Source organism: Hyposmocoma kahamanoa, unplaced genomic scaffold (genome assembly GCF_003589595.1).
Source record: "Hyposmocoma kahamanoa isolate Upper Pololo Valley unplaced genomic scaffold, ASM358959v1 87, whole genome shotgun sequence".
NCBI classification, from domain to species: domain Eukaryota; kingdom Metazoa; phylum Arthropoda; class Insecta; order Lepidoptera; family Cosmopterigidae; genus Hyposmocoma; species Hyposmocoma kahamanoa.
This window is the reverse complement of record NW_020654422.1, coordinates 8,933,786-9,077,964: the sequence shown is the minus strand read 5'-3', so window position 1 is coordinate 9,077,964 and position 144,179 is coordinate 8,933,786. Positions and strand designations below refer to the sequence as shown.

Sequence of the window (144,179 nt, the reverse complement as noted above, 5' to 3'; positions counted from 1 at the left end):
ATTAACCCAATCAATTTCTTCTTGTTCAATTTGCTGTTTTCTCTTATTACATCTTTGAATTAATGCAACATTTTCTCGAATGGGAGGTAAATTTGTTTTTGATATAATTTTCTTTGACCTTGGCAAAGAATCTATTCGATCTATTTCATATTTATTTTTTTGATAAATATCGTCCGATTTTGGTTGGGCATAGTGAAAATCTGATTTTTTAACAGTATTCAACAAATTTGTAGCTTTTTGTTTGTTATTATTTTTTAAAGTTTGCAATCGTCTATCAATTACGCTTTTAGTAAGCATTATTTTGTTTTTGATACGAATTCTAGAGTTTGGTGGAACATTTGGAAGTATTTCTGGTAAGGAAGTTGTTTCTTTCTTACTTTTCCTGTTCAAGACAGTAGGTTGTACTGGTATGGTAGGTGGTTTCATTCTACGCCTTTCAACTTTTTTAAGATATTTGGCATAACTGTGAGCCATTTCACTTATGTAGGGTTGCCAAGTAAACAATGGGTTGATAATTTTCTCGGTTACATATTTGGTATCATAGTTATCTTGAGCAACATCAGATATATAAGTAAGTATTTCGTTGTTACTTAAAAATTTGGTGAACGTAGCCAACAATGATTTACTTACATTAAACAAAGTTTTGAATAAAAGGTCCATATCCTTTGGACCAACTTGAAAAATTACAGCGTGAAAGATAATCATGAAGTAGTCTCGCTCTTCTTCGGTGAGCTTTTCAGAGAATCGGCCAGAAATTGCTTTTAAAAATGATTTGTGTTTCTGTATACCCAAGAATGTTTCAGCAATCCAAGTAAGTTTTATGTTGCCTGTTTGACGAGAACATTTTTCAATATAGGTCTGCATGTATTCATATGGAGAGATTTCGTGAGCAGCATCATAATCAAGCAAGATATTTCTTATTAGTTTGATATTCAGTGATGTGTGATAAAAATTCATATTTGAAATGACATAAAAAATTCCCTAATAACTTTAACGTGCATTACGGAATGACATTAACTTGGACAATTTAGTGACAGTGATGACATTTTTTATTATCATGTTCAATGCAACCAGATTGACGCTAATATGAATTAAAGTATAAAAAGATGTTATTACGAAACAATTTAAAAAATCAATGAAGGTGTGCGTTATTGTATTGTGGAGTGGTAGAGCTGGGGCGTTAGGTCAGGAGTATTCAATTAGGTAGTCAGTCTGTTTTTGCCGGGTGTGTCATTAATCAATCATTTTGACGAGAAGCTTTTATTCGACAGTTCGACACCTCAGGCGGGATGCAATCGCTGCGGTTGAGAAGTGCACAAAGTGCAAGTCACAGCACACTTCTGAAATAATGAATTGTTCAACATAAAAACCATAAATAACTACGAGAAATTTAAATAGGCAGGCCCATTATGGTGATTATTGTAAAACTAGAGTAATTTTGATTACCTTTATTATGTTAGAGGTGTAGATTTAATAAATTTTATGAAACAGTGTCGTAACAGGTTATGTAATTTAATGCAGTTTATATCGCCGTAAAGTTGCCTGCTTATCGGTATTCTACAGAATATATCAAGGAGAGTGTGCGATGGAATTGCACGATTTAATTCCGCCTTCACCTTTCCATCATCTGGGGACTAGACATAGGCTAGTGTTCTACCCACAGGCATTTATATATATCTAGATAGACGCCGCAAGTACAGCAATTTGTATGAAAACCAAGCGTGCAACATTTGTTGTACCCACTATGACTTCACAAGTACTATTTAATGATGGAAATCTCCTTCCGCTCGCTCTAAATCGATTGATTGAACGGAATACACTACACATACAAAACAATCCATTCGATTAATCGATTCTAAATATAATAATTTTTGTTCAAGTATTTGTTGATTACAAGTAGTCGCAATATTAATATAGTAGAAAAATACTAGAATAAGATAGCTAAGTCCTTTATTTTAATTGTTTTAAAAAAATGTTGATTACCTAAAAAAAAAATTAAGATTTTAATTTTTAATCGATTTAAAACATTAAAATTTATTGTACTTCCAACAAAATGAGCGTAATAAATAATATCATTTTGTAATAGAAGATCTCATCGATTAACCTAAATAAAAAAAACGCACGTCAATATATGAACTTGGAACTACCTTAATTAATTAATAAGAAAACCATCCAGTAAAATTTTACTGGATGGTTTTCTGTTGGTAATTGATGAATGGTAAGACAAATGAAAATGTAACTGCTGATAAAATATGGTAAAATCTTATTAATCAGAAGAAGTTTACTTAAACTTAGGCACAATTCTGCATTTTTCGCGTTTTCGACTGGTGTGCACAATAACGGTCGAGCGCGTTCTGAATTGTAGCAGCGGCATCTAAATGAATTTCACTTACTTTGGGCACGCGAAGTACGTTTTACTTGCGGTGTCTATCTAGATGTATGTCTGTGGTTCTACCCCTATGTTGTGGATATATCAAAGATTCGCACGAATCGTTACGTTTCCACATTTATATGGCAAACGGCTCGGAGTGTCATACCTTGCATGCAGACATATCTCTGAACGCTAAAACTTGGGTCTTTTCAAGGCGATAGTGAATAGGCATTATTTAAGTGTGCACGCACCATCGTCGACCTCTTCGTCACTTTTCATCATGTAAGTTGGAGGTCAAATACGTACTAATAACATAAAAGATGCAATGGTCATATTAAAATTATAATTGAAAGAACGAGAAAAATTTGTTTTTCCCACCAATTAGTCGATCTTCAAGCCTTTCTTGTTTATTTTGCGTAATAATAAACATGTGTTTATTTATTAAATTTGTAGTAGTAACCATTATCAGTGCTTACCCTACATTGAGACTCTGAGATCACTAAACACGTAACCGTTTTTTCTGTATCTCTAAAATAACTAACGGTGATGATACATTTTCTATTATAAGTCAAACTCATAATTACGGTTCATGAGCTAAGTGTATTCTCTGCTATGAGAAAGTGGTCGGTGGCTTATTGACTCTGTCAAAATTAATTCAACTTTGAACACAAATCAATTTCAACACAATATTAGCTGTCAAGACACGTCAAATTATCGTCCCTAATTAACGATCGCATCTTCGGTTCTTCATTCTCACGTCTATTGCTTTCTGAGGAATTCATTGTTATTGCTACCATTGTACTTTATTTCCCTTTTATACTTCTGAAATTAACTAAGTATTATTTGTGAATAATTGTAGGAATAATAATAATAGTTATTACTTTTATCGGTATTCTTACGTATAATTAACTACTTCTTTCATATAAAGAGTAAAATATCCGTTCCACTTTCATGCAACGATAATAAGATATTGACTTCCTTTTGCATATCATCAACACTAAGTATATACCTCACTAGTATCTACACAATTACGTTCCACAACTATGCATGGGACTCTAAGGAAATTGTTTTACGTAATAGTCTGCCCGGTTGGGGATTAGATCTTCTTAAAGTAAATGTTTTCTCAACTTTCCCCAACATGTCGGTAATATATTATTTTGTCCTCACTAGGAGTCAAACGCACCTAGGGCCTCCTACTCTGACAACCAAGCTATAATTTTTAATACAAAGATTGAACACTTAGAAAAAATTCCTTCGATCCGGCCGGATTCGAACCGACGTCTTCTAGCAAACCGTGCCAGACGCTATACTATTTCTGTATATATATATATATATATATATATATATATATATAATATTTCTGTCTTTGTTGTCATATCTTTGTATTTGGTTTGCAACGACTTTTTTTAGCTTTAATTATAACAAACTAGTGGAGTAATTTCACATAAAAAATAATTGAATATCAATTCAATAGAAATTTAAACCATGCTATTAGCTACGTCTATGTACAGAACAATTTTAGAAGCAGTTGATCACCTTGTGAAAGAATTCGTTCAGGATGTACTGCCACCTTACTTATTTTTACCGCTAGGCAGTAATGAAACATTACTGCTGCGTGTTGGTTGTGAAGGGTTAGAGCAGTGGTGAATTCACAGGCACATGGGACTTATCAACTTATGTCTCAGGTTGCCGGCCGCAGTGGCAGTCCCTTCAGATCTTTAAATCGATTTAAAGCTCTGAGCGGCACTGTAACTGTTATGGACAGGCGATTCGCTTACCACCAAGCGCAGGACTTGTTCATCCTGTCACTTACAAAATAATTAAAATAAATGTGAATTTTAAACTAAACATACGCTAAGAATTTAGTTATTAACGTTATATTTTCCACACTCGTCTGTTTTGGCATATTATGTTTGAGATACAATTTGGGTGTATATTTCACGCCCAACTATTTGTTTCGGTCGGAAACAATTAGCAAGCTGAGATGTAAATACTGGCGATATCAGTAACGATGATGGAACACCTTGTTTTTACAGGTGTTTCACTGCAAAGCAGACCACGATTCGTACCTTAACTTCAATTCTACTCCTTGCAGTAAATAACCTAGTGAACTCATTCGTGGTGTTCGATCTAACCGAAAACAATATATTTTAAGTATACGACAAACATTGTGACCAAGAGACGAACGATAAGTTTGAATTACTTAATACAGCAATAATTTGTAGGTATACCTAAACAACTCTTATATTTTATATAATAAACGTATGTGTACGTAAATGTGTGTGGCTGATAATGTATATGTAACGTACATATTATTATGCAACTGTAAATATCTATGATAATTATATTTATGATAGATTTTAATTATTTTAACTATTTCTATTTCTATTATCACTAGGCGCACGACTTGTTCGGCCCGTCCACAGAAATTTAAACAAATAGGCCATTTATTTAGATTTCTGGGGTCCCGTCACTTGGTATTATATATATAGCTGTAAACCTTTCTAAAATAAATAAAAGTTCTTTCTCTCTGTCTATAGGCAACGTTACTTAGATACGTACATTTTCTACACTTCGGTGTATGTGGTGGTGTGGTTCAATGCAATAAGTGGAAGGTATGAATTTATTACACATGTTTGGTGTGGTACTATCACCAGTAAATGGCGTTGCTTATATTCTGCCTCGCGTTTTAAATGGGTATAAAAGTAATAATTGAATTATTTTTTTATACAAGTTTTTTTAACGTACCAAATGACGTGAAAAACAAGTCGTGTGCCTGATAGTAATCGACACGCCTGTCCATAACAGTTGCAGTGCCACTCATAGCTTTAAGTCGCAAAGATCTGAGGCCCATTGTCACTGCACCCGTCACTCTGAGACATAAGTTGACAAGTCTCATGTACCTGTAATTTCACCAGCACCATTACCCTTCAAAGTTGGAACACAGTAATGCTTACAATACTGCTTGGTGCCAAAAATAAGTAAGATGGTAGTACTACCTTGGACGAGCTCTTTCACAAGAAGCTCTACAGCTAGAAGTGTTGCTGTTAAGTGTTGTTTAAAAAAACGTTTAAAGAAAGAAGTGAAGTACACGGGTAACTCACTTTATAATATATATGAACCTGGAGTCTTATTTCCTGCCTACAATCCTCAAAGTTCTTCTAGTACTAAAGTATACAATATGTATGCAATAGTAGAAGCCTTAGTAGAAACCATATTCAACGAATCAATGACAATACCAGTACCTACTCATTCTGAGTTGAACAAAAGTAACTGATTATTTTCCAGAGCGAAAATCGAAAGCCCACCTAAGGAGAGGCTCCATCAATCTCTTTGACCAGTTACAAAGGACCTTAACAAAGAATTATGAGTCTTTATACATGATCGCTACTATGTAGAGAGTTATTACTTCCATTTAATGACCACGATGTGATTAGACATTACCTCTCTATAGCTTTATTACATAAATCTTCAGAGAATATGACCGAGGCAATAACGACGAAATCTTGATGGCTTTATGGTCTTCATTAAAATGGGTTTATATATAAAATTCAAAAGAAAAACCTTAGAAATCCCATACGTGTGCTGTAAAGAAGCTGCAATGAAATTGTTAACGTCAAGGAGAAAAAATAAAAGATGTAAATAGTAGGTAAGTAGTCGTTTTGATGTCGCTACTACAAAATGTACTTGTGTGACTTGCAAAGGTCATGAAGGACGGCTATAGGATACAAACATGTTAAGTTAAACAACTGTTGACTCCTGGTAAAGAAGATGTGTATTCGTATTTTCTTTGCTACTTCAAATGGGTTTGTAATAAGAAAAGCACACATGGAACAATTGTCCTATAATATTAGACCAATTATACCGTTGAAAATTAAACATAAAACAATTTTTCAGTATTATATCAAGTTATAAAGGTTACCTATCACAAGCTAGACATATAATTTACAGAATTTTGTTTCTCCGAAAACCTTTAAATTTTTATGGAATAGATTTTGTTTCATTTGTCCGAAAACACATTACGGTTTTTTTCATTACACCATTTAATGTTTCACTATTTTGACATATTGACAAGTTATTCTTTTCCCAATTTTTATTTCTCCAACAAACCGTTTGACCAATGTATCTAATTGAATATTTTTATTTTGTAAAAACACGATATCCATGATTAATTTTTGTTACATTATTTCTTATTACAGACATTAAAAGTATTACAAGGTGTCGCACAAAACAACTCGTCAAATTAAAGCACCTCGCATCTGTACAAAATATGGTAAACGAGATGCAAGTTAATTTGATCGAGTTGTAGTCGCTCGCTTCACTCGTTCGGATCGTGCTGCCTTTTCATATACTAACCTAACCGAAACCTACAGGAGGGGGTCATACCGGTTAGGTAAAGCAAACAAATACGGCTCTGGCACTCGCCGGCCGCTGCCGAGACACGCTCGCTTCGCTCGCTCGGCTCGCGCGGATTTTTCATACACTAACCTAACCTAAACCTGCAGGAGGGACTCGTACCGTCTAGGTAATGCAAACTAATTCAGCTCTGGCACTCGACGGCCCTCCCGCGACACACTCGCTACGCTCGTTCCGCTCGTGCGGCCTTTTCATATACTAACCTAACCTAAACCCACACCATTGTTTTTAAATTACATTTCAGATGACAGCAAAAACATAGCACAATTGTATGTCGAAAATTAAGTAAGTGGACTTGCTGTGCACCAGCAAAGTACAGTCCAGAATTTTGGATCGGTAAAATTGTATGGCGGTACAATTTTATCTAAGAATAATAATTTTGTCGAAATGAATTTTCAGCAATCTAAATTATATGGAAAACAGACAATATAACAAACATGATTCAAAAAATGATCCAAACAAACTTCTGCTCAAAGAATACGTATGTATAATAGTTATTCTAATAATAGGTTTTCGGACAAACGATACTTCTGCTGTAAGACATTTCTGTGTTGCAAATTTATATCAAAACTGTCATCGTACTAATGAAAAAAAATCGAACAGTTTTCGGAGTAATGAAATTCGGGTTTTGTGATATATATATATATTTATCACCATGGTGGCCTGATGGTTTGACTGCGTCTCTATCAGAGGTCATGTGTTTAAATCCGAGCTCGCACCTCTGAGATTTTCGGAATTTATGTGCGAACTGAACATGAGCTTTACGGTGAAGGAAAATATCGTGGTGAAACCGACTCGTCGAAGAAGGCCCACATCTTTTAGAAAACGTGTGATGTCCCCAACCCGCATTGGGCCTGGGTGGCGGACCATGGCCTAAACCCTCTGCTGAGAGGAGACTCGTGACCAGCAATGGGACGAATAAATGGGTTGATGATAATGATATACCGGGTATGTATTCATTTCTACAGTCATGTGTATGCAAATAATCATTGTATTTTTTTTAAGTAAACCGCTGTCGTTACACGGTCTAATTTTTTTTATTTTGTTTTATAAAGTTTTTCTAGTTTGTTTTTTAATTATGTCACGTATCATGACAAACATGAGTATTAAACTAAGGTATTAAATAAATATGGTGCTATTTGACCATAGTGTCATTATAGAGGAATTGATATATTACTGCAATAACCGAGATAAATTTATTGCCAGCGCGCTAAGTGCCTTTAATGCGCAATTATTAAGGCACATGTAATTATCTTACTTTTTAAGACATCATGCGTTGTTTATCACTTCGCAGTATTCTCTAACGAATTAACTTGACATATCTTTTGATGGTAACCTATCACAAAGTCGAATTTTTTGTCCAAAATAATGTTTGTTGGAATTTTCATTACACTGAAAACCGAATTATAACGGAACCGTTGTTCTTTCAGGATATATTGGATGTTTATCGCAAAGACACGATTAGGTTAGGTTCGGTTATGTTAGGTTAAGTTAGGTTTAAAAAAACATTTTCCTCTCAAAATTACTTTCGAGGTTATGAAAATACGAGAAAACGTTATTTCGGGAAATGTCTTACAGGACTACTGATAGGTAACCCTTTAGATATATGTATGCCCAAAAATCGTGATATCGACACGATGTCTTCTAGGTAAACGGTGGACATAGTTTTGCGTAGCGTATTTGACCTGTTAAAAAAGTGAATTGTACACGTAATTGGGAACATAAACCAAGAAAATATACGCCAATATAATCGCACAAACCAAAATGAAGTACTACTAAGAAGTACACCACTAATGAAAATTGACGTGCTTACAAATAGGGCCCAAAACAAACTCTTGCTTTCTTTCTTACTTACAAAAGACGTAAACAATGTAAAAGTGTTGATGCAACTCGCGATCGAGATACTAAAGTTTGATGTCCATGACATTATTTATTTGTTTAGTAATTTATATAAGGTTAGTTACTGTTTTATTGGCCGTATTAAATCAAGCCCCAATAAGGCAGCCATTCATGTTTATTTTTACGAAGTTTCTGCTTGGTATGACCAATAAATTATTAACTTGGTCACTTTTATCACAGGCCCACGGCAACATTTACACAACGTTAATAGACGTATGGATTAACCTGTTGGCGTAGCAAGGATTAAGTTTAGAATTTCTATATAATATTTAACCAGAATTGTGTAAATTAACGAAATGTATATAAATGTAGGGTTATTTTCTGTGTTTTAACCACACAGTACATAGACGTAACTAGTTTTTCATCCTAACACTCCATTAAAGAGCAAGTATAACCGACGCTATCCCAGGCACAGAAGGCTCTCGTCTCATTAGCATCGCAAATGTTAAAATCGAGAATTATCCCTTTCCGTCAGGTGGACCGCTTGACTGTTCGGCGGTTTGAATACCGCACAAAAAGCCGCCAAAACGTAGCTAAACGTGTTACCTATTAAAAGTCTACTTTACCATTGAATGAATTGATTTGCACGATTTGGTAATTCATGACATTTTGTTTCTTAATTAATAATAATATTAATTGATCACGTATTTAGGCGAAAAGATATTTCAGAAATAACGGCAATATTTTACTTACACTATCTACTTAACCCACATTGATGGAGCGGAAATGGATATTTAATGTGCAACATAGTGTAACATTTTTTACCTGTAATTACAATACGTCAGATAGATTGAAAAGCTACAATCTTTGCACGAAAGTTCAGTGAGTGATCATTCGCGGCGTTCTTTTATGTTAAACGTCGGCGATACAACCTTTAGTGGCAAAAATTATAATGTTTGATGTTTGACAAATGAGCACGATTAAGCACATGGCGTATCCACATTAACCTCGCCGCGGCCACAAAGTGGTCCAACTCGCTTGGGGTTTATTGATTGACAAGCGCAGACTTCGATTAAATTCTCGCGGCATCGGCACAGGCATTAGCTTTACACGAACTCTACTAAAATAATATCTCCTTCAAATTGTACGTCTTTATCTCGAATTTATTAATGATGCAAATAAATTACAAATACAAACATTTAATGGCAGTAGTCACGAAAGCTGAACTTAGAGGTGATTTTGATTATGCATATATATTTCTGTTATTGATAATTGGAAAGAATATTTTAACTACTTATACAATTACTACAATACAATGACGGAAACAATCCCAGTGTACATTTTGGTTTCCCAATTGTTTAGTAATTTATAAACGAACCGTAACACTAATAAGATAAATTAAAATACTGACGATAGCCTCCCAACCCGGGTATAAATCTCGTCCTAAGTTTTTATTGCCCCCAAAAAATCTCTTGATCATGACGAACCACTCATGTGTAATTGGGTTCACCGGCTTCACATAAAATATGAGTTCTTGCCATGAGAAGGCTTTTATAGACAACATAAACACTTTATTGAGTTTTTGTATACACTTTTCATACACTGTTTGTATGCCGTTTGTGATCTTTGATGCGTATGGTAAATATACAGAAGTTTCAGTTTAAAAATTGTATAAAATTACTTCTTTGCTTCAATTTAAAGTTCATTAGCCTTGATCACTTAACTCATGATTTTTCTTTACCGAAAAGAATTTTTTACTCCACGTTTTGTTATTGGATATCAAAATACTTACGTGCAAAAATAAAATTCACATTTTTGGGACCAATTTAACGGTGACGCTTCGAGTCGAGTTGGTCGGTTAATCAGGCGGACCTTTTATCGTGTGCTAATGAATCGATACCAGTTAATTTCCACGCGCAATAATTAGCGGAGGCGTGAATGTGTCTCGACAAACTTGCAAATCGGACAGCTTCTCCATATAATTTAACTTCTAATTGGTTATGGCTACACTTTTGCACGTTAAGTGCTGTTCTGTAGTTTTTGAAAACAACCTTACCTTTTGGTAACAGTAGAATTCCTTGTGAAAGATTTCGTCCAGGGAAGTACCACCTTACCTATTTCTAAAGCCAAGCAGTAATGTCAGCATTTCTGTGTTCCGTTTTTGAAGGGTAAGGATGCTGGTAAAATTACAGGCACATGGGACTTCTCAACCTATATCTCAGGGTGACGGGCGCAGTGGCAGTACCTCTCAGATCTTTGCGATTTAAAGCTCTGAGTGGCACTGCAACTGTTATGTGCAGGCGTGTAGCTTACCATCAGGTGCATGACTTGTTCGTCAGTTACTTGACATTATAAAAAAAAACAAAACCTACGTTGTTTAGAACATGATGTTGGTGGAAAGTTGTTACGGCCCTGTTGTTATATAAACCTTAACTATCATTCAAAATTAAAACAAAGGGGCGAGACAGAGGGCTACATCAGTTTGGCATTCAAAATTTTCCGAACGAGTTCCACTTCAGGTGAGGCTCATTTGAGCATAAAATTACATTGTCTATCAGACATTGTTTGGTGGCAATGAACTGCACTTTGACATAAAATCGCTTTAGATGTTATAAATCCTTTTCATTACCTTAATAAAGAATGACTAAGGAATTCGATAGGAGAGCCATCATTTACCTCGCCTATCTTCCATTGGCTATAGTCGTTAATTACTTTCTGCTTTCTTTAAGGGAACGCACTGACAGGTATCCATCCAAACGGGTCATAATTCAACTAAAAGATGCTCTGTTCTGATCGAGCAATGTATAATGAGTATAATGCACCTCTTTCAAAGTAAAGTAGCTAATAATAACGCCGAGGTTAACTTTTTGAATTTAAAAAAGGATTGAAAACATTAGGTAATTGCGAATAAATTAGATGCTAAAAATACAAACGAGGTGAAAATAATTGCATAAACATCTTGCTCCTCAAAAAATATTCCTTATTATACCGCTGGGTACGTTTGTCAATCAAAACCACTTACATTGATATTTTGTGGTTGAAATAATAACCCTCGTTAGGCTTAACAAAGAGTTGGGATGTATGTAAATTCGTGAAAAAGAGCAACCACAAAAAGTCAGGCTCATCGCGTGTAACAGGTGTGCTTCTGATTTCTAATGTGGTTACTTGTACTGTAATTATTGAGAAGGATACGGTATTAATCATTAGGTTTGTCGAACTTTTACTTTTCGTTTGCAGGCTTTCGGTTTTAAGATAAAAACTTATTTAACATTAATTATAACCCCGTATCTATCAACAAAGCAGATGTTTTCCTGTGTTAGTTAGTTTTCTTTTATATTAGAAATGCTTAGATATTAATCTTAGGTATATCTTAGTATATTAAAAATACTTTTCCTGCATTTTAGCGAGAGTTACGGATCACCGGGACACGGTACATACGGGACAGGCAATTTGTAGAGAAATCGCTTTAATCTTATATCGTTTTATTAATTAAGACTTACGTATAGAATTTTATTTATTAAACTGTCTCTCACGCTAATACAATAAATGCTAATTTATTACTACTACCAAAAGCATTATTGTTATCATTTCAAAAGTGATTCCACGGTTTGATAAAATTTGCATCTTAATGTTATGTACTGCAATTTGTTTAGTAAAACCCACGTAATAGATTGGATTCACGTTCCTTGATTGTGCACATTGTAATGCGTAGTGCAGTAGCAACTGCCAAGACGATTTCAATGCGCTTCCATTCGATCCGTGTAATAGAACTAAGCGGATTGCAAGATTATCCGCCGCACTGTGGTATGGCTTGCAAATATCTAGGACAAGAGAGTATGGAGTATACTTACTAATATTCATAAGCAGCACCTTAATTCTTTATCGTTTATATTATCGATAATTTAATACTACCGTCGGTACATAGGACACTAAAACACAAATCGGGTTAATTGTTGAATAGATCATAAAAAAAAATTACAATATATTGTTTAAATCCTTATACACAGGAGGACTAATTGAGCTTACGAAAAGATTTTATAATTACGATATTTTATTGAGACTGAGATTCAAACTTCAATGGCAAATTGTATAGAATATTTAATAAAAAGAATTATTTGTAATTGTCTTTTTTAAATAAAATATTTTGAAACACAACGTGTCAATATTCACCACAGTGCGGACGGTCGTATTTTATATCTCCGGAACACTGATTTATTTGCGCCAGCGCAATTACACCATTTGTGAGCCGGTAGCTCCATCTACCGTGTAATTTTATTAGAGCTCTATAAACTAGAAATTTTCATTATTTAATATTACGTATAGTTGAATATAGGAATAAGTTTCGTGGGTGATATTTTACAACCCATATATTAATCAAAACAGGCGAAGAGTCTAGAGGAATGCTATTCGACAGTTTTATAATGTCATAAATGTTGCTTGTTAAATTGTTATTATTAATTTAAATACATGTAGTGTTTATTTAAGAACGAAATTTCTATACATGACAATTCCTACTTAATGTACTGTCTTTTTCTACTCTTTTTAATTAAGTGTTTTTCTATTACTGCTGCTAGAATAAAAATAAAGTATTAGAATGTCATTTATCAGTAAATAAACTGAAATTGGTTATGTCAATTAATTTTAACAAAGATTTATAAACTGCTCTATATACGGCAGGAAACATTTGTATTTGATCAAAAGTCTCACGGATAACAATCGAAGATGAACTTAACAATACAAGGACTGCACCAAAAAAATCAATAAAAAAAAGTTTATCTTAGATTGATTGGCTCGGCCTGACCCTTTACCGGTGCGACCAAGTTTTTATGCGCTTTCACAAAAAACGAAATGTATCAGTGTTTATTTGTGACAATTTGCTTTGTCGGTTTGTGCTGATTTACATTTGAAAGGATGTTTTTTGTGCAACCTGCTACGACACGGTGAATGACACAGGTAGAGCTAAAACGCGTGTTTTCGATGAACGGGACATTTTGATACTTGTGATAGGTAGTTTGAGCATGTACCTACTGTTGTAAACTTTGTTTCATGTTGAAATTTTTGGTACTTTATATTTCATTAATATCACAATATATAACAATATAATATATTCCAGAACACCCTAACATGGTTACGTAAATAATAAATTTTTTACTTCACTAAAACGTGATAAACAATTTATAATGTGCCAGACGACCGCCTGGTCTTAAACCAGGGACCCTTTGCTATAAGTACCAAAACAACGGAATTCACTCTGGGGCACTTCCCAGAACATCTAGACCAGGCAATTTAGAAAGTTCATTTCTCAATACGGTGCTGCCGGGAATCGAACACGGGATCTCCTCATCCAGCGCCCACAATATAAGCCATTGGGCCACCGAGTTCGTCAAATTTATTTATTAACTATGTCTGTAATATTACTTTTTGTTTAATGTGACACGTTCAAGTACCGAAATAGAACGTATAGAGTAACGAAATACTGAATCATACTTACGTACGTGACATGTTATAATATACAATTTCTTACATTGAGTGGTTTTTTATGATACGGGACAAACAAGTCGTGGGCCTGGTTCTATGCGTCATGCCTGTCCATAACAGTTGCAGTGACACTCAGAGTTTTAAAGACTTGAGGGCCACCGTCTCTGCGCCCGTCACACTGAGATATAAGTTGACAAGTCCCATGTGCCTGTAATTTCACCTGCGCCTTTACCCTTCAAAACCGGTAAGCAGTAATTCTCACATTACTGCTTGGTGGCAGACATAGATAAGATGGCAGAACTTCCTTGGATGAACTGTTGGTTCTCATACGGTAAGGCCGCGGAGTCACGCATTCATCCGAAAAGCGTGTGACAAGAGACGTGTACAAAACAAAGTAGTCGTAGTGTCGCCTGTCGTCACGATAGGCGTCGCAGCCTGAGAACCCTTTTAGCAATTTCAAGTATCAATACGTTAGGCGTTACGTTCCCTGTCAACCGTATGTGAAGTTACCCGGGAGGCCGTAGGTTCGGATGAAGCCATCATCCATCAATCTCGTCACTGGCCGCACATGGCTCTGTGCCCGCACTAAGGTCACGTCGCTGTCAATTTAAGGTCTTAATTCGGAACATCACAATGTACGACAGTTTAAAGTGAATAGTCAACGTTTACTGGGGCTTTTAATGGAATTTTTTTAGGCGGAGGCTGCACTTTGGTTTAGTAATAAAAATGAAAGCCAGTACTGAAAGCAACCGTGATAGCCTAAGAGTTTGACTTACCGCCTCTCAAGCAAAGGGTTGTGAAAACATGTGACCAAACCGGCACACATCTGCAAAGCATTTTGTGCCGGCTTGTGTGAAGTTTCCAAACCCAAGTCCTCTCTTTCTGTGTAAGACCTGTGCCCAGCAATGGGACTATATAGAAGCTATATAGTATTTTTTTTGGAATGAAAGATTTTGTGGAATGAAAATATATGTATTTAACGCATATGTGTATTATTTTGTTTATTTACACAGTTACATATAACGTGTAACTTCCTAACCAAAACAGGGCGTAGTAAATTAAATTGAGCAGACTGCCATACGTATAATACAATATAAATTAACAACAGTGTCCGAATTCGCGATAGTCAGACTAGTGGGATACTGTAGATTTACACAATGTCACTACTAATAAAAGGGACATAAATTAATTTGCTACTCCGCGAACCCAATGTAAGTTATCTAAAAAAGTGTTACTTGTGTTAAATATTTCACCCGCCCTCCGCATACAATTTGTTGATAATTTATTTCCATTTTTATTAACATGCATTCCTGCAAAGTAACGCCTGAATCTATTAGGTAATTATTTAATTTCTTTCTTAAGATACCAAATGACGGAAAGAACAAGTCGTGGGCCTGGTAGTAAGCGACTCGGCTGTTCATAACAGTTGCGGTGCCACTTAGAGCTTTAAATTACAAAGATCTGAAGGGCACTGTCACTGCGCCCGCCACCCTGAAACATAAATTGACAAGTCCCATGTGCCTATAATTTTACCAGCACCCTTCTCCTTGAAAACTCGAACGCAGTAATGCTGATATTACGGCCTGGCGGGAGAAATAGGTAAGGAAGCAGTACTTTGCTATTAAAATGCTGCTACTAAAATAATAAAAGTAATTAATGTCATTATTGTTATTTCTGTAAGAACTTTGAAATTGGTAACTCATTGGCTATTGAACCTGAATTATGAGGATATTGAGAATCTTCTAGTTACAATTACTTAGTTTGCGTAATATAATAGGTTGCAGAATAGTGGGTGACAGTTTTTACGAATCCGATTCCAGTAGTCATCTTAAACTGATAGCTGACTCTGGTGCCAAATTGTATTCGGTGTGTTTTGTCATTTTCTTTTCCTCCTATGATTTAATCTATCAATAACATGTTTTATAGTCTCTTAAATATTTAATTCGCAGTTTAATACGCATTAATTTAGCAATCAAAGTTCGAGCACTCATACATTTTTCAAGCCATCCACTCCCACACACGCTCACTTGCAAGTCCAAACTTACGCAGGTCGCACACTCACACACGTACACACTTTTCTACATATCACACACACAAACACGTTAGCACATATATTTTTTCTTTCTTTTCCACAGACTTATAAATTATTGATCAGGTCTTCTGAACGTGGTGCCCTGGTGCCCTAAAATACAGGGTATCCTAGTTTAGGCTCCAGCCTCTACAATTTTTCCTATGTAAATTACTAAGAAGTCACTTATAATTATTGCAAATTTGTGGAGGAAATAAAGGATTTATTTATTTACTTACTTACCTTAATATAGTTGACTATATTTAAATCTATTAAAACCACCACATAAAATGAAACTTATTTTGATAAACTACATTGAAACCATGACGAATTAACTCAGTTTGTGATAGTAAATAATTAAATCAAATTTGTACCTATACACAGTGTAACTAAAAGGTCCAACCACGTGTCATTTGATGATTTCCCTTATGAAATAATAACAGGAACACACACGAAAATAAACTAATTTTGAAAAATTGTTACCGTGATAAATGTCAGAATCAATGCGAATCAAATTCTTAAAATCAATCATCAGTGGAAATATTTTTCGATCTGTTTTTTGTACCTTGTATATTCCAAAAGTGATGGACGCTTCCGATCGACTATATAATAAAAAGACAAAAGATTTGAATGCGTTAGTCCAAATATTGATTTAACCCTATCAGAGCGGCGGAAGCAGGTGCCTTGTGCACGCGTCTTCCACTCCGAATCAATAAGCGTTTCCCAACTATGAAATTAAATGATAATCACGACTTTTTTCAAATTGTATTTAAAGAGGTTAATAAGTCCAGTTTGAGTGGGTTGTACAGGTATCATCAACATTTTAGTATACTCGGTACATTTTGTAAATTACGCAAATGACGAATTTTTTTGCGAATATACTCCATAATATATAAGTACGAAGGTATGTCTTTATATAGTGAATGAGAACTACATTTAATATTTTAAACGGACCTAAATTTAAAGCCAAATACCAACTATTATTTTTGCTACAAAATCGAACAACAGAATGAAAAATTTCTTCGATCCGGCCGGTCGAATACAAAGATGCGACAAGCACATAGATAAATTTATAAGGTTTTTTGTTTTATCTGTAGCTCAGTTGTTATGAGCGGTGGCCACGGTGTGGCAACAGACGTGGTAAGGAAGTTGTCTTTGTATTGTTCAATCAATATAACATCATGACCTTCAATAAAAGCAATATTTCAAATACCAAATATGTTTTTCGGCAACATTTGGTAAGAAACTTTAAACTAAACATTATGACATCGAGCTCTTAGGTTTTCGCGATTATTACACATAGGAAATGAAACTATTTGTTCGATCTAAATTGCGTTGACTTTATTATTTTAGAATAACAAACAATTATTATTATTCGCACATACGAATATCATACGTAGCAGGCATTTATAAAGTATTTATACATAAATCGTTCTTGTTGGCAACCTCTGCTAAGACGCCCCATTACTCATTTTAACGGTTTGCCGGCACCCAGAGAGGGTTGCGTCACGGCTTGATGTGCCGCTCAGATACGGGATGGCAGATGTAACATACGTATAATTGGACCGTATCAAAGCATTAGTCCGGCGTGATGTGCGTGGTGACGGGTCAGTTGCGATTGGGCGCGGTGCGTACGGTTTAAAGAAATTGTAGTCGATAATGTAGCATAATTAAGCATTAGGAATATTCTGGAAGTCGTAGTTAGGTGTTTTGGTGCTAATTCATCTAATGGTATCTATCTAATCGTCATCAACTAATACGCTTCCATTGCTGGATATAGCTTCCTACTGAGTCCTCCAACATTCCCGGCCCTGTGCCGCCCACACCGCATTCAGCCTTTGCCGGCCACCTTTCTCAAATTGTCCGTCCATCATGAGTATTACAGACCTTATTGTGAATATCTAATAAGGTAATATGTTATTTTACTTTTATACACCATTAAAATAGAGAATAACTAACTTTATAAAAGTCTTTACCAATGTGCGCAAATAAATCAGCAAAGAACCTCAACAATTTGTGTACATGAAATAAAATGTATAAGGTATCTTCGTTAGAAATGATATATTGATAATATCTATTCGACTGTGTAGCGCTAGGCTAGTGGGTGTGATTGCACTGCACTCGTTTGAAAATATTTCCACGCAAAATTAATTTTAACATTACATAGTTAGATGTTCATTCAAATAAAATGGTATAGATTTCGGTATAATATGTTTCATATAAGGAATTTATAGTTTTTTCCTGGGTGAAAATGTATAGAAAATGTTTTATTGTCGTGAATATTAGTATAGTTTTTGACCGGATGTGATTTTCTACTATATAATTTTACCGAAAGTTGAATAACACAACCTTATATTATGATTTCTGAAAATTCTGTGCAAAATGTTGTAGTTTGATTAGGAGGAATCCGAATTAGGATCAAAATCTGCTTTTTCATTTGATGTAGAGCCACTATACTACACACTGGTTTCCTACTCCGATCTCATTACATCATCTAAAGTATAGTATTTCCCTTTTTCTATTATTTTTTTTAGAATACCAAATGACGGGACGAACCAGTCGTGCGTCCATGATGGTTGCAGTGCCACTCTGAGCGTTAAATCGCAAAGATCTTAAAGGCATTGCTCCCGTTCCTCTAAAACATACGTTAATAAGTCCCATGTGCCTGTAATTCACCAGCATCCTTACCCTTCTAAACCGGAACACAGTAATGCTAACATTACTGTTGGCAGCAGAAATAGGTAAAGTGGTAGTACTTCCCTGGACGAACTCGTCACAAGGAGCTCTTCTGCTACTCGGTAAAGAAGCAGTACTTGTTCGGCCTAATGCTTGTTATGCAAACCGTATAACTAACACACGAACCCGATAAGACAAAAATCCCTATCATTCGCGACAAATCTTAAATAATAGGGCGATTTGTCAGCGCAAGAAGTTTTGCATATGAAATCGTCTGGAGCACGAGCGATGACTGCTAAACACTCAAACAGAGAGTGATATATGTAAGTACGTCAAGAAGGGTTGATAAAGACTATAAAATGTGAGCTTTTGTTATCTTCTAAAAATCTATTATTCCCCCCTCCCCCACTATCTATGCAAAAATAAGTATGCGGCGAATTAATGTAATGGTTTGCCGTAAGTTCGGGTCGATGGACCTGTTTCAAGATTACTCCTTCTGTATTGTAAACTATTTACGTTATGGTTTCATTTTAATGTTCGATTTTGGTACAATTACCGTCTAAAAAAATAGCATTCCATCTAATGACAAGACATTTTAATTACAAGAATTTAGCATTTTGCAAACAAAATCAATCTATTCAGTGCTACCCTCTTTGAAATAGGACGTGCGGTTTTGGAACTATGTACATAATGTTTAACTAAGTAGTTTACATTGTAGTATCGTAATGGTTGGATAGATAGCGACACTAATAGCACTCACGTCCTGCCATCTAGTTTGTACAGAACGTACTTACTTGTATCAAATTACCTTGTGAAGCTTGCGGTGTGTACGTATGGTCGTTTGCTTCGTGGCATTGTAGTTTCTCATCTTACCGATAGGTGGCAAACGCTGGAAAAGTTTTACGCAACAAATTTAGACGGGTGTTTACCGTTTGGTTTATATTCTAGTTCTTTTATTAATTTTAAAAATAAAAATATATTATACAGTGTTTCAAAACACGAAAACTACAACTCGTGTATATAGGCATCCCACATGACAATCGCTGAAACAATTGTACAACTTTGTATTCTCTATTGTATAATAATAATGAATCATAGAAAACCACGCTATGTTACTTGATTTTTTCCATAAATTAAATTTAATCTTATTGCTTTATTTTCTATCAATACTTCATAATTCAATGTAATCGTACTAACACAGTTCTAAGGTTTTCTTTTGTAACTAACACCAGTATCTTATGAGCTATGGCCTGAAATAAATCGTTTATTATTATTATTTACGTTCCTCACCTTAAATAGGAACTTGAGACAAAAAATGTGCAATTATTTAATCATTTTAAGTACCTAGTAAGTTCGAGCGGTTAGTATAGTGCCATTGATAAAAAGGGTAATGGTTAAACGAGAAGTTGGGAGCATTCAATACCTATCTAACGTCAAATGAGAGCATCGGATCTGAAATCGGTCTCTTGAGATCGTCTCGTTACCATCCAATATCTGTAGGACGATTTCCATTGCCTTAAATTCCTTTTAAAACGTTGATCTCGGGAACTCCGGCTGGTGCAGGACGATTAAACGATGTCTTGAATACCTAATGTCGGGGGCGAGTGGAGTGGAGTGAGCCTCGATTCACTCGGCGCGCATAAATTAGCTGGCAGCACACAACCGCCGCAATTCCGCAAAAACTCCAATCGTAGGGGAAAGTTTGGCGATTAAGCCGTGAGGCGTGGTGTGGCCAGGTCTGCTCTTGACAGTTAGTGCCGCCACTTGTTATAATCCGTTAAAGTTCCGACCCTCGTCAAGGTACACTGAGAATAAATGGAAATGCTTTCTTTCCTAGATTTATGTTATTCTTTTTTCGATTTCCTCATGAATCGCTTTTAAACTGCCCCGAATAGAGCCTACTCAACACTTGCGTTTCGTAATTATGTCAGAGCATAGAGCTCACCTTAACAGAATTAATTTGCATCCTCTTCTATGTAAAACAGTCTTAACATGTTTGCATAAAAGCGAGCTTAATTTACAATTACCTGCGAGAATTTGAAAACCAGGTGTTAGAGTTAAGTACGAGAGTCCGTTGGTAGAATATTCCTGTACGTATTATTGCTTGCCTACCTACTGCTTTCACGTTACAATTTATAAAGCTTAATGTACGGACAGACTGTTAAAATCTAGAAAATAACTACTTCCCGATATGGTGGAAAAATACAATATTATTATAGTTGTAGATACGATCAATTTCCTTATTTTAAGCTTAACATAATGAGATAGACAATAGATGCTGATTGTAATGAATTCATAATTAGTAGGGTCAAAGAACGCTGAAAATATTTAGAATTCTTCGTAAAATATCCGCCATAAATACCCAATTGAAATACCTGAACGAGCATAATGATCGTTCGGAATTTTATAAATTAATTTGCTTAAGCTTAATTTAAAATTAGTAAGCATTTAATCATCTACCTACAATTTATTACCATCAACCATCGGTATGAACATATTTACCTGATCTTCTACTTTAGGAAATCTATTTTTGAATACTTGCGGGATCGTCCAAGTTACAAATGTTTTTCGATCGAAAACAATCAACGAAAACTCATGCGACCGAGAAGTTTTCTCTCGGAATAGATATTATGTTAATCACAGGTATGAACGAAATCACAATAGGCTTCGATATAAGAAAAGGGAATTCCCAAAGACGATAACATGACGGGAAAAATGCTACCGTAAACCGAGAGCAATAAAGACTGGCAACAATTTATTTATATGACGCTTTGGGGAGAACTTATCCACGGATCCGGGAAAAGAACAAGGTAAAATCAAGTTGATGTGTGCCGAAAACAGAATGAGAAAATAGGATGCTTCTCCATACAACGTAATCACAGCTAATCTTCTTACTTAGGAGTCATGACCCGACAACTTATTAGATATACAAACATACGATTTTTTCGAAGACGTGAAAATTGTAACTACATACTCAGCGACATCGTGAACAAAGTTTCATAATAGTTTCTTTTTGTAAGTTTAATTTTATACTAAAAAAGAAGTTGTCGTTTTAACTATGAAGTTCAAAGTTTGAGTACAGTACAAGTTCATTTTTAGTTTAATTTCTGAATTTGAGGCTACTAAATAAAATTGGCAACGACGAAAGTTTAGACGTAGGTAATTACCGTAATCTGTTCTTAAAGCCAATTAATTTATAAAATTATCTACGTAACGTCGTTACGGGTCGTAATGATTTTACATCATAATAATTTAATTCCTCAGCCTGAGACAGAAGTTGCGAGCACGTATTTAATCTGCCACGGGGTAAAAGTAGCATGCATGAAATTGATGATGCGTGCCCGAAGCGAGAGTTGCAGTTCGGGGGCGGATTAAACAGTCAAACTGAAAATTCCGCCGCTCGTCTTACGCGGACAGGCACTAACATCTGTCAGCAATAACATTCAGATTTGCGGGATGGGTTTGATATTGAACAAGCTAGTGTCGCGTCCAATGTTGAACCGTGGCCATCAATTCATTTCTTCTATATCATACCCGCTCCCGATTATTTTTGCTGGTCAATAGATACTTTCTTGGCTGCTAGTTTAAAGTGATTTATTTATAAAGTTTCGCAATCGTACTACAGTTGATTGAAATTATATTTGGCACGTTCTAATCTTGATGGAATTTCGAAGGATCGAGAAATATCCAGTGGAATTTCTTCCTTAAACACCTATTTTTATATCCACACCTTTGTTTACATCATTAATCATTTTGTCCCAAATGGATTGAAAATCTTGTTTAAAATCTGAATTACTAAACATCAATTAGCAGTTGTCTTGCTATTTTAAAGTCAACAAAAATGAACCGCTGCAAGCTTTCAGTTCCCTGGTGAGTGTTTTCGTTAATAACTAACTATTTTTAGTATAGACGTAATAGTCATTTATCGCTTTTGTGCCTAAACCTATTAGACAGTAGATAAAGTGGTGGATTGTCAAGATCTAACAGATTGACAGTTAAAATCTCAATCCCCTGTATATCAGTCCCCTGATCGTGTATGTCGTAGGTAGCTGAAAACCAGGCACAGGCTAATGGACTTTTAAGCTTTAAGCATCAGGATTTCAGGAAAATGTCATCCCGTCCCGACTAATTAGAAAGTATTTTATAATTAATAATAATAAATAAATAATAAATAAATAACGCACACACTCAACATAGCCCCGCACTAGGGAAACCCTGTGTCGCGGGTGCCATGGACACACACTTAGACAACCACAAATTACACCCAAACTCACGAGAGAAACAATTGTAGGCCATACAAATATTTCTCCCGGTCCGGGAATCGAACCTGGGACCTCTGCGTGGCAGTCCGGTATGGTAACCGTTCGGCCACAGAGGCAGTTTTTTTTAGTCATAATTAGAAAGTAGTCGTTATAGTGAAGTACTTTTTTGACCTGTGCAGTAATATTAATAAAGCGCTTTATTGAGACTGAGAAATTAATGTACAGTCAACAGCACATCAAGCTACACAAAAATGTGTAGCCTGATGCGCTGTTGTCCGTACAACAGATTTTGTATGTTTTCTGCTTAGTTATAAATGATTTATTTGTGATTGGTTTCGTTTTATATCCGTTTCCTGATTATTTTGTAAGTCCCCGGGTCACTTTTTTTTTCAAATCGTGATAATTTGCTTATTTTTGGGGGAAAAAATTATGGGCCTTAATTTTGTCAAAATATTTCCATTGTGGTTAGAACTACCCATTTATTCATACGTATATTTTTATAATTTCATTTGGCTTTCAATTCTGAATAAACGCTGATATAGCCAGTTTTAATTTTTATTTATTTATGTATTGATATTGTTTCTATAGTAGCTACTATAAAGTGGTTCATGAAAATTAATTTCCCCATCTAATAGGTGCAGTGGAGTTGAGGCACGTGGGCTGTGGCAGGAACAAACGGGCCATGAAATTAAGAATCTGTTAGACGCGGTGGCGGCAGTGTGGCGAGTCGCGACAGCAGACAGAAAGCAAATAGGAACTATTTGTTCCGCTCCGGATCGGTTAGCATGCACGCCACTGTTGCGCTACGCGAGATTGATCGGAATCAGGCAGTCACTCACGTATTTCGATTTAGCTGATATCGACGGCACAAACGAGGATTTGTGATGATGAAACATTTTATTGAAAAGTAAAATGTAGTCACCTACTTGGTAGATATTTTCCCAAAAACTTTAAAGGATATGCTAGCGGTGATATAAAAATATATCTGTCACTTGTGATTAATGTCATCACTCACATAATTAACGAAAGGTAGAGAAATATTTCTGCAGATAAAAATGTCGGCAACTAATTAACGGATATGACATTTACTCATTGGGTTCGATTTCCCCGTGGGCTCCCATGCATGGCGAGGAAATCATATACTTTTACGATATCCTTTTCCCTATTCGGAAAGCTCATTAAGTCGTCGACTCGTGTCAATAATAGTGATACTGGTAAGACGATTGTCTTGTGCAACAATGTTTATTGCTTTGTTTATTATTATTGAAAATGTTATTGTTTTCTTTTGGTGTACAAAAATATATATAATATTCAAAGAATTAGTTTTTCGGTATTAATTTATAATACACCAAAACAGGTAAGTTTAAATAAAACATAATTTAAAAGAGAATAGGCAGGTAGTTCACCGAAGTTTTTCTCAAGCGCAAAAGGTGAAAATTTTCTTTTTGTGCATAATCGTAATACAAGCATAGTATGTTTCTCTGCATTAAATCTGCAAATACATACGAAAGTTTTAATTTTTTTTAAAGTCAGCAAAGCATGTCGGACAGAAGGACACGCGAGTCCCCAAGCCGCTGGTCCCGAGAGAGTCACGAGCACGCCGCGGTCACGTATAAATTACTCCGAGGGGAAAGGACCTCTTTGTTGTCCCCAACTTACTTTCTTCAGGGTTTAAATCCTGACTTGAATTACGAGGGGCGCCGCTAAAAAAACTCCTCAGAACCCCAACCGGTTACTATAAGGGTGAGGCCGTAAACATCAAAATTAACTTGAGTTTCTCTCAAGAATAGTTGATTTTAGATTTCCCAAGTTCTGAGATATAGCACGAAATTCTACGAAACAGTGATTTGATAGGTATCTCCTATCATATTTCGTTGAAAGGAATACAGGAAGACCGTTCTATGAACGTCGTGTCTATTTGTTTAACATTAGCAATCAAGAAATACGATATTAATTATTTCAATTTTAAACAGTTCCATCTGTATGAAACGATTTCATAAATTTCTCGCAGTTGAAGGTCTTGAAAAAACATTAGCATTGTAATTTGACACTAATTAACCGTGGACGTTATGAAAGCGATACATCACTGTGGCCCTACCGCGCCTACCATCACTGTGGCTATTTAAATTTGACCCACCACTCTCCTCTCTTCATTAACATGTTAGGTTATGCTAAGGATAAAATAATAGGGTGGTCAGGGGTCTAAAAAAGATGGTTACGTGTCATGGCGCATTCATCAGAGCAGTTAATTTGCGAGCAGATGAGTCACGACACCATCGCTCATCTTGTTGGAAGAGCCCATACACACGTCGTCGACACTTGACGCTCATAGACCGATTATGAAATTATTCTCTATGTAGAGACGACAGTCATTAAACAATCCTAATTGTACTTTAACTATTGTATTGAAAAGATTTTAAGATTATTGTTTGACCACTATATACTAATTTATTAACTACGTTCATTCTTACAAAGTTGATTCATCAAAAATATGTCCGATAACAATTTTCCAAAATGGGCTAATATTGTAGTTGCGGTTTGGAATAATATATCTGCACTCGATTGGAAACAAAAGCAACTTGTTGCGAAACAGCACATTGTAACAATTTAGACTTCTTAGGGTAGCACATACAATCAATAAGGTAAAGCTAACAAAGAGCGGAGAACCCACACATGTTTGAAGATAAACAAGTGAGTTAGTAAGCAACATGAAGACCATACCCTCGCGGCTATTTGAATTAACTTTCAGTGAATATTTGATATCCAGTTGTATATCAAGATATTTGAAGCGTGTGAGATACAATATCCAGTATCTAATTCGCGTAAACAATGTGGTAATAATTTTCTAATTAAAATTAAAACCTGTTTTATACCAATAATCAAAAAAAATATTATATATGCTTTGTTATTTTGGTTTTCTGTAACACCCACTGTTTGAAACAAATACGTCCCAAACTATCTTTAATTAAATAAAAAACTATTTATAACCAATAATAAAGATAATGTTAAGTTTATTTTATCACAATGTTTTACTACCACTATGTATATTCAGTTGGGAGAGCGTCAGGCACAGTATGTTGAGGCGCTGGTTCGAATCCAGCCGGATCGAAGGAGCTTTTTTGTGTTCGATCTTTGTATTTATAGTTACAACAAATAATGGTATATTTTGGAGAATGGTTTACTAATCTAGTATGGTAATACAAGTAAATGTAATAAATAAAAAAATATTTACCCTGCAACTTTTCTTCGTCCTTTTTCTACATGTTCAAGGTTTCTCGTTCATTAATATTAGTAGGTTTCGTACACATTAAGGTCCTATCGAAGGCAAGTTGGAGTCGTCATTAATTTTCACTAGTTCGTCCCGTGGCGACCTTCGTGCGGCCCTAACATAAATTCCAAGATAACTTGGCTAAACAAGCGCAAGTCCAAATAAGTACAACCCTTTAGAATGCGCCCCAAGTGACACCTCGCTTGTTAACTGCGGTATATGGATACAAGTTTCGTATCACTGAATTACACAAACACTATGTATGTACATTTCCAAAAATAGGGTCGCACTTTATTATCTTTAATACCGTGGGATTATCAACTTAAAAGAATGTAACACAAAGTAAATTTTACATCCACTTTCTAAAACTTTATTTTAATAAAGTGAGTTATTGAAGTTTCAAATATTTCATAATTTTTTAAGCACTGAAAGAGTATAAAATTATCGAAGCACAAGTGTTTTTAACATTATTTACGTAAATAAACTCGTTCCGTTAAGGAAGTCTACATCGGCGCAGCTTCGTTTAAAGTTTTAATCGCTTTCCAGCCGTGATAAACAAATTTTAATTAAGTTTTAATATCACCACGTAATTGCTGAGGCGAACGGCTATCACAATATCTTTGTTTATGAATATTTAGCTTTGGTGCTGGAATTTCGATATCGCGGGTTTAAAAGGCCCATCGATTATTCCGATTAAATTATCCGCAATTACAGCGATACTAAACTCACTGGTCGGTAATTTTATGGACACGATTTTCCCAGAGACAAAAATCAGAGTTTTTCGGGGAAGGTTTAAAATAATAAGATTCACCACAATGAGAACACTTCACGTTAAAAAGACCAAAACTTTTCCACGGTTTCAAGTTTTTGTATTCCGTTCTCCTCCATTTGTCCCTTGGCATATTTTTTATTTATCAACTTAGGTACTTTCTTTGTTTCCACCAAGCTTATTGTTAATTTCATTGTGTAAAGGGGCCCAAAAGAAGTTTTTACGCCCAACGTTGGCTTGCCTCAAATTGTTTACGAGTCGTAAAAAATTGTGCCTTGAATTTTTCTCTGAAATGCTGAATGTGTAAAATATTAATTGTTTTAGTTCTTGAATAGCATCAAAACTATAATTTCGAGGAATCTGACAAGTGAAATTGAGATAATACTTCCATTTTTCATCAGGAAACCAGCGTGGACGATGAGACGCTATTCGGAAGGAATTGTACCGCGGGGCATGAATTTAATCTCAGAATCCGGGTGTCAGGTTCATAAGAATCGTTATGCCAAGATATCACTGTTCTATTCGATTTAGTCTTGCTTTTTCTTCATTCTGCAGAATATAAACTTTGAACTAAGTGGGCAAATGTAGAACATTGACAGTACAGTTTATTTAGCAAGGAGCTTAATAAATTACATGCCTTGTTTTTTCCATGTAAAGGGAAGGAATGTTTAATTATTTTTCTACGGCTTTTGTTTGGTTATTCTGTATTTAACTTTAAATAGGAAGTTCTTTATAAGAAGTGGAAAACTTCATTGCCAGGTGAAAGGTATTAAAAATTGCTGCCGGAGCAAGCATCTGATGCAATAAATCATAAGTGCATTATAAAGCGGCGCCGGGACGCTTCGTTAAGAAAAATAAACTTTTCGTTGAGGATTTCAATTAATTTTGTAAAGGCACATTATTTTTTAGTACTCAAATTTTTTGTAATTTTATTGATTTTTATAGGTCTTATTTAATTGTTATAGGTCGATATGGTTTATACAGAAAGCATTTGTAACTAAGTTATTAAATATAAGGAATTATTCGATAATAATAATCGATAATAAGAGTCGCTACACCGCAGGCTAAGTATTAATTTACACTCCCAGTAAAATATTATTTGTATCTCTGACATTACACCTTGTTTGTAAATCAATAATTTAACAAAAATTGATTATAGTTTTATTAAGTAAAACCAACTTCTAACATTTTACCAAATAACTGTGATATAGAAGAAGTAAAATACGGTTGTCCAAAGATATCTCCCACAACTTTTATTGTTCGTAACAAAATTGCCAGCGTACAAAGTCATTAAGTAACAAAGTTAACGTTATTATAACCGTCCACATGCTTTCAGCTACAAGTAACATTGAATTTCAAACAACACACACACAAACACATGTTCGCTTTCGTACAGCCCGCTTACAGTTCCCGGCAGAAATAACCGGCCGTAAAAGCTTTTTCCGTCGACGTTTTTATATTGCACATATCCGGGACTCGCACGTGTATTGTACGGAGTAGAATATAAGATTTTGAACAAACAGTTTTGAATTTTAATGTAATGAAAATAAGGGAAAAATGTAGCTTTGAAACGGCGCTTTGATGATTTTGGAGGGACAGGGGATAAATTGATTGCTTGTCTGATTGCAAGGTGAATTTGCTTTACGGTAGAAATGTAATTTGTTTTTGTACAATGTATATGTAAAGAAATAATTTCCAAAGTGATTTCGAAATACGGAAATCCTAACCAGTAGGTTAGGGTTTCCGTATTTTGTGATATGAAAGCAGCAAATCTTCTCGCAGAAATAAGGTAACTTACTTACTGTAACTTACTTTAATTTATAGTTTCTAGAGATGTAGTGATGTAAATAAAATAAAAAATCGATTTAAATATCTTATCGAGATAATAAATTTGTAACGAAGAGAGAATCGATTTGTAGAAACTAATTTAAGTACGGACAACGGCACATCAGACTACACATTCTTGTTCGAAATTCGCCTCCAATGCAACGGAACAAGATACGTCAATGTGTAGCTTGATGTATTGGCGTGTTTACAAATAATAAACAAAATAGAAAGGATTCAATTATTATGTTATTAAGTTACCAAAAAAGTTATCCAACAAATAAGAAAATCAATAATAATCAAACAAAAAGTCAACAACAAAGCATACAATCAACTGCAACAAAACGAAGTCTGAACAATTACTCCAAAAACATCACACAAAGCTCAAAACAAAAGAAAATGACCCACATATAAGGTGTATGCACACGTATTGATGGGCGTTACATATCTCTATGGAGAAATATTCCGTTTTACGCCACAAGTAATTGGGGTGATTTATTTTTATCTTTACAATTTCATTCTTTTTCCACTTATATACTGTGATTTTTATTTAAAATTACAATAGTAACAAATATTGTTTGTTTTTGGTACATTATGACAAATTTACTATTTTTTTTTTAAGCTGTTTTAGAGATAAATTAGAAATAGTATGCGTGTAACGTAAAACTTTGAAATACGACAGAACCGATCCTATTTGGAATGGATTTAACAAATGTTGTTAATCGAAACTGACACTGGTCCAAGCGTAGTGGCCACCATTAAGGAAATAGAAATAGAAATATTGTTAGTCATAAAAGCGAATGCAATGAAATAATTTATTAATCGGTTTCTCTAGACAGCCCTTAAGTAGTGCAGTGCAGTTAAAAATGAAGAGTTGCATACCCTACAGAAATCCCAAGTACGTGCCTCCGTATAATCAAGCGGATAAAAGAGGCGTGCTCATTTCAACCTTTCCCAGTTTACTAAGATCTCATAAATTAACAGAACCACCACTGATATACATCGCTTTCTGATTTAGGTTTACGCATATTACCAAAATTACCTTATTTGATTTTTTACTGACACTGGTCTTATTAAGTATACACTCAGTATCAAAAGACTATCTTGTAACAAGTTTTCAAGAGCGTTACATTTTCAGACAAAAACCTCCAATACGGTGGGTTTTTATTAAATGTGTTGATATTTTTGGTAATTTTGATCGCGTTGATCGTTTTCATACTGAACCAAATTGAAAATGTTTTTTTTTGACGAATTATTATGACTAAATTTTTATTCATAGTAAAGACCAATCTTCTTTACAAAATTTCTTGAATGAATATCATGGTTTTATTTCCTTTGAACACTTTTAATTAGAAAGCTGCTGTTGCAATTTCTGCTTGAATTTCATATAGGAAGGTGCAAATGTGAAATTTGGTCATACCCAACTCTGTCTCATTTTATGTACGGTTGTGAAATTGTAGTTTCTTTTTCAATGTTGTTATACATTTTCATAGAACAATAATATTTATATCCTCGAATATTTGTACGAATATAAACTCGTGATACGAGTATGTGTCAGGTTTCGTGTCAGAGATTGTATCGGCGTACGGGAAAGAGGGGAAATTCCGACGTTTCGCTTCGATGGGATCACACGCCGTAAACTGTTGCTCCTTGTTCCTATATCGAATCATATCCTTATTGTTTTTAGATACAACATTGAGAGATTTATTTCATTTTTTACTATTGATGATATCAGAAATGGAACTAGGTGGTCTTAAACAAGCACAAAATTTGAAATTGTCTTATAATGGTTAAACCAAAGGTTATTTTGAGTTGAATAATATATATTATTATCAACATAGGATGATCCCATGGGCACGGGTTCCTCTCAGGCGAGGGTTTGGACCAAAGTCCGCCACGCCTTGCCCAATGCGGGTTGAGGACTTCACAAGTTTCCGAAGGTTGTGAACCTTCTTCGACGCGCAGTTTTCATTAAGTCGATGATTTTCTTCACCGAAAAGCTCATGGTAAATTTCAAACACGTATATAACTACGTGCTTTTGTTAATTATCCATTTTGACTACGTACTTAGATTCTGCCACGACGAGAAGATTTATAAATATGTATGAATCAGTTACCGGTATCTTGTTTTAAAATTTTACATTATCTGTGAAATATAATGCAGCACTTTAAAATAAATTGCTACAATATAGAAATAGAAACAGTGAAATGTCTCCCTCATTCCATGTCCCCTTTCCCGCTATTGTGCAAGTGAAAATATTTTATTCAGACAAAAGATAGTCAACAGTTATAGCAACCATTTTGTTGTAAACGATTAGCATTTCTCATTTCGCTGTCTGCCTCTGGTTTTACATTCTCATTTTATGATGTCTATTAATTCATTAATGCTCCGGAATGAGGGTAGGCTCACCCTCATCAAATTAGTGCACAATGGCTGGGTGAAACTATTCGTATAAAAACATTTTGGAGAATTGAATTTCAGTTGAATTTAAAAATTCATAAATCAAAATCTTACTTATCAGGACTACATAGGTTTATCTACTTAGATTTTGATTACCCTTAGAAAATCAAAATTATAAATGAAAACAATGAGAAGATGTTCAGGAGACACAGAACAGAACACACAGTGTGTAAGTGTGCCTCTAGCTCGCCACTAATGTTCATTGTAAAGGTAACAAATAACATCCAATCAAACTAACGCCCGACCGCAATTTGTCTTGACCTAAGAAATATTGTGTTCCTTACTTAGCGCTGCGTGTGTATGGAAAAAGAAATCGAATGCCAAGAAAGATTTCGATTTTCAGACGTTGGCGAATAGACTTTTATGTGTAGGGAATGAGTTGTTGACATTTCCATTGCTTAATACTAGGCCGCCAATTTAGTAGTTTGATGAAAAATTATGCTAATCATATCATGAATTAAATAAAAAACAAGCGTAGATAGATACATTTTAAAATAAAGAGTTCATTATATTCCTAGGGTTACATTTCGAAATCTATTATTCATTATTAATTTCTTCTAAACTTTTTTGTTAGTTTCGGCTTAACCCATCTAAAACGGAATCCTGCGCTTTCCTTTTTCGCAACCGTCAAGCGGATCGAAAACTTAATATCGTATGGCAAGGCGTTCCTGTAGCATCTGGGCGTATATTTGGGCAGATCGTACAACTTTAGGAAAAACTGTGAAAGTGTCAAAGGGAAGGTACACTAGCGCAATAATTTACCGCAGAGTCTCACCACCACCACCAAGAGGGGAGCTTCGCCGCAGGTTATGCATACTGCTAGGTTGGCATTTTCCTTTCCTGCTGGCCAATGCGCATGCCTTGTTTTGGGGCTGTTCTACCCATGCAAAGTTATTGGATACAACTTCATACAACAAAATGAAATGAGACCTGCCGAATCGTAACTGGCTGTCTTATGCCGATCCCGGTAAAATTGCTATATCGACTGGCTGGCACAGTTTCGCTAGCAGAACTGTAACAGCCTCTTGCGAAAAAGTCAAAATGGCTATCGGCACTCGACACCCTATGCACGATCATTTCAGAGTACAACAGAAACTAAGGAGCCGGAAAAGGTTCGTCAAATGTGTCGATCCTCTGAGCATTGAGACAGCTCAGGCGAAGTGCTACCTTTGGCGCGATAGAGCATCGACTACCATTGTCCCGTCTTCTGAGAGTCTTCATCCTGGATACGAATTGCCATGGCTGATATGACAGTCTTTAATTAAATAGGCTTCGGAGCCAACAGCTTGGTCAGAGTGAGGACAATTTTTTCAGGTGGGGATTATCGGATGGTTCTAACTGGATTGTTTGTGCGGTGCGATTCAAATGATGGCCCATCTCATATCGTGCCCTGCGTGTCTTGACACCTGCAATCTTAAAGATTTAATGGCGGTTACTAGTTAAACCAACCGCGTTGGCGTGGTTAAGTTCTCAGAGCGCCACAATAGCATAGTGTATGACATCAATACCATAAGAAGAAGAATTCTTTCAGGCAAATTTGGCCATTTTTAGGCCTACAAGTGAAATTTTAAAAATATAATAATTTCAAAGGAAATGGATGAACTATGACTGAATTTTAATATCAAGTCTATCGTATGTCATTGAGTTCGATTAGTTAATATCCAATGAAACTCCAAATTGCCCAGAGTAGCGCTGCGCTCACAATAAAATGAAAGATTAACATTATATTATAAAATTACCTGAAAACAGCACGAAAAGAAACTATGCAACATATTTATACTCAGCATATTTATACTTAGAAGGTAGACAACGTTTCCCTTATGGATAGGCTTTCAACCCGAGATGAACTCAAAGCTCCTTGGCGTATACTTTCGCCTGTAGCCTCCCAGAGATCTAGGGTTTCCACAGAAAAACGCTCAAGGATGTAACATTTTTTTAAGATGGTGTATGTGAGATTTTTACGGGTATGGCTGATTTTTGTTTTAGGTATGGGACCTTAACAAATCGTATATTAGTTCATCATCATCCTATTTAAGAGCCAGGCTCTTGTCGGTGTAGCCTCCTCCACTCCTCACGGTTCATAGTCAGCTCCTTGACCTCTTTATAGCTGCTCACTATGATCCCTTCTTTACTTGTATAATACACGCTATTTTAGACTTCTTCTTTTTCTTTTCCTTATATCTTCCCGTCAATTATAAATAAGTTAATGCATTAAAAAAAGTTCATCTTCAGGTTATATATAACATAAGAGAAGACAAAATTAAATGGTGATATAACTGCCTACGTGGCCGAATGCTGGTCTGCCACGCACAGGTCCTGGGTTCGATCCCAGGCCGGGAGAAATGTTTGTAAGGCTTACATTTATTTCTCTCGTGAGTTTGGGTGTAATTTGTGACGCTCTATGTGTATATCCATGACACAGGGTTTTCCTAGTACGGGGCTATGAGCGTGAGCGTTATTTATTTATTTGTAAGAAAAGTCGAAAATTTAACTAGTAAATAGTTCTTAGGTATTATTGAACCCATCAGTAACAGCATGTATAGTCACTACTGTGTATGTTTTTTTGTTTTTAATATAAAATTGGATTTTTTTTTTCTAAAAATTACAGGTTACTCTATATGTTATTATTGTATCTACTACAAAATCTGTTTTGTGAGACCGTTTGTCTCAAGCCATATAATCGGATTTACCCAGTAATAGCAATAAATCAACGCGAATATATTAATTAAGTAACTAGTGGGGAAATACGTTGATTCAGACACAAAATCCTTCATTATAGCGATATGGGGTTAAATACTTGGCGGTTCTTAACAACTCAATTAAAGTTATAACAGCGATAATAAATAAGCAGAAATCAGAGTTTCGAAAAGTTAGTGGTTGGCACTCGCGGTAGAATCTCAAGTTCAATCGGACTTTAACGAGTTAATCCCCTTTTAATAAGTGTTGATGCTCGCCCTCACGCCACCCTCTTCGAATCTCGTTTTCCTGTAACTAAATGGAGCTTTTCACGTATTTTTTTATAGACAACCAACTTTTGAGGAAAACAAACTTAGATTTTGGTTCACTGCTTTGTATTTTATGGATATCACGAGTACAGATTATTTCGCACCCTTGGTGAATCAAGGTCACATCTGCAAAATGACAACTTTTCACAAGAGAGGTTTAAAGAGGTTTAAAGATTCTGCAAACGAAATTAGTCGATATTTTTTTATAATAATAGTAAATGTTATTTTTCAGACCACAAACAGTCCAGTTTGGTTTGTTATCAATGTTGATTCTTAAAAACTGTCTTAGCAGTACTAAAAAAAAAGAAATCAAATTAAAACACAATTGAAGTACAAATTATGCTTCATACGCGAGGCGAAAAAAGCTGCCGCATAGAAGACGAGTTAGTACTGACAATGGTTTTTTACGCATAATATGCATAATGGCATAAAAGTCATCCGTATGTGTCAGCGCAAACATGCCTGACGCACTGCAGAAACGAGGCAGCCCCAACAACATCCGAAAACCATTGTTGTACTGCACTCGTAGGGCGCTGATAGTCTTAAACGTATAGTTGGCCCAAAAGGTTAGACGTATAGAAAACTTGGTAGTACGCTTTAAAAAGCAGGATTTTTGCTTGTTCACTACAGCGCGTAAACCTTCGGATGTGAGATTGTCGATGATTAAATGGCCTAAGTTTATTTATATTGATACTCCCGGTGAAGCTCTACATTGTTTAACCTTATGGGTAAATAGGAGATTTATGCTTAAATAAGAGAATCATAAAATTTCATACAAGTATACATAATTTGTTTCATGTATTTCGTATTATTTTTATGACTTCCATTATTTGTAAGTCAATGCTTCCATGCGATAAAATCACTTTTGACGTATAGTCACAAGTGGGTTTATCACACAAAGGACGATTTGGATAAGTTCCTTGATATGAACCTTATAACAATAATTATAGCAATATTGTTTTAAAAGTTGAATTGCAAAATATTTTCGAATTTAAGAACTGTGGTAGTTAAGTAACTGATACAACAACTTAATTTTCTTTGTATTATTTTTGATTATACCCTCGCCGTTAAAGCAGATTATTGGCGGAAATTTCTGAGAAAAAGGTAAAAGAAAACTGGAGCGTCGATTGAGTTAATTTTGAGAGAATCGTTTTTACGGATTACCTCACTTGTTGTTACGGTTTATATCACCCGACGGTACCGTCTCAAGAAATTGTTTCCGGAATCCTTTTATGGTTAGAAGAAAAGGAGCCATGATGCTTTCCTCGCATGCTTGTGTAGCCAATTACTTACGTATATATTATACAATTATATATTATTAGGGGTTAAAGTATGAGATTGCCGTTTTATTGCAATAGGTTCTTTGAATTTTCATAGAATCTTCATGGTTTGAGGTTTTCGAATGAAACTTTTTTCAAATGTTTTCTGTGATTTTTTTTTTTTAATTTGAAACATTTGAATATCGACTTTCAATTGTTTTTGTTATTCAATTTAGACAAGAAAGATGGATACTGCGAAAATTCGAGTGATTTTTGAATACGAGTTCCGACGCGGAACTAACGCGGCAGAAACAGCCCGCAATATCAATGCTTCGTTTGGAGAGGGGTCTACTAATGAACGCACCGTGCGATTTTGGTTTAAACGCTTTCGTGATGGAAATTTCGACTTAAAGAACGAGCCACGAGGAAGACCGCCCACACAAGTGAATAACGATGAATTAAGAGAGATAGTGGAAGCCGATCCTAGTCAAACTACCCAGGAATTAGCGGCATGGTTTAACGTTACCTTACCCACAATATTGACTCACTTGCGTCAAATCAATAAAATAAAAAAATACGAAAAATGGGTGCCTCATGATTTGACTGATCTGCAGAAAGAAACGCGTGTTGAAACTTGTGTTGCCTTGTTGAACCGGTACAGAAATGAAGGAATATTGGATCGAATTGTAACATGTGATGAAAAGTGGATTCTTTATGATAACCGGAAAAGAAAAATGCAATGGCTGACCCCAGGTCAAATGCCACAACAGTGTCCTAAAGCAAAACTTACCAATAAAAAGGTAATGGTAACTGTTTGGTGGTCTCAGCATGGTGTTATTCACTATAGTTTTCTCCGATCTGGTCAAGCAATAACGGCAGATGTCTATTGTGCCGAACTCCGAACCATGTTGACAAAACTAGCAGTAAAACAGCCCCGACTCATGAATCGATCTTCACCATTATTGCTCCACGACAACGCGAGACCTCACACAGCACGAGAAACCATTTTGACCCTTCAGGAACTGCAGTTAGAAACCATTCGTCATCCTCCGTATTCACCAGACCTTGCTCCAACGGACTACCATTTTTTTCGTGATTTGGACAATTATCTACGTGACAAGAAGTTTTCTTCCCAGGAGGCAGTACAAAATGCTTTCACACAGTTTGTGCAGTCTAGATCGTCGGAGTTCTATCGCAAAGGCATTAATAACCTTCCCATTAGATGGCAGCAACGTATAGATAATAATGGCAACTATTTTGATTAAATAAATTTGTTAAAAATTTAAAAAATAAACAATTTAGATTTTCAGTACAAATCGGCAATTTCATACTTTAACCCCTATTATTAAAAATAATGTAATTTAGAAATCTGTTGTAGAATGCTGATCGCATTAGGACAAAAACCACCACGTGGGCTGAAGGAACTCATGCAGCAACGGTGCAGGACCGTTGCTGCATGAGTTTAAACAGTTTTAGTTATCTTTTTCTAAAAATGTTGGAGACTTATTTTTCCTGTAAAATATAAAAATCTGAATTATAAACATCAGTCTTAATTACTTTGTTTATTAGTTAAGTCAATTAGTTTACAGCTTTTTCATTTCAGTAGTAAGAAGGGGGATTGTCGTGTGAAGATAGCTTTTTAAGATCGCTTAAAAACTATAAACTATTAACAAATGATACACGACTTGACCTAGTACTACCACTTTCAGATTTTAGATTTCCAAAATATAAGCATTTCCAATATTATTTGCTGTAGATCAGTTACATGATCTTTATTATAACTAACCTTTAAATCACAAAATGTAATAGGTACACAAATAAACCTCTATGAATTTGTAAGATCTATGTCCGAACATGTATCATTAACTGTGGGCAGTATATCGATTTTGTATTTAGCAGAAGCTCGTTAGTTGAACATTAAAAATAAAAAACATTGCCTGTTTGCCGATCAGTGCTTCTACCATCAGTTTACAGTGTACTGATTATCATCGTACAGCGACCCAGCTGTCACAAGAATAAGTAACATTTTGTGTACAAATGATATTATAAAAAAATACACGTAGTAGAGGCACTCATCGGTACACTGGCAATGATTCAAGATATCCTTTACTCACGAATGATTTTTAATACTTAACTAATGAGCTTTTGCTAAATGCAAAATCAATAAATTAGAAGTTCTGTTCGAGAGAAGTCGTTAGCTGTGGATACAGAAAACGGTTGATTGGCACGTAACTACTGCTTAAAACTCCTTATTGCCACTTAGCGACTATATAAGTATACCATTCCATTTTCGTTAAATTTCAACAATATTGTTGATCGTACGTGTACTTATGTTAGAGAAATTCACAACGAGTAATCATGCCATGTACAATTGTTTGATACCCCTTAAAAATGAATAAATAAATAAAATTCCTACTGCAAGGCCTTTTTCTTACCTCCAAGCATTTATTTTCAATTACAAGTATTAACAGTAGATAGAATCGGTCAGCGCGAACTCATTAGCGGACGCACACATACGCGCGCGACACGTGATTGACGTGCGGAAATGATACCGCGCCGGCGCCGGAGCTATCTCCGAAACGTATGCTCATTTGTTCACTCACTGATTTTGCCATTGATACTGTAAATAAACTTGAATAGTCCTTTTTGATCTTCCGACGGATACACGACAACCAACTTCAATACGATACATTAAATAAGATTTTTATTCGCAGACAACGCATGAATGAACATAGCCATAATGGATTTAACTGCACGTTATTGATATCAACGCTTTTATTGTATATACTTACTAAACATTCTTGACCAAGACAAATCTAACATTAGGTTACAGGATATATGTACATACATAGGAATCTTTGTATTTGAGACACATTGTCCAAAACACCATCATCAATTCAATGTTTTTGACATGATGACACAATGAATAGAATACGTAATAATGTGGTATAGGTAAATAACAATTAAATGAATGCAAGATTTATGAACGTATTTTTTGTCGGTAAAATAAACAGTAATAGAGTGTAGATTAACCCGTCACTTGCTCTCCATGAAAAACAAAATGAGGAGTGTTATTTGTGTCCATAACTTTATTGCCGGCAAAGTTTTATAGGGAACGTCGAAGATCGGCTGACCGCAAGTGACCGGGCAAGTCGGAAACATTAAGGTTCCATCAGCGGCCATATTTTCCGGCACGGCTGAATTTTCACGGAGGCCGTCGGCCCGTCCGGACTCGACACGCCTTTGCACTCAGACACTGGCTTGGATGAAGTGGAGTTGTGTACTCTAATGCCTATTCACGCCAATATTTTCCAACACTCTTTTAAGGAACTGAGCTTGTAAGACACATATTGCATGGTCCGGCTGCTATGAAATATTCTACAATATATTTATTGAGTATGTTGCAGTATTAGATTTATTTTTAAACTTTTTGTTTCTACATCGATGCTTATACATTGGTTTGCCGGGCGATTTTTCTTTCAAGTAACTTTATCGTTTGGGAAAATATAACTTAATGATAACTCGGAATGTTAAAGTTAGGGCCTATGCAGATTTTAAGACTTTTGTGGTTATTTGCTAAATGATCTTCTTCTCGGCGTGTCGACTATGACGTTTATATTTGTGAGGACCAGTATTTAGCGACTGAGATAGCATTGTCAGTGGCGTTATACAGGTCCTCGCGTATGCAGGTGTAGGGACACGCAGAGCAGGACAAAAGATGTCTGCGGAGAGGCACCACATGGACATGCGTTCTCCGAGCTGTAACCGAACCCGTGCAGGCACTCCTTGCTTGGGCCGACTTGGGTCCGCAGCCTATTTAGGGACTTCCAAGTTTGCCAAGGTAGATCATGCCCAGGAGGGAGATGTTCCGACAGCGGGATGAGTGACGCCGTGGGGTATCTCTCCGTCCAGAGACTTATTAGGACCTGCTTATTTTCCCCGACCAGAGGGTATCATCTTATTTAATGAAGCTATGGTGACTCTTTTGCCTCTGGATTACAGGCACGTGATGTAATGGGTGTCGCGAGTCGGTCTCTTTTTTTTAAGCATTCCAAGGGAGCCACGTCTCTACGGATGTGCGGAGTGGCAACACCAGCCAACGGGAACAGCATACCGACAGGGGTTGGTTTCAGACAGTCAGTAATAATTCGACATGTGTCATTTAGTGCTGTATTCACCAGGTGCGTGTATGCTGAATGACTCCAGACTAGCCTGGCGTATTTTTTTTTTAATTTATTTGGTTCAACAAACAGTAGACACAATTAAAACTTAAAAGTAATTTTCACCGTTATGCACTAGTTACTACAAAAAACTGAGAAGTGGTGATGCATTTTTAATAAACTACTGAAGAATGTATAATTAAAAAATAGTTATTATGTACAATACTAAACAAATTAAACCTTGATACAATAATAATAATAATAATAATAATAATTACTACATAAGTACACATGGGTTACACACATAACGAGTTATATTGTATGACACAAGATTCCAAGGCTAATATAAAAGGAAAAGAAAAATAATAATTGAATAGTAAATGACTTCATACATCTCTAAGTAAGTTCAAAATTATATTTTTAAACACACCAATGCGGGTAGATAATATGTCTACAGAGTTAAAGTGGTTATTGTAATTTTCCATTAATCGATACAGCGGCGAACGTATTCCAGCGTTTGGACGACATGCACTGGTACCAAATAAGAGGTATACAGTCATATCTATCATGGCACAAGTCGTAAAGTAACATGGTTTCCAGCTGTAAACGTCTTAATTTTAGTGTAAGCAAATTATATTTTCTTAACTTACTCCGAGATCTCTAATGGAATCGACCACTTCAAGACGAGTGCTTCTCAGTGCATAGGTACTGTTAATAAAGTTCCTTTTTTTTTTTTTTAGTAAAAGTAATCGATTTACATTTGTTTAAACTAAGACTCAGCTTATTATTAACACAGTAGATTATAAACCTATCCAAATCTTGTTGAAGTCTCCGATGGTCTTCTATGTCTTCAATCGTATGATAGACTTTACGATCGTCGGCGTATTATAGAAAATCGCTAAATTTAAAGCACAGATGTATATCGTTTATAAACAAGATAAACAACAAGTGACCCATTATCGAGCCCTGCGGCACCCCAGAAGTCAACGGAACAAGACCAGACTTAAATCCCTTGATAACCACCCTTTGAGTACGGTTTTCTATATAGGATTTAAACCAGCGCAACAGATTACCTGAAATACCGTTAAAGGCGAGTTTCGCGAGAAAAATTTTGTAGTCCACTCTGTCAAAAGCTTTCCGAAAGTCAGTATAAATACTGTCTATTTGCTTATATTTATCTAAACCTTCAAATAGATAAGTTGTATATGACAGTAAATTTCTAGCAGTAGAGCGTTTTCTTACACAACCATGTTGTTCTTCAATAATGATGTTGTGTAAGGGCGGATATATGATATTATGAAATAATCTCTCGAAAAGCTTTGACAGAGTAGGTAATATAGATATGGAGCGGTAGTTCTCCACATCGGTTTTGGATCCACCTTTATGCATCGATACTATACGGGCAGATTTCCAGATCGTTGGAAATATTCCTTCTTGTAAACATCTATTAAAAAAGGTAATGCAAAGGCTGACAAAAAAAGGCTGAAAAAAGGTTGACAAGGCTATGGATCTAAAAAATAGCCATATATATGTATTTCATCTAATCCAGGTCCTTTTGTAGTATCAAGTGTTTGTAATTCCTTCAATATAGTCTCGTAAGTATTCGCCAGCTGAAAAGGAAAGAGCTAGTCCGGTCGTTCGCAAAGTTTGTGTCGAAGCTCACCACTTATAAGATATAAGGCGGCGCAGGAGGTTGTTCCGAGTGATCACTTTCTGCTTCACTAAATGATTACCTCTAATTCCAAGTTACTTACCACGATATGGTTTCTTTTTATTTTCCCGATATTTCAGTACAGTTACACTCTCAATGGTCACGGCTTGACCGTTAGTCACCATATACCAAGACAGATACCGAGGTAAGAAACTTATAATTATTGATAAATCATTTAGGACCTATATGATATTCTGTGGCCCTATTCAATAATGATTATTATTCAAAAGAAAGAAAACACAGCATTACTGATTGGTCAAAAAGTTGCTTTTCAGCGGTAAAAAAAATAAACGTCCTACAACTCTGGTTTGCTCTCAGCGAAATGACACCTCTGAGCATTTTTGTCGCCCAACAAACGCCCCGTGAAATTGATACAAACTTTGGGCCCTTTCTTTGAGAAATTTCAAGACGTCGAATATTTCTTTTTAACTTCTAAGCCTCGCCGAAAACTTTTAAGAAAAACAATAATTAAAATTTTAATTAACATAACCCGCAATATTCTGGTGTAAATTAACTTTTAATACAGCTTAGAATTCTAAGCTTTGGCTAAGAAAGACAGGTGAATTTAATTTATTTAAGAGTAATTTTATGGAATGGTGTAGTGACAACAAATTATATATTTACACGGTTACTCTTCTGATATAGTTGGGCAAATTACATGTTGAGCAAGTAATGAATACGTCCACGATCTATCAGAATTAGAGTGCACTTTTCCTGTCACTCGCATGATCGATGTGCGGAAATGAAGACGATCTTTTTCTAAGAGCGTGTGATGTGGAATCAGCACTTCATCACTTGTGTTGTCACATATGGCTTGATTGCGGGAGATTGCCGATCATATCTTTCAAAGGTGGTTATTATGTTGTCCTTGCCAATTCATAAACGATATTTCTATATTAATATAAATTTAATTCTCATAATTATGACAATATCTACCTTTATATCTATTTTCATAGAAAGATCCACTTTGAAAAATTTGTAGACTTGTTAAAATTTATTTAATATTTCTTTTGTAAATGTTTAAAGAGTCCGAAACTCTGCTAAGAGAAGATCCATTAAAGCCGTGAACATCGCGTTTAAGTGTTTGTAATCTTCTGATACTAAAAGAAAAGCAAAAAGAAAACGCTACGCGAAGAATAGTGTGCGAAATTGTTTCTTACGCTCTCAGCTGTTAGATACGTTGGGAATAATTTATTACGGAAAGGATTTTAAAAACACATATTGCACGAGGCCCTGGGATAAAAGTGTTTTAAGAATATGTGAGAAATTTTACAGGTGACTCGGAAATATTTTTGCGAAGAATATCATGTAACTTGTCACATGTTTTTGAGTTCATAAGCAATTGTTTTTAAGCTTTTAAAATATTGCACATTATGTAATATATTTACAAATATCTCAAAATCTATTTCGTATCGTTTAGAATGGCATAAGAAATAAATATTATATTTACTCATCTCTCATCTTGCCGTGGTTCGATCGAGTCCATTCAAGTCCAATGCACTCGCTATTGTATTTGCCGAGGGCTCTACCGCTCATGTCCATTGCCAATCAGACGGAATGCTTGCGCAGACCGCTTGCCACGATGAAAACCAGTTGTTGATTATTTGACGACTATACTCTCTATACTTCTACACAAAACACGCTACACCGTCCAGCTAAACACTAACGAGAGAATTCGGATTCATTACCACGCTTTTGAAACATCACTGGAACCTCTGTACGAAATCCAAAAATAAATGCAGCACAAATTTAACGAATAGATCCTGCGAGAATAGTTAGGCCGTGACTACGACTGGAGTAATTGCCTTCACATCGCGTAGAGGTACCTATCTACGTTGGATTAATTAGCAAGCTTGCAACGTGCAGGTTTTAATCTTTATAATGTGCGCGTACCCAGAGGTAGGCGGGAATAAAAATACAACAACATTTTTCAATCTGTCGTGGGATGGGAAACCGAATCGAATTGGATATTTGGCTATCGCGTGGCCTATTCCGCGAATGCCGCTTGTAATCGAATACACTATTGAAATGATGACAGCTCTCACCGTGTTGTTGAAATTGAGTAACTAAATTATTAATATGGCCTCGGTGTGTCCGGACCGATATGCTTCAAACCGTTAATGACTTTGGAAATTCAATTTGTCGACTTCTCAGTATACGTACAATTTGCGTCAATTCTTTGTAGGTTATTGCGTCCAATGTGATATTATTACGAATTAGGAGTACCATCCATAAGCAATTGATTTTCATCATATCATGGACAATGTACCACTGTAAACAGAAAGAATAATGTATAGGTAGTTAGATGTGGTACGGTCGGAAGATGCAACACCTACGAGCTAGGAGCTTCCCAGAGGACGACTCGCCGTACATAAATCGCGGATACTGCCCTCTGCGGTGCCCGACTAACTACCTCCATTTGTTTGTTGGCTCTCTGATTATATCCCTCCAAATAAACACGAATAGTTAAATTAAACACAAACAAACCAATCAATAACAACTTTAAAGTTAATTCATTGCGAGTGAAAACAGATCCTTTTGAACTATTCTCTTTGGATATGTCGAATTGGGGTAATTTTTGGTGCAAAAAAATATTCGCAACTCAAAGATAAAAAATGCTCATCTAGTTAATATTTTATAAGAACTACGGATTTAGGATAAATAACAAATAATAGATACATAAAAACGCTGCTAAATTCATATTTTGATTACAAACAAACTGTATAAACAAAGGTACGTGCTTTTAGAAGCACGTTTAGTAAAATAGCAATTAATTAAGTATGCAAATAGAGTAATCACTACCATACCCTATTACGAAAAATAACCAGAGCATTTCTAGCTCTATGGTAATCAAAAACGTCGCATGTTTACTGTGAGCTCTAATTGTAGCCGAGTTGACCTTTCAGAGTGCACCGAGCAAATACGGCGCGGCGGCTGGTTGACTTAGCTCTTCATTCCTCGTGTTGCTACGCTCTTGTTGTCTCAGTCCGTCGTTGCTTTTCATAAATATACCATGTTGTAAAACTGTATTAGGAAAATGCAAGCCATTTTCTACTTGCGTTAAACTTATTTTGCTATGATTTTATTATTATTAAGCTCACATTTTACGCCAAAACGTAAAAGAGTGCATTGTCTGGTCTACGCAGCGCTCTTGTTGTTTTGGTTTGTATAAAAAAAAATATGTACAGCATTCACCTTAGAAAAGACTGTAATATTTTCATGACATATTAATGTGTATCGAATTTATCGTCAAAAAATTCAATTTATTCGACGATTGTCGGAATGTCCTTTATCTATGCACAGAAGGTCTTTTTATTTGATGAGACCTTCGGGACACTGACCAATGAAATACGAACAGCAACGATAATACTATGGATATGCCGTTTTTTATATTTTATTTACCTTCGTACATATTACCCATTCCGTTGTATTCATTGTTTGCATTCCATTAATAATAATTATTATCGATTGCATAATGTGGATCACTACTAACTTTCTGTATTTTTAATTTTCAAATTACTCAATGAAATGTATATGATCACTTGAAATCCAAATGCAAATAAAATACAATGTGATGACAACCATTAAATATATATTAGACGTTAATAAAATAAAATATGAATAAATGAAAATAAGTATAGGCACTGAGAATAAAACTTTAAACAACTTGACAGAGTGTATCAGTGTAAAGCGAACGCGTTGAATATTCATCACATTTAGATAGTAGCGAGCGATAGACCCACATCAGAAAAACATCAAAAATGCATCAAGCGGAAATATCCGTCTATATTGTGAGAGCAATATTGCGTCTCACGCGCCGGCCATCTCGTCCCCGCTATTAAATCGGTGATCTATGTGATCTTGAGACGTAAATTGTAAATTGGATATGAATTATTATAATCTAAACATAAATATTTTACAAAGATATATTTTTTTTATAGTATCGTTGTACTGTGCAGACATAAACTTATCTACTAGGATTGGTAAGTCTGCGTATTGTGGCCTGAAGGGAGATGTTTGAAGATATGTGCTAGGTAGTAGAGTTTAAACTTTGGGTTGCTATAGTACATCAATAAATTATACATTCATTTGCTTGTGAAAGAAAAACGTATACTATAATAATGCTTTTTAAATGTATCACATATGTATGTATTTTTTAATTTATGACTTCAGTTGCTATACACAATTTCTGTGTAATGCTACGATAACGAGAAATGAGTTATTAATAGTATTAGATATGAAAAGGTCGTAAAATTAATAAATGAATGGGAAACATTTGGTCAAATGGCAACCTACCGCGACTTTATGATCGCTCACTTAGCCTAATGAGGTTATCAACCATTACGAACTTTGTATATACAGTCGCTGAAAAATAATTTGAAGTGTCGAATGCAATATGAGCCCGGTCCGCCATATTGGTTACTTTTTTACGCCCAATCATAGCCCCGCACTAGGGAAACACTATGTCACGAGTGCCATGGATATATACACAGACAACCACAAATTACACCCAAACTCACGAGAGAAATAAATATAGGCTATACAATTATTTCTCACGGCCAGGGAATTGAACCCGGGGCCTCTGTGTGGCAGTCCAGTATGGTAAGAAGGTATCCAGCCATGGAAGCAGTCAACTGTATTTTAAGGGGAACAAACATTCTTGTACATTACCTGGTTTTGTAGCAAGAATAATTTCTCCTCTCCCAGTGCTGGTAATATAATTTGGTTATGTACGGATAATAAGGGGTCATAGTCCTCCTTGAAAAGAATTTGAATAGTTGTGTTTCACCTACCTTTCGTCTCTACTGCCCGTTCAATCCCTTCCCCGTCTTGAACATAAAACTTTTCCTTCGTCTTTCTCTGCTGTTGTAATTACACATATTGACATCAATTCCTCCCTATACCTGATTTTTTATATACATAGATGTGGTTTGCCTTCTATGAGCGTCTTGGTACAGTCATTAAAAACTTGACAAAGCGAAGTTGTTGCTTCATAAAAAAAAACATTAATTCTCCTATACAACACTATTTTTCATGTTTTGCTAATATTTTAATAATTTGTACTAATAATAAATGAAATTCCGAAATAGTCTTCCAATAAGATGAAATACAGAATATAATTTAAAAGAGGAAAACTATTTCCCAATTGTGCAAATAGTATCATTCTTCTTTAAAATGTTATAGCTCCATAGATACTGATCGATGATTAATTGTATCATTATAACAATTATATCCTTAGACTATGGAAACTAATTTTCCATCCTCTACATTGACTTTATTATGATCCTCTAAGATTATATCATATGTTTCTGAAGACACATGTCAAAACTTTTCCAAGACAATAGAATATTTTCTATACGTATGTATGAAAAAAACTATAACCAAGGAAATTAAAATCATTTTCATTTTAAAATCATTAATTAAATTAAAATCAGTCAAAATAATCAAAAATTAAATTTCTTATGAAAGTTATTACTGTGTAGTCATAAGCTTATACCGACATTGTTTTTTGAATGACAATAATAGAAATTCGTATGTGATATATTTAATATATAATTACTTTAAATACATCGCACTCCACACATGAAACCAAATACTGCAGTAACGCAAAAATTATGGAATTAAGAAAACACGATTCGAAAGTTTAAAAAAAAAATTATATTCTAGTTTATCGGATAACTAATTTACTGTATATAACTAAAAATAATCCCATTATACGGCATAGTATATTCACGCGCGACAAATAATTATATATTTAATATATATATATATATATATATATATATATAATTATATATATAAATAAGTAGACTTATAGAAATAAGTACGTATTTCACCGTATGTGATATCATTATTCCAATTAAACAAAAGCTCATAAAAGTATTGGTACTTAGGAAATGAAACTGTTTTTCCGGATTTAAATCGCATATATTTGTTTTTTCAATCAAACCATTGAAATTGTACGTAGAAAGCTAGGGGAACATAATATGTCCATTGAACATTGCCTAACATTAGGCTATCTATTGTGGAATAATGAATTCTACCTACAAATTGACGGTATAGCGATGGGCTCCCCGGTATCTCCCATTGTTGCCGATATTTTCATGGAAGACTTCGAGGAGCGAGTTTTACCCATGGCCCCAGCTACGCCGAAGATTTTCAAACGGTACGTTGATGATACTTTCACAATATTACCTAAAGATAGCATACCTTCTTTCTTGGACCATCTTAATTGTTTTAGTACCGCTAGTAGTAGTAGTAGCTACCGTGGGCAAATCTTTGTTTCAGAGAGCACATGGTGTCTGCGACAGTAATCGTCTGGCAGGGGAACTTCAGCATATAAAGCAATTCCTATATGCGAATAAGTTGAAAATTCCACGCCAATGCCGCAGGCCCCGTGTGAAACCACCAACAGTCGAGCGAAGACCTGCCATCTTACCTTACGTGAGAGGTGTTACAGACAAGATCGGAAGACTCCTCAGGCGCGCATCTATCAAGACCTATTTCAAGCCCCTGAGGAAGATTTCTCAGTTCCTGAGACCCGTGAAATGTAACATCCCCTTACAGGATGTAGGAGTTTACAAGCTTGACTGTGAGTGCGGTCTCTCTTATATTGAACAAACAAAACGAAGTATTTGTATCCGCGTCAAAGAACATATAGCTGATGTCAAACACCGTCGCGTAAACAAGTCTGCAGTCTGCGAGCATGTCATGGATAAATCTACACATTCAATGAAGTTTGACAAACCCCAGGTCCTTGCAAAAGAAGTCCGTTATCTACCCAGGATGCTGCGAGAGGTCATTGAAATTAAAAAACATCCTAATTTCAACAGGGAAGACGGTTCCTCCGTGCCACCAGTTTGGGATCCAGTATTTCCTCTAATGAAAATCTCAAACAGACATAAGTCTGCAGTACTAATTAATATGTTTTAATTTATTCTAATTTCTATTATTAATTAATAATAAATTGAACTTAATAAAAATTCATTCAACAAAATAATTTTTAAAACTTAATGTACCTAGCGTAAATTGGAATGTTTTCTTTGTAAAATTAAAAATAAGGTATTTAATTAATAACTATTGTAACTATAGTAAAAAATTGGGTGGTTTGCATCAATATTAGACATAACTGGTTGAAGACTGTATCACCTCAGTCAACCGTGACCATGGGACCTGTAAAGGGCTCGAAACGTCGATTTGTTTGAAAAAACAAATATACGCGATTTAAATCCGGAACAACCGTTTCATTTCCTATGTGTAACAATCGCGAAAACCTAAGAACTCGATATGTACACCATTTTTTTAATCAAAAGGCATACGATTGCATGTGTTCTTTTGAATAAATATCACTGTTGGGTCCGCAATATTGTTTCGCTTGCGGTCTGGTTACAATATCCGAGTATTCGTAGCACACTCGTAGCGTTCGTTGAGTTGTTTCGGCAAGCGCACTGTTCAAAATATTCGCTACGGAACCGCTACGAAACACGTGTGCACGGCTCGAAGATTATTACTTCTTCGGTCTCGGTCACATTGAATATATAGATATGGATATACGATACCGTTAGATATTCATTAATATAAGACAAGATAAGGCAGAGAAAAATTGTTTTAATGCAGTTGTTTTTCCGACTTTATTTTACAATGATTAAATAAGCATTTAAAGAAATATTTCCAAAATACCACCTTACCTGATATATTACGCACAACTATAATTCCTGATCATCTAAATGATCCGGATAAAATAAATGACCACTTTCTAAACCTGCCAATGTATAACGAAATTGATTTAGAAATGACACGTGATAGCAGGAAGTACTGCTCCGACTTCATCTTTAACTTAAAATCAACATCTGAAGTTGAAGTATTAAACGTAATAAACACTATTACTATTATAAACAAATGCGTCTGGTCACGATAATCTAAATACAGAGAAGATTAAACTGACATTGGATGTGACCCTCTCGGTGATTACAGCAATAATAAATAGGTCGATCGAAATAAAAATATTGCCGACATGCTGGTAGCCTGTCCATAAAAAAATTCGGTTGATCATTTAAAGGATTTACTCCCGATATCATTAAGGTTCCAAGTTCGATTTCCGGTAGAATCAATTTGAGTCTGTCAGTTAATTCTGGGTACTCTGGGTAGTGTTTCCTGAGATTACTCTATTTTGGTTCTCGTAGTACAGAGAATTCCATTGTTTAACCTGTGGCTGTCTTGCACAAAAAACGTATTCACAAGAGCAAAGGCTCATTGTGTAAAATAATTTGGCAGTAAAATATTGAATACTCAATGACGCTGATCATGAGATCCGAAAAAGTAGACGTTTTAGATAGAGTTAATATGACACTGATGTTGCATTAGAAAGGGCTAGGTTAGCCTGATTTCTTACTTTTTATTTGAAAACACTAATACACTAATATCCTAATAGCCTAATAGCCTAATAGGGGCCGTGACAAAATAATGGTCTGAGCTATGGTTTCTCAATCAGAGGCCGTGGATTCGAATCAGGGCTCGCACCTCTGAGTTTTTCCGAATTTAACTGCGAAATTTAATTTGAAATTCACAATGAGCTTTCCAGTGAAGGAAACCTGCACGTCGAAGAAGTTTCACATCCTTCGGAGGACTTGTGAAGTCCCCAACTTGCATTGGACAGGGTGGCGGACTATGACCTAAACCCTCACGTGAGAGGAGATCCGTGCCCAACAGTGGGACGTATACATGCGTTGATAATGATAACAAACTGTAAGTAAATCGGCAACTCTAAGTTGAAAGCATTCATACACCTACGCGCAACGTAGCGTACCATACACCGCATTGGCTCTACCCTGAGATTACATGACAGTCATCTCAAGATACCACGTAAAATATTTGTATATAAAATTTTGTTTCTTCTTCAGACCGCCAGAGGCGCTGTATAATTTGTCATACACATTGTGAAATAATGTACGCGGTCGCTAGAGACATAACTACCACACTAAACTCGCCGGTCTTATATCATTGGTTCTAAAAAATTGCTTCATAAACTTAGAGAATACCTGTGCACGAGAGTGTTTACAACTCGATACTAACTAGCATTAAAATTGAGTTTAAACATTGACCAACAATATTTGTACTATTGGCTGTAAATGCTCGTGAGTCAAAACATAACTTACTTAACAAGGGAACGTTCATCCCTTGTTAAGTAATCGGAAACACCTAGTAAATCTCAATTGCGGGTTGATCAACTAATATTAACAAGCCAGTATCAAAACCGCAGGATCATGAAAAGGGGATCCCAACCCTCTATTCCCAACCCCCTTCCTGGATAACTTGTATGTTTGCCCCCCATAAATTATTTATAGCGCTAGTTACATGTGTATCATGTTTACCTTGCCTTTTACGAACTACGTCATTCCGTTGGGATAAATATTCTATGATATTTATTTACCGAATATTAAGATTTAAGATTTAGAAATTCAAATATAATAATAACAAAAAGAAAAACCCGCACACACTCCTAGCCCCGCACTAGAGAAATCCAGTGTCGCGGGTGCCATGGATACATATGTATCCACCACAAATTACACTGAAACTCACGAGACAAATAAATGTAGGCAATATTAATATTTCTCCCGGCCTGAGTATCGAACCCGGGACCTCTGCGTGTCAGTCCAGCAAAGTAACCATTCGGCTACGGAGGCAGTTATATTTATTTATTTTGTACAACTTACACTACAGCACTTCTAACTAAACATGTAAGTCATAGTCATATAAACGTTGTATAAAGGTCGATATATATAATAATACATGTAATATAATATATATTAGTGAAAGGGGCTATGAGTTTCCATAGAATTGACACGTAACGCGGCTACGTACAATCATTGACGACGAGACGCATGGTGCCCGAACGATTTTGGTACTGTAGCGTAGAACGTCACACGGTGTCTTTAACGCGGGGCTGTGTTTTCATCCCCCATTAGAAAATAATTTGTAAAAAGAATTACCAAAATCGAGCGATGTTCGCAGGACACATGTCTGGATAATAATAATAATGTGCCAGGCAACTCTACAAATTACCTATTCTCAAACCAAGGAACTGCCTGAATTGCCGGTACACCCAGACCAGAACTAGTTCAGAAAAGTTTATTTCCCTAATTGGTCTAACCGGTAATCGAACCTAGGTCTTTGTCCTGGGGAGGATTTATGGAGAGGGTCCCCAATGCAATTCATTGGGCAACTGAAGTGGTTGAAAATATGCAGTTGTACTAATAGAAATTTCCCGCTTGGATCAGAGGTAGGTTTTAAGGTATAGCCCACAGCGATGTGTGGAATAATGCAGGTTAGAAAATTCACCCGCCTTGAAAGAGTTACGTAACTTGTTTTCAACATTAAAGTTTCATCATAATATCTAACCATATACAGCCCAATCAACTGCACGCACTATTATCACACAAGAATCGGAACAATGAGAGATAGGCAATTGAAATTTAGAAAGCTTAGAAAAACGTATAAATTAACAAACTACATATAATAAATTTAAATAGAAACTTAGGAAATATTTTCTATTTTGTTTAAATAACACCCTAACCACACCTATGATAGCCTTAGTTTGTATTTATATCATGTCTGCTTTATGATGTAGTCCGGTAAATGTAACCTTTAGAAAGAAGACCACGACAGACGACTTTTACGCTAAACCCACTACCCATTAAGGAAGGAAGTCGACGTTTCAGGAAGTAGAAGATCTCTACACGCAAGGCGGCCGTATCTCCTTTTATCTACCGAAGCTGTACTAAGAACAGCCATGTCTCACCAACTAGAATAATTTTATTATCTCGTAATATATTTTTTGATTTGATTTTTTTATTTATTATATCAAGTGACGGGACGAACAAGTCGTGCGCCTGGTGGTAAGCTACCCAGTGGCAGGCGTGAAAATTTTCCTTGGTAAAGTCGAAGCTTTAATTTTTTGAAGAAACAAAAAACGCTTACTTTAACAAAACTTTCTTTTCCCGTTAAAAAGGCGCCTTGGCGATACTTAAATGCAACACTTATTAGCAGACAAGATACCAGTTCACTTGATTTCACAGGTTAACGTATTCTACACATAAAATAACTGTATGTGTTTTTACGGTAATTTACTATATTGTATGCAGCTCGTTTCGGTACGAAAGTTTGTTAATAAACAAAGTCATTAATGCTAAGTGTTGCTATTTTAATTACATACGAATTAGATTTACAAAATAGAATTTAACCGTATTTTGTATTAATTTGCTATTATAATAATTTTGTTATATTATTTTAAGATAGTTTTACATCTGGCAATGGTTCTGACATTAAAATAAATTAAACAGTAATTTGTTGGTATAAGGTTTAAATTTACGTGAACGCTATTCGACTAGAAGCCGATTAATTTCGGCTTCTCGGCCGCCATTTCTTTAGATATTATATAGCGGATTTTTGCGAATGTGTGCGTGTGTTTTGATGGAAGCGCGTAGATTTCATGAATGAAATAGAACTCGCAGATCTACCGTCTTACCTCGCGCTGATTGGTTCAGATGCATCGGGACAAGTTATTACCTATTAGTAAGTCAATGTACCTATGCATTTAATAGCGAATATTCTGAATATGTTTTTAAAGTGAGTTGGATATGCGCGCTGTTTAGTACTTACTATCTTTTGGTAATACGCGGAAATGTTTAGGCAAGCCGGCGGGAATCGTGTTATGTGGACGCTTCGCCACTGTAAGCTATACGCCTGTCCATAACAGCTGCAGTGCCACTCAGAGCTTTAAATCGCAAAGATCTGACGGACACTGCCACTGCGCCCGTCACCCTGAGACATAAGGTGACAAGACCCATGTCCCTGTAATTTCACTAGCACCCTTACCCTTCATAATAGGAACGCAGTAATGCTCACATTACTGCTTGGCGGCAGTAGGTAAATAGGTGAGATGGCAGTACATCCCAGGACGAATTCTTTCACAAGGAGCTCTACTGCATCTAATATACTTGCCAGCCGGCAATCAGTAACCAATAGTAGCGCCATGGCAAAACAGTTGTTTAAACCCAATACAGACATCCGCAACAAGCATATAGAGACATTTTTAAGATGTGCATACTTGATCCATAGCTCAGTTGGTAGAATGGTATCCACGTCGAGGCAACAATCGCTGGTTCGAGTAGTAGTTTTAGACCTTTGTATCAATAATAATAACATACTAGTGGAGTACTTTCTCAAAAAAATAGATGAATATCATGATAGTAAAAACATCATGATACTCAATAAAAATAAAATATTGCAACCTAAATAGTATTTATGTAATTTTAAGTAAGCAAAGGAGATGATGAGCCTGGTATTTCTACATTTGAGTTGTATTTACGGGACTGGAATTGTTCCACCTCGTATGCCCAAATAATAAGATATTGAATATTAAAATATTTCATTTTTGTAGATAAACCTAAGCAGTATGCTGCCATCGGTATAACTTTCACTTCATATTATTTTTATTAACTGATCAAAAAAGGAGGAATTCCTAAACAGTATGTTTTTTATATGTATGTTACGCGATAACTCTTCCATTTGTAAACCGATTTTGATGATTTTTTTTTGTTGGAAACAGAATACCTCCATAGTGGTTCCATTTAATTTTTAAGAAAATCATCTACCTCCAAGGGTGGCTGTTCACACATGAAGATTTATTTTTATAAATAGCGGCTAATTATACATTGAAAGGAGCAATTATTTTAATGATTGATTTTGCTATTTTCCAATTTTAGGCGTTTTTCACTCAATTTACTTTGAGTAGTGAGAATCGATTTTTATTATCTCCTGTATCAAGTTCCGTATGGTGGCGAACTAGGGGATGAATCTGGGTTTGCGCACTTTCCGGTAACAGATTACAATAAAACTTGGCAAATAGATGTAATTCCACGTACTTTTGAGGTCGGTTTTTTTAGTACTCTGTACTGAGATTATTAATAAGTATTTCAACTATTGGAAGTCGTTCTGGACAACATTTGCATTTTATGACTAATGTAAGAACCATAAATTTCCGAATACGAAAGTCTAAACGGTAAATCAAACTGTATCGTGCCCATTAAGGTCATAATAGACTAATACAAACAAACTAGAGCGCCGTATAAAGTGATTAAAGTTACATTTCGAAGCGTCGGTGTTTGAGAGAATTATGATGTTGTTATCGGTCAGCACACAGCGGTCGCCCATGGTTGAAGTTGTACCGTAGGATTAAATAATACGAATGTTATATATTCGTGTACTCAATGTTATTACAGTGAATACTCACACGAGTTGCAATTCAACATAAAGAGATAAGTGCGTAGCCACACAAACTGCACTCCAACTGCTAAATAGCACTTGGAATGCGGCCGAAATACAATCGGCGCGACTTAGTTATGATAGGAAATATTCGCATGACTTCACTATTTGTGGGTCTATGATTACTATTCTATGTAGTGTCCTACGTTGGGTAAACGTAGTCAAGGTTGTTATATTATATTGTATTCATCAGAATTACAATTCAATGTGTAAAAAGACTTCGATTTACTTCAAAAGCTTACAACTTATGAAAAGATCACATTTTCATAATAAATCATCGCAACACACCTTCTCACGTACATTTCTCTTAACACCAACCAAGTTTGTATTATAGTAAGAAGTCCCTGTACGCGTGTTCACAAAGTTCCATTTGTTATGATTTCGTTCGAGTTTTTACCAAAACAAAGTTCAAACTAAGGCACGAACAAAGTAGTATTAAAATTTACGGTACAGTGAACGGCGCGTAAAACTCGTAAAAGTGCCTCATATGTCAATACCTTTTGAAATACGGTAATGGAAATATGAAATAAAACAGAAAGCAAAGTATGATTAGTGAGTGCCATATGTCCCATTGTCAGACTTTACTGCCCTCTTTCCTACAATACTCCATTCCAATATAAAATGCATTTTAATATTGAATAAAAAATATGTTAGATTTTATAGTTATTCCGGACGAAGCAGTAAAAGAGTACGGTACGAAAGTCCTTTACGGGAATATTGAACCACAAATGTAAATATGATTTATATGATCCTATAAAATATTAAGGAACAAAAACGTTTCATTAAACCATTAATTGATGTCATGTCCAGTTTTATTCGTACTTGACGTTCGCAGCAATCTCCAGTAATTTGTTTTCTAATGTAAAGTACAAAAAATTAAACCAAGGAACGACCAGATTTAATAAAAGTTTATTGAAGAAAGCACATAGCTAATTTTAACAATTAGATGCAGTTGTTTGGTGTTATTACAAACTTTTAATTCCACCACACGAATTGGTAATGATCTAAATAGTATCTTGTAACGTTACATAATTTAATATACGCAAGTGTACATGTTATCTCGGTCTTAAACCGCAAGCCTGCCCCTTGCGCTCAGGTGAGATTAAAAGTCCGGTGCAGTTGTTTGCGGTCCGCTCCTGAATGCATGCACTCGCTCCAGTGGCTCCTGGCGATGATTAATACCCACTCCACGGAAAATAAATGTAGTCTACACGATATCGCAATGTAATTCCTGTTTCATAATCATTTGTCGGTCTCATATGAGATCAAAACCTTTCGTTTTTGATTGTGAGTTTTTAAATGTATCGATATAGCTATGTAGGTCATCTCGATAATTGTTATTTATGCTTCTCCACTTTTTTAAATTAACGACATTTACAAAAACGCATTACAGTGAAAATGGTGTTTTTGTTTTGAACTTTGTGCACACAAAAAACATTGTTTTCTTTTTCGATGACCAACTTTTAGCAAAAGTCAAAGACAAATAATCTATATTTCATAGCAAATATAAATAAGCAAATTACACTAGAAATCGTCATATTGATTAACTTCTACTGCTCATTCGTAAGGTAGGTGTCCGTGAGAAGAATGAGCAAGAAATTCTAAGGGTTGCTCTTTGCAAATAAATATTTAAATTTTATAATTAACATTTATAATATTTATTTCAAAAATCATAAGATGAATCACTACCATGGATTTTTGTTGACTAATAATTACACTAATTCGACCATTTACGTCATTGTATTCTTTGTTTTATAATGTGAAATGGCGGGGTGAACATATACGTAAGCGACACGTCTATCCATAACAGTTGCAGTACCTCTCAAAGTTTCTCAAATAATGATGCCAAGTAAAATTTAATACACAATATACAATACAATATTCCAAATTTTAGTAAATTGAAAGGGCATTTTTTATGAGTATCAATTGTCTTGAGAAGAACATATTAAGAAACTTTTTCATTGCAAACAGATATTTGTTCATTCACTATATTTATTCAAAAATACAAAATCTTGCGTGTGCAGTTTAAGATCCTTATTATAATAAATGTAGGGAAAATATAGAAATACATGTACGTAAATTTCTTCGGACTTTTAATTTTAAACTTTGTAATGGAACCAAATTAAGGATAAGAAATCTCTTTATAACCTACCGGTACAACGTTAAACATTAAACCGTTATAACCTACTCTCCTTAAAATCTAGACGTATTCTTCTTCAGGTGATGTTTTTACATTCTTTATATCACAGTAATATTAATTGTACATATCTTGTAACGTTTAGCGGACGAACTCTGCTTGCAACAAGCTGAGGATCAGGCGAAATGCGAGCATTGGTAGAGGCCTATGCCCAGCAGTGGACCACGATAGACTGTTGATGATATCTTGTAAATAAACTGTCATACTCCGTGCCTAGATGGGCAGTACAACACTCGGCTTGAAAAACTGCGATCACATTTCCAGATTCAGAGATGAGCTGAAGTTGCTGCCTTTCCGTCTCCGTCGAAATGCCTACGTTTTATGTTTCCTATATAATATCCTTTTCCATCCCTCCTCCCCTCTAGTTATCATCGTGAGCGTTTCCAAAAGGTACTAATTTGTCCCTTGTCATTCCAAAATTCCACAGTTCGCAAAAATATTTTGAATCGTTCCCAATGAATGCTGCTCGTATGGAACCTCCTCCTTGTCCAGGTCAGTCAGTCACCTTCGGTTCGGGCTTTCAGGGGTGCCCTTTTTAATCTTGGGACTATTCAGTCTTCTCATATTAGAGCTTATAAAATATTTGTTTTAAATTTGACATCTTCAAATTCAAATTCAAATTCAAAATTATCTTTATTTCATAGGTAAGCATTATTACACTTGAAATCGTCACAATAGTTAAACTCTACCGCTCATTCGTAAGGCAGATTCCCCTGAGAAGAATGAGCAAGAAACTCTAGGGGTTGCTCTTTGTAAATAACATTTAAAATATTTTTTTTTATTTGAAACGTCAGAGATCGAGACTACCTCCATGAGCTAAACGGGTTACTACCACGGATTTTTGTCATCCAAGTACGCAGAAGTTGTATAATAACCTTTAGTATAACGTTTTTGTTTCACTATAGTTTTAAGCCTCGTGAAAGGCAAATTTTGTATATCAACCGGAATCTTGTTATAGAAGCGTATATATTGCACCTTAAATGATTTTTTGACTTTGTGAAGACGACTATCAAGAAAAGCTAGTTTATTATACATACATTTAACTAAGATTTAACTATATCTTTTATATGTATTAGTATATCATCATTTACTCAACAGAATGTATTCGTGTGTACGTTTGATATAATACATTTATTGTTGTAATTATTTAGTATGTAGCACTAAATTTCATGATTTTATTTTTATTTCGATTTTATTGCTGACTCAAGAGGCAACTTTTCTGTCAATTATTCAAAGGTTAGCTGTAAGCGATCCCTTTAAGGGGTAAGCTCACCTTTGTACAATAACGTTTTATTTCTTTGTTAAAAACTTGTTTTGTTGTACAATAAAGTGTTTATATACATACATACAAGAGTGTTTGTTACTAGCTTTGTATTGCTGTTTTTTCTCCCTAATAAAATAAACTAAAATAAAAATAGGTAGATGCAACCTAAAAGTGGTAAATGGATCACGTTCATGGTTTTTTTGTCATGCCAATTATGCAAAAGCGAGAGAATTTGAATAGAGCTTTTGTTTCACGCTAGTTTTGAAGCCTCTTAATAAACAACTCGTTTTGAATATCAATAAGAATATTTTTTTTATGATACCAGGTGAAGGGACACGCTTATCCACAACGGTTGCAGTGCCACTCAAAGCTTCATGAAGATCTAAGGGGCACTGCCACTGCATCCGTCACCCTGAGGCATAAATTTGCCAAGTCCCATTTGCCTGTAGTTTCACCCTTACCATTCAAAACCGAAACGTACAAAGCTCACGTTACTGCTGGGTTAGTAATGGGAAAAATGGCAGTACTTTCCTGGACGTACTCTTTAACCAGGACCTTAACTGCTACTATAGTATTCTACTATTCCATTAAGTATTAATCTATTGCAAGTTGTTACAATATGAAAGCAATTAATTGAAAATCGGTTGCCAAATGTATAATACAAGCTATGGGGTTGTCCTCAAGGTGGCTGCGAGATTTATTCCCCGGGTCTAACCCGCTAACGACGGCCGGGTGGTCCGCCCGCTGACTGATGTCCCACATTTGTTTCAACTGATTTACTTTGCTCCCACACATTTGCACGACTCACTACGGCGCTGCAAGCCAATTTATCGATGCTTACTTTTTTAATTAATTAAACCGGAGATTTTGAGTAACCGCAAAAATCGTGTGACAAAGTCAATATACACACATTAAAAGCGTCTAGAGATCAAGGTATTGTTTAATATTTCATTAGCCTATTAAAATTAAGTAAATATATCTATATAAACTTATTAAATTATTTGTTTATTTACTTATTTATAGATCAAGAAAAACCATCGGTATTAAAAAAAATTCTGATTTTCAGTAATTGTCAAAAATGTGCTTGATCCCTAGATATTTTTAATGTGTATATATTTAGAGTTTTCTTATAAAATTCCATTTTCACTGTACGCGATATAAAGCAGTAAGAAATCTTTAAATTAAATGTGTAATAAAGATGTCCTTGCACAAGCTGTACAAAACTACAAAAAAAGTTTTAAACCTTCTTAATTGGTTTTTATGAACTGCATTGATGAACTCCCAATTCCAGTTCGGATTCATACGACGGAGGTAGCCTAAAAAACCTCATAAGAGGAGACCGGGCTGTCGAACCCTTATGAGTCAAGAATAACATACTAAAAAATAAAGTGTTCCTGAACCAGTTTGGGAATAGTACTAATGTTTCAGATTGATTATAAGAAACCTAAAGCGATGCTTTAAGAACATAGTAGCCAAAAATTTTTCAATAATTTATCTAAAGCTTTAAGATTATGCCGGATATAAAAATTTGATGTTGGCGACGTTCGCTATAATTTTTATTTACTATTTTTACAAACTTGACGCTGGGGAAATTCTAAAAAGGACACCGCCGCACCAATAAGCGATTTTTAACAAAAGTAGAGCTGCTTGTGAAAAAGTTCGATGTTCAATTAATTGCTTTCTTATTGTAACAACTAGCAATAGATTAATACTTAATAGAATAGTAGAATACTATAGTAGCAGTAAAGGTCCTTGTTAAAGTATATATCCGTATTACCATTTTACCTATTTCTCCTGTCAAACAGTAATGTGAACTATGCGTTCCAGTTTTGAAGGGTAAGAGTGAAACGTGAAACTATAGGCACATGGGACTTGCCAACTTATATCTCAGAATGACGAACGCAGTGGTAGTGGCAGTGCCCGTCAGATCTTTGTGATTTAAAGCTCCTAGTGTCACTGCAACTATTGAGGACAATCGTGTCGCTTACCACCAGTCGCTGGACTTGTTAGTCCCGTCACTTGGTACCATAGAAAAAAAAACAAAAAGAAGATGAAGAATTTCTCTAAAACATACATTTGTAATTATGATTAGTTTTAAACATCGCAAATTGCAATCGAAGAACTTTACGAATGTGTGTGTGTTGAAATTCACACAAAAATCTGTGGCAGGGTACATCAGAGAAAGTTTGCATTAAGAGCGAGCAAATTCGCGGCGAGGCGCGTGGGTACGTTTGGCACTCGCTGATAACACAACAAACAACTTGTTACAAACGTGTTTAGTTTTAGTTATTGCCTGAGTTCGACGCTTTAACTCATTGCTCTAATAATGAAGAGGGTTCAGCTGCCGTAATTAAGCCCGGTTTTGTATCCAACTTCGGGTTTGTCTTATTTCTATTTGATGTTTGTAATTTTATCATTTATAATTATTCTAAGTAAATATACATAATACGCTAGGTCAACTCCAGAAATACAAAAGAAATGAGTATAAATATTTTTTTTATGTGCTACGAGATAGCTAACCAGACACAAATGTGTTGATAGTGTTTAACAATTACCCAGATGGATGAAATAAAATGTGTAAAAAAATATACTAAAAGACGAAGACAAAACTTTTTTTTTATTTGTGAAAAAGAAAACTGTAAATTTATCAAAAAAAAAAAACGATATTATAATAATGAGTAACTTATACAAAAGCAAATACCACAAAGCTAACAAAAATAAATAAAAACAAACCATGGATAAATGAGTTTGTTGACTTTCTTTTTAAAAGCAAAGGTTCAAATCAAGCTGCCAAAAGTTAAAACCAACAAGTTTGTTTTTATCGCAAATACCAACTCACTTTATTAAAATAACGATTGCTTTATTTAAAATACTTGTTTCTATTAAATATTTACACCATTTTCCGAAATTATATCATTTTCCAATTCCTAAATTTAATATGATAAAATAAGTTTAATTTTTTTACTATTCTTGTTTTATTAGTATGACAGTTTAGTTTGTTGTTTGATTATTGTGCATTTATCTGATGCTTTGGCTTATAGTTATTAAATAAAATGTTTGTTTAATCCATGCAATAATTTCCAATACAAAGATAGGTTCATTTACACAAGGCTAAGCCAAAGTAACGCAAGATAAAATTACAAAAAGGACGCGTGGACACGTAGACTGCCGGTCGCAATTTTTATATCGTTTTTCTTTCTGTACTAGATTCGTTTTCGGACGTCAAACAGATCCGTAAACCAAATTCGATTTGGAAAACTTTTGTAGACTGGACTTTGTGCACGTACAAAAATCCTGGGTTGTAATTTGAGATATCAATTTAGAGTGAGAACGAGAAATGCGAGACCCTATTTTCGTGTGTTGAAATTTATTTTTTTAATTTGATGCCTAAAAACCAAATGCGGAAACCGTGAGTAATTTAGTAAAGGTAGGTACCTGCCTACCTACCTAAGTTACTACGTAAGTACTGGACCTTTAAGGTTTAAGATATTTATTCTCATAAGAATTTGCAATTCACTTAAATGAGAACTTATAGACTAACTAAAACATTAATAAGTATATTTTGCATACGCGAGCGTGCTGCACTCTTAACTAATAGTTAATAACAATTGTTTACTTACAATGATCAAAATGACTTCATGCCTGTAATATGGATTATTGCAATAAAGTATGGGTAGAAATATAGTTGTTTTGGTAACAGTGTAATTTAATTCAGTGCCTACGTATTCAGCAGCCGTGCAACCACAGAGCAATATTCATTCAGCTCACAAAACAACAATTAACCCCCCCATTAAAACGTCACGACACCGCATTAAAATGTACATAATATGAGGTGAAAACTGGTACATTAGGCGCGTATTTATACTTTGCCTTTTGTAGTGTGTCCGTTCCACGATGTTAGGCAAAGGGCAGGAAGGGGAAGCGGTTTATCTGTGCTCCGGAACACAGGAAGACGTACGCTCCGTCCGCGCTACATTCCTTTAGGCTTCATTCGACGAAATTCCAATTAAACTGATATATAATATGCAGGAATTATAATGGCAACTATGCCTTTGTAAACACGTGTGGCTTTTAAGCGAGGTTGTGGCATTATAATTATTGCGAGAGAGGAATGTTGTGTAGGTTTTTGATTTGTCTTGTTTGTTACGTATATGGCATTAATCACAAGAACAAATTAATTTAATATTACATACACAAATAATATAAAGTTTACTGCACATTGTTTATACTAAAAAGAGTTAGGTAGTAAATTATAGAGTGCTATTGCTACTGGGATAACATCAGGCGCTATATTATTTTCGAAAAGCAAAATTTTCAAAGATTCGAATATGCATTCCGGTATTATACTTTCTTATCAGTTTCATTTCGTAGTCTCCTTTGGACAACAAAGCTAGTAAACGGACGCGGCGCGATCTTGTGGGACCGATTCTACGGAATACTAGCACTCCACGCGCTGTACTAGCCAGAAACTATTTATATAGAAAGCTTTGGGGTATGCAAATGCTATACTTACCTTTACATAGTGTAGTCGTTATACATAGAATACAAAAAAATTAAAGTGCCAATAAAATTGTGAAATTACGGTTAAAAACACGTTGTAAAATGGTAAATAAATTGTCATTGTTGAAAATTACTTTGCCTTTAATTAATTGAATTACATTTATTTCACACTGATCTTTACAATTTCAGACGAATTCGAAAAATAGATTTCTTTTTTGTTTAATGAAATCTTTGTATAAAGACCGTAACTTTTAAATAATTCATTCGCAGTGCAAGGAAAACTAAAGTTAGTCTTGGGAAACGAGAAATGTTTCGAAAGTCACGAGCAAATGTGAAACGACCATGCAAACAAAAGGTTCCGCACAATACATTTACAAAATATGGTAAAGTAAGCCAGTGATTTTTGAACATTTCGTAAAACAGTTGTAACTTTTTAATAGAAAAATACCGACGTCAAAGGTTTGTGGACTTATATAGTCTATTTGTATTGTATCCAAGTTTCATTGGCATCGGTTAACGGAAAGTAGGTGAAATTCAATAAGCCGGAATTATCTTCTAAATTGCCAATTTAGAGGTGGGATATTGTCTTCAAATTTGAATGGATCTTTATTGAGGTACCCCCTTTTCAACAAAAAAAAAATCATCAAAATCGAAATACACACAAAAACTACAATCGAATTGACAACGTCCTCCTTTTTAAGTCAGTCAAAAGTCAAAGGAGTAGTAGATAAAAGTTTACTAAAATACAATTTATTATCCCTATTCCAATTCTTGGTTTAGTGACAAACAACAAATAGTCAAGTAAAGTACAATAAGTAAATGAAGTCAACGAGACCACGGAGCACCTTTACAACAGATTCCCAGAAAGGCAAAGTAGTGAATAGCCGCAACTCTCACAAGGTGCGCGTAAATGTCTACCAGCAAGAAATACGAGAAAAGCTAATGACGCTATTTCCTTTAACCCGAACCGCAGTGCAGTACACTCCAAATATAATTTCCAAAGGTGCGCATCGATAGCTAACACATAAATTTGAACTGCGATAGTAATAGTTATTGATTTAAGGCGAACTAAGTCAAATCCTGATACGGGTTTTAAAAGTTTCGTGTAAAAGGTCTAGTTTACGAAAACAATTCTTGTAACTTGAAATAACGACTTTCCAAGGAAATTGCAGGTAAGAACAATTCTTATTTCAAATAAGCATGTTTCTGTTTCTCTAGCTCAACCGATCTTCACATCAAAACTCTACTTTTGTAGTACCTATTTGCATTAGACGTTTATGACTCCTGTTACGAATATATAACTGCAGTGCTGTCGTTGTTGAAATAGTTTCTTTATAAAGGACTTTTACGCTTCATAAAGTATTTTTTCGACAATAAACGTCCAAGACTGTACGGCTCTCGGCATGAGTCTCCATGATGCGGTCCACTATGCCTAAGGACCGCTACAGATGGCGCAGCGTCGTCATGCAGAAACTGTTTCCGCGTGGGAGTCACGGACCCTCAGTAATGAGGAATACGACGCGAGGAGGAGGAAAGTATTTGTTCCAGTATTTGCTCGCGGGTAGCTTGACCCGACAGCTTATTCGTCGGCTAACACATTGCGCTTCTCAGGATGGGCGTAAGTGGTGTTTTGTACGGCAAACAAATACTCCGTGAAATTAACAGCCCTGTTCTCGAACCGTTTCGGACGCCTCGTTTTGCACTTACAAAGAATCATAGAATGCTGGAAAGCTCATGTATAACCAAATATTTATAGATAGTTTTCTTAGTCAGGAACACACGATTTTTTCTTTACAAATTGAAATTGAAAGGACGTTGTGAATGTTGTTGATTTTCCTTTTACAGTTCTCTTATGTAATTATAAATTTATTATATTGAATATCACGTTTTTATTACCATTCGTGCTAATACTCCATTGAGTAATGTCATAAGTTGCTCATAGATGCGCTGACGGTGATAAAAGTTTAAACCTAATACAAAGATCCATTACAAATACGTAATTCAAATAAAGAAACTCCTAAACAAAAAACTAAGATCTGCTGAATGGGTCTGTAATTCAGTTAGGTAATGGTAACAGATACTAGCTCGAGTCCATTGAGATCGAAGGATTTTTTCTTTGTGTTTGATTTTATATCAATAATAATAAATGCTGAATTAAATAAATTTCTATTTCTAAAACATATTTCTAAAAAAGGAATATTATATTTTGTAATTTAGATGTTTTTACAAATATTGCTTTAGAATGTTAAAAATCACGCAATGGTAAAATACATTAACTTTTATCGTTTGATTCATTAGTCGTTTGTTTTTTATTTAACATATTTTATTTAACCTTATCATTAATTAACCGACTTAAAAAAAGGAGGAGGTTCTCAATTCGACTGTGTTATTTTTTTGTATGTATGTTACACGATAACTCCGCCATTTGTGAACCGATTTTCATTATTTTTTTGTCGAAAAGAGGGTACTTCAGAAGTGGTCCCATTTAAACTAGGAGTTGAATGACTTTTGAGGTCGGTTTTTTTAGTACTCTGTAGGTACTGAGGTTAGGTTATTTAAGATCCCTAATTAAGAGCCTCTTTTATTTAAAAGACTAGTAAAAATTGCTGTTTGGCACCTAAGGTTCTTACCTACAGAGTTAACTTCAATAAGCAGCCGTTCTAGTTAGCGTTGTAAGTCCAACATTACGGGAAATAATATATACGAAGATGGTACCGTACATACATTTAGTGTAACTAGCCGGCGAACAAAGGAAACGGGCTCGCACTGGACGAAGGATGGTTGTTAGCACTTTGCTTGCTCGTGTTAGCGTGTTAACGATGTTCTTGGTCAATATTGACTTTTAAAACATTATTGTCTTTAATCATTAATCTTTTCGGTATACATTTTAAGATTTCCGTGGTTATCGTCTAAATGACTATAGTTGTCACAATGCAATAGGCCAGCTTTGACATCTGAAGAGAGACCATAGGATATAACTTTGAATGAACTGAACGAAACAATAGACAAATAATTATGAACTTATTGCGTTTTGTTGCCGCTTTACAATAATATTATACGAATGAATATACACTTCCGGACACATAAGTGCCTTAAGCTTAAACAATGTTTGATTGATCAAAAACTATAATGCAATTCTGAAACTAGTACACTAAACGTCTTTTTCGTAAGTCCGTTGGGAATTCGGATTTGCAAAACCGGGGCAAAATTTTTTCTTCGAATACTATTTTTGTATTTTAGCCCTTTATGAGAAAAATGCGAGGTGGCTCGAGTTATGTGTCCGAGAGTATATTTTAAAGTATTATTTTCGCGTGAACTTTAGTAGCATTAGAACCACCTTACCTATTTCTGCCGCCAAGCAGTAATATCAGCATTACTGTGTTCCGGTTTTGAAGGGTAAGGGTGCTGGTGAAATTACAGGCACATGGGACTTGTCAACTTACGTCTCAGGTTTTGGATTCGGTTCACAACAGAGGGCCTGCACCATTAAGTCTTTTCGAATCAAGTGAAATTAATTTAGAGTAGATTAGTAAATTGTTATTTGAGTACCTAATAATGTGCACCCTGGGGGTACCTATTTAGGTAAATACTACTTGGTGGAGGAACACTATTTAGACTATTAACACTATTTATTTTTACACCTTAGGTGTTATTAATACTTAAGTGTTCCACCACTGTAACTCTAAGGGGTAACTGGCTGAGTGCAGAAAATCTTTCATGGTTTCTCACAGATGGCGCTACGGCAAAAAAATCGATCAAAAACAAAGACCTGTAACAAGCACAGAAAAAATCGTAAGGTTCGCTAGTTCGTTCCATGGCTTAGTTGGCATAGCATCGGGCATGGTTTGCTGGAAGACGTTGGATCGAATACAGCCGGATCGAAGAAGTTTTTCTTAGTGTTCGATTAAACTTAAAAAAATATTATTAATACTCACTGTAATAAAAATATTACCGCTATCATTCATCACCCAACAAACCATAAACCGTAATAAGCCTAAGCATAAGCCGCTTTAATAATTTAAATTTCAGTAAAGTCTCCTTAATTTGAGTAGTAATATATGAGAAGTGCACTTACCATTTTCCCGATGAGCACTCGTATTTTTAACCCCTGGCGGGTCATGGTGTGAGAAAAATGGACATTGCAATAAATTAAATCTCTCAGGGACCGACCCGTCTACAGCTTAATTAACTTTCAACCGGGTATTTTCAAACAGAAAAAGGCAAAGATAGCCACAAGTTTAGGAAGCACGTAGAAACTTACACTAACCCATTCGAACTTTGCACTAAATAAGGCACTGAAATGAACATCACATCGAGTCAGGTATTGGAATTCTGAAGTTTTAAAAGTTGGAATAAGTTTCAATGTTTGTATAGCATTGTGATTGGATGTAAGCACTGTCAATATCAAGTACAACCACCTCAGCCCCTCTCTTCATAAAATTACGACGAAAAAGATCACAATATACGGAACGTCGCCTGAGTGGAGGTTTTATTAATGTTTCTTCTTTTTTTTTGTTCGGGTATAATTAACTGCGAGATTTTAAAAGGGCGATTTCATCCAATACTGAAAATTTTTATCAAAAATTGCTGTTAATTTAGTGTGAATATTTATATATAGAATATTTTAAGTTCATTGAAAATATAAAAAAAAAATTGTGAAACGAAATTGTTGGTGATTTTTTCGGACGTTATCTTTAAAATGTTTTTTTTTATGTACCTATATTTGTTTTTACCATTGTTAAATAAAAAGTTAAGAAAGAAACTTAGAAATCATTAAAAAATTACTTAAATGAGACGCTCGTTCGTGTTACGAACAAAAAATAATAAGAGAGAGAGATAAAAAAATGGCCACTGGTATTGTGAAAGTAAAAAAATATCAGTTTTTTAAATCTAAGTAGCGAAATAACTTACTTATGTTACCAAATTATATGTTCTGTATAGTAAACACGCCTAATTACGTGACATATCTAATCGGTGACAAAATGTTTGGAAGTTAATATAGATTTACATGAAAAGATTTTATACTTTTAAATAGAACGTTAAGGTGGAAGGATAAATTTCCTTTTCGAGATGGCAACAATCGACGAATTTGTCGCACAACAAGCAAAACTTCGCGTTGCGTGACAAATTCGTCGATTGTTGCCATCTCAAAAAGGAAACTTATCCTTCTACCTTAACGTTCTTTCGTGGACGAAATTGTCACGCAACGCGCAGTTTTGCTTGTTGCGCGGACATATATTTTTGACCTCACGTTATTTATCTGTTTTAAACAGAAAAAGTGTATGTATTGCGTTAAAACTACGCAAGTTAGTGGTAAAACCATAGGTTATGCGGTTTAGATAAGAAAATCAGCTGGTGCTTCTTAGTTTTTGAAGTAATCCTTAGTTTGTTCACTCAAAAAGTCAACAAATTTTCAAGTTTTCATGATCAATGATGAAAACTGATAGATTATCCTTTGCGAAAGTAGGTCATTTTACAGGCAAATTATATTTATAATCCATTTTTATGGTCAGAGTGGAATAAAACTGAACGCGTGTCTTACTCAATTATCGCGCGATCGGATGCTACAAACATAAACGTTAAGTAGGTGCAACTGATATCGCGATCAAAGTGTACATATTGAAAGTTTAATGGATACCCTACACCCTCTGTAGAGCATCGAAAGAATTGGGTATTCCTTAGATAGCTCTTAGAGATAATGTTCATCGTGCCAAAGACGAAAATAATAAAAAATATATAATTTCGTGATAACGTAATTAGGCAAGTATGTATCACGGACTTAATGTAACAGTCACGTAATTGCCCTAGTTAACAGTGTTATGATAATTAAGTATTAATTCTAGAAATATTCGTCGAAAATAATGCTTATATCTTCAATAATATGGCTAAAATACAGATTAACAATCATAATAAAAACTTTTTTTTTTTTCAAACAATCAAGATTGTTTTATTACATAGTTATGTTTTATCACGGAATTAGATGAGGACACCCTATTGAACACCCACCAACATGACAGAAGTAAGAAAAAATAATATGTAAACTGATAAAACCGGGTTTTATGTAAGCTATCGTCGACAAGGATATATATTAATGTAATTTTATTTTATTACGTACATAGTTAGATTGCATTACACATTGTGATATGGGTTTTGACAAGTAGCCTGCCAGCGTACAAATAGGATTCCACTTTTCAGAATCCGGTTACCAAATACAGGAGATATTATTTTATTAACCGAAAAATGAGAGGTTGTAATAAAAATGTCTGTAATATTGCACCTGCCCGTTATATTTGACATGGGTCAACTTGCATGTATCATTTTGACGGGATGAGTAAATTTCTGTCACTTGAATAACATTACAGTGTATTTTGTAGAAATTGGGTTCTTTGTAAAAAAATGTTTTATTTAAATATACATGTCTCAGACTGACATATTCTATTCTAAGTGCGCCTTAAAATTAGACGCTTGTAGAAGCGCTGCATCTGACGTGGCAGCCGCGCGTTTGGCTTCAGTAATTTTTGGTTGAGTCATTGCGACTGTAAAAGTGGCGTTGCGCGTTTCTACATACATTACAAAATTTAGTAGTAGCGCGGTTGCAGTGCCACAGTGGTGCCACTGTAGGGCTTCTATAGGCGTCTAATTTGAAGACGCACTAAAGATGCACTTATTTTTAGTCTCAAATATGTTTTTTTTTTGTTTTCGATGGGTTTTGTCACTTTGCTCTAGCTACTTTGATGGGCGAACAAAACAGTATAATATCTACGTGCTTCACAACCTTGAAAACCACTTTAAAAAATCGATTAGAGTAAAATCGTCCAATTGTTAGTAAACAGAGAGAGACCAGTAGCAAACAAAGACGTTTGGCTAGCCAAGGCTCTAGAGCCTCGTAATATATTAGGTGCGATCACGCGACCTCGCAATAAGTCTGCCTCGCCTAGTCGGCTGTTAGATAACAATTATAAATCTCACTAATACTTCTTACTGTCCACACCGTCTACGGTAACGGTTATAAGGGAGAATACTTAATTTTTGGCTCGTGAAGAGAATAAAGTTATTTTAATTGTTGCTTGTTTTACTCTACCTAAAACATATATAATGAATTAGTAGTAGTAGAGCTCTTTGTGAAATCCGCCAAGCGGTAATGTGAGTGAGTGTTGCTGCGGTCCGGTTTTGGAGGGTAACGGTGCTGGTGAAATTACAGACACATGGGACTTGTTTGTCTCAGGGTGACGGGCGCAGTGGCAGTACCCCTGAGATCTTTGCGATTTAAAGCTTTGAGTAGTACTACAACTGCTATGGACAGGCGTGCCGTTTCTACAAGGTGCACGATTTGTTCGTCCCGTCACTTGCTGTCATAGAACAATAATGAAGAAAGTATCGAAATGTAATTTTTATAATCAAAAATGAAACATGCGTCGTAGTGTTGCGTTACAAGGGTTTCTAAGAAAATTTTACAATATAAAGAGAATATTCGCATCCGTTGTCGTGGACACGACATCATAAAGGCATCAAGAAGCCATCAGACGTAGTAACAGGTTGTCCTCACACGGCCGACATTACTTTAAGCTATTTTGGTTACGCGATTATGGCTTTTTTATGCGTATGTCATGTTGTCATATTTATCTTAAGTAATCCATTTTGGCACTGGTAATTGCATTTTCTCAGAAAAAAAATCTTAAAGCATCATAATATAATTAAAAGGGAATTTAATAATAATCTTTATTCACTATTTAATTATAACAAACATTATGTTTTTAGAAATTTTTATCTCATTGCAAAGTCTTATTCTATTAATCTCACCACCTTTTGCAGTTGCAGTTATATCAAATATGTATCGATGTTATCACTTTAAAAATTGTAGAGTCAATGTATTACAATTCCTATTTTTTAAAATTGGGTATTGCATGAAAGTTTTATGGAAAATGTTGTGTAGTAATGTGTAGCCGGCGACACGCCTGTTCATAGCATTTCCAGTGCCACGCAGAGCTAAAAATCGCTAAATCGGAGGGGCATTGCCTCTGTGACCCTGAGATATAAGTTGACAAGTCCCATGTGCCTGTTATTTCACCAGCGTCCTTGCCTTTCGGAACTGGAACGCAGTAATGCTCACATCAGTTGGAAGCAGAAATAGATAAGGTTTCAATTATCGTGGACGAACTCTGCTATTTACGCATAAATAAAGTTATTGTCTAATTTTGTTCGTATAATATTTAAACCTCTTTCCTGAAAAGTCATCATTTTGCAGATGTAGCCTTATTACACCACGAGTGTGAAATAAATAATAATATGTAAGTAGAATAACAGACCCATTAAATATTTAATCACAAAATCCCCAAAATTACTAGATTGTTCAGTCTATTGCGATTTTTTACCGTTTACACATTGACTTCAGCGCACTTAAAATTCAATATTTACTACCCAAAATTTGCTATGTTTTCTCTTTTCTTACTACGAGGAGCTGTCGTCTGTCGTGCTTAATGCAACGGAAGCGTAGCCACTACGACTGTCGCGCTCCCGAGAGGCCAGTCAATATACACCAAACATTCTTAGAAGACCCAGCTTTGTACGAGTATGACAAAAATATAAGTATCTATGATGTACAAAGTAAACAATTATCAATTACAATATTATGTCGATGACTACAGTAAAATTTGTGGAATTGTATCTATTTCTCACGTTTTATTGAAATCGCTTAACGGAAAGTGGGTGCAATCCAATAAACCGAATTCATCCCCTATTTTGCCACCTTTAGAGGTAAAATATTTTCTTTAAATTTAAATGGGACCACTACTGAGGAAATGGGACCACAAAAAATAATCATCGAATTCGGTTCACAAATGTCGCAGTAATTGCTTACGCAATATTATATACACAAAAAAATGCAGTCGAAATCAGAACGTTCTCCTTTTTTGAAGCCGGCTTAAAAATTAGCAGTTGCTGGCCATCCGACATCCGACTCGAGTTAAATAATTGAAAAATCATTTTCGAAAATACTCGTTTTGAAATATTTTTTATTCAAGTGAATTCTAGTGGTATTTAAAGTAGACAATTTTATTTATAGTGAAATTACTTTCATGAACAACCTATTTAAAGGCAAATAGGAAAGTTTTGTCCTCTACAGTAAAATTTCTGTATTCTCATGTTTATATCGGTTTAAAAGGCGACCTCATCGATCGGAACATTTCCTTTGCGCCGGAATAAAAGAATTTTTGAAAAGTAACAGCTCTATTTGAATAGCACCGTCGTGTTCAGAAACGGCTTAGTGCAAACGTATCTATCATATTGAGTTTTCTTTTAAAAGGCACTTTACTGTGACAAAATCATTTAAATTTTTACCTAGGGTTAAAAATAATAGATAATAATTACATAACCAGTTGAAATATTGATAATGACAGGAGTAACCATAAGTCAATCCTAATTAGATGTCTATTTATTATCACAAATGACACGTAGATGATGACTTACGTGTCATAGTAGGAATGTGGTGTAATTTAGTTGACCTTTTCTTAGTAACAAAGACATAATGAACAAAAATTTATACTTTTAATGTGTCGTGTAGTTTACTTTATAAAGTTGAAGCATTTTCATTAAGCAAAGGAATCAGATAGGTTCCAGCATCAGCACAATAGCAGTTATCCAAGACAAACTACTTTTTACTTTAAATGTTTCACGTCGTTGTAAATCTTGAAAGAAGAATAGCATTTTTTGTCCCTCCTTGTAGAACGTTTGCCAACACTTTGTTTATTGAACCGGAAATAAAGGCAAGCTTTTCGGTTATTTTGAACAATCTTTTGAATAGTTTTCAATAAACTTGATAACGATAATTTGTAATGTATTGAAATTGTGTTTTTGATTGTCTTTCGATCGTGTACTCCAATTAAAAAGTTGTTGACGTACTAACGCCGAACAAAATATGCCTTTAACCTGCAACCTTCAACAGTCTTTAAAGTGCTTGTTAATTTTAATGATATAAATCAAAATTTTGCTGAGCTAGCTTCTTGCGAGTGCCCTTCTTAAAAAGGTCTATGGAGTGAGGCTCAAAGTTCAACCTCCATGATAATCACTCGCAGACCCCACTTCACCTCGTCGAAGATAAACGCTACTGCTCTTTTTTAGGGTTCTGTAGGTAACTAGAATTATTCATAGTTTTGTCATGTATGCTTGAACGTCTTAACACTTTTACTCGCAGGTTTATTTATTCGGGTACGTTAACTTAATTCATCTGAATTAATTCACCTAGGTGCATTAAGTACACTTTTAGTAAACTTAAATCACCTGGATGCATTAGATAAACACAAAAGTAAACTGTATTCACCACGATATTTAAGGACGCCAGGATTCAACTCGTTACGTGGTACAGATATGGTGATGAAAAACTTCGTGATGAAACCAGCATGTCGAAGAAGGTTCACAATGAAGTCCCCAAACAGCATTGGACTAGCATGGCGAGCTATGACCTAAACCCTTGCATGAGAGGAGACTCTACTCAGCAGTGGGCCGTAAAAATAGGTCACAGTACGATGAGTGTTCTGAGTAATGAACCCAGGATTTAAGTTTACTAAAAGTGTACTTAATAATCCTAGGTGAACTAATGCAGGTAAATTAAGTTAACGCACCCATTTATTTGTATTATATAATATTTGTATATTGTCACGGCACTTACTCGTTATTGTACGTAAATAAAAAGTGCACCTTCAAGGTTGAAAAAGGAATTAAGCCGAATTACATATCCCTATCATGGGCGTGTCACATATGCTTTTGTCTCATGAGTATATCAGCATCAACCTTTTATACGTCCTACTGCTGGGCACGGGTTTCCTTTCAGACCAGGGTTTAGACCATCGTGCGCCACGCTAACCCAATGCGGGTTGGGGATTTCATACATTTTCCGAGGGTTGTGAACCTTCTTCCACGTGCAGGTTTCATCACGGTGTTTTCCTTCACCGAAAAGCTCTAGACACATTTCAAATAAAATTTCGCACATAAATTTCGAGAAATTTCTGATTCCAATCCACGACCCTCTGCTTGAGAGGCAGTAGGTCAAACCATAAGGCTCTATGAGTATATATGGAAGATAATTAAGAAACATCTTTGTAAAGTCGGTTCACTGGTAAAACCCAAACGAGTACCATAAATGCGATAGCAAAGCAATTTTGATGTATTTTGGTATACAGATAGAAGGGATCTAGGAGAAGGACATAGGCTACTTTTGCAAAAATAAATCATAAAGGGGGTGAAATAAGGAATGAAAGTTTGTATGGAGAATCAGTCATTTCTCAAATAAGTAGTACAATTGGCTACTTGAAGTACTTATTCTATGCAGACTAAGTCGAGGGCATCAGCTAATATAAAATAAGAATATTGAGAGTTCTTTAAATCAAAGAAAGTTTAATTATTTATGTACGTAAGTAGTAACGTGAAATCAAAACAAAAGCGTCGATTTTTAATCGTAACGTAAATCAATACAAACGGAACCAAATTTGTGCCTAGTATGTTCTATGTATTTGCCAACAGCACTAACGCAAAAAGAGAGAACGAAAGAAACCGAAAATCAGAGCAGCCAATATTGAATTATTTATAAACAGACCGCTGAATGGTAATGCTTTGGCACCTTTTCAGTGCTCTTTTGACTGATGGCTCTTTTTGTGCACATCTCTGATTTCTAAGAAAACAAACTCATATTTTCATTCATTTCTCAAGTAACAAGTTATGAATGCTTCTTTTGTTTACTGCTTGGTTTGTTTGTTGAATTTTACTTTATACGAATAGTATTAAAAACATTAAATTTTTAACGCATTTTCGTGTTAGGTACAATATAACAAAGCAGACTTAAACATTTATTTATACACTATTTTAGGTTGTAAGCTGTAAAATGCTTTAAATTTGAACTTTTATTAAATTGATATTCAATTATTTTTTATGTCAAATTACTACTCTACTAGTTTGTTGTAATTATTAATACAAAGATCGAACACTCAAATCAATTCAATGAAAATTTAAATACAATGACTGTTCATTGTATTTAAATTTTCGACATCTCTTGCCAAGCCTGGTAGTTGTAAAGGTATCTAACTGAGTGACGAAATACTTAAGATTTCTCATAGATGGCGCTACGGCTAAAAAGTCGGTGAAAAATCAAATACAAAGACAGGACAACAAACACATAGAAAAATTCTGCCCGAAAAGTCCGCTAGTGCCTTCCGTGGCTTAGTTGGTATAGCGTCTGGCACGGTATGCTAGAAAACGTCGGTTCGAATCCGGCCGGATCGAAGGAACGTTTTAAATTACTCATTTATTATAATTCGGCTTATACTTAAGCTACTACCTAAAGGACGCTCACAAAAAAATAATTTAGATTATATGTGTTGTAAAGAAATTTACATAACCCTTTAAGCAAAATTTAAGTACGTAATGCTTCGAAAAGCTTTATTTGGCAGAAACAATTCATCTTCGGAGCATTTCAGAGCGAAAAAATCCGTTCCTTACTCGAATACGAAAGCGATCTAGCAAAAACGTGTGAATGAGAACAGGTGTCCATTCATATTTTTTCCCCTTAGCCCCGAGGAAGTAGCAGTGCTTGTGCTAAGGCATGCGGGTAAGCCGGGCTTATTCTACCGCATCTCAGAACTTATCCCCCCACTGAAGAACCAGTTCTAATAGACACGGATTATGAATCAAAATATAGAAAAGTATCAAAATAACTTTCGTTTAAAGCAACCTAAGCATAACCAAAGAAATTTCCAATCTATTGTCAGCTTCAAAGAGATTACGCTTGAATGTCGTCCAATAGATCGTCGTAAATCAACATTATGTTATGCGGCTATATGAATAATAATAAAAAGTCGCTGTAGACAGATACACAAACCGCTCCTGGATATTTGCATATCTACTTTGCAAACAAATCTAGCGCGCACCGCAGCTCTATGATCGGACGAACCACAAAATTCAATTATGTGGCAGACAAAATAAAAATGTCCGGAGTGTTCGTATCGTTGATTTGTTTTCCCTGTTGCATCATATTCTGCCCTTGCTCATGTCACCAGTATATCGAGACCTCATGAAGCCTTAGATGTGTTCTTTTCAGAGAACTTTCATAAAGGAAACCGAAGGCCATAATTGGCTGGTTACATGCGATGAAATAGCCGCTCGACACGCGACATGACACTTTATTGTTCAGATTTCATGAAGTTTAATTAAACATCCTCCCTAGATGGTACTGAAGATACAAGCTGATGGTTGTAATGTTTGATTGACTCGAGGAAATTGAGTTTGTCATAATATCAGGTTAAATATGAGTACAAAGGGTAATAAAAACAATTTAAACAAAACAAAGTACTTATTTTTGTTTTCCGTGTCTATAATGGGTGGTTTTAACAAAACAAGATATCGTCGAAGAAACAAACTTTGTATTTTCTAGAAAAATAAACAAGTTTTTGGATGTTTCCTCTGGTGGTCAAATGTTTATAAAAGTGCTCGAATCGTAAATTACTTAGACCTCTCGCAGTCGTACGATCCCGTGAAAATGTTTTCCCTTGGATGCATCGTGAATTTTGTAGAGGATAAAACGTTTCTACAGCGCTCTGCTATTGTGAAATATGTCAAGAAAATAATGGCGCGCAACTTTGGTAAGAGCGGCTGTTTGGCGAGATAATGTCTAAAGGAGAACGCGGATGATGAATTTGTTAAAGCATCGAAACGGACCTGTGTTGCGAATGAATTGTGTAATTGGCTTTTTTAAAGTTCATATCGTTCTCGTAAACATATTTTACATTATACCAAGTAATACAAAAGTGAATCAGAAGTTCACTACTTAATGGTTTTTTTTTGAAGTTACATTTATTTTATATTTCGTCTGACTTTTCAATTATTTCAATTTTGAACCTGCTATGATTCTGAGCGGTCCTGTTTAATTGTAATAGTTGGATTAAAATGGCTAAGTCTGGCGAATTGCATTATTAATTTTTATGTGACGAAGCGTGTTGCTGATTTATATTTGTATCTTCCTGACGGAGCCTACGTTGCGGACTGACATAATTATGTTAACAAATTAGTTGTATAAATTATGTATATGAGCAAATAATTTATGTAATTATATTTTGTATGGTTGGACTTATCAATTTTATTCTAATAAAGAAATAGTGAGGTTTTGAAAAATAAAACAAAATTTCCACTTCATGCATAAAGGTTGTGTTTAGAATATAAACTATTAATAACTTGTCAGAATGCAATCACAATACGAGTACAATGTGTGTATAGCTTATATTTCAAATGTGCCTTAAAAAAATCTAACAATAAAGGTGTATCCAGCCAGCATTTTCTGAAATTAAGCTAATCAAAGTTTCTACTAAGAAACATTTGAAGGAAGAAATGAATTAATTCTATTTTACACTAGAGTGCTCTAAAGCAGGTTTCTTACAGTAGAAGAAATACCCCGTGAAATTAACTTCTGGATTCAGTTTGCGCTGGACACCTCTCAGGTACGTAAGACAAATGGCTAGGGGGGCACGATTGTACCACTTACTTACATGAGACTTTGAACTTGCCCTGTAATTGATGATAATATTTGCAGTTACAAATATTGTTCAGTTACTGCGTCAGATGGAATTGTTATGAGATATTTTAGAGTATTGCATACTTACATTTATGTTTAAAATTTGTAATACTGTAGTTACGTTTACTAATATGGCTTCTAGACATAATTTGTTAGTAGAGAATACCACAGAGTAAAAAATATTACTTTTACTCTACTTTTGTAGACTATAGGTATATTCACCCCGTGTATATTACTTCTTATTTTTTGGTATCTCTACTTCTAAATATAAAACGTACATCGTAAAACTTTCTTTATGGGTGGAATAAATTTATCAATACGTTTAAGGTAATTTGCAATTTTGTATAGAAAGTAGAATAAATCCACCAAACAAGACTTCCGAGTTTTAAAACCATGATGTTTTAAATTTATAACGCCCCGCACCGACAATGTAAAAAATTATGTTTTGCAACCAACATGTTGACCATTTGTGTGCGATGATACTTAAGTAAATATCTAAATAATCCAAAAACTGGCACAAGCTTGGCTGTATACTATATACACGATCGTCGGGTGGCTGCGTCGGGCGTTCATAAAAAAGACAATTTGCCTTATTGCTGCAATCTGTTACACATGCTCCGCCAGTCCGCACACGGCGATGTCTGTTGCCCTCATAAACGACAAAGTAAACCATTATTTATTGCGCAAATTTAGGGTCAAACGCAACACTCATAAATTGCTTTAGTACCTAGCTAAAGTATATTGCCCTTAAGATATTTTAGTAGAGGAGAGATTTCTCATTACACAATAAACTTGCCAGCGTTAGATTGTTACATGTGGAATTTAGTATGCCTTTATAACATATTCCGTCCTAAAAACTTTTTAAAAAGATGTCATAAGAGAGGTTACACACGGCGACTTTTGGCAGCGCTGCAAACGCGATGCAGTAGTGATGCAGCCGCGATGCAAACGCGATGTATACACCATGCAAACTCGATCCAAACGCAATGCAAATGCGATGCACGTTTCAAATTCATTAAGTAATTTATTTATTTAATATATTTATTAATTTCACTTTCAAATTTACATTTAACAAAAATAATGTGCATAAACCTATACAGATTTTCCGTACATAATAATTATTCAAAATAAGCGACTGTATCAATGCAGTAGCGAGTTTGCATCGATGCAAACGCGCGTTTGCATCGATGTAGTCGTGCGTTTGCATCTATGCAGTCGTCTATTAATCGCAATTAAAAAAGCAAAAATATAAATCGCGCTTTAATCGCAAGTGTAGCGATTAATGCGCGTTTGTATCGTTGCTAAAAGTTGCCGTGTGTAATCAATCTAAGATTTTAAAGTGGGGAACGTATTCTTGTGTATTAATCAAATCAGAATGTGTTTGCTTTGTTTTAAAACGTAAAGTCAAGGAAAAATAATGACATAGGTTGATTCTAGTTTCTGTGATGACTAACAACATGAGAAACGTTAGCACCGCTTTGAAAAATACGAGTTGAACTTTTGAAAGTCTGAAACATAGCTCTTCTTTTATTCATGCTCTGACATGTGGCGCTGTACGTTGTGTACAAGGCTTTCTTTCCTAACAAAATAAACAACATTTGCGTCAACTAAGGTCCTTTGAGACGGTGCCTCTTCTTATGTTTTATGAATGAGTGCATCAAAACACTTACTATTCCAATATGATGTACTGTTACATAGAATTTTTATAAGGCGGTTTAAAAACGCAAAGTTGGTTAGGTATTATTTCTACAAGATTAAACATACCTTTAACTAAGCATCTAAAATATCAACACAATAGAGTTTTCTATTTAGAACACTAAAATTCCGACTCTTAAAGTAAATCTTGAACGTTTTAAGATCATCCCCACCATCATGCCACGTAGGCCGTTCCCTTTATCACGAAAAGCTCTATCCGTCCTTGTCCCACGCGGAAAAATTTCACACGTTTTCCAGCGAGCTGCATCATTTTCGTATCATTGGTAAAAATCAAAACCAATCCCTAAAAGTTTATGCGAAACGTTTATAATTGATTGCTCAAGGAAGCTGCTCATAAACCGTTTCGACTTCGAATAAACTCACCTTGTTAGTGCCAAATATAAACTGTACTTAATACTAAGAGTCAATGAATCAAAATGATTCTTAACACCGAAAGAATAAAGTTCAAAAGTCTTGCTATTAGTTGGTGTTATAGGGCGTTCCGGGTGAAGAGGATCGTTGCAAAACTTGGAAGGTAGGCTAGCGGGAATGTGCCGCAAGTCCTGAAAGAAGCTTTTAGTCGCACCGCGCACATGCTGGCGTGAGGACGAGTTCCAAGTATGGACTGAACGCTCCTCGTCACAACTTTCCGATAACTTTCGTAATTTAATACGTACCGCAGATTTCAGACAAATTTCGTTAATTTTTTGAAAGAAGAACTAAATCCATTTGTACGCAGTTTATTGACAATTAAGAGTTTTTTTAATGATGTTTTAGAATTGTGTAAGAAGAGTTTGAAACTGACTTCATGTATAGAAGATTAGAAGAGTATGTACACTTTGCATATTTTGAATTTTACTTGTTCTCTGCCCTCTTAGGTGAAATATTTTTTATTATTCTATACCGTCTTCAAGATGTTTTAAAGTCTTTTCATTATTATTTAAATTTAACTGATTTTCTCTACTGTCGTACACAATAATGTGGCGTTTGTTGTTTATTGTAAATAAGTATGTCAACAGAAATAACATGATAATAAAATAAATTAAAAAGTTAACGGAATTTTTTAAATTCAGTTAAGTATTAATTCGTTAGACTTACGGAAGCTTTTAAATTTAATGCTAAAACTCTCAAGTTAAAAAGTTATTGGTTAACGTTAGAACCTAAAAAAAAATTTTGATCATAAATATCGTACAATTTAATTTTCAGTAATATTGCCCGCATTTTCTTTCATTAAAACGATTTAAAAATATCATATATAGGTAAGCTTCTGTTTTTTTAAATAATAACGTGGTAAAGATTGAAATACACTGACGCTCTAACTTAATTAACAAGTGGACATTAATTAACAAAAGAAAATAAATAACAGTCAAAATCAATTTATTTTGAAAATCTGCTCACAAAGCATTCATAACTAATCCAATTATTTTACCAACGAAATCACAAAATGAAGCTAGCATAAATTTAAACAAGCAACGACTGCACAATCCCCACCGGGAAATAATATTCGTACAAATGAAAATTTCAACCGATGCATTTGGATTCACTGACGCCGCTCCCAGGTTTTAATTCCCTTGACGGTTGCGAATCGGCGCATGTTTTTTTCATTAAAGCGCATTCAATACGACGACGTAGCTTTGAAAAGCACACCCTTTCAAAATATTTTCCATGACATTCCACTCTGTACTGAGCTCGTCTCATTCAACGGTTTTTGTGTACACTTTTTTTCATGTCTTTTATATCATCACAAAACTGGCCGAGCAAATAACCAGAAATAATATTATCATGTGCCGGTATGCAAATTTTATAGCGCATACGGGAATCTGATAAAGTTGGCATTGTTTTGTTTTGCAACTCCTATTTTTATATATTCCGCTATTGGGTTGTAATTTTGGATTGGTATCAAAACAAACGGCAAACACCGCGTGAATACATCGTTTTTTGACATTTTTTTTTACAGAAGAGGCACATATTTTCTTTTTGTATTCGAATATAATTAAACAATCATAAAAAAATATGTACAGTTTTCGGTAATTTGTTTTTGTGCTTGTTTGTAATGTATTGTAATTTTCAATTACTTGCAATAGTTGCGTAAGTATAAACCAAGACACTATCAGTATTTAATCAAATACCAGCTTAAAATGCGTTCAAACTACCAAAATATCGAAACGTTGTTATATTATTCACTTGTTCGTCGCAATTGAGGTGGCTTAATAATTATAATAAACGTGGAACACCTTTAAGCAATTAATACCCTTTTATTGATTATAATAATTACAAAAACCAAATAAGGATATTCTTGGTACTAAGTACTGTTTTAACAATTAAATATAACTTTTTAATAAACTTAACAATTGTGTTTCTGAAGTTTAGTCCCTAGCTCCAATGTTGTAACTAAATATTACAATACTAGTAAAAGGGAGTTTTTTTATTTTATATAACTTCTGTACTGAGCTGGCAATTAAATGAATTATATTTTGATAGATACAATGAAACTTAAATAGCAATCTTATTATTTTAACAAAGTTCAAGTTAACATTTGTATATAGTTACCTCTGCATTTGTAAAAAATCCGAGGTGCCAAGAACATTAAATCAATAATAAAACCAGCAATTGAGCAGTACTGATGACAAAAACTTAATCTCAAAATGGTCATTGACATTGTCGAACATCATATAACTGATAATCGAAATTTGATATGTCACGAGTCACGGCTCATATTGTAACATTTAGAATGCCGGACGGGCTTTCCAGTTGCCACGTCATATAAATAAGCGTAAAGCAGTACGGCAACACGCAATCTGGTCGTTAACCCTTCTGTTCTAATGGTGATAGAGTTGCTTTAGTAACAAATACTTCAAGATGTTCTTGACTTGAAGAAAATACAATTTAAAGTTCTCTAATTTCCAAACATCAGGTTAGGTTAAAAACTGTTGCCAATTCACACTCACAAATATTTTTTGAAACTCCCTGCTTAAACATAACGTTCTTTTGTAAATAGAAGTCTACAACTACTTTTTTGAATATCACAAAGAAAAGTAACGGCAATTTTACCAAAGCCCTATTTTTTAAGCATTCTAAAGGTTTTCTACGTTTGGAAAGACGATTATTAATAAATGATTAATTGTAAATATATTTAATTATTGTAGTATGTAAATATAATAAATACAAAATTGTAACACTCTTTAAAAAAGTAATGTCGCAATCATGCAGTACCTATTACAAAGTAACGGAAAAAATGTAACTCTATTAAAAAAAATATCTATGAAGTCGATGAAACTGCTCCAGCGCACCGAATTTCAGCTGAAAAAGTGTAATTATCCGAACGTCGACAACTTATTGTGGTGATTATTTGCCATTTGCCGCTAATGATACCTCTACTAACTTTCAAGTACTCCTCCCTACTTTTGTAAAAGTTTCTCATAATAACTACTATATTACGAGAATCCATATATTCTACATACGCATTATTATAAATACTTAGTAGATTTTTGGTCTGTTTTTGTATTTAAATTTTCATTTGAAATCGATTTATGTTTCTGAACAAAAAATACAACTATTACGATTTCTCATTCACAAGACATTTAAAATATACAGTAACTACATTGTCGTACTTATGTTTTAAAGTATTAAAATTTTCCTATAATTATTACTTTCATATTATACACTGAAACTAATGGCTATCGTTATTGAAGGCCTATCGTTTAATCGGACAATAACGTCCATATCCCTATGTATGTACGTTTTATTGAAATTAGTCAAATATTTCATCTTTTACAGGTAAAAGGATGAAGCTTACCAGAATACCTTTCTACTTGAAAAAAATCGTCTTATAGACCTTCACTGATATATAAAATGAAAAAGTTAAAAGGCAAGAAATGTGCATGGGTTAGGGTTGTGTAAACAATTTCCAATGCCGGACCCGAAAGAAAGCGTGTGGTAGACAATGCAGAGCCTCCTCGGTGCGGCTACTACGTTGGCGATACTACAGATACTACTGTCAATAACTGGTGAGATTATTTTATATTTTTTGTTTCGTGCAAAGATTCATCATAATTTGAAGGCATCAGCATTTCTTCAATACCGGTTAGGTCAGTTGGAATATGTATCTCCTCGTGTAACACAATCGTTATAATTGATCCAAGATGCGTCGCAATGTGTTTTGTTCTAGAAGAAAAATGATTTGTATATTTGGAAATGAAATTATTTCTTTCTTCGGAGCTAAATCGTGTAAACTTGTTATTTCAATAAAACCAACGTTTACAACGTTTTACCCGTCTATATGCGAAAAGGTCACACTCAATTAATAGGCAGGATCCACATTAAAACGCCTGCAAAATAGTCCACTATTTCTAATTTCGTATGTCCACTTAATCCTAATTTCATTTAATGAAATATTTTGGCTACCGCCAAGTCAGACGTTTCTCTACTGAGTGGCCGCCCCGCATAAACTTATCATAATGAGTCAGTGTCAAATGATGCTCAAGTAGGTTCAATAGATTTTAGAAATTTCTAACAAAATCCGAAATTTGATTTTCCAATTTAAAGGCACATTTTTTCTGAATCTGATCTGATTTTAAGCGACGATGTGGTCGGTGTTACACTTTTGCCTAGTAAATGCTTATTCACCCTGGCCTTGAATATGGCTCCAAATTAGAGCTTTGTGGAAGCACAGACCGGCCAGTTTCAACTTACTTGCAGTACGCAACAAGAAATATGAATTTATGTCAATTTATTTGTTAACCACGGGGTTGAGTTAAAATCAATAACTACAAGCACACATACACAATTTTATTTCGTTTGGCAAATAGAACAGTAATTCGCATTTTCCACTTAAAAATAAATTTGTGGAAGGCAAAACAAGCAAGTTCAAATTGTAATTACTGTTTTTATCGCAGCTTACTTCTCTCTACCTGCGCTTAAAGCATTAAGTGAAATATTTCCCCATAAAATAAAAGAAAACGGGCTCTTTGAGACGGAAAATAAAATTTATTTTCAGACTGCACCAGTTAAAAAGATTCAGGTGGTTATTTTTGAAAAACGGGTACATACATTTCAGCGCACCTTAATGTGTGATCTGAATTCCCAAATTACAAATTTGCTCCCGCTGTTATAAAAAATCCGTCGAAATAAACACTGTATTCAAGTTTAATCATTAACTAACCATAACTGTGAAAGAATATCGTAACAAAAGCCAAGCAACAAGGAACCTCTTTCATCAAAGATTACAACGTCGGCAAGGTGTATAAGAATTGAGTTTACGACGGTAAAGACAATATTGTGTAGTTCCATCAGACGGTATTAGCCGCGCACCCGACGTCATGCGCTAAGGCGGGTGGTGTTCAGGGCGGGCGGAGTGCGACCGCGGCGCGAAGACACCCGTCACCCGCGGCGGAACCAGCTGCCTCACTCGCGTGCTGTTTGCCAATTTATCACTAAGCTGATTATATATAGGCTCGTTCCTGTGACGTGCTTTATGACCTTGTTTGCTCTCCTCCCATTGTTTCACACTCCTTTATTTACACACCTTTTAAATCAAAGACAAATATCCAGGAATTTTTCCTTCAATGCACCTACTGAGTTGTCGAAGAAAAATATTATTTCATTCTTTTAATCGGATTCCAACATTGATTAACTTTCCTCATTGCTTTTCAGAAGTATTGATACAATTTTATTATATTATAATAAAATATAACATAATTCATTAAAGTTTTTCCATATTGTATTTATTTTTATTTAATTTTATTTATATTTATTATTTATTATATTCAATGAGGGCTATGTAAATAAATTACCAATTATATCCTGGACCCATTAAGTCTCCTCAATATTGTATTAAATTTACGTTACTTCAGACATCCATCTGCTTCATTTCCCCGTAAAGAACCTGTTCCGCAGCACTGCACAGATAGAGCAGTACAGTGAGTTGGAATGTACAATATTTCTTATTGTCTATGTGATAAGCAATTAAGTTTAATTCTTGAACTGAACTACACTAAATTGATACTCAATTTTGTACACTTTCTTTATGCACTACCGAAGCTGTCGTTGACCCTAAAGACGGCAAAGGAAATATACAGCAAAAAGTACAAAAAGCAAATTGCATAAAAGTAAACAGCAGCAGCAAAGGCGCGCCGCAAATTGTGTTTTCAGTGTTCCGGAGCGCAGGTGGCAGGCTGGCCTTAAGCTCGCCGCCCGACAAATCCGCGTGCGACTTTAATTTAACTTTACCCTACTGAATATCGTCCATACACTAAAATTTAATTCATAAATTCCACGGCATTTGAAATAATAATATTTTAGTGAAGGTAAGCTCCGATGCCGCATAAAGTTCCTTGACGAACCTTTTAATTAAGACGTTAATTTAAAATGTCTAAAATGTACAAAGACTTTAAACACACAATCGTACAAGTCATAGTACAACTACTATTTAATTTCTAAAGATTTCTAGTTTTCTTATTTAGTTTGTTCAGTTTCAGTAAGCTGCGCAAACATGGCGGAAAAGGGTAAATGACTATGAAAGCACGGAATAAATCAGATGGCAACAGGCTGATAGTCATGAGCAATAGCTGAAAAAGCACATTAATTATCCTTAAAATATTCGAGGAAAAGTAAAAAACAGATAACGTCAAGATAACTATTGGTATGCTTTCTTTAAAAATAAGTATGATTTTAATAAGCTTATATAAACGTAATACCGTTTTACACATTGATTAGCATGTACAGTTTAGTTAATATCGTATTATAATTATAATCCAAAATCGTCGCGAAAAATTTCGTGATCACGTTTTTATGGTGTACAACCTAGTAAACAGACGACTCAACTGATGGAAAGTGGTTACACGTGTTTGCGATACGTAAGAAGTATTTTAATACCGCTAATGCGTTGCCGGATTTGCATGTGATATGCATCGGCTCGCCCTAATCTTCAATCCAATACACATCAGCTTTAAACTAAGTACCTAAGGTGGTATACCTGGCAGGTTCTAGTGTCACCACCCGTGTGACAAACATGACAAGTGTCGAACAATCCATGCTAGCTCAATACCGTACCATAATATTTATATGGAACCTTTTAATTAATTTTTTCACGATCTCTGAAGATATTTGTACAATTTGCTATATAAAATCATCAAATACTACGCTAGCATCTATCAACACGTAAACTAAATGGTGGAGGTACTTGAAGCTTATTGGAATACTAAGTACAAACTTCCCACAAGCAGAGAATTTACTAACAGTAATACATGCTATATGTAGAAATGGATAAAGCTATAAAGGTGTTGTGGGGCAAATGTGACAGCATTTATTTGCATAAAATGCATTTGTGAATTATACTCGCTGTCTAGTAGAACTATAAAGCGTCGGATTAATGTAACACGCGAAAATATTATAAAGTTTGTTTTATGCATACATTGTTGCATAGTATTTTGCATACATGCTTCAACCGTGTTACATGTTAAAAATCATCTTTTTTTAAAAGTTTCCAATTTTTGGTAAGTATTTGGGAAAATTATGGCAACATAGTCTCAGTCTAAAGATAACTAATGTCACTTTTGACAACTAATTGGTGGAGTTTTATTCGAAAACCTCAGAGAATTGAAAAAAATAAGTAAAACATATATCTTTACTTGCCACGTCTGCGTGGCAATTAATTTATAAATCTAAATCTAAAGTATGTATTAGATTTACGACAATTCTGATGATCGAAATAACTAATAAAATTAATTTATGGTTACGTTGCTATTGATGGGTAGATAAAGAAATTATGAAGATTATCTAATTTTATCACTACTGTTAATTCGAAATGTTTTCTACTTTTTGAATTATTCTCTTATTTTCATCTTATGTCTACATTTTTATTAAAATTACTTGGCAGCCACTTTGAAAGCACAGCGCTACATATTTCGAGCAGCTCTGTAAACACAATTAAAGGCCCATTTAGATGGAGAGAGTTTCTCGCACGCTTCGTGACGAAAACTCGTACGCGATTATCGTAAGCAATAATCGCCATAAGATTATCGTATCGTAATGTTTACATTCAGGCAAGAACTAAAATCTCGCCTACGATTATGTCGTACGAGATTCGCAAGCAACTTAATCGCCTCCTCGACTGTTTACACGGAGAAATATGTAGTAAGGAGATTCTTGCTTACGAGTTTTCGACTTGTCTAAACACGATCTCGTATGACATTTTTTCAAGTTCATACGATTATCGTACAAATCGGTTCGAACCGTTTTGAGTGCGAGAATTGCCATTCGAGTTCAGTGATTACTGCGGCATTGACTATGGATATACCAAAATGACGCAAAAATCATTCAAATTTGAAACTGCTGATAATATTAAGTTCATTGCACTGTATGGAAATATATTTTGTATTATAATTTGTTTATAATTTTTTTTTTAATTTTATATCTACTGACACAAACAAAAACTGACAATTATGATAAATTTATGGGGCGAGTGAGTGCGTGATTGAGTGAGTGAGTGCTTGCGTGCGTGCGTGAGTCAGTGAGTGAATAAGTGAGTGAGTGAGTGAGTGAGTGTGTGAGTGCGTGAGTGAGTGAGTGAGTGCGTGAGTGAGTGCATGAGTGAGTGGGGAGTGAGTGAGGAGTGTTTATTGAAAAGTGCATTTAGTTGTAAAGTAGTGTTCGCCATCTTGGATTTAGAAATAAATGCTATATTCGTAATTTCTATTAATTCGTAATAGTTAATTCGTAAATTCGTAATAAATACTCCTCACTCACTCCCCACTAACTCTCCACTCACTTCCCACTAACTCCCCACTCACTCTCCACTCACTACCACTCACTCCTTCCCCCACTCACTCCCCACTCGCTCACTCACTCGCTCACTCATTCACTCACTCACTCACTCACTCCCCATTATTTGAAAAAAATTTTTTCGGTCTCGTTCCATTAATTATTGTCTTATAAAAGCAGTGATTATCAAAACACCCTCGCGCACTGCACGCATGGTAGAAACGGCTGGTACAAAAATGTTTGCTTTCAAGTTCTGTTTACACGGAGACGTTCAACATGCAAAGGCGAGGCGATTATCGCTCACGTGGAAGGGCGATAATCGCGAATGTTTAGACGAGAAAAGTTTTTTTATATTCTTTCGATAATCGCATCTTCGAGACGAGAAACTCTCTCCATCTATATGGGCCTTAAAACATCAAGCAAGGAAGATTATAATGCTATTGTAATAAGCAGTACTGTGTACCACGTAAATGACGATCCAGTCATATCGAGAGACTCTTACGTTTCAAATCAACATGGATATTTATAGTTCTTTAGCATCGGTATCAAAACCACTGTTTCTTCTAACAGCAAAGTTGCTTGTTTACGAAATACGAAAAGCTATTGTGTCGATTATTATATTTTGAAGTAAGTAGTTTGTTTCCTCACGTAAAATAATGTGTGAAAATTCTAGCGAATACAAAAAGTGCTAGCGAAGTTCACTAACTTATTGTCAACAATAACATCACCGAAAATCTGACTAAGGGTCCCATTTGTCGTGACGACAGATAGTCGTGGAGTTTAAAGAGTCGTGAGTAGAACAATAAGATTAACTGTCGTTCACGACTTTTTTGATGTTACGAAGACTGTCGTGACAATGGGAAGAGCTAGAACGACAGTCGTCGGACGATAAATAAAATGTCACCATAAAAATATGAGTACAGATAATCGCAGCTTTAAACGATTCTGTCGTGCAAACGACAAGGCGGCTGCCGTGAACCGATAAATTGTCGTCACGATCTAGTAGAAACAGCTATACACGACAGTCGTTCAACTTAAACTTAAAATAAACATCCACAACACAGTCACGACAGATAGTAGTGATATGGGAACAGGCTAGATGCGACAGTCGTCCAACGATAAATAAAACATTACGACATAATGTGAACGCGCCCTAACGAGACGAAGCGAAGGAGGCGGTGCGGCGATCCCTCTATCGGATCGCACCTTGCATCCTTAACATAATTATGCTAACTAATATTATTTATGAATCTTATACGCGAACTTAGCATATATGCCTAACATTATAAGCAACCAACATGATATTAAAATGTCTTAAAGTTATTTTTAGACATTTGGTTGGCTTTTTCTACATATGTAGATGTATGAATGTACTTAAAATGTACTTGCTTTGTTACGTTGTTATAAAATCTGTTCTATAGAAAAATAGAATATGATAATTTGATAAATAGCAATAGGATAATTGCAAGTCTTACGAAACTCTTGCAGCAAGACCGACGCGAAGACCCAAATGTATTGACGCGACACATCAAGACCAAGACTGGGATTATTTACATCTTGGTCTTGCATTGGGAAACACTAAATGCAACTAGTGATGAATGTGCTATCTTCGTCATGCTTGAACATCAGGAACATACTGTTAGTTTATACTCGACAGGTGTCTTATCGCCATTGTACTTTTAATCTATATCTCAACGCTTTTCAAACATGAATGTCCTTTTTTTAGGAGGAGGTTCTCAATTCGACTGTATGTTTTTTTGTATTATGTTACGCTATAACTCCGCCATTTGTGAACCGATTTTGATGATTCTTTTTTTGTTGGAAAGAGAATATCTCAGAAATGGTCCCATTTAAATTTGAAGAAAATATTCGACCTCTAAGGGTGGTAAACTAGGGGATGAATGACTTTTGAGGTTGGTTTTTTACTACTCTGTACTGAGGTCAGGTTATTTTATAAAAAATAAGCGCGCATTTGACCTTCATCTCACCTACCTGATGGAAAGTGACGAAGAGATCGACTCTCGTCGACGATCGACACTCTCGGTTTGAAAAGGTCCAAGTTATAGCGTTCGGGGAACAAGTTCGCAGGCAGAGAATTTCACTCCATGTAAATGTGGAAGCGAAACGCTTCGTGCGAATCCTGCAAATTCCACAACATAGGGGTGGGACTCCTGCCGACGTCTAGTCCCCCGATGATGGAAAGAGGAAGGCGGAATCAAATTATGCAATTCCATCGCACACTCTTCGTGATATATCCTGTACAATACTGATAAGCAGGTGCAGGGCACTTTACGGCGGTGTTCAAGGCTCAGCAGCTTCGTCTCTACTTATTCCGAGTCACCTATAAGCCTTGGCATACTTTTCGATTATATCCTATATTTCTCAATCTTTTAGCCAAACGGCACATTTTGTCGAAATTTCTTTTCCTGAAAATTTCTTTTGACACACTACTGTCGATATTTTTTATGATATGACACACACACTGGTCATTCGAATTTGAATCTGAAGTCATGTGAATATTGAACATTTTCCACATAAAATATATCTGCTGCTCTTGATTTCAACAAGAACATTTTGATCTTGAACGTAAATGTAACTTTGAACTAGGACTAGGCCAATTTAACATTTCTAGTATGTAAAACCAGAACCATTTTTTACATTTTTTAATGCACTGGAACGGCTCATAGAAATCAAGATTGTCTTACTCAGTATAAGTTTTATCCGTTTCTATTAAAAGTTATTTTTCATTAAAATTTTACCTTTCATGAATGTTGTGTGATGATGATACACTGACCAGGAAAGAAGCATTCCCTGATTCGATGGATTGGTCTTGTAGAAAGGTGGCGCAAGGTAGATAATAAAAATAAAAATAGCTGTGTTTTAAGTGTCTGGCTACAGCTTCATACCCGTCCTTGGCCTTGAAATTTTGCCTGAATTTGTATGACTGTAAAAAAATCTTTAAAACCAATTTACAAATACCGTTTTACTCCTAAGTCTACTTCTTCGTGCCGCCACTTGGAAACATATGACAGTTGAGGAGATTTTGTCGCATTACACACATCTTGTTTGTACACACCTTGTTTGTATTGAAGTCAGCTATTGACGTAAATAGGCTTTATGCACCGCCGCCATTCTAATACGTAAGCTAAATTCATCAAAGCCCTCTCTGACTGAATACGGTAAGGTAGGTGTTCGCGCCTAGCTCATTTGAGCTTATTTATACAATGTGATTTACGTTATTGCGAAAACTAATTCACCAGGCGCTAACTTACCAGCTTGTCTTTTTTTGATTTTCACGCCTGGAACAAATACGCCAGCATTTTCGTGTGCGCTGGCAGAAGGAATATATATTTCGAAGCTGCAATTGAGAACGAAATGGCGAACAAACAAATCAAATTCAAGCGTTGGAGACTTGAACTTGCCTCATGAAGACTTCAGCAGTAAAGTTCCTTGTGAAAGAGTACGTCCAGGGAAGTACTGCCACTTTACCTATTTTTGTTGCCAAGCAGTAATGTCAGCATTACTGTTTTCCGGTTTTGAAGGGTAAGGGTGCTAGTGGAATTACAGGCACATAGGACTTGTTAACTTATGTCTCAGGGTGATGGGCGCAGTGGCAGTGCCCCTCAGATGTTTGCGATTTAAAGTTCTGAGTGGCAGTGCAACTATTATGGACAGGCGTGTATCTAACCATCAGGCGCGCGACTTATTCGTTCCGTCACTAGATATTATAAAGAAAAACTTATCACTCATGTGAAGCAATAGTAGTCAATCATATTAGTACTTACTTAACGTAAGTTACTAAATCTGTCTAATGACACCAGGCGGTCACTACAAGTAAAAAGAAACGGAAGCACGCGCTCAAAGAGTAGATAATAACGTTGCCCGCCGTGTAATATCGTGCAGAATCGAATGCGCTAAGGTTAATACAAAGATTGTAATGTAAACGAAAGACTTATTTGAGACTTTTAAATTATAATTATTTCTTTAGAATATATAATCATTATATAGTGAAAGTTAAGTAGCAATATATCTCGCTACTGTGAAGAAAGACATCGTGATGAAACCTGCACGTCGAAGAAGATTCAGAGCCTTTGGACAACGTGGGAGGTCGCCAACCCGCATTGGGCTAGCGTGGCGGAATACGAAATAATAATAATAACAATATTTTCCTTAGAGGAGATCCATGCCCAACATGGTACAACTAATAAGTTGACGATGACTGTGACTTAAATACAAATCATTGTCAATCATTAATTTTACACCCATTCACTGAACAATAATTACGCGATTGCGACATTGCGATGATTTTTCTAATTAAACGTGGCGTATACGACCATTTCAGATGTGCGTGCAACATCCTTTGAGCGCTTGCACTGTTGGCGATGCATTCAGCCCTGGGGCTTTCTTTTTTTTTTACGTGGGTAAATCCTCATGGATATCTCTCTACTGCGGGAGCAACAGAGAGGTCATGTCGGACTCCTACCAACTAAAACCCCACGGTGTTCCGTCCCTGCACCTTTTGCCGGGACTACGGGTACGCTTTCGCACTCTTCCGCGGTCCCAACGGCGCTGGCCCTCGGCCGAGGGCCCCTTCCCGTTGAGGTGGAGCTGAAGAGACACCACCTCATTCATCACTTACAGGGGCACGCAGGAACACCGCGCGCGCCACCTCGGGGTCTATACATTACGGGCGGCGGACGTGCCCGCGTCCACTGCCAAAACCCCTGTTATGGGGGTTGAAGGAGGGCATGATAGTGCCTCCTCCGAAGCCCTGCTGTCCTGCAGAGGATTGGAAGAAGGGTGGTGGCGTCCTTCTCCCGCTCCGCAGCTTCCTTCTGCGACATTACGCGTTCGCAGAAGGATACTACCTCCATCCACGACCTGTCACTTTCCAGCATTGATTTGATCATTGCAGGGAGTGACAGGAAATACCCCACTGCGGCAACAAGTTCACGGCGCTCATAGGCCCAGACTACAGAGACAGACACAGGTACTTTCCGAAGCAACCATGCCCGGGAAGCACCTGCACCAGCCGGAAAGTCAAGGACCCATGCGCCCTGTCCATCCAGTTCTCAAAAACCGGACGGATAGCCTCCACGGTCTTGCTCCCGGCTCTGGGTTGGGCCAGTCGCCCCCTCCACTTTCTAAGCAGGGACTGACGCGCATAAAACTTCCACAACTGCGCTTCCTGCAGCGTGGGATCCTCGCCACGGAGACGGAGGTCAATGCGCCATTGATACATGGCAGCATAGACCTCCGCCTCCAGATCCCAAGGACGAGACCCCGCTAACAAGCACGCCGCCTCATAGGATATGGTGCGACATCCTCTGATAGCCCCGACCGCCATCACCCTCTGAGATCTCCTCAGGAGTGCGATGTTTTTCTCTGTAAGGGCGTCAGACCATACGGGAGCCCCATATAGAGCCATCGAGCGCACCACTCCCATGTACAGGCGACGGCTGCTCGCTTTGGGCCCTCCGAGGTTGGCCAACAGCCGCTTTAAAGCAGCAGCAGAATAGACAATATTGGGAAATCATTCGTTCTTTCAATCACTTTAGCAATTATACATTACTTGGTTGATAGGTTTGTCATGGTAAGAATATGAGTAATATTATATTAAGCTTACTTTAAGCTTACATTGAAATAAGATTGTTTTTGAAAAGGTTATGATAGGCCCCCTGGAGGTAACCGACACGCATATGGACATAGCGGTTGCAGCGCCACTAAGAGCTTTAAATCGCAAAGATCTGAGGGGCACTGCCACTGCACCCGTCACCCTGAGACATAAGCTGAGAAGTCCCATGTGCCTGTAATTTCACCAACACGTTTACCCTTCAAAACTGGAACGCAGTAGTGTTAAGTAAGGTTAAAGTAACATTGTTTTAAGAGGAGGAGGTACACCCCCAGACTACAGAGACAGTCATGCACTTGTTCGTACCGTCTCTCGGTATCATGAAAAAAGAATCAAACCTGAGACGACCTTATACAGCGCCCACAGTGTAAGCCTTTGGGCCCCGAGGTTGTCATAATTAAATTAATCTATCCATGGCCTATGCCCCATGTTTTGTCCCAACTACGCACCTCTAGATAGGTTTTTATTAGATACATATATAACTAAGTACCTCTATAGTACTTCATGTAGAGATATTTCAATTTAATATGATATTCATTTATAGACAAAAAACTTATGTCTGCACAGAAGGTACTATTGGAACTGTGCCGAAATTACAATAGCGATTTTCGATTTGAAACATTTACAAGGTAATGGTTTTGTTTATTTTTTTATATAACTTTGTGCTACCATATTTCAACATTTTAGTACTGAGTGACACAAAGCGAAGAAATACGTGCTTTATTTCCTTATCGATACCTTTAGACTCAATTAGCGTAAAGGTCAATATGTCGAAAATGAGTTATAAATACAGTTTTTTTTACATTTTTTGAGCTCTATCGAACTGTATACTTAAAATTGTAAGATCTCTAAAAAATTGAACTTTACACTAATGTTTTTTTGTCTAATATGAAAATTTGAAGTTTCGAGGGTGTAAATATCAAAGCTTCAAATGAACAAGAAAAGCACGTGAAAACAAGTTATATCAAAGTATAGGTGTAAAAGTCTTCATTTTGTAGTCGCATAAGTTATTTAAATTATGGTTATGTTGATCTCAGTAGTAGCTTTTTTTTATAATACCAAGTGACGGGATGAATAAATCGTGCGCCTGGTGGTAAACGATGTAAGCCTGTCCATAGAGCAGTTGCAGAGTCGCTTCGTTATACGGAATCAACCAAAGCCATTTGAGGTATAATGGGTTCTTTTTATAGTTCTTTTGATAAATAAGTTTGATTATTGATCGATTGATTTTAAAAAATAACTCAAATAGTATATTTGTGTATAACATTTGTTTAAAATATTACTAGATTAATATAACTAGATATTGTGTCCTGCAGAATTTTCCGTAAAGTCGTTTGAATTTGATACTTAATGCAGTCTCCGATTGGGACGATGCCAATCTTCTCAAATTTAACGCTACCAAAACGCAAGCATTTCTATTCTCTACAAAACAGAGTTCCTTTGACCTAACTCCGACTTTTCGTGATATATCCATACTGTTAGCCGACCTTCTCCAGCTACTTGGAATGAACCTTTCGTCCAATCTAAACTTAGATACATACATTAGGCAGATACATTGAATCCATGGCCAAAATGCAGCCAAGATGCTTGGCATACTTTCCTAGGTGAGGCGTTACGTCACATCGGGTCAGTTGCTTCAGCGGTACCAAGAATAGGTCCGGTCATATGTGGAATATTGCTGCCACTTATGGGATGGCTCTGCCAAATACCAACTGGCTGCTCTGGATTCCATCAACTAGCGTGGCAAGACGCATAGATACCTTGTAAATAATTTAGTCAATCAAATAAGCGCGTGAACTAAATACTACATACTACACATAGCTCATGTAACAGAAAAAAAGGTTAATTTTGTTTCTACTACTATTTCGTCTACAGTGACAGTAGTTTTCGATGTCCGCAATACAAGTACCTTAGGTACTTACTTTGGGATGAGAGCAAAGTATGTGATGTTGTCTAATATTTATTTAAATATCATTACTTACAGAAGTTCAACTTCAAGTGATATGCTATTTAATTTTGTGTATGCTTACTTAACGCCCAAAAAAACGCAATAATTTTATCTAAGACTTACTAATTAAACCGTTATTAAACCGTTAAATTATTTTTTACAGCGTGGAGTGTAAAGGACATAATTGTTACTTTTACAGCAATGTAAACGACACTAACTTCTAAAATTCATTTTTGTTCCGAATAGTAACTTAACTAGGCTATAAAATGAAGAATTGTTAGATTTTTCTCAGAAACGTCAAAAGTTATAGGTCAAGAAACAAAAAAGTTGTAATAGTTTTTCTGAAAAAGAAAACTTTTTATTTCTCCTGATCAGTTGCGTTTTGTTCTTTACACCAGTTGAGTCTAAAGGTATCGATATATACCACGTTATCTGATAAAAAGGAAGAACCAAATTATAAATATATTCTGTAGTAATAAGGTAAGCCGCTTACTTTGCTAGCTCGGTACTAAATCTAAAACGCGTAATGGATCCCAAACAAAATAACAGGTTGTTAACGGCAATTGTCATAAAATAACAATTGTTCCTTTTCATTATGAAGCAGGTTTAAATACAAAAGGTCGTTATTGTGACAAAAAAATAAAAATAAATAGCAGTAGAGTTCCTTGTGAAAGAGTTTGTCCAAAAAAGTACTGCCATTATATCTATTGCTGGCGTCAAGCAGTAAAATGTGAGCATTATTGCGTTCCAGTTTTGAAGGTGCTGATGAACACGCACATAGAACTTGGAAATTGGAATGGATGTACCATTGTCCATTCCTCAGAGTGACGGACGTAGTGGCAGGACCCCTCATGTCTTGATTTAATAAACCTCTAAGGGACACTCCCGTCACTTAATATACAAATAAAAATATGTAAATATAAAAAATAAACAGCATAAATGGTATTTGGAATATGTGGAAATCTATAATAACATTACTATCTATTAGTACGCCAGTAAATTTAACTTCATACCTCTCTTTCCAAACGACTCATTCATAATGTCCAGCATTTTTTGCAATATATAAAACTAAACGGCTTTAAAAATCTTACATTAGTAAATAGAACCTCCTCGTCCTAAATGTATGAGAGACACTTGTGTTTTGCAAATTCAGAAGAGTCACCTTATTCAGATGACCACAAAGTAAATATTTTAACTTTCAGCCAATGCCTACATAATATTTTGAAAAGTACACTCGGTTTATTAGTACACAGTCTTCATCCACAAAATATCTTTTGTCAGACCCTTGTCTCCTTTATTTTCCTAATAATGGTGTAATACTCAATTCAGTATGTTGGAAAAGGTATTCAATGATCCCATTACGTTAAACTGAAAAGGTATTTTTTTGTGAATTTAGGTAGAAAATTGTATTTTGACGAGAAACTCAAATTCAAGAATATGAAACAAAACAATGACTCGTAACTAACTCCTTTACAACTATATAAATAAATTTATGCAAAGTTACTATTTCAGTATAATATGAAGATACAATGTTAGAACTCTAAATGGAAATCCATAACGCATTAAAGAATATCCTCAGCACATGCGCAAGTTGGTTGAGCATCAATTGTTCGTGCAGAATATTAGAACGGTATTGCTTAAGGCTCTTAGCTGAACTTCCGTGTAACATGTTCTATGCGAAACCGTTGATTTGAATATTGAGAACTTGAGCTTCATATTACGAACCCTCTACGACAAGTAATAAGCTTATTATAGTAAGATTATTATAATGTTAAAACCATGATGTTTTATTGGCAGCTTTGTGACTATTCATTCACTCAGTTCGTACTATGACGCGACTTTAACATTAAAGTAATGTAATCCTTATGTCAAATTTAGAAATCTTAAAATAGTTACTCGGACGCAGTGGAAACAATATTATTTTCGATATTATTGCCTAAGTATTGATTTGTAATAATTAAAAGTTATGTTGAACTTATTTATTGACATAAATCGCTTCAATATTTTTTTATTTTTTTTATTTAATAGTAAATAGGAAATAATTTCTCGTTAAATAAAAATACGCGATGTTTATTTCGTAAAATTATAACAGCGACATCTATATGCTCTTTGGCGACACTAACAATTGACACTAGACTATAATTCCGAATTCACAACGTTACTATCAAGATTCAGTTTGTTTTATTTACTTTTCTTCATGAAAATGCAGAACAATAATTGAAAACAAGGTAATTTTAATAGATTTTATTATTACATACTTTTATTTTTCTAACAGTTAAACCTTAGAATAATAACGCATAGAAACGTAGTCCGCACACGCTAAGCGAGGCAAATTGAAGCGCTCCCAATGGGCCTACACGAGCGGGCGAGCCTTCAGTGCTCAAGGTCGACTTGCACCGCGAACAGCTCAAGAATTTTAGCTAAAAATGACGAAATGTGCGGTAAATGAGTGTAAAAATACGTCAGACAAACATAAAATAGATACTAACATCACATTCCACAAGGAAGTAACGCGTTTCAACTTGTATTTTTATATAAATATTCACTAAAACCGAAAATTAACCTACTACTAAAACCAAGCCTATATGAATTTGATTTTTGCCTCACTTGTGACAGTTCGTTTGATATGAAACTATTATTCTATGCGTTATTATTCTAAGAGTTAAACATTATACTCGATAAGACGATTTGGAACATCAAAAAAGAAAGAGATGGTATTGTATAGTTCATATAACGTTATTTCTTTCCTATTTTTAATAAGGAATAGACAATATTGAGCAATCATACGTTCTTTCAGTCACTTTAGCCTTCTTTTATTTTTTTTTCCACCCTCTAAGCTTTAGCCATAATACATTAAGCTATTTATTGTGACTTATGAATGATATACAAAAAGAATGTAGATAAATTTAAAAGGAATATATATGACATAGATAAAAAAGGAATTTTATAAGGTCAATTGTGTATATAAGCTCATTATACACATTGAACATTATACTTATTTCTTCAAATTTATGTCATACACAAAATGGGTTACAAAATTTTGTTTTTGGTATCTGAAAGAGAAAAATGCAAAATAGCCCGAAAAATAATAAATTCATCAAATATTACAAAATAGAACTAAATTCCATCACTTGTACTAGAACAAAAATATGAAATCTCCAGTTTATTCTTCACAAAGGGTTGGTTGAAAGAACGAGTGACGTCTACAAATTAAACTTCACTTGTGAATAGACTTAAAAAAGGCTATAAAAATCAGGCACGATTAAAATTATTCGCGCCATGGAAGCTTTTGTTATCGCGAGTGCGACGCCTGCAGCCAGCACAAGTGCACATGCCACGCAAAGAACAACCAATGCACCGTGAAATTGCCTATTTTCCACGTGAATTTATTTATTTATTTCATACACCGATGACATTTTTATTCGCTCTTACGGACCACTGCGTTGGAAAATCGGTATCGAAATCTACTTTTCAATAAATTACTTTTATTATTCATCACTTACAATTCATTAAGAATGATATTTAATTAAAAATTTGTTAATTAAACATTCAAAGTTAGAAGTAGATTTATAAGTTACTATCGATTGATGTCGGTATACCACTGTCGTAACTGTGCGATGTGTTTAATATTGCACGACGCAGAGGTTGGCAATGAGTGGCACTGCGTAAAGTGTAAAGTCTGGTTCAGAGTGCATACGTAGACACAGATATATCATTTAGCTCACTCAAAACGGAAACTGATTCATTTCCGATGCACGGTTGCACCTCTTTGTGGAGTACGTCGGCAGAGAATTGCTCGCGTTTTCAGCATTTGATTGCGACATCGATACCTTTATAATTTTGTTGACTATGCTGTGTTACAGCAGCGTACCTATACCATAATTGCTGTCTAGTTTTATAGGTAGAAATTTTAATAATAATAATTATTATTATATATAATGTTCAAGACAACATAGGTCTACTAGTTTACGGTTTAATATTTATGATTGTATTAAAAAAATACAATCAGAATTAAAATTAAAATTGAAAGTAGACATAACATTAACTGCTGAAAATTTAAATATTATAATAAAATCATACAAAAAATTATAATTGAAATAAAATACTAAAATAAGCATTAAGCGTGTGGTAAAAGAAAAATACAATAAAAAAGAAAATACTATACTAAATGCTACACTTTAATTCAATTTAAAATTATGTATGATTGCCATACCAATACGCCAACAAAATGCTCAAGAATGGGCTCTGCTATTTTGTCACTTAACATTTAAGAGCACTTGATAAAATTTTGTGATATAAATGGTGAACCAGATTACAGATGAACCCTCAAACAAGTTAAGGTTAGCGAGGCTAATAGGGTTTGACCTGCTTTGAGGCGATCCTAAGACTGCGCGGTCACTGAAATCTCATTTCAATATTTAAAGCGTTCGTGATTCTTGCAGTGCATGGCAGATAATTCCTTATTTCCCTTGGCGGGCCGCTGTTGACTTCCAAGCGAAAGTTAAGAACAGACGCTGACTGGCATCTCCCAGGCGAGCGCTTCCCTCCTTCACGTAGCAATCGTGTCTGCAAAATGCAACAATGCATAAGAATTCAATCTTACGAGTATGCTTGCTGCAAAACTACCTTTGTACGAATACAAAAATACTTACGTTATTAGGAAAGACGAACACACAGTATCTACAAAATGTAAAAATATTTTTGAGCTGAGTAGATTGTTCTAAATTCCAAATTCAATAAAACGTAACGACAACGCGAAACGGTTAACTATAGTCGTTCTTTTATGTACGAGGTCATTTTTCATGTACCCCGTAAATTCATTACGCAAACGTAAATAACACTAATTGTTACAAACGCAATTGTTTACTGGAAGACGGTGAAAGCCAGTCATAATTTGCGATTAGTCGCGACGGCGCTATTCCAAAGTTCAGTAATTCATAGATTTGATACGAGGCGTTGCCTCAGGTGTTGTTTTCGCCGGTAAAGTTGCTCTAAGCCGCACTGAGCTGTAGTTAGTGCAGGTTATTGCAGGTTACGAGAGTAGTTAATATTATCTCTCTTTGCGTAACCATAAAATTGGTGTCTAAGCATTTTACAAAGATAATTGTTTTCTTTATTGCGATGATAATTGAAATGTAGGTTTTCCCTCAAACGGGTCATCAAAGGTGCGATTATGTTTTAATCATTAGAAACACTAACACTTTGTCTATGTGCAAGTAAATATTAAGTAGTAAAATTAATTATGAAACAAACTTCTCAAATGTTGAATATGAACATTAAATCCAGTATATCTCATGCAACCCACCGTTCCGAATAAATAAGCGTATTCCACGAGTCAGAAGTTTGTTGAGTAGCATTAAAAGATTAAAAGTCGACAGTTCGCTCAAGCCGTATCGAATCGAAACTGAAACGACCCCGAGTCGACTGTAACATATATTTGCTATGCAGGCGGCGCGTCCGTGGCGAACTTCGCCTGGCGAATGCAAAAATTTAAATTAAAAGCATAAATCAGGCGTGTATCGAGTAAGTTTCGCGATTGCTGTGTATTTCAACTCCGCGCTTCGGAATTGTGTATTTGTACTTTTGCTTCTTGAATTTTATTACAGACTTCATCGGAAATCGCTGAAACAGTGATGGAAACTGTATTATTAGAAACGAACAGGTCTGTTTATAAATAGAATCTTCTTCGTCGTAGGCGAATTTACAAATTACAATATTATACGGGGTGGAAAAAATCAATGGGACATGAAGGGAAACTTCTTAAACTTTAACACGAATTATAATTAGATATCCTAAATAAATAAATAAATAAATAAATAATAAATAATTCTTAATGTTTATTATCGTCAAAAATAGGAAACTACCATTGAAAATATATTTTATTGCTCAGTTACCCCCTTCCAGATTTTGGACATATAATTATGATTCATACTATACCATTGATTAAGATGGGTAATTTACTTAAATGCAATATTGTTTTTATTTTTTATATGAATAACTGCATTCATAAATTTTTCGAAAAGCTTACCTGAGTCCCTAATCGAACCAACTAAAAATGAAAAAAATAAACGCTCACTACAACATTGTCAATATTAAAGATGAATATCTGATCTCTCCAATAATAAAGTATGTTTGTTGAAGAGAAATTTAAGTTTTATAGATAATATCATAATAATATGTTTCTTTAGAAAATATGTGTTAATGCAGTTATTCATATAAATAAAGGAATGTTTCCTGTAAGTAAAAGTAGCTATCTTAAATATTTATGGCAGTTTTGTAGCAGTAGAGCTCCTTGTGAAAGAGTTCGTCTAGGGAAGTACTGCCACCTTACCTATTACCTACCGATAAGCAGTAATGTGAGCGTTACATACACATGAGACTTGTCAACTTATGTCTCAAGCTGACGGGCGCAGTGGCAGTAAGGGTACTTTCAAAAGTACCTGTACGTTCAGAAGGGTCTGATCTTTGTGATCTAAAGCTCTGAGCGGCACTGCAACTGTTATGGACAGGCGTGTCGCTTACCACCAGGCACAAGACTTATTCGTCCCGTCACTTCGTATCACAAAAAAAGTACCCCTTCATATCTAATGAGATATGAAAGGGTACTTTTTTTGGGTACGTTTTATATTTCTGGCGTTTAGGATATATTTCATAATCATACTCCCGTAATCGAGTTGCTAGACCACGATACTGGTATAAAAATCAAAGGTTATTTCAATATAGCACGAACAAATTTAATTTTTTCAAATTACGTTTTGCAACCTGTAAGTACAACTAAAATAATAATAGGGTGATAACTACTTATACAAAGACCGAGCACTGAGAAAATTTCATTCGATCCTGCTGGATTCGAACCAGAGCCATCAGCATGCCATGTATGTCACTTTCCTAACTGAGCTAGGGAACAAAGCAATAGACCTTACGAATATTTCTATGTGCTTGTTGCAGATTTTTGTTTCTAGTTTTTACGAGTTTTCGCCAGTCGGACCGAAGGAATTTTTCTTAGTGTCCAAACTATCTATTAATAATTATAACAAACTAGGTAGTAGAGTCATTTCACAAATAATAATTGAATATCATTACAGTGAAACATCGTCTATTCAATAAACTTACTAATATAATATTAATAGGGTTGTCTGACTTTAAGTTGCGAGTGACGACACAGGCAACAACAACGTCAAACAGGCTAATTACATTTCATCAGTAATTAAATAGTAATTACAGAGGACATTCAGGAGGGCATGGAGGATTCACTGTTGTCAGTCCTCATTGATTTTTCTAACGCTTTCAATGCTGTTGACCGTGATATCCTTCTTGCTATCCTTGCATATCTGCGAATCTCCTCCGGAACTGGACTGGTTTTCTTCATATCTTCGAGGACGCAAGCAAGTGGTTCGTGCTAAAGACTCCTTGTCTAATTGGTCAGGCCTTGAGGCAGGTGTCCCCCAAGGTGGAATTCTTTCCCCTCTATTGTTCTCCGTTTTCATCAATTTAATTTGTCCTATCCTCCACAATTCTTACCATCTGTATGCAGATGATCTGCAAATATACGCGCAGGCCAAGATTAACTGCCTGGATGATGCGATACTAGCGCGTAATGAAGACCTGCGGCGTATCGCTGATTGGTCGAGTAAGTTTGGCATCAGTGTCAACCCAAGTAAGTGCCAAGGTATTGTCGTGGGTAGTTCTCATGCTTTGACTAGGTTGGACATGAGCTCTGTCGCGCCTCTTTCTTATAATGATACACCTATTGTTTTCGCACCTCATGTTGTGAATCTGGGACTGCACATTGATAGTACTTTAAGCTGGAAACCTCAGATTAATTGCATTAGTCAGAAGATCATTGGTAAGATCCTTAAGATCGTTCTACCAGTTCAATAACTTTCTACCCACCGCAACGAAAATCCTCTTAGTACAGGCCACTATTTTTCCTATCCTTAATTATGCTGATGTGTGTTATGCTGATACCACTCAGGAACTTCTCAACAAATTGGATCGCTTGGTCAATAGTTGCATTCGCTTTATTTATGGACTTCGAAAATTTGATCACGTGTAAATATTTAACACAAAAAAGGATGACTAAACTAATAGTACATAAATGTATATTTAGAATCTTACATAGAGCCCAGAGAACAATACCGAAATGACGACTGATAACTTTCAAGAGCAAGCGATTACGAGTAAATTTAACGACCCCTAATGAAGAGTATATAAACCTGCTTATTTGAAAACGATACTTCGCAGATAATTACAACTCAAGAACCCTGGCTAAGCGTCTTTGAATTAATTGCTTGCGTTATTATGAGTATCATAATTTCATAATCTTAATGAAGAGGACTTAAGAAAGTAAAAGGAGAAATTTTAATCTTGTAAATCTTTCTTTATGACGCAAATTCGGGAATCCATTTCGAAGTCCAATAAAAATAAGGAAAATCAACAACTTCTTAACCTGCCAATGTTAACGTAAATAAAATAAGTGCTCTATATAAATTAGTTAAGTAACAAATAAATTCATTTCTTAAATATTTTCAATTCAAATTGCCAAAGAAATAGACACATGAGTAGGTTTTAGCAACAAAAAAACCTAAATAATTTGGGAAAATTACTTTATAATGTACTAGACAGTTACCAAGAGTAAAAGAGGGTGCACTGAAAACAAAAGCGATTGAAATAAACAACATGCTGTTGAACGTGATAATGTAACTTGTTTCCACCTGAGCCCATCAAATACAATTATTGCAACAACAAGTACAATGATTGCAACAATAATTTTAAGTAATATATTTTATCATATTGTGATTGACTCACCAAGAGACCGCACAAGACTTGAATGGAGTCCGTTTTTATTTTCAGTATGAAAAGATTCGTACGACCCGTTTCCGAACGCACTAATTTAAGATCCGTAGTCGCCTACTCACACATACCACACACACGACAGACGGTAGATAGACGTGATAGCATGTTTATAGCTAGCTTCTTACAGTAATATAAGTATGTCAGCTTCGTAATAAATCTAATTATATAAATTAGGACTACCTACAAATTGATACTTATACTTTATGAGGTAAGCGTACGCAATAAACAATAACTTGCAACACTCCCCGATGATTTACGCTCGACCCTTGCGTGAGGTCAACAGCCGCAGCAAACGAGCATAACTTGTGCGAGTTGCCTTAGCACATAAGGTGAAAATGGCGATATTTTGCTAATAAATAATTAAACTTATACAACTTTTATATTACGAGGGCTTAATTCATTGCGACCACCATTGTGTTATATTTTACGATGATCTAAGAAAACATTATCATCGTCACGCGCTGTGACTATATATACTACGGAACATTGATAGAAATAATGATCAGTACAGAGTACTAAAAAACCTACCTCAAAAGTCATTCACCACCTAGTATGCCACCCTTAGTGGTGGAATATTTTCTTCAAATTTAAATGGGACCACTTCTGAGGTATCCTCTTTCCAATAGAAAAGAATCATCAAAATCGGTAACATACACACAAAAAAAACATGCAGTCGAATTGAGAACCTCCTCCTTTTTTTGAAGTCGGTTAAAAATGAGGCTCGCACGCAGTTTTCCTGGTACGTTGTTGAAACATTGTTGTTATCTAAATATTTATGCATTTAATAAGCTCACAAACATAGTCATCATTATTTTTATTTGACTTATGCAATAGTGTATTAAATATTATTCCTTACAACAATCAAAGTTAATGCTTGTTCAATTTGTTCTAATATGTAATTTATGCTTAGTAATTTTATAGGTATGGACTGTAAGCATTAAAATCGTACCTAGTATATATAAGTTTGCATTCATAATGCGACTCGCAGACTTAATTTGAGTCGGTTTGATTGCAGCCGTCGGCGGCGTCAGCTGGGAGGAATGGTGGACCTACGACGGGATCTCAGGTGAGCCAACCACTTCATTCGCTTTCCTTATATTATTATTTTCTATATATTATATTATATATTCCAACTCCAGTACAAGTTTTTAACTCTAATTAGAAGTTTGGTTAAGATTACCTAATTTGTAATTCTTACAATAAATCTAAAATAAAAAAAAGCAATGAAACTATTATCGATTCGAAGATGTTCGAGTTTTGCGAAATATGACAGTTGCATTGGTAACCTATTTAATGTATTATTTGATTTATCAATTAAAAGTTAAAAAGAGTTAACATGATTAAAATTAGTTGCGTTAATAATTAAATTCGCCTGTGTCCCAAAAATTCAAATGAGATTGATGTACAGCCTTTACAAAATACCACCGTTTTGTTTTTGACTGTTTCAATAGGCAATGATATTACAGCAGGTGACATAAACATTTTGTTTTAACTTTTTTTTAATATAAGGGTCATCAACTACTTCATTAAACACAAATGTATTCTATTATCGATTCAGTTGTAAATCCGATTGTGGAGCGTAGTACTGTCTTAGCTAGAGCTGCCAGGTCTTAAAACCGAATTGCCGGACAGATAGACGTTTAGCCAGACATTTGGGTAAAAAGGTCGAACACCCCACATTTTAAATGATTTTGTGTCGTAATTTAATACGATAATTTTTAGAAACGTAAGACCAAGCTTTTTTAATCATTTAATGGACTATAATTGGCTGTCCAAATATAAAAAGCATAACAAAAGCCGGACATGCCGGACACGCATCCAAAAAGCCTATGTCCAGCTTTATTCGAACGCCTGCCAACGCAATGAAACAAATAACTTTACTTCTATTATTTTAGGAAATCGAAAAAGATTTTTACTGGTACTAAAGTTGTTTGGTATTGTTGGGAATACAGGTTTGATCCTTAAAAACCCTGCATTCTCGTCCACAAAATACGACTATTAATATAATACGACAGTTTTTACACTACTTGCATTTCTCCAATCATTTATGCTGAATGTACTTAATTGCGTCGAAATGTCAAGCTATTCAACCAAACAATAACGTGGTAAAAAAGATAAAAGATACCTATTTAGCATAGATAATAATGAAATAGCAAACCTGTTAGATAACGTAGATCATACTGGGGTACAATGTGCTTACACTGTACAACGTAGCTAATTACTAATGTGACTGAATATTGCATCAGACGGTCGTTGTGGTGGCACACCACTCGCCAACTTCGGTCCGATATAGCGGATACATTTTTAACGAGAAACCACGATGCCTGTACGACTAAATAAGAATCACGTTAAATGTGCATTTATATGAAGGTAGAACTGACTTTAAATATAATCCTTTTAGAATATAAAGATGATAAAAATGCAACGAAAATCATGCTTTTTAAATTTTATTCACGTTTCGATTTCTACAAACAATAGCTATCTATGCATGTAGTGATGTATCAACTCGTAGAGGCGTCTCACTGTCAGAATCAAGATTCTTTTTTTTAATAAATTTTGTTTAAAGTAATATGAAAATTTGTGAAAAATGACAAGAGATTATAACAAACCCAAATTAGTTTAAAGGTGACAGTAAAAATATATGTTTAAGGGAATGATACGATAACACACCTCACAATTTGGCGAGTAATGCAATATGAATGCAAGATAAATCACCCGTATAAATTTCACATCACGTAAAAACCGGCATAAATGTTATCGGCCCCCGAAGCAGATAATATGCCACACGGTGAAGCGAATATTTAGAACTTGCGATAGGTCATTTCCCTGCTATTCTTTTGACTAAATCTTACTTATATGGTTTAATATATAATTTATATTTTTTTAGTTTATATTTCATTCATGTATACATACACTTCATGCTCTTTCCCTATCGGGACACGCAGAGGCTACAGGGCATAAGGGTACTCTTACTCGTACCAACTACATCTTATCGTGTCTCTCGATGGCTTGCCATCATGGTGAAAGGATTTGTCAATTGATGTAAGGTACTCGCCGCAGACATATATGTAAATAGACACAGCGATCTGTATGAAAACCAAGCTTGTCACATTTTTTGTACTAGGAGGTACACGTGACGTCAGAAGCGCTATTTAGTTAAGAGGAAAACCGTTCGGTACTATAGCGATAGATTAAATCGTAAACGCAGCACGTATTAGAAAAAGGATTTTTCAAGTATTTGTTGATTGTAAGAAGCTTTGAAATAATTGTTATAGTAAAATAATACCTGAATAAGATAATTAAGTTCTTTATTGATACATGTTTTGAAAAAAAAGTTGTTCCAAACAACTAAAAAAAAACAACTACAAACTTTATAGAATATTTTTTATAATTTTTTAAAGGTCTTAAGAATTATCATCCTTTTGTTTCCAAAATCGATGAGAATCGAAAACTGTATTGCATAAAGTGAACACACTAATCGTAAAATTTGACCAAAAACATGAAGAAGCGGCCGTACCACGAAACTGAAAGCATTATATGAAAGTATCGCTCGTTCTATATTCATGGCGTTCTAAAGAAGGACCCCAAGTATACCGCATCAAGTAAAACCCGCAATGTATACGAATCACGCGGCTAATACTTGTTTGATTACAAAATTACATAACTGTAAGGCAAGGTTCCTGTTTATTTATCTTCTCACAGCTGTGGTGTTTTTCTTAGCAGTTTCTAATGGCACAATTAGGCATTTTTCGCGTTTTCGCGACCGTGCGTGACCGCGAGTTATCGCGGCCCGGCCGTGAGGCCGGGCTGAAGCGTAGCAGCGGCAACTTAGCGTTTATAAGCGAAGTAGGTACACTTACGGCATCTATTTAGATATATATCTGTGGTGCTCGCCGATTGTGATCCAAGGTGCACACCAGATGTACAGGAAAGGAAGGGTACGTCGTAGTGAGAATCTTTTTGTGCATCCCAGTCTTACCAATAGCCTGCTCACACTCGCCTTATAAATCTGTTTCGGCAATATTCATTCTTTACTTCCCATTAAGTCTTAAAAAACAACTTGATGGATGAAACGAGATTATTGAAATATTTCAGTAAATAAATTTGAAATAATAATGTACGTATTATCTCGAATGAACTTGTTGCAGCAATTGGTTATAATACATCATTAATATTCCCAAGAAATCCATGACTTAACCACTTAAATTAAAAAAAAAATTCTATTGTACTTTTCCGGAGCTCGATTTGCATAAAACTTGTGTTTTTTACGAGAGACGTAAAAAAGCATTTATAAGCAAAATCCTCATTTCGGACCCCAAGAGTTAATTTTAATTTAAACCTTAAACCAGTCCTATATATTGTAAAACGAAAAAAATCCATCTATGTATTCAATTAGAAATACGTACTTATATAATTTTGAAATAGGCAAATGACAAGTAAAAGTGCGTCCTCCCTGGCGATTATGGTATCGTGGTTGCATAGGTTTTGAAGCGTGTGAGGTAGATGTGGAGAAATTCATTGCACAATGTTTGAACATTTAACTTAAAAAAATTTAATATACTATGTTATTGTAAAATAAGCTTATAGTCGCCGACGTGTTTATTATGAAAGATGGGAAAGAAAATTTCATTGAAAATAACAATCGAATGAAACTGATTTTTCCTTAAATGAAAACAAACAAACATTGTGTTTTTTTCTGTTTAGTCAATCATGTTTCGGCCCCCATAGTTCACTACCAGCACCTTCTGTTTTCGTTATCAAACAAAAAGTAGAATTCGTATTTTTTAATGTCAAATATCCGATTTCCCGTGTGATTGAAAAACGTCTGTTTTAGGTTCTCATTTCATTTTAAGTTGCTTTGCAAGTCCTCCTAGGTATTTATAAATGAATGTTTAATAAACTAATATTAGATTGTAACGATGTCCATATTATATGTAGTAGTGCCCATATTATACAAATAGTACCCCCACATTGTATATACCATAGTGTGCTTTTAAATTTTGTTTGAATTTCTCGTTCCTAAAACAGAATAAATAAATACCTTGAACGTGTACTCCCAAACAGCACACCCACATCTAAATATATACTATAGGATATCTAACAGAATTTAATTCGATTGAATATTTTAAGAGTTCAAATTCCGTCAAGACATCTCGAAGAAGGTTTCTAGATAATTTAAAGTAAAAGTGGGCACAACTTTATTAGTAGATCACAAGAGTGCTTTGAGAAACTATCTATATGTAGTGTTAAGAGTGATTCTTATCTATTTTCTCAAGTAACCCTTCTCGAATGCTACAAGACCATTTATAGGATGTAGACAGTTTTTATTTAGTCTTGTAGACAGTTTTTAGATAATTTATAGTCTTTGATAGTTTTCTTAGTAATACTATTTTAAAACCAAAATACTAAAACGTTACAAACATAAGACGCAATTCTCTTAATACTAATAGATTTCAAGTTTAATGGCTTACAAAATATAAACTGTCAAAATTGCGAAACAACATGACGAAATTAGATACAATATTCCTGACTTTTTCGCGCAATGTCTAATCGGTTAGAAAACGCGAATTGACGTGCGACTTTAAATACATTGTGAAAAGTGATGTAAAACCTGTCATAAAACTAAAAAATAACTCACAAATTTCCAAGAAGTTCTAGGCTTCTTCTAGCTAATTTCAACTTAGATTTACTTTTAAAAAAAAAAAATTTTCTCGGCTACTTATATTGTATTTCTGACTAAGAATGACTAATATATATATTAGTCAAAAAAAAACACTAGGGCAAAGAAACAATTGAAAAAAATCCAATTTGTCGCATAAAAATGTTTTTCTGTATAATTATATGGAATGTGTTATATATGACTAGAAAGGTGGATAAATTCCCTATCATATAAATATAAGGAATATTTTAATGACATACCTTACTTATGTTGGAAGAAATAACATTTTCATTACAAAATTGAGGTTATTTCTTCACGCCAACCACATTTGACACAATGATTTCACTGTATTCTATTGACAGACGGCACAATACACATACACAACATTGAAGTACAGTAGTTTACGCGCTCATTTCAATTATTTTTATCACTTATTTGTCAACAAACAAATGCTGGCCATAACCGGCCCGAGCGGGAATTACGACTATTGTATCCAGTGTTGCCAATTTGTGCGGAATTCCCCAAATTGTGGGGTTTCTACTAGATTGGGGGTTTTGTGGGGATTGGCGCTATGTGAGGAAAATGTGGGGATTCTAACATGTTATCATTTTGTTTAATCTATCAATTGCTGATGCATCGCTAGTTTGATCGTTACTGTTAGAAACACTGTGATGGACTACATCGACGTGTTTTTCAACATCGCACATCTCTCGTATTATTAACAAACAGTTTAAATAGAATTATTATTAGAGCACTTGGTTCTGAATTGTTAAATTACCAGTCGGTGCGTGTTGAGTTCGCGATTCTTTCTCCCGCTTAGCCGGTCCCCGGTATGAATCAAAACGAAATCAGCTATTGATAAGCAAAGCCGAGCAGTTGGTACTTCTACACCACAACTTAACACTCGTTAACTTTAAATATTAAATATAGGTCGAAACTCATTGATTATTTCTAACATTAACATGTCACAAATACATAGTGTAACAAATGCACAACAAATAATCCATTTACTTAATTTTGTAAGGCAAAGAAAAATGATTTTTTGTTCAGACTAATTATAGGTTAATATTGAATCAAACTAATTTTATAATTAATATAACTGCCTCCGTGGTCGAACGGTTACCATGCCGGACTGCCATGCAGAGGTCCCAGGTTCGATTCCCTGGTCGGGAGAAATATTTGTATGGCCTACATTTATTTCTTTCGTGAGTTTGGGTGTAACTTGTGGTTGTCTACGTGTGTATCCATGGCATCCGCGGCACAGGGTTTCCCTAGTGCGGGGCTATGTTGAGTGTGTACGTTATTATTATTATTATTAAAATAAATAAACGATTTGAGGTCATTTAATTTTATAATAGCTTTACTTTTTACATTCTGTTTACATTCACAGCAAACGTAATAGATTATTACATTCTGAGTTTCTTAATTTTTTATTATATTTTTAATCGATGTATTTCTAATAAATAATGAAAACTCGAGATGTGGGGAATTTGTGGGGAATATGAACTTTGCCCTCCCCAAATTTGGAGATCTAACCGTGATTTTTGGGAATTTTGAATAATTGGCATTGGCAACGCTGTTTGTATCGAATGAGGTGCCTTAATATCCAAGGACTTAATATCACCACCTCCACCAGATCTTTTAATGTTCTTTACTTTATCTATTTTGCGTAGTATTTTTTAAAATAAAATCTACTGAAGACGCGCTGTAACGTGATGGCCAATAAGTACAAACACTACAGAATGTCTATAAATTAAATATATCTAGAATAAATTTAAGAACACTAGTTTTTAGAGTATTAGTAGACTTTACTGAATGTATATAGAACAATTTTACTAAAAATAATCAGTTGTTCTACAGATGAACTTAAAATAAGAACTATAAGAGTAAATCTTAAGAGAGATTATACTTAATTAAGTTGTTTGGGATTAAGAAGGTGTTAAAATTTTGACTTGAGTGAAATAAGTCTATAAGAACAATTTCTTTTTTCTAAAACCATTTATAGAGAACTATTATCTAAATCAATACCATATTAAGACTGTTTATAGATATAACAGTTTTATGGCGTATAAAGTGTGCTCCTTGGGCGATGCATTCATATGTACCTCATGGTACAATTTTATTTGAAATGATCTTTCTTATAACATTAACATTAATCTACTCGCCAAAACCATACAACAAATTACCTTAATGATATGCTTCAAAACTACCAATTGATATCGCATATAAACGATGTTACAAGATTAGACTCATGACTGTACCTCATAATAAGTAATATAAAAAAGGCCTCCGGAAAATTGATGCATTTAGCTCTATCTGATGACAACACGGCACAAGTACTTGTTATACCCAATAAAAATAGGACAACTCCTGAAAAGACACTTTATTTATTTAAAAGAGATTATTCCGACGAGAATATTAATAAATTTCGAAATTATCTGTATAATCTGTCATTTTCGGAAGTTACCGTTGAAAACAGTTAAATAAGGCGTTTGCTTGTTTCTATGACTGGTTCATTCTTCTATATAGGTTGTGTTTTCCAAAAATAAAAATTAAAGTGAACCACAAATATATTAGACCAAAATGGATAACCTTATGGATGAAGTTGGTCTCAAAAAAAGCTGTTTAACTAAACGGAAACTGCGATTTAACTATTATGAAAATTATTCCTGTGTAAATAAACAAAAATATAATAAATAGTCAAAAATACTAAAACTATGTCTTCACATGTCGCAAAAAAATTGTAACGATGACTACATAAATAAATATAAAAATAAATGTTAAGCAACTTGGAATTTAATTAATGAAAGAAATAATAATTACATTTTAGAGAATAACTTTATTAGACAGTTAATAATAAATGACAAGAAATTCGGGATTCAATAGGTATTGCTACGGAATTTAATAATTATTTCATGAATATGATAGAGACGTATAGATAAAGTGAATGTCGTAATACATATTGTTCGATTACATTGCATAGCATTTTTCTCGAACTAGTTACTATCGGAGAAGTAATAACTACTATAGGTTTATTAAATAAGACAAATGCAGCGGGTTATGACGAAATAACCACTAATATAGCAAAAAAATGTAAGACTGAATTAGCTCCAGTTCTGGTCTATTTGATAAATTTGTCGTTTGAGGAAGGTATTTTTCCAGATCTGCTTAAAATGTCGATAATCAAACCAGTCCATAAAAAAGGTGATGCAAATAACTAACTAAAGACTGATTACATTACTTGTGCCGGTTACATCCAAGATCTTTGAAAAGTTGATACATAAACGTCTAATGAGGTACACAAATTAATTTGACATATTTAAGAAAAATAAATTTGGTTTTCGAGCGAGTAAATCAACGAAATTAGCATGTTTTCAAATAATGCACAAAATTATTACAAACTTAAATGATAGAAATAATACAATAGGGATATTTTTGGACATGACCAAAGCATTCGACTTTGTAGAGCACAATATATTACTAAATAAATTGGAAAATTACGGAATCAGAGGTAAATCACTAGAATGGGTAAAGTGTCACATAAGTAAAGTCTGTAACAAAATAAATAGTTATGTCTATATGATGAGTAAACTGAAAAAGACAACAGAAGAAAACAGAAGAACTGCAATACCTCAAACCCTACTTACAGCCTATTACGGTCATGTCGAGTCAAATCTCAGATACGGTTTCTTGTTGTGGGGAAGCAGTACTAATGCTGACAGAAAAGACGTGTGCGAGTTGTGTGGGGCACCACCAGATCAATCATGTAGACCTTTGTTTCAAAGACTAGGAATTATGTCTCTCCCCATTACGTACATATATGAGTTACGTACTTTTGTAAGAACACATGAAGGTTTGTTCAAGCGAGCGAAAGATAACCAAAACCAATTTCCCAAACACCAAAACAGACTGGCCACGTACGGCATTGTACTAGAAAAGTAGTAAGCGAATGTGTGTCAAAGTTTATAATAGTTTACCAGATTCACTAAAATGGCAACCAATAAACAGGTTTAAGTGTTTATTAAAACAGTGGTTGAAAGAAAAAACATATTACAGTGTAAATGAAATTTTTAATAAGTAAATTATATTGCTATTTATATATAATTAATGTAATTTCATAATTTGACTAATAATTTAAGAAAAGTTTCTAAGTGACATAGTAATATGTAAAAAAATAATTATTTGAAATTATTATTTGTATGTATAACGTAAAATGTAATTAATTAGAGACACAGCTTTTTAATTTAGCATGCTTATATTAGTCATTACACATCATGTTGCATTGACTCTTATTTTATATATTGCATGTCAGAAATGGCTAAATGTATGACACATTATTCTGTAAACATTACCATCTAGTATTGTACCTACTTACCACATTTAAAGCAATAAATGATTGATTTGATTTGATCTTGTGGGAGGTACTTTGTAGGTTGTGTCAAAGAGAAGGCATCAAGGCCTAATGGTAAATTAAGGGCGCTTAAGGGGTAACCCTTACTATTGATGCTGAAACCTGCTGGATGGGTGTGATGCTGATACACAACGTCAAGAAGAGCCACCCTAAATTCGTCGTATTTATTTTAACATCGTTTGACAAAATTCCATTTTTAAAGGTTGCTAAATCATAAATTATTAAATTTACTATCAAAGTTATTTCAATAGAGACGGGGTGCATTCACTGTCTACCCAATGATCATGTAAGCCAACGAACTGACCATGGTACATCCTGCCATAATCAATTGCCTAGACTTTACCCCGAAAATTATAATAAAATATACATGTATGATAAGCAGTGATCGGATTTCAGGGAGTTAATTTAGCTAAAGTAAAGAATAATGTAGACATTGCCTTCTAGAAATCCCGGGATTTCTCGGAACTTTGTATTTGGATATGCGAATTATTTATTGAAATTTGTCCCCAAATTTGTATCAACAATTTATATTGTAGTTGTGTTACTACAGGTACTCACGTATTTAAATACCTACTTTAGCCATTTAAAAAAATAAATATTCAACAACCTGTATTTTGGAATGTTTAGAATATAAACAGTGAAAAAAGAAATTTTATATACATTGATAGCGAAATGGGTATGTCCATATTAAGAAAACGTTCATGCTTTAGGTAAATTAACTCCCTTCATTCCGATCACTGATGATAAGTCAATGGAGACTTTATGGTCGTAATTGTCAAACGCCTTTTCGAACTAAATTTCTTAAATAAACCTAGTGTATAGTCCGTAGTCACCATAAACTCAAGCAATAACAATTATTTCAGGTCAACTTATTCATTTTTTATTTATATTGCCAATACAATTACAAAGATAAATACGTAAAACAGTATTAAGCAGGGTCAGGACGTGGAGTAAGACGAACACCGGAGGAAGAGGAACTTGAAACCTTAACTCATAATCTAAAGAGTTTAGCAGTATAGTCTCTCAGTCGGTAAAACAGACAAACAAATTAGTTTAAACGTTTTTAAAGAGATGTCGCTACGATGTCCCAAATCCAAACGGTGCAAAACATAAATTTTGAAATTTTTTGTGAACTGTTGAGAACACGAAGTACCTATAAGTTACTTACCTTTATATGAAATACGATGTACTGTTTCTCTTACCCCATCTTTTGGGGGAAGAGAAACGTTACTATTTGCACGTTTTTGGCGAATACGTCGTAAGTATTGAATTTAGCGTAATAATTGTTAAAACATGTAAAGCTGCAAAACAAAGACTTAGTGTACTTCGAAATTCTTATAAGACTTTATCGTTCCTCCTAGAGGTCAAAACATTCGACTTAAAATAAAGTATGTTTCTCTTACCCCACTTCACTAATATTAAGTTTTTTTCAATGATTGCGCATTCATGGTTAAACGGTAAATCTTTTAAAATAAAGAGTGATGCTTTTCAGTGAGTCAGTGGCACGTAGTATCTACAGGGTTTAATCGTCAAGTGTACCCAGGCGTTTATTCCATAAATATAAGAGATACCAAAAAGCTTTAAACTGATATCGAGTCATCAATAACTTTTTAAAGATGAAACTAGAAATATTCAAAATTTTAACATTAAGCTCTCTTATAGATTTAATAATGACATTCGTAGAGAGGCTTGAGTTTTCCTACTATAAAAGGTAACAATAAGTAAACAGCAAACTGATACAAATTAAGTAATACTTTCAAAACCAATTAATGTTACTTTGAAAGTCATGACACAACCTTCTGTCAAACTCGTCTTTCTGGCAGTCTTTCTTCCTTCCCACAACATCTGTCGCTACATCTTTTATTCTTTTATACTCTTTCCTTGCCTCGTTTTCATTCTCTTTCGTTGCCTTTTGTATTCTTTCGTTAGCTTTCATAGATCCCCAATCTAATCACGCTTTTTTCTTATCGGGTAGAACACTCCGGACATCTTCATCCAAACAAACATTACTCGTCTTAAACCCATATAATTATATATATATATATATATATATATATATATATATATACTATGTTACATAAATATATTAACGATATAATTATATTTATATGCGCCTAAATCATAAAAAAAGTAGATACGCCCAAGAAAAATCGAGCTTTAACTAGAAATTGGTAGATTTGACTTTATTTGCGTCATCTTTGAGTAATTTTGTTAACTATTTAGGATTTAAAAGTTAAAAAAATAGTTCTCAAAAGTTACAAAAATTGCCTTAAAAATTAAAGTTACTCACATATTACGCGAAAGGGTCAAAAGCTGCAAAAAATGTAAGAAATGTAACCATCTGGCAACACTGTTATGTAGGGAATAGAATAATAAAATATGCACATACTTATGTATAATAATACATACAAGTGTTTACATACATACACTTACATAACTATGGGTATTTAGTAATTAAGAATTTCAAAAGGTGTTCAAGTATTTTGACAAATTATATTATTAATTAGAAAAGGTAATCTTTACTTTTTTATTACCATTGCATTACCATTGCAAAATCCATAGATGAAATGAATATCTGCAATATGCGCACTTGAATACTGCTGATTATTCATGACGAATCAACAATAAATTTCACTCCGAAAGCACTTTTGGTCAAGATGTGTTGAATGAGTAGAGAGTAACGAACAACTGACTGTTAATTGTTGAATGAAAAGGACCGTTAAGTACCCTTAGAACTTTTTTTCAATCAGGATTGTGCTTAGGAGCTTATCTTTTCTCCCTTTTACACTTGCAAGCTGGGCAGAGTGAGCCAGGTAATAAATGGTTAAATTCATCGCCATTGTTGTAACCGAGAGCGATCTTTTGTGTTGTTAAGATACTAAGTTCGAGTAGTAAAAATTTTTAGAATTGTAGACATACGATTATGATTTTGGTCTTGTTTTTAAGAACAGCTGAAATACTTTAAAATTCATACACAAAAACAGTACCTTAATTTGGTTATTTTAGGATTAAATTACAAAAACTTAGTTTTTTTGGCAGTTTTTTTGGTAAAAATTTACATTCATTATTTTTTTTAGGCAATCCCCCACTTTTTTTTGTACATGACAGATATTTTATTCAATTTCCGCTAATCTTAGCTTTCCGAAAAAATATTTTTTGTGTTCGTATTGCTTTTACTTCTCATAATATGATAATTTTAGAACAAACGTCTAGCAAACTAAGTATAACAAATCAAAATGGCTGCCATTCCTAGGGAGTCGAGTTTTGACCCCACATGTATTAGTGTTTTTCACATAATATTGAATACTAAACACCCCCTTAAAGTTTGTACAGAGCGTGCCCTAACACACGAATCCATTTCCTTAATTCACCAGCATCAGACGGCTGAAAAGTATATACTATAATACCTAAGTATGAAATAAAAGACGATCATAGCTACTTTTTATTCAATATTTTATTTCATTTGTTACAAAGGGTCATTAAAAATTAAGGTCAAATAAAAAAAAAACCTCGTTCCTAACATTTCCCTTTTTTACTCTGACATGTTGTCCATGCAAATTGAAACGTAATAAACAAAGTTGTGAAAATAATTTGAATAAAGAAAAATCAAGTAACATATTATGATAGTGGGGCCAGTATCGTTTATAATTAGAAACAGACAATTCAAAATGGCGGCCGAAGAAAAACTTGCTTCGATCCGGCTGAAAATTGGTATGCGGAGGACTTGAGGTGATCTTTATCATAAATTGGGGTCAAAAGATTTTTTCGCCATTTTTTAATATGGCTGCTTTGTAAGCCTTTTTTCATTAACAATGGCTGCTGAAACAGACTTGCTCTTATTCGGTTGAAAATTGGCATACGGAGGCCTCTAGGAGTGCCTGATAAAAAATGTTGGAAAAGGAGGAAAGAACAGTAAGCCTTCATATCGCTTTTTTGTATAATAATTATGATCAATATGTATAATAACCACCTCAATCATATAATGATGATAGCTACAAAAATTATTTAAAATTTATTCAGACGCTAAATAATACGAAATTTATGTGCGAAATTTAATTTGAAATTTATCATGAGCTTTTCCGTGAAGGAAAACATCGTGATGAAACCTGCACGCCGAAGACGGTTCACAACTCTCGAAAAACGTGTAAGGTCCCCAACCCGCATTGGGCCAGGGTGGCGGGTCATGGCCTAAACCCTCGTCTGAAAGGGACCCGTGCCCAGCAGTGGGACATATAAATGGGTTGATGATGAAATAATACCATATTTTATAAGTGAAATTCGACAATTATCGAACATACCATTCGTTACTGCCGGCTGGTCGGGCTCCGGGAATGGCGCATCCCGCAGCATAAGCACACCTCGAAATCTAACCTAACCTAACCTAACCTCGAAAACTAGAGTCGCCGGCGGTGCCGCCGCCGTCCATAATATCTTTGTAGGTATATATTATAAGAGCTTCATATTTGCAAAAGCAGTTTTTGGCACTATCAGCCGTGAACAATGCCAAAAAATTCACTAAAAGAGGCTTCGCTTAACGCGTGGTCATAAAGTGGGCGTGACCGCAACCGCTGCGCCGGCTTACTCATGCAATTTTCAAGGCCATAAATAATAAAACCATGAAAGCGATCCAAAGCACTTTGGCTACTTTCAAGCCGCAGTTTTCTCCCATATTGAAATACCCTGCGACCTCAAACGTGTATAAGTTTATACGCGCTAAGGGAAATACGACATGACAGTTTACAACACTCCCTATCTTAAGGTCTCCACAACGTTATGAGCATCTCTTGAGTTCAACTTTTGTTTTTATTGTAAATTAGCTCGATGACTACCTTATGTAATAGAACATGTGATGTATACATGTAGTTTATACGCATTAAGGAAAGTAAAAAGTGACATTTTTCAACGCCCCCACCGCTGTCTTAAATTCCCAACTTGATTTCAAATGCCTCCTGGGATCAATTTTAATTTTTAATATAAGAATCTCGATAGCTCCTTTGTATCAAGGAAATGTATTGTTTATAATGGAAAATGCATTGTGACACTTTATAACACCCCACCGTTGTTTTAAGTTTCTCAACTTGATTTGAAACGCCACTACTACTACATAATACTACTCCAGGGACATTTATTTACGTTTATATTACGGATTTTTTTTTTGCTGATCTAAGAGGTTAGACTTTAGGAACCGTTTGGTACAGTCAAGAGCACGTCAAGCTTGATACTTTGTACTTTGGACCGCTCTTATCGTAAGCGGCATAGAGTGGGATTTAAATCTTAAGTGTCAAGCTTGACGTGCTCTTGACCCTGTACAGTTAACTCATTTTTTGATATATTTGTGGATTGGATCCTTTTTGCTTAACTACGTCCAATTCGAAAACACCTATCGATTGGCCTTATTTTGAATAACGAGATTACGTATTTATCATATTTTCACTGCATAATCACATCAGACTCTGTTCTTCGGATGAGTCTATCTGTCGACATTCATGAAGGAAGAGTTTTGGCCGAAAGATATAACGGCGATTCCGCGGTCGGTTACCTGACACCAGATTGCGCCACACGTCGCCGACAAGTGCAATTCGTGTAGAATAGTTACAAATAATGCTTTATTATATTGTATGTACGTTAGTCCTTAAGGTATATATTATAAGGATCATGTAGCCTGAACTAAATAATAAAATAAATAAATAAAAAGTAAACATATAGTGTATCGGACTGTGTCAATGGGTTAAAGGGTGGGTGTTAACAACGAGTGAGCCAGGCCAAAGTAAATGTACTTACAGCTTATTAATTTATTAGAAAATACGTATAGCTTTCAAAGCAAAACAGTAAACAATAGTCAAGAAAAGGCGCCATAAACAACCACATTTAAATTTAGAATTTAAATATAAAACAAACGTAAAGACTACAAAATATATGTACAATAGAGATTAGCGACTGCTGTGATTCGCTACAATATATGAGATATTTATGATTAGTCAGTTGTGAGAGCATGCTGCTATACTTATATGACACCATAATGAGTTGTAGCTTCAAAAGCACGTAGGTACGCTACGTAAGTAAGACGTTTCTTTATAGCTCCTGATCACTGAATGCCTATTATATTGTATATTTCGAAAATTTTTTATTTTATTTTCACACTTGACCATTAGTTATGGTGTAGTGTAGTGCAGTATAGTGTATTGTAGTGTTGTTATTTCAATCTGGTCAACTCACTATACCTGTAATATAAGATTTCGGAAAAAGGCATTAATTATGATTACAGGGAAATTCACATGTATTAGTGAAACGTGTACCGATTATTGCATGTTTGGTGGAATAAGGCCATTGTCATAACGATAATTAACGTAGCATTTCAACCGCATCTGATAATAATGAACAAAATGAAGTACACGCTCGCTTCCATAAAACATGATTCCGTGTAATGTTCAGAACCACTAGCAGCCTTCACTCTGTGCACAAAATCATTGCAAATTAACGACGAAATAAAACATCATTTTAAAATTTAAAATATTATAATATTGAGTTTATTGAATATCACGATGTTTTACTACAATGATATTAATTTTTTTTGTGAAATTACTCCACTTGTTTGTTTTATTTATTCATAGAAAAATTGAACACTAAAAAAAATTCCTTCGGTCCGGCTGAATTCAAACCAGCGCCTACAGCATACCGATTCTGACGTTCTTCCAACTGAGCTACGAAACGAATCAGCAGACCTTACGAAATGTTCTATGTGCATGTTGCAGATCTTTGTCTTAAGTACTTTTTTGCAGTATAACGTCAGTGAAAATGTAACATCAAGCCATATTTGCTATAGAATGAAATGCAGACCTGGTCCGCGCAATTCTTCATTTAATTATTTTTTTTAAATAAAATAATACGAGGCAGAAAACTGCACTTTACTGATTTAACACTACATTTCTCGTTTAAAAATAAATAATGTAATACGGGTGTAACCAAAATGTCCGACGACGCTTCAGCTGATAAACATACTAAAATAAAAAGAAAAATTTAGTTATGTTAGTGAAAAAGCGTTTTGGTTCGCCAATAAATCGCGCGCGGTCAATCGAACAATTGTTACAAAGATTTTTTCACGATTTTTTTTAGCACGAACCCCAGGCGGACCGTGTTCAGTCCATTTTGTAACAACCTGTATATGCATAAATTTATCGCTTGACGCCATTTTGGGATGATACATGCAATATTTTAACGTGAACGTTATACCGTGACCTAATAAAACAATTTTATTGGTCATGTAATTTAACAATATTAAATTATTGTACTACATATTATAATTACCTTCGTTTTAAGAATTAAAATCAAAACATTGTGTGAAGCGATTTACTCTTTTTATGAATTGAACAAATTTGAAGTAAGTAAGAAATACTAACTTTCCACAAAAATTGAAACATGTGAGCTGTGCTCTATTTTGCACGGATTGCATTTCTCCCCAAGTTTTTTATTATACGTGTCAGGCAGATGACTCCATTCCACCAAGTTACATAAGTTTGCTTTCAGTAATAGTGCTTTTGTGGCAGGTCCTGCTTTCTGGGGCTTGATCAACCCGGAATGGTCGCTGTGCAACAAAGGTCGGCGGCAATCGCCGGTCAACCTCGAACCAGAGAAGCTGCTCTTCGACCCCAATCTACGCTTTTTACACATAGATAAACATAGGGTACTATAACGTAACTTTTATATTTTAATAATTAATTAGTTATTTATAACGTCCGTTCAGAAACAATTCAAATAGCACACACGCGCAAAACGGCAAAGCGATAAAACATATCAAAACAAATCACACAATTATTGACCATGTGATTATACAGAGTTATATAAGTCAGCATAAGTAACTTAACTTGAGTCTTAGATAAATGGTTTATTTATCACAAAACTCACACATGCAAATTATATATAAATAAAATAGTACAAAAAAATGACACTGCACAAATAAAATTTAAACATTCAAAGTAGAAATTATTATTTATGTTTTCGCTTGTAACATAAGCAAAAATAAAAAGTAATTAGAAATTAAATTAAATAACAAAAAGGACAATCATTGCATGTGTGCACTGTGGTGATAAAATGGCCTTAGCTCATGTAGTTGCTGCTCAATCAGAGCTATATACTGATGTTCTGCTACGCCCGGGTGCAGTCTCATACAATTAAGCATGATCGGGCTGTCAATTCTATCACTCACGACGCGAAGTAGCAATGAGGCAGCTCTCCTTCCGAGAAGAGCACGGAAGCCATCCAGGCGGTCTGCCCCAACAACACTTTAAACGCGATGTTGTTCTTATATATAGGCAGTGTAGCCTCCAGACCCAAGTAAAAGATGTAGAGGATCTCGACGACCTCGTAAAACCAAGGACTATAGTTGACTGTAATATATTGGCAATAGGTAGCTAGTTTAATACTAAATATATTTATTGCATTCGTATGGTACACACTAAGGTCATGTACAGGTAAGGTCTTAAAATTAAAACAAAGTTACACATATAAGCCCTGTATTAGGGATAACATGTCAAATTCGTTGTCATTATTCATTAAACAGTGGTGGTTTCTCTTGCATGAACAAATCAAAAGTGAACGGTCTTTTTGACCTTCGTTAGTTTATACAAAAAATTCGTTAAATATGTTGTATGGATAAAACACGATTTATGTGATGTCAGTTGATTGGTGCAAAATAGAACCCCGCAGCTTACGTAATGTGCCCTTAACGAGGCTTTTGTTACTGTTTCGAAAATAACATTAAATTATTATATTACAAATTTTCGGTTGTATTCGCTACACGCAGAGATACACTCAAACTTAAGAAAATAATTAAATCCACAGGCATCTTCACTATGCTAAATTGTTAAAACACATTATAAAATTACTGAAAAGTTAAAAAAAACTAATATGTATGAAATTGCAGCAAATAGTAAAAGAAATTAAGTATCTTGTGATATAAGTAAAACCGAACTTCAAAATACGTCTAAGATATGCCTAAGTAAATAATACAAAATCTAAAATTCGTTTCGTACGTTGAAGCACAGATGTTCAACAAAAGTTTATCTTTGGGCAATCTTGAGTGACTTTAAAAGAATATCAAATTTAGTATCGTTCAACGTAAATCCTATACTTTTGTAAATAAACAATGCTAAGTTTCTTTTATTCGAAAGCACTTAGTAAATATCAGTTCATAACTTTCTGGTTCTTGCGATACAAATGCGATAAAATATTTTTTATTTAGGCGACTTTCCATAAGTTTCTAAAACTAAAGATCGACGAAATAAAGAAAAGTTGCTGTTTTAATCAGTGGAAAGTGCTTTGTCTGAGACTCTAGTATAATTTTGCTTTAACGGAAAAATTATGCACGCAGCACTTTGTTACCGCACACACGAATATGAAACGCGCGACTAAACCAGTATTCTGAGATTATGTCGAGCGAGATGAAATAAATTCAAGAACTAAAGTAAAATTAGGAAAAATAATTCGTTCGCATTTCGTTTTGTTCTCAATCTTTAGTGCACAAGTAAGTATAATAACAATAATAATAACGCACATACCCATAGAACCGCACTAGGAAAACCCTGTATCGCGGGTGCCATAAACACACACATAGACAACCACAAATTACACCTAAACTCGCGAAAGAAATAAATGTAGGCCATACAAATATTTCTCCCGGTCTGGGAATAGAATCCGGAACCTCTTATGATTCTGATAACCGTTCGGCCACGGAGTCAGTTAAAATCCATACAACTATTAAGTCCACAATGCATTGTGGACATAATAGTTGTATTATTTGCTTCAATGGCTGCAGACTGCTGCACTTAATAATGAATGTTCATCGGACTTAACTTTTTCACCTTCATTAAATTAATTGTTACATTAAGCTCAGCATTCTCACAGTCTGCGGATCGGGATGATACCGCCAAGCTTATTAAAATTATAATAATGCGACTAATTATTTGGTCTCACTACCAGAGAGGAACTTAGTTCATTCCGCGGCACTACCAAGAACACACAGACCAAAAGCAATTCAGAAAAGCTAATTACCAGGAATCGAATCTGGTACCACCTCATCCAGCGCTCACAGTGCAAACAGTTGGGCCACCGAGTTCTTCAACGATAGTGTCAAAGTGCTTTAAATAAGTTTATAAAGCAAACTGCATCGTAATATGAAAGCGAACGATAGACGTGTAGGACCATTTGTAAGAATGAAAGACAAGTAATAACCCCATACATCTTAATTATTCAATCTGGCGAAAATGACGTTATGCGTTTCGTGTCAGTAGCTCTAAAGATTTTGGTGCTATAGCGGTCTAGAGCCACACGGTGTCTCTAACGCGCGGTTTTATTTTCATCACCAAAACAATTTAAAAAAAGAATATTTTTATTTTCCCTAACACCTTACGTCTCTAGGATGTGTGACGGGTTAATAGGTGTGGTGGTACCCTAATCTAACAACTTTTTCTTCTTCACAGATAAACGGTTTAATAAGCAATACGGGACACTCTGTGATCTTCACTGTGGAAAACGAAACTCGACACCACATCAACATCACCGGAGGTCCCCTCTCATATAAATACCAGTTCCATGAAATCCACATACATTACGGACTACATGACCAGTTTGGATCGGAGCATGCTGTCAATGGATATTCTTTTCCAGCTGAAGTAAGTATTTTAGCCGACCATGGTAAAAATAAAGAAATGTTATACTGCTTAGATCTGTAGTTTAGTATAATAAGACCAAGTAGGGCAACTCGCGCCTTGTTGGCGCATCAATACTTACACTTCATTCAGAGCGTAGGGTTGTCACATAATTATTTTTGTTTTACCTACAGATTGTAAACAGTGTAACTTACCTCTCTCGTGATTTTGATAATTCTTTTTCTGTTGGAAAGAGGGTACCTCGGTAGTAGTTCCATTCAAATTTGAAAAAAATATTCCACCTCTGAGAATGGCACACTAGGGGATGAATGACTTTTGAGGTCGGTTTTTTTAGTACTCTGTACTGAGATTACAAGTAACTTATACATAAAGAAATAAGCTTTAAGTTAATATATTAAAACAGAACAGGAGGAAAAGTCACATTTGGTGCTTGATTCAAAAAGCGTAGACAGGAGTTTCTTAACACGTTCTCAAAATCTGTATACGTGTATGTGTGTTTTATTTTGTTATAAATGATAAGCTAACGTAATGATAAATTGATGTAAAAATAACAAGTTACCAAAACTCTTCGAAGTAAACACGTTACGCGCACATTAAAATGTTATCGCAGATTTCGTAAAGGGGTTCAAAAGAAAGCGTAACAGATGTTTTTACACGCATCGCTCGACGGGGCGGCGGCGGCATGACGTCGCGGCCTGCACAGAAATCCCTAATGTAATCCCAGCGAGCGACTGCGGGCCCGCTCAACCGTACCTCCTGTTTATTTATGTGACAAATTCTTACGCAGTCATGTTAAATCCAAAATCATGTGCTTATTCTTCTGTGGATTCCTTTCCGGCTCTTACTCAATCATACTTATGAGCTTATTACATAAGCGCGTTGTTTGTACTAAGTTTTATTTCAGTACGAATTTATTTGTACAGAAATAAAACAAGTTATGAATGTTTCGTACATAAGCAACTATAAAAATAACGAATAACTACTTATACCAATGCTCAAGCATAATTTTGAAAAATTTCTTTGTAAGAATTTGATTCCGCTATTGTAAAAAAAATCAGTAGTATCCATTAATCTCTTATTTGTACTTACTTACTTAAATGTACGGATTTCATTTTGTTTCAGATTCAAATATTTGGTTTCAACTCACAGCTTTATTCGAACTTCTCGGAGGCGCTACATAAAGCTCAAGGAATTGTTTCCATTTCCCTATTGTTACAGGTAAAGTATTTTTCACGGATTACTTTAAGAAGACTTGACAATCGTGTTACATTTTAGTGTCGAGAATATGTACCTACACCTGAACCTTTTGTTATTTCCGATAACTTCATTCGTAATAACAGTAAGCTAATGCTAACCAAATCACTTAATCTTCCGCGCTCCGAAACTGTTTGGTTCGATGCGCAAGAAGTACGTATTACATAAGATCCTGGAAATATTTTAATATACTTTCTAATTATCCGAAGCTAAAAATGCGTTAAATGCAGCTATACATTTAATTTAACGTATGTTTTGCAAAGTACGTACTGTAGTGTGCTGCACCAACACAATATACATAAACGTCCCACTCTTGGATACGAGTAGCCGTTAGAGACCTCTTCCCTTTCTTCAGTATTTTATTGGTAATCATAAACGTTATGTAGTTTATTTATATAACTGTACCACAAGGGTATGAAAGAAGACGAGAAGTCCTTAAAGGAGATATATTTAGCAGAGCAATGGGACACATGTGCGTTGGTATTGTATATTGCACTCCATATTATTACAACAATATTTATATTTTTATTTCAACAATATTGCTTTGTAAGTGGCAACATTAAAGCAAAGTTACCATTAAGGTGTACGACATGGTTGTTTTCCAACTTGTGGCGAAGCATAATAAGACCACAAATTGCCGGGTTAATAACCGCCAACAAACATTGTACAGTTTTCGTACTTTGTTCACAAATTCGAGGAAGCGACAATTATGAACAAACAAGTTTCCTGTAAACGTTGTGCCTACAATTGGTTTATTGGCAGTCGCTACCTATCTAAGTTTAAAATTTATTAATTATATCTTTTTATTCACCGTAAAGATTGTAAGGTGTTACATAAGTTACACAAAAAGAGACTGCGTCCTTTTTTTGACATCGCTCGACCAAAATAACCTCAAGGTCTATTAATGTTATGCGAATAACTCTATAGGCGTCGAGGTTCTTTTTTAATATTTCAGGATTATTTATATTTTGTACTGTCGTTATTATTCCGTCAATGTTTTTAATGCTTTTTTGGTCGTTCATCGCCCACAAATTCAATCCAACTGCAAAATATATAGATTGGTACGTCGGCGGCGTTGACAGCAGCGATTAGCTATAAAAACCACACTTTTAAAAATTATACGAATGCGCTTTCACGTAATTGGTATTATCGACAGAGTGTTATCAAAAGCCGCACCTATTCGCCACTGCCCAAACTGAACGCTGTTAATTAAGGAAATTGAAGTTTTCTGCCGACATCGGATTAGCCCAAGCTATTAGTTCAAATTAAGAGACTGACGCTACCTGTACTGCCAGTCACAGGATCCACTTTACGTTCCATTAATTGCCATTTGTTTTACTTCCTTTATCACAAAACCTTGTAAGCCGTGGTAGCCCAATGGTTTAGCCTACCGCCTCTTAAACAGAGGCCGTGGATTCGAATCCGGGCTCACACCTCTGAGTTTCTCGGAATTCAGGTGCGAAATTTAATTTGAAATGAATTTTTGGTGAAGGAAAACTTCGTGATAAAATATGCACGTCGAAGAAGGTTCATAACGCCAGGAAAACCTGTGAAGTCCCCAACTCGCCTGAAAGAAGACCCGCGCCTAGCAGTGGGACGTACAAATGGGTCGATGATGAAAGGCGAAAGTCTCTTTACATTCCAATGACCAATATTATCGTAGTTTGTAAACTCGAAAATTATGCAAGCAAAAGTTTTAGTCCATAAAGTGAACTTCGCGTAGCTAGTAACGGTTACTGGTACCTCCATAATGTTGTCTGACATGGGGAAGTAACTATTCGATCGTTTTATGAGTCTCTTTAATGAGGGGCTTCGTCGTCGGCGCATCCCTCGGTTGTTGTGTTTAGGAACATGTTTACAGACACGTTCGTAATATTTCGCTTAGCCTGTGTACGTTGTAAGCTGGAAATTTCTGAAAGCAAGCAATATTCACCAGACGACAAACAAAGACGTTGCCTGCACACTTTATAAAGCATGTCTTTTTTGTTATGTACTTGAAGGACTTTGGTATTACGATGATTTGCGAATATATTAAAATGTGTTTTTTGCAGCTTGGGGATCTATCAAATCCGGAGTTAAGGATATTGACAGAAGAATTAGAAAATATTAAATACGGAGGTACATTTCAAAGTCTATAAATTCTATTCTAGCTTTGTTACTGACTAAAGTTCGATAATAACAATCATTTGTATAGTTTCAAAGTGCTCTATATCTATGTACATAAAAGTCATAGCATAATGAAATAAGTATGGTAACTCCATACAATCGTAGCAGCGTCGCTTGTTTGTGTGCACAGTCGCCGCGAGCCGTGTACGAACGCACACATTCGCATAATTTCGCTATGCACTAGCGTTGCATAGCGCAGGTTGTTCCACGTGCATTTCATTATTAAGCGTAAGTGTGCGTCGTGCGTGACTCCTTCACCATATTTCACCATATTATATTGTCACCATATTTGTCTTATTATGCTATGACTTTTACGTACTTACACTATTTAAAAGTTTTCTATATCTAAGCATAGACACTGTTTAACAGACAATAATACTATAGTATAGTACCATCGATAAATTTTGAAATATCAAAATCAAATTCTATTTTATTTGTAATAGGAGCAGAAATGCCAGTAAACAAATTATCGGTCCGAGGTCTGCTGCCTGATACGGAATACTATATGACGTACGACGGGTCCACAACGGCGCCAGCCTGCTTCGAAACCGTCACGTGGGTCATCATTAACAAACCCATTTACATCACTAAACAGCAGGTTTGACATTCCAATATTATTTGATTTCATAACTACACAAGTCAGCGTACTAAAAATATTACTATAGTCGTACGCCTACCTTATCCAGGCGCCGTTAAACTGTAGGAATAGGTATTCTAGGGGAATATTAAATGTTACAAACAGTCCCAGCCATTTAATTAAAACATTCAAGGAATGTTTGTAAAGAGAAATGATAACAAACTAATAATAAATCCAGAAAACAAAGAATCTATTTTATTATCATCATGTATTGTGGTCAAACAAACGAACTTGACAAAATTATAAGGATTCTAATTTTTGTGTTTTGGCTATTATGGAACTCTAAAAATCTTGTATTCATTCTACATTACACAGCCCAGTTCTGACCTATAAAGTTTGCCAAATATAAATATTTTGTAGAGCATCTTACACTTCTGAAAATGTATTCACTACTCTTGGAAAGCCTTTTCCACTAAATTGGGAAAGTTTTGCATTCGCATCGCTTTCATACTAGGCATGAAATGAAGTGATATCCTTAAAATCCCTTCATAATTTTCATTTATAACCAAAGTAGTATTAATCGTAGTTACCATCTCACAAAGTTAGAATCCATTAAGTAGTTGCAATCAATATTAGCGGTTGTGCCCGCATTTGTTCAAGTTCACACTATTTGCAAGGCACGCTCCGGTTAGGCCAGTTTGTAACCAGACTTAAAGTTAATGGAAATTCCTCTTCGTCTATAAATTTTTAGTAATTTCGGTATTTAGATTATAAACAGAGGTTGGAGAACGGATTTCTAACTACATGAATTGTACTGTTCTTTATGTTGCTATGCAAAAGCTTCAAAGATGGCACCAAATTAAAAGTGTTTTATCGACAAACAATCAGTGTCTAACACATTTACCTGTAGTTGTTAACTTTAGATTTCTGGTAAATAAATATTCTAGAAGTGTTAAATAATTTATAGTATTTTACAAGAGTTTTGTAGTGTTTGCCGTTCCGTATAAACAACAAAAATACTCTTCTAGACTTTAAAGAGTTTGAGGGAAAAAGAGAGGAAGCGGAAATGGGCTACGTCCGCACATCTAGGTTGATTTAGGTCTGTGTATTCAACTGTAGTTGAGGCCAGCGTAATAACATTTTCATTTGTGCTCACGCTATAATAAACAACTCACATCCCTCGCCTTTAGACAAAGACTCCACCGTGAATTATGTACGTGTTAAAAGTAAACTGAAAGTGCCGCGTTCTATGGTTGTTATTATAAATCATTGTTTATGTTTTCCGTTTGTGTTTATGGGAAAATTAAGTGGTAGTGGAAACTGTTTGCAATCTTGTGGGGAGCTGAATGAACGCCATGTGGTCGGCATCTAGTTGCTTCAAGCGCAATGCACCGAGGCGTTGCTTGTTCTACTTTGTGCAAATATTAAATTGGAGAAATAACTCTTGTCCTTATTCTTGAACAGTTTGTATACTTTCCAATTATGTGCAAAGAATATAAAGTAACTGCATACATTCCAAGTTTAAATCGCGTCATATAAATAAAGACGATGCAACAACAGTAACAGCAATGATTCATTGTGCAAGTTTGTAACAAAGCTATAAACAAACCAGTAAACAGAAATCAAATTTCAATTTTTGGGGTGAGTCTATAATCAGTATCAAATTGTTTAATATAACGTAGACAGCGTTGGGAATGAGCTAGCGGTTGCGTGTGCCAGGTCCGTTAATCCCACCGTGGCAGCCATTCCATTCAACACTACACATAAAACGAAGAAATTTCAATTTACCTGAAATCGTTCCCCGCTATACTTGTTTACATCCTAATAATGCTAGCGAAACACATTCACATGCGAAATTATGAGTATGTCAAAAATTGTACACATTACACTCGTAGTATGAGAATAAAAAAGGAACTTTGTTTTGCCAAGCGCTTCTGCATTGTGCCTCTAAAATTGGTTTCATAATACGTGTAATTGTAGTTTATATCGCTCCCTGTAGACTTGCGTTGTAAACTTGTTTTTTAAATGCTCAGCCATTTCAACTCTATGTGTGCAACTCATATTCGATTTTGGTTTGTGCCTCCATGTGTATACCGTGTTTGGGTACTTGACTGTAAAGTTTTAATGGAGTTATTAAATTTAATAAGTTATAGAATTTAATAACAAAAAGTTAAAATTGAATCTTATTTTGATCATACCTAATTTCAAATAAAATTCTGTTTGTATTTACGATTACTAACGAATTCCAAAATATGTTGCGTCTTATTTCTTTAATTCATGTCATGAATAAACCGGCTCAGGATGACGCGAAACACAACTAAGTGATATTTTGTGTTTTTCGGCTCAGTGTTACCATGAAATTTATACAGATATATCGTCTAAATAGCGTGATTTAAATTGCAGGTTTATTAAACTTTTGACAGATAATTAGCGTAAACAGTAATATAAACACTGAGCCTGGAAAACAAAATAGCAACCTCAACAGACTGCCTGGGGTTAATTTTCAGGTTAGCTTTCTCTGCCCAATTTCGGTTGCAATTTCTATTAATTAAGTATTCGAGTATATTATCGTGAAATATTAAATAATATTTCATTATTTATTTAATATCAAGTGATGATAATATTCTAGAATAATTAAATAATAAAAATTGTCATCGAATTGAAATAGAGATATAGATAACCGAAAATTACCCTCTGGAGCCTTAGGTGAATAGCCTGCTGAAATCTGTTTCTTCCAGTTTTCAGAATTAGTTCACGGTAAAATCTAGTACTGACTACAGTACAAGCCTGTTGCTTAACTGAGTCGTTCCCGAGGTAGCCGCGCGGTGCGGGAGGAGTTACGAAACAGTTATGTCGCGCTGCACGCGTGATAATTTCAGCAAGATTTTTCTGACGATATTCAAATAATAAGCAAGTTGATAGAAAAAACCTACCAAATTATTCAATTGTTATTTTGTGAATCGATAATAAAAAAGTATTTAATTGGTAATTGAAATTAATAGACAAGCCTTTTGGCACTTTTTTCAATCAATTTCTTGTAGAATATTGTCAGAAAAATCTTTTAAAAAATTACCCCATTTGTAGCGCTACATACCTGTTACGTAAACTGACACTCCTCCTGTACCCCGCAGCTACCGCAGGAACGGACTCAGTTAAGCGGTAGGCTTGTATAAGAGTACCATGGACAGGTGTTGCTTAGCACCAGGCGCGACTTGTTCGTCTTTGTCACTTGGTAACAAAAAAATATACATATAATTCATTTATTCAGTTACACGCGTTGCGGCGTCTGATGCAAGGTGATTCGCGACATCCCAAAGCGCCCCTCGGCAACAACTTCAGACCGCCACAACCGCTGCATCACCGCGCAGTGCGAACCAACATCGACTTTGACTTAAGCAAGGTACATGCGCACTACTTTACAACGTAATACAAACATAACATGCAGACCATGGATCTGGTGTCTTGAGAATTTTATTATTATTATTAATATTTTTCTCAAGTCTTATGTTATTATTTTATTATTGAAACCATGGCAGCCTAATGGTTGACCTACCGCCTCTTAAGCAGAGGCTATGAGTTTCTCGGAATTCAAACGCGAAATTTAATTTGTAAGTTATCATTTTCGGTGAAGGAAAATATCGTGGTGAAACCTGCTCGTCGAAGAAGGCCCACAACCCCCAGAAAACGTGTCAAGTCCCCAACCCATGAACGGTTGCAAATCTTTGTATTGGGTTTAAACGGCATTTTTGCCGTCACCCGTGAGACAGTTATGAAAGTTTCTTGACTCAGCCAGACACCTCATATTACTATTGTCGCGATTACCTGAACTATGGCCTCACTTTTTACATTTATTTGAAACGATATACAACATGTATCTAAATACTGGTTTATGAGAATATATCTGATATTGAAACTTATTTTTCAGTACCCTGGAAAAACTTGCCCAAGTATGCATCGGAATATGCATTATAAAGGTAATTCCAAAATTAATTTAATAAGTACATATAAAAATATTTTTCAACGTTCACTATTTACTTTTATTTGTTTCAGCCAAGAGCTGGACACAATATTGAAGATTGAATTATGAAATGGTAGGCATTCATGTAAATTTAAACTTAGTGGCTATGTAGGAAAATGTATGATTGATATAGAAATATTAAAAATTGTAAATAATACTTCTTGTACAGTCCCGTTGATATATCTTGCTTATTATAAATGAAGCTAAAATGTGTATTTTTAAATAGTTAAGTAATTACTGAAGTGTAAGAAGTACAGTAAATGTAATATTATAATTAGACTTCCTGTAGGCAATTATTGTTATTATTTAATTCGTAACTATTTGTATTTTATAACGGCCTCTTAAGGTAGGTTTACATACATAAATATTTTCGGATAGATTGTTACCATATTATTCTCGCTGTCAATACATAGGTACCTTAATGAGTAGTATATAGTATTCGCGAGTATATCATAAAATAAACGGTTTTGTATCCTGTGTAACAGTAGATTCTATAAGATAATGTTCTCGTATATATCGTTTTTTGTTTATTGTGTTTTCTTTAGAGAAACGTATTGTGGAACGTTATTTTTTCAGACGAAAGGAGTCGGTAGTGTGATCTATTAGACATGTTTACTCGTGTAGGCTCAGTTATGACATTGTTAGTTCAATTAAATGAGACATAATCATATCAAGTTAAACATATTATTATGTATGTGTATGACGTTGGTTAAGAGAACCTTTCGCCTGTTCTTAACCTTAACGCTGTAAGACATGTATAGCTTTAATATCTTAGAAGAAATCCTTGCATAGCAACGTTAAAGAAATCCTCGATAACAAATAGGATATCTCAGCTTTCTTGTAAGGTCCGTTATTAATAAATTATTATTTGAATAAATATCTCCCAACATTTTCTTGTCCCACTTTTATTTCGAACCCCACAAAAAGATTTGTCGTAATAATTTCATGATGCTATTTCAAACCCCGCAAATCTTTTATACGCCGACTCACAAAGTCGGTGATCACAAGTTTAAAAATATGCCTTTCTGCAATGCGATGGAGCGGAACCGTCTGTTTCATTGTTTCCTCTACGACGGCGTTTGAATAAAAAGCTCATTTGAATTCTATAAGAATCGAAATTGCTCTGCTTTTCGCCGTACTAGCTTAATTTAATAGCGTATCATGACATTGTCCTTTACCCTTTAAATTAGGTACGCGTAATAATGCAAAGGTGAGGAGAAATATGTTACACGCTTCATTTAAGGTATTTTATTTCATTTCCTGAACACATGAACAAGTGATTTTCATGCGTATAATCGATTGATGTTGCAATACATTGGTCAGTTACACCAATATTTCTCGATTAGCTACCCTTTACCCGATTTTTACCTCAATCGATTAAAATTTATCTCCACATTACTAAAAGGGCATATCGTATATAAATTTGCTACATACTTGATATCATACAAATCTTTAAACAATTTTACGTACCTATTGACGAAATCCAGTGCTGATCTTTAGGTTATAACTTTGACTATTTCACATACAATATGCTCACCTACGAAATGAATAATAGAATTTTCAAATATTGCATACGTTTCTATGAAGCTAAGCAAAAATATACAGCCCGTGCCACCAACATATCCGTCATATATCCGATCATTAATTACAGCTCACGCAATTGCTTTGTTTACTTATTTATTTATTCATTTATTTATTTATTAGGCGCACCAACCAGCTACTACAATATTTCATGTAGGTATTAATACATTTCAAAATCTTAGTCCAATTGCGTAAATAAATAGGTGAGCACCTCATGCACGAAAAATGTTTAAACTCTGTTTAAAAATGTACCACAAATATTTAGAAAGGAAGATTTTTTTTAAAACAAAATATGCAATACGATTCCTGACATTAAATAATAAACAATGCTATGTGCACGAACCGAGAAAATTAAGAATATTGTTTTTGTAACTTGGAAGAGTAACTATTGAAATTAGACATGCTATAGGGGAATTGGACAATTACATTGAAAGGTCAAATGAAACTGTCGATTACATTGACTTACAAATAAATGGACGACGGGTCTAATACAAAAACCACGAAAAAAATGTCCCAAGTCAACCTATTTAAACGTAGTGACATGTAAAGGAATATGAAAAAGCTAAAACGTTGAATTTAAATTGTAATGTCAGCGCAGTACTGTCTAATTTTGCTTGATTCGCTGTCAGTCGAACAAATGAAGACTAAAGCGTGAATGACGCTCTGTATACGATTTTAACGCCCTATAAGTTCGGACACTTTTTAGCGCGGACCCGACGTCCATATAATTGTAAGTCAATGGTCGATTACTATGTTTGTACTAGCAACATTAGAAATAGACTAGAGCAACAAACTCATATCACGGAGATTGGAATAATAATATGCCAGATAACCACACCAAACACCTGTTTAAAGTAGGGTATTAAATTACGTGCGCTATGAGTACCAACGTAAGAATACCCACATCAGAACTAGTTTAGAAAAAAGTTCCTTTCCAAAATTGGTCTTACCGGGAATCAAACCCAGGACTCTCTCATCCATCGCCCACAATGCAAGCCCTTGAGCCATCGAGGCCGTCAACATTTGTTAAATCTGTAATGTAGCAATGTTAACATTAGGTATCAGTTAACAAACTAGTGGAGTAATTTCACAAAAAATAATTGGATATCAATTCAATAAAAATTTAATTAATACAATGAATAGCGACATCTCTCGCCAGGACTGGTAGCTGTAAAGGTACTAACTGGGCGATAAATCTTTCATAGATTTCTCATAGATGGCGCTACGACTAAAAAGTCGTTGAAAAACCAAATACAAAGACACGACACAAGCACACAGAAAAATTCATGAGGTCCGTTGGTTCGTTCCGTGGCATAGCGTCTGGCACGGTATGCAAGAAGACGTCGGTTCGAATCCGACCGGATGGAAGGAATTTTTTCTGAGTGTTTGATCTTTGTATTAATAATTATAACAAACTAGTGGAGCAATTTCACAAAAAATAATTGGATATCAATTCAATAAAAAATTAATTAGGTATCTACCTACATACTACAAAGACTCCATAAACTTAAATAAACCATGTGACTCGAAAGAAATTGTTATGGACAAGTTACCACAATTTATTACAATTTTTGGCAAGCAGCGGGTCGTACAGTTGGGCTAACTGGAGATTAAGATATCACGGAGTAAATCGTCCGATTTTCCGCACCGGAACCCGCCTCGCCGTTATTGGGAAAGTTCCGCGGCGCGTTAATAGACTTACACAAATTGAGTTCATTAAAAATAAAATCAGGCGTGTTATCGAACCAGTTAATCCTTCAACAATATTCCAAGTTTACGATACGTTTATTTTATTTTTGCTTGTAGCCCTTGTACTATTGACTTTGCATAAAATAATCTTCTTCCTTCATAACGTATAATATGAAGGTAAATTTAAAAATCAATACAACATTTTCGATGCATTTAATTTTATCCATTGTTTCCTATATTCATGGAAAATATACCTACCTCAATAGTTCAGTAACTGTTGACGAAATTCTTAATAACAATCTGTAAACGTATCCTACATACTTACCTCTTGTGTACAATGCAAACTTCCTTTGCCAAATGCGACATGTTAGGGGAACAAATAAAAATAAATTCTACCTTTTTATTTTCATGTATTTACATAGGAAATATTTTTGTGTAACCAATTCTCCGTTATAACAAATCACAGGGCGTGTTGACACAGGCTGCTAAACGCCGAGAGGGCCTCGAGTATGCTCGACGAGCTCGAGCACGAGAGTGTGAGCCCGAAGATGCTCGAGCGACGAGTTTATTTGCTCTTTCTTCAAGCACGTTCAAGTGAGATTTGCCTCGCCGTATATATCTTAAAGTGCGCTGAAGGCAAGAAGATTTCATTTCAAATCATTGCTTAATGTTTATGAATTATTTTATTTTAGAAAAGAGTTTTTTGTATAATATTAAGTGACGGGACAAGCAAGTCGTGCGTCTGATGGTAAGCTACACGCCTGTCCATAACAGCTGCAGTGCTACTCAGAGCTTTAAATCACAAAGAGCACTGCCTCTGACCCATCAACCTGAGACATAAGTTGACAAGTCCCATGTGCCTGTAATTTCACTAGCACCATTAATTACCCTTCATAACCGGAACGCAGCAATGTGAGCAACATTAATGCTTGGCGGCAGAAATAGGTAAGGTGGCAGTACTTACCTCGACAAACTCTTCCACTATTGTTACTAAAAGTTATATAAGTCAACATTTTTTGTAAGTTCAAACCAAATGTAAATAACATAAACAATGTGAAAAGTAAAGACAACATTCAAAACTTCTAGGCTACAATAGAGCAACGACAAAGCAGAAAACCTAAATAATACGAAATTCGGAGGCAAAGTTTAGTAAAAACTTGGATGGCAGCGGTATGGCATGTGTGGTGCAACCGATTGGAGTTTTATGCAAATTCATGTATGTTGCTGCAGACCCGCCACTGTTATCAGAACAACGATTGTAAATAAATTTCATATGCACAGCGTGTATTTATATTGAAATAATAATATTTGGAATAATAATTACGAAATTAAATAAAAAATAAATTAATGGACTTTAAGTTATTTGTTTGTAGTATTTGTATAGAAAAATATTACTTAAAAAGAAAACGAAAATGATATCAAACAACAAAGTATCATCCCATGTGGAAGCAACTGCAACACTACAGCTAATTTTCTTTGAAAATGAAGTAATATTATACAATTCTCAGCACGAATAAGCTGTATGTAATAATACAAACAAACTGGCATTATGTGGTCGATAAAAGACGGTATGCAAAACCAAACATATTTTGTGAAAAATTTAACAGCGCGCGTTTGTATTCAGTGTCCTACATGAATAAAGAATGCCTGTCATTCCCCTTTTTATGGGCGTTTTGTTGCATGTGTGGATATCTTATTTAACGCTGAAACATGGCATTTAACACTTGAGATAAGGTAGGTAAACGATATAACCAATTTTAATTTCTATTGCCTAAATTATCTGGTTTAAATTTGTTTATTAAGTCATTATCTCTTTCACAAAAGATACCAGAAGTCTACGTCTGAGATTGTGTAATAAAATGCCAATTAACTTTTTTATAAAAAAAAACCGACCTCAAAATTTCTTAGTATTACATCTATTTGCCAAGTTTTATTGAAATTGGTTGCCGGAAAGTACGCGAAACTCCATTCATCCCCTAGTGTGCTACCCTTTGAGGTGGAATATATTCTTGCAATTTAAATGGGACCAATACTACTTACACAATACTCTTTTCAACAAAAAAAATCATAAAAATCGAATCACAAAGAGTCATCGTGTAAGTAAGATACATACAAAAAAATACGATCAGATTGAGAACCTCCTCCTTTTGAAGTCGGTTAATAATGATGAACTTGTACAAGTCTTAAAGTATCTACGAGAGTTTCAAGGCAAACGGAAAACTAAATATCAATAACTTTACTCCAAAAAACTGTTCGAGGGAGGAAATCGGCTTTTACACTGGGACTAACTCTTTATTTGTACGGTTAATCCCGGGAGGGCAGAAGTTAAAAACAGCTTTCACCGGCCGCCGCTTTTGAATAAGTTCGCTCAAGTTTTATTGAAGTTGTAACCTTCGGCTTTTGATATATGTACCCCGCATCTGTGGTTAAAGTTGGTGCAATCGTAAATTATTCAGACCCCAGTTGTCGTCTTCGGGTAAGGGTAACAATGTGATATTGTTGATACAAGTATATTCGTAGCTGAGTGCCATTCGCTTAAGTTTACTTTACGTACAGTCTCAAAGTTAATGCCACTTAGTATTTATTACAAAGAGGCACCAACTTTACGATTATAGTAAAAAAACGTTTGATACATGACATTATACGTATAATAAGTCAATTAATTATTTTATATGGATGTTCTGGTGAATTGAATCCAAATTAACTGGCAAACAAACAAATTCTACTGTCATCTATTATGCTATTGATTGCCAATTACAAAGCCGCAGAGGATTCTCGCTATTCACAACCCTGGAGTTTATGTTAACATGATTTATCTCACCAATGTACTATTCAGACTCACCTCATCATGAATAGATTACAAAGGTGCATCCGACAAAGGCTAATAACATCGCATGCTCAGCGCTACGTGGCTACGGGATTCGCTACGATGCTACGGAGCTACGTGGGAAGCAGGCCACATGGAGGTTTCGTCTTCGCAATATTAGTACACTACATAATTTTATCCAGTGCCGGTAATAAATATACCACATAAGCCGTTATTGTTACAAGGAAGCTAGGTACAACCAGGGGCACGGTTCCGTGAAACCGCTGCTCCTTGTCTGAGGTACACCGAAATATATGGCACTACGAGTTTACATTACAAACCGTTGAGTGTTGAGAAACGCGAAATAAGTATAAGAATTAATAATTATAATTGAACAAAGGACCGAAGATAATTTAGAAAAAAATTAAAGAAAATAAATTGTTAAGGTTATCAAAAATTAATGGAGAACATGACAAGGTAATTAAAAGGAAATTATGTGGCATGGTTTCAGGTGTCCATTCTGATCTGTGACTGTAGGGATCTTGTGGCGCTAGCGATGGCGCCGAGAGAGACGCGGGTGCGCGGGTTCCCACGATCGTGCCGCAGACATGCGACGTTTATTAAGCTCTTCACCTTTTTGTTACCTGCTGAGAGATTTATTACTTTTAATTATTTTTCATTGTCCGCGCCGCGTCTAGAGCCGTCCCGCTAAATTACATGCTTACAAGAAAATGATTTAGCGCCTAACGTCACGTAATTTACGACTTAGTGTTAGAAAAATAATTGTCTCCTTTGTTAGAGGAATTACAGAGATTTTTTGGAATAATTGGCGATGTTTCCAAAAAATTAGATCACGTGGATTTAGTACAATTGTACTGAACATCATATTAAACCCTTTATGACTAATAACTGTGATCATAACAATAGTACACGTCATTTTAACTAAACGATAACGTGGAGGTAACAAAATATGGTGGGGTTACTGAAACATAGCCCTTCTTCCCTTCATTTTGCTCGCAATCTAAGTCAATTAAAAAACTAAACTGAAATGGTTGATAATGGATCAATGGAAAGATTTAATGTGTTTTGTTCCCAAAATATTACTCCCGCTATTAGCGTACATTTCTGTCAAAGATCGATTCGAATTCTGACAGGAAACCTGACCGGAGCCTACCATCCTGTCGCGTCGCGCTAGCGCGTCTTTTTATTTAAGGGAAAATGTACCAATTTAGTATTAAATAGAAAAATAAATAAAATGTTGCAGACTCATGTAAATAATAAGTTAAAATTATTATTAATTGGTGACGATTATATATCCAGAAAATAACTATTTTAAGATTCATATAATTTGACATAAGAACAATATTTCTAATAATATCAAAATCGCGTCATAGTACGAATACAGTGAATGAATAATTACAAAGCTGCCTGTAAAACATTATAGTTATAATTAAATTTTTATTGAATTGATATTCAATTATTTTTTGTGAAATTACTCCACTAGTTTGTTATAATTATTAATACAAAGATCGAACACTCAGAAAAAAGACTCAGAAAAAATTCCTTCCATCCGGTCGGATTCGAACCGACGTCTTCTTGCATACCGTGCCAGACGCTATACCAACTAAGCCACGGAACGAACCAACGGCCCTCACGAATTTTTCTATGTGCTTGCGTCGTGTCTTTGTACTTGGTCTTTCAACGACTTTTTAGTCGTAGCGCCATCTATGAGAAATCTTTAACAGATTTATCACCCAGTTAGTACCTTTACAGCTACCAGTCCTGGCGAGAGATGTCGCTATTCACTGTATTAATTAAACTTTAATTAAATTTAAAAAAAAATCACTGTATTAATTAAATTTTTTTTGCACACAAGGCTCCCTGTCTATTTTAAATAACTGAAAAGTTATGTAAAAGAACATATTCCCTGCAAAATTCATCACCGCTACACCACCCAGGATCATTCATACGATCCATAACATTTAATATATAAATACGTTACCTAGAATATCTTCAGCCACTGCAAAAGGTCGCCCATCGGTATTCATCACGTTCATAGAAAGGTTCATTAAAATGCGTCCGACAATAAACGGATTGACCTTGAGAGCGTTAGCGACCGGTAGAGTTTTAATCTCTCTAATCTGTTATTCATTATTAGGTATTACCTTATTGTTTCTAGAGAAGTATCACTCGAATGTGTTCGGATACGATTGGATACTCATTAGTAGTTAAAAGTAGCATTGATATATTAGTTACATTTGAATTTATGGAATATTTCGTAAAAGAAGTTCCATTCATTTACTCGAATAGTGTTTCATCACAATATTATTTCAAACAGTATTACTATTTTGAAAACAAGATACCTATAGAAACACAAAAAAAAAATATTTTGTATGTAGTTTCGTACAAAATTTTATGGAAAGTTCAAAATAGTAAAATACACATGACCTAATTAAACCTGTTCTCAGTTCGAGCTAAAAGGACCTTGCGAAGTAAGGTGTGGTTAATTTATAATAGGTTCCAGTGCATGCGACGACGCCCATGCGCTGTTCCCAATATCTACGAGTCCGCGACCCGCCCATACAATTTCCATATGCGGTTAGCCTTAAATTAGCCTAGACTATTACTTGCCTAATTTTCAGTAAGCTTAATTTACGAACTAAATCTGGACACGATTTATGAGTCAATTTTAAAACGGAACTTTAACGTTTTGTGTGCTAATAAAAATAATACTGGCAGAGAAGCGTAGATCCTTTCCATCATCGGGGGACTAGACGTGGGCTGGGTTCCGCACGAAGCGTTTCGCTTCCACATTTGTATGGCGAGCGGCTAGCGAGTGGAATTCCCTACCTGCAGACTTGTTCCCCGAACTTGGACCTTTTCAAAGCAAGAGTGAATAGGCATTATTTAGGTGTGCATGCTTAATTTCAGGAAAAACATTGAGCGGGAACGAAAAAGAACTCAAACTTACATAAGATTCCGTTAATTGGGCAACTAGATTCTTAATACTTAACGTCATCCACCGAATTCAGCTACCACCGAAATCAGTATTTCTTGACAAAAGGCGTAATTTTTGTATAAAATATTATGAAAAAGCCAATAAAAATATTCAATTATCTACATAAACATTTATTAATACGACTAACTATTAAACCAGGCTTTAAAAACTACAATTTATTTATAAATCGATCAGAATAACGCCAACAAATTTCTTCTTATGACTATTAATTAAATTAGTTTACAGTTTGGCTGTTCAGCCTTTTTTCAATCACACAATGTATTTCCGTACCTCTTTTTTTTAAATTAGATCTTATTCTGTAACTATCAAAGCAATAAATTTTTGGAAACTTGCGCGATTAATATCTTTCATTATTTTTGGTACATGACGAGGTAATTCATGCAGCTTCAAAATCTTTCCTTGCGCTTTTTCTTCGCATAACTCTGTCTATCTTATTCTTTAAACATTTCATATATAATCGGATCGCTTTTTATCTTTGCTTTTCTAGCACGTTCCTTCATCTTCTTGATTTCCAATTTTTTATTTCTATTTTGATAATTTTGATATTCCTTATTAATTTTCAGTGGGAAGCAAGTAGTAATATAAAATTGTGAAAATCAACAATATTAACTAAAAGTTTATATGAAAAAACGTATAAAATTCTTGCTTTTCGAAAAAAATATGGCTTCGATGGCAGGTTTTTCCGACTTTGGTGGAAGCTTTTCAGAATTCGGTGGCATATAATCCACCGAATCCAATGCTGCGGGATTCAGAAAACATACATATTTTTAATATTACTCGTAAACGACAATACTTGTAAAATCTATAAATTGTTATTATATTTTAGTCATTACAACACAAAGTATAAAAAATATTACATACAACCATAAAATTTAGTTTTTGAAATATCGTATACACCGAATTCAAAAATCAACCTACACCAAATCCACCGAGTTAAGTATTTACACGCAAAAAGTCCGAAAATCGTAAACAAATCGTCCACTTGTTCTTTCCAGCCTCAGAGGCATGATAGACGAACAATACCAACTTATTCCGAAGCTTCTAAAATGCTTCACTTCTGATGTGTAGCGTGATTAGTAACTACCACCGAATTACCTCGTAAGCCTAGGACACGCAGCAATCTTGGTATTGTGATAAAACTATTGTCTAGTTAATTGCAAAATTCAGATTAGAAGTACTGTCATCTAATATATTATACGTGAACTAAACTCTAATATTGATATAAGGTTTAAATCTTGGGAAAAATAACACTTTGTGTGGGATTCTGCATTCGGGACACGCCACCGTTGTCTGATATTAGACCTTTCGGATTTTTTCCCATTAGGTCCGAAAGGTTTATTGAGAAAATTTTGTGCTCTCCAGTTAGCTTTCGACCTATATTGTACTCTCTTTTTTTTGTAGATTTTAGTTTTGATAAATAAGTGGAGTTTAGTGCATGGACACTGAAAATTGCGGCTTTGGAGAAATGCCCATATAATTACAACCTAGAACATTTTTAATATTTTATAAGCAAACTATTTTAATTTTAAATTCTTTCTACAAGTACATATTATAATAAAGCCGTAAAAAATGCTTTAAATCTTGTAGACTTCTTAAGATAAGTGCGTCTTAACGTCACACGGGTAAGATATTTGCCAGGACAGACAGGGGCCATTCAAAGACGCTCTAAACGGAAGGATACGAGCCGTAAAATAGGATTTCATGCATGCGTTGCCTTGTGTGAACAAATATGTACGGTTGACAACGCATGACCTTTGCCAAGAGCCGTATGGAGAAAAAATATTTCTCATTTGAGAGATACTCGAAAATTAGAAATACATAAACGGTCGCTGCATTCTATTTTTAAACCCGAATTTCGGTTCTAGATGTCAAAAAAAAATGCTAATTTCTATCTGTGTGTCGTTGAAAAATTGGATTTTGAGGCAAACAGAGTGGTAGCAATGAGTAGATTTTATATTATAAATAATAATTGAGATGACATAAATTAAGATGGAAGCTACTGTGGCATTTTTGGAAATAGCCTCAAATTTCAGTATTATTAT

The 144,179-nt window shown here is 35.0% G+C and overlaps 2 protein-coding genes across 2 annotated transcripts in view; one reads left to right on the top strand and one right to left on the bottom strand.

Annotated features, from left to right (window-relative positions):
* LOC113235347 overlaps positions 1 to 998 on the bottom strand; it is a 1,817-nt gene extending 819 nt beyond the window's left edge. Inside the window, exon 1 of the mRNA XM_026471025.1 lies at positions 1 to 998. This exon is cut by the window's left edge and continues 819 nt beyond it. Coding sequence (XP_026326810.1) covers positions 1 to 957 — 957 coding nt within the window. The 5' untranslated portion in view covers positions 958 to 998.
* Positions 999 to 79,731: 78,733 nt separating this feature from the next.
* Positions 79,732 to 133,924, top strand: LOC113235193 (carbonic anhydrase-related protein 10). The gene is made up of 11 exons (XM_026470809.1): positions 79,732 to 79,925; positions 82,875 to 83,104; positions 105,309 to 105,359; positions 121,908 to 122,044; positions 124,839 to 125,030; positions 126,150 to 126,245; positions 128,333 to 128,399; positions 128,891 to 129,045; positions 132,293 to 132,424; positions 132,950 to 132,998; positions 133,075 to 133,924. The coding sequence occupies exons 2-11, from the start codon at positions 83,041 to 83,043 to the stop codon at positions 133,095 to 133,097; spliced, it is 966 nt and encodes a 321-aa protein (XP_026326594.1). The 5' UTR covers positions 79,732 to 79,925; positions 82,875 to 83,040; the 3' UTR covers positions 133,098 to 133,924.
* Positions 133,925 to 144,179: the final 10,255 nt, after the last annotated feature.

Excerpts from the sequence above, each read along its gene's own strand:
- LOC113235193 (XM_026470809.1), top strand. The coding sequence starts at position 83,041 with ATGCAGAGCCTCCTCGGTGCGGCTACTACGTTGGCGATACTACAGATA. Across the intron at positions 125,031-126,149 it reads GATATTCTTTTCCAGCTGAA|ATTCAAATATTTGGTTTCAA; the intron begins GTAAGTATTTTA and ends ATTTTGTTTCAG. Across the intron at positions 132,999-133,074 it reads TCGGAATATGCATTATAAAG|CCAAGAGCTGGACACAATAT; the intron begins GTAATTCCAAAA and ends TATTTGTTTCAG.